Source organism: Triticum urartu, chromosome 7 (genome assembly GCF_003073215.2).
Source record: "Triticum urartu cultivar G1812 chromosome 7, Tu2.1, whole genome shotgun sequence".
Taxonomy (NCBI): Eukaryota; Viridiplantae; Streptophyta; class Magnoliopsida; order Poales; family Poaceae; genus Triticum; species Triticum urartu.
Window position 1 is genome coordinate 499,934,075 of NC_053028.1, and position 144,179 is coordinate 500,078,253.

Genomic DNA, 144,179 nt, shown 5'->3' on the forward strand with positions numbered 1-144,179 from the left:
GGCCAAACGGGCACGGGCGATTCGGGCGCAAGGGCGCTACAGTTACGGGGCATGGTTGCCCGACAGGGCGTCCGGGGGCTGGCGACGCGTGGAACGGAGGAGGAGCGGATGGGCGCCGGTGAGGCCACGGCGGGGCGAGGCCGTGGCGATGAGGAGGCGAGTCCAGGTCGGACGCGCGCGGTGGGGAGGTAGTAGGCAACGCAGCGGCGCGGCAGTAGCGGCACCAGGCGAACGCACGGGTGGTCGCCGGCGATTGGGGGCGCGGGGCGGCGAGGAGTAGCAGCAAAGGGGAGCGGCGCCGCGTGCAAAGGAAAGACGAGGCAAGCAGCAGCGGGGAAGAGGGCGGCAGGGCGGAGCAAGGCAAGGCAGGCGGGCGCCGCGGCGGTGGGCACTAGGTGCAGGACGGCGCGAACGGACCAGCAGCGCACGACGGCGGGGGTTGGTGGCGCGGCCGGGCGGGGCCGGGACAACGGCAGGGAAGCGGCGACGAGCACGGTAGCCAAGGCGAGCCGCACAGCGTGGGACGGTGATGACTGGCGGTGTAAGCGGACAGGGGAGACCGGAGGAGGGCACGGCGGGCGTGGGCCTCGACGGCCAGAGCGGGGAAGGCGCGCTGGGCGCCGTGGTGCATGCCGGCGCACGTGATGCAGTGGCCGCGCGGGGCGAACGGGGCACGGGCAGCGCGGCGCGGTCGTATGCGGCGAGCACGGAGTGAGGGGGGCACGGGGCAGAGACAGGGGCGTGAGAAAGCGGCGGGCAGTGCGTGCGACAAGCCGCAACGGTGAGCGGCAGCGCAGCGAAGAAGCAGCAGCTGCTGCGTGGCGACGCGGGCGCGGAGCTCGTCGGATCAGAGCACAGCAGGAGCAGGCGGGCGGAGTCGGCAGAGCGGTGCGATGGTAGGGGCGCGACGTGGTCGTGGTGAGCGCGGGGCGAGGGGGGGAGGAGGCCGGGGGCCTCACCGGCATTTGCTGAGAAGAGGGCGGCGAGGCTCGGGGGCGACCCGTGGGGAGGAGGACGGGAAAGCAACGACGACGGTGATGGCGAAGAGGATGGCGGCGTCGAGCTCTCTTCCTCTCGTTCCCGATCCAATCGGGGGAGGGAGGGGGAGATATTTTGCGGGGGAGGGGAGTGGGGGTGTCGGGGCGACCTTAGTGGGGCATGGGGGCGGGCCGGCCCATTCGGGCGGCTGGGGCCAGCTGGGCCACTTGGCCCAGCGCGAGGGGGGGTTCTTTTCCTTTTTTTGTTAGTTAGTTTTCTGTTTTTGTATTTTGTTTTTTGTTTTAATCCATTTTAAGTATTTATGTTTTTCATAAAAGCATCGATCCCACACCATAAATTCCTAGGAATTTATTTGCACACACCGAACATTTTTGTTTTAAATTTTGAAAACTTCTATTATTTAACTTTATTTTAAATTTTGAATTTGAATCGGTTTTGAACTAACCCGAGATTAACTACAGTGATAGAGGTGGTGTGGCATCGTTAACGTGGGATTACTGTAGCATGATTATCCAGGCAGAGGCACGAGTTCCTGGCGGCGGAGTAGGCGGGCTCGGGGACGGGCCCCGATGGGCTCCGCAGGCTCGTCACGGGCCTAGGCGGGCTGCGGCAGCGCGGGAGGCAGGGAGGACGTGTGGTGACGCATGATAGGAGGGGAGCAGCGGCTCAGGTGGGTTCTAGTGGCGGCGCGGCGATTGGCGCGGCGACAAGTGGCGGCGTGGGAGCGGACACGCTTGGATTTCGAGGAGAGGAGGTGGGAGGCGGCTGGGAAATGATTGGGGGCACGGATTTCGATGGGAGGAAGGAGAAGGCCAAAAATGGCGTGGAGGGAGTCTATATATGGCAAGGGGACTAGGGTTAGGGGGTTTGAGGCTGTTTCGGAGCCGTTCGATCTCGATCGGACGATCCGGGGCGGAGGGGGGTTAGATAGGTGGGCTAGTGGGCTGTGCTAGGGAGAGATGGGCTGAGAAGAGAGGAGAGAGAGAGGCCCGGCAGCAGCTTCCGGAGACCGAAAACGTCCGACGTTAGACCGGTTATAATGCCGCTATAGTTTGACGGTTGGGCTATCAAACGAGCTCCGAATGCGATGAAACTTGACAGGTAGTCTACCTACACTATAACAAGACCGCACGCCAACTTTCAACCCATTCCGAGAACATTTTCCGACCACTTATAAAATACTATTCCGGACGTGCCGCGGGCGCGTGCAAGTGAGTCTGGGCTCAGAACGGACAACGGAAAGAATGGGGAGACCCGGATGAATGCAAGTTTCGAAAACATGATGATGCAATGCACATGATGACAATGACAAGATGCACACGCAAGCGAATGACATGGCAACGACGGCGAATAATTGGGAGACACCTGGCGCATCGGTCTCAGGGCGTTACAGGTATATATAGCCTCCACACAAAATCTAACCGTTACACACAAATCACCAAACTCGGTGGGACCGAATCATACAACTCGGTCAGACTGATTTAGTTCATAATGTGACCGTTAGGGTTTTTGGTGGGACCGACTTGATCAACTCGGTGGGACCGATGTGCTAGGGTTAGGGTAAAGCCTCATCTCGGTTGGACCGATTACACAAATTCGGTGGGACTGATTTTGGTAATAAGCTAAAAGAGAGTTGGCCAAGCAAACTCGGTGGGACCGATGTCATGTTTCGGTGAGACCGAAATTAATGCAATAGGCAACAGAGAGTTTGCAAGCCCATCTCGGTGAGACCGAATTGATTAGGGTTTCTGGTAGTGGCTATGTCAAGAGAACTCGGTGGCGCCAGATAGAAAGTTTCGATGGGGCCGAGTTTGACTTTTAGTTTGGGACAAATGTGGATATGGGAAAGTGGATGAGGGCTTTGGAGCATATCACTAAGCACTTTAAGCAAGCAAGTCGTTAAGCAACACTTCATTCACTCTTAATATTATTGGCTTTCCTATGGACTCAATGTGATCTTGGATCACTAAAATGAAAAATGTAGAGTCCTGAGCATTGAGCTTAAGCCAATCATTTGTCTTCATCATCTTGAAGGGGTCCCACATCCTCTAGTCCATGCCACTCCACTGTTGGACTTATCTGAAATATGCTAGATGAAAATATTAGTCCAACAAGAGATATGTTGACATTAATTACCAAAATCACCCGGGGAGCACTTGTGCTTTCAATCCCCCCCTTTTTGGTAATTGATGACAACATACATCAAAGCTTTAGATAAAGATATAGAGAATAACAGGTAAAGCATTGGAAAGACATGTAACATGCATAGGCTCCCCCTATATGTATGCAATCATGTAAATATGGAATGTAAGAACATGTGAATGCATAGCATGAGAGAGTAAGCAATGTGTTACATGTATCTTGGCTATATGCATCAGAGCAAAAGATGTAAATATAGGAAATGTACCTACGTGCTCATGAGTCTTTCTTGCAAACAATATGTACATCAGCAAGAAGTCCTCATGGACATGATTGTGATGCATATACTTACCTTGTGGTCTTGAGTTGGCTTAGGAGAAATGAACCTGAGTAAACAAGGTTAGATAATACAGATACATCTACTAGCCAGAGTAAACAAAGAAACCACAAGAGTACCAAGACTGGGATGACATGTAGAGAGTGAGTACTGAGTACTCTATTGGATATAGACATGTCCCCAAAGGTAAAGATATGCAATGAATTCAAGGATTTCCTTCCCTTAGATGTCTTGCTCCCCCTAAATCTTGCTTGGGATACTGGGAGAAGATAGGGAACAGAAAATCAGAGCAACGGAAGAAAAAAGAGCAAATGCAAACAATCAAATATGAACATGTCTTTCCCCTCTTAAAGACATGTAACTTCTCTCCTATTGAACACCAAGCATCCGGGGGCTTTGATGTGATACTTCTTTCTCATTGAAGAACTCTCTCCTCCTGAGTATTCTCTCTCCCCCTATAGAAATGATTAAGCTTTGATGTGATCTCTCTCCCCCCTTGACATCAATTTCCAAGAAGGGCTCTTTTGGATGTTTGTTACAAATGGGTTCGGTCCTTGAGTCAAAAAGCAAAGCACCAAGTCAAATGTGATGCTGGTAGAGGACAAGAATCATTGAGTGGAGTTGGAGTAAAAAGAATGCAGGAACAAGTGGCAAGTTGTCTTTCCTGTAGTGAAATCGGTTGCACCGAGTGGTGTGTTCCGGTTGCACCGAAAGAGTTCAGTTGGACCGAAAACAACAAACCGGTGTGACCGAGTTTATCATAGAGAAAACACTTGTCACCTCAGCTCATTAGACAAGAAAGATCTCACAAGGATTTTCAAGGAATTGGATGCAAGGAATGTAGAACAAAGCAAAGAAAATAAAAATCTAGATGAAGTTTGCAAAAGCTCAAGGAAACACTAGAGAACTTCATCTAGAATTGGGCGGTGACAAAGTCACCTATGTTAGAGTATATTGACTGAGGAGTCAAGTAAGAACACTTGATTATAAGTCATACTCATCGCTTAAGCTCAAAATGGGGTTACGATTTTTCGTTTAAGCATTTGATGTATTCACATCTTGTTGAGTTGCTTTGACCTATGTCTTGAGGTAAAGCTTCTCTAAGATGGAATGACATACCTTGGGTGGTGGTGTTGATCTTGATCATGTAGTTGAACTTGTGTGGGGTGCTCAAAGTTGATGTAGCACAAGAATGGTCGGGATCACCACTTGGAGTTGAGTTCATCTACCTACATGGGTTAGTTTTGCAAGGAAGAGCACTTGTGTATCCGAAATGACACTCATGAAATTTGATACATATAATTTGTCAAAGGATATGTTGAAGGGTTTCGTGCTTCCTTGTCATTAACCACCGTATTGTAGAGACTTGGTGATGTAGAGATCACTCAAGATGTGAGTGGGTTGCTATCTCATAGATTTATATTCATCCAAGTACCTACAAGGGTTAGATAACATGCAAGGGTGCAAATATATCCAAGACATATGAATATCATCATAAGAGAAATATCAAGGATTTGTCATAGATCCATGCCTTGCATGTATCCAAATGGAGTTTCTACTCCAAGTTTGAAGCATCAATGATGTTCAATTCACCTCTCAAACGGCAAAAGACTTTCTCATCAAGCGGTTTGGTGAATATATCCGCCAATTGCTTATCGGTACAAACATGCTTAAGATCAATGTCCCCTTTAGCAACATGATCTCGAATGAAATGATGACGAACTTCAATATGCTTAGTTCCAGAATGTTGCATGGGATTGTGAGCAATCTTAATAGCACTCTCATTGTCACAAAACAATGGAACATGTTTCACATTGATCCCATAATATTTAATAGTTTGGGTCATCCAAAGTAATTGAGCACAACATGAACCAGCGGCAATGTATTCCGCTTCGGCGGTGGATAAGGATACCGAGTTTTTTTCTTGGAAGACCAAGACACAAGAGATCTACCAAGAAATTGACAAGTACCCGAAGTGTACTTTCTATCAACCTTGTCTCCGGCATAGTCCGAGTCAGAATAGCCAACAAGATCAAAAGACGGCCTCTTAGGATACCAAATGCCAAAATTTGGTGTATGTATTAAGTATCCCACTACCCTTTTCACAGCCTTAAGATGACATTCTTTGGGGGCCGCTTGATATCGTGCACACATGCACACACTTAGCATAATATCGGGACGAGAGGCACATATATATAACAATGAACCGATCATAGAGCGGTAAACTTTTTGATCAACCGGTTCACCGTCCTTAGTCAAGTCAAGATGTCCACTAGTAGGCATGGGAGTTTTCATACCTTTGCTTTCTTTCATGTTGAACTTCTTGAATAAGTCCTTGGTGTACTTTGTTTGAGAGACAAAGGTGCCTTCCTTAGTTTGCTTGATTTGCAAACCAAGAAAGAACTTGAGTTCACCCATCATAGACATTTCAAACTTCTCCGACATTAGCTTTCCAAACTTCTCACTAAAATGAGGGTTAGTTGAGCCAAATATGATATCATCAACATAAATTTGGCATACAAATAACTCACCATTAACCCTTTTAGTAAAAAGAGTAGAATCTATTTTTCCAATTTCAAAGCCTTTTTCAATAAGGAACTTGGTCAAGCATTTATACCACGCTCTAGGAGCTTGTTTAAGACCATAAAGGGCTTTGTGAAGTTTGTAAACATGATCGGGTTTCTTAGGATTGACAAAGCCGGGAGGTTGTTTAACATAAACTTCCTCCTCAATTTCACTGTTTAGAAAAGCACTTTTAGTGTCCATTTGGTATAAAGTGATATCATGGTGATTAGCATAGGCAAGTAAGATGCGGATGGACTCAAGTCTAGCAACATGGGCATATGTCTCATCGTAGTCCATACCTTCGACTCGAGTGTAGCCTTGGGCGACTAGACGAGCTTTGTTGCGGACGACTTGACCATCTTCATCTTGCTTGTTGCGAAACACCCATTTGGTACCGATGATGTTGTGGTTGTTGTCGGGCTTCTCGACCAATGTCCACACTTGATTTCTCTCAAAGTTGTGTAGCTCTTCATGCATGGCATTTATCCAATCCGGATCTTCCAATGCTTCTTCAACCTTCATAGGTTCAATGCTAGAGATGAATGAATAATGTTCACAAAAGTTAGCCAAACGAGTTTTAGAGTGAGTGATTCTCCCGGTTTGGATATCATTGTAGATTTTCTCGACGGGATGGTCTTTGGCGACTCTTGCTCGAACTCATGGAAGCTTTTGCTTGGGTCGGGGTGGAACATCTTCTTCATCTTGTTCTTCTTCTTCTTGGCCTTCTTCATTGTTGATGTTGTCATTCTCTTGTCGTGGTGGAGAAGGAGGTTGATGAGGTTCATCTTGGTGTACGTCCTCGTTTTCTTCGTCTTGGTGTGTCCCACTAGTGGATGCTTCCAAGTCAACTCTTGGTTCACCTTGTCGTGAGGTGGAAGCTTCCACTTGGATGGACGAGGTACTCTCCTTCACCTCCGCTGGACGAATATTGCCGATAGACAAGTCTTGAATTGCTTCCGAAGGGTCTTTGTCTTCTACATCAATATGAAATTGCTCTACTTGCGAGCCGTTAGATTCATCAAACTTCACATCTACCGTCTCTTCAACCTTTCGGGTGAAATTGTTGTAGACCCGGTAAGTGTGAGAGTTTGAGCCATAACAAAGTAGGAAACCTTCATGAGATTTAGGAGCAAATTTAGAACCATGATGCTTATCAATAATGTAGAACTTTGAGCCAAATACTCGAAAGTATCCAACTTGGGGTTTGTTACCGGTGAGGATCACGTATGCCGTCTTGCCGAGTAGCTTGTGAAGATACAAGCGATTTGTTGCATGACAAGCTGTCTCAACCACTTCCGCCCAAAAGTGTTTTGGAGTCTTGTACTCATCAAGCATCGTTCTTGCCATCTCAATAAGAGTACAGTTCTTCCTCTCAACAACTCCATTTTGTTGAGGCGTGTGCGTAGCCGAGAACTCATGTGAGATCCCTTCTTCGTCAAGAAAGGTATCCACATTTGCGTTCTTGAACTCCGTTCCGTTGTCGCTGCGAACCTTCTTGATCTTCACTTCAAATTGATTTTGGCCTTCCTAGCAAAGTTCTTGAAGATCTTTTGGACCTGCGATTTATCATCAAGAAAGAACACCCACGTAAATCTTGAAAAATCATCAACTATAACCAGACCGAATGAGTTACCACCGAGACTTTTATAGGCATTGGGACCAAAAATATCCATATGAAGTAGCTCAAGTGGTCTTCTCGTGGTCATAATGTTCTTCATGAGGTGACTTCCTCCAACTTGTTTTCCTGCTTGACAAGCACTACAAAGTCTATCCTTGTCAAATATAACACCTTTTACTCCAAGGATATGATCACCTTTAATAAGCTTATCAAGATTTTGCATGCCCACATGACCTAGCCTTCTATGCCACAACCAGCCTTTAGAAGATTTAGCAATTAAGCAAGTTCTAGGTTGAGCCTTCTTAGTGAAATCAACAATGTAAAGATCACCTCTACGTATACCGGTAAAGACCATTTTATGGTTATCTCTACGAAACACTTGGCAATGTACTTCAGTAAACAGGACATTGAAACCAAAGTCAGCAAGTCTAGATACGAAAAGTAAATTGTAGCCAAGAGATTCAACGAGCATAACATTTTGTATGGAGCTATCCTATGAGATGGCCACCTTACCAAGGCCAACTACCTTACCCTTTGAGTTATCACCGAAAGTGACATACTTTCGAGGGCCGTTGTTTTCAGCAAGCTCATGAAACATATATTTGTCTTCGGTCATATGATCAGTACATCCACTATCAAGGACCCATTCCTTTCCTCCAGCCATGTAGCCGCAAAGATTAACCATAAGACCAAAGTGTCTCATCGCATCATCAAGATCATAGTCACTATCACCATCCTCATCATAGTATCCATGTTCAACATCGTCATGTGATGGATCAACTCCTAGAGAGGGTAATTCATTAGAAGTATGACTGTAACAATGTTCATCTCTATGGATTCTAATGACTTCGGAAATGATATTGCTAATGATTCCAACATCTCCTTTTGCACTCGTAATATGAGTAAGCTCAAATAAGCAATCACCAAACTTGGGATCATTAGAACTCATCTTACTCAAGGCAATAGACTTATGAAGAATCTCATCTAGGATTTTCAAGGAATAATTTGGGAATCGTTCCTCAAGAAATCTACATAAGGTGTAGGCACAATCAAAAGTAGGCAAGCTAGCAAGCAAGTTTCTAGGCAAACCTCTAGTGATTAAATTTATAGTTCTAAGATTGTGAATCATGTCAAGGTCCTCATCGGGGGTAGGATGCAAAGGGTCAACAATGCGAGCACAAGAAGTAGTAATGTACTTGGTAAAATGATATTCATTGAAGATCTCAAGCATCTCATTTTTTCACTCATGAAAATACTCTCCATCAAGAATAGGCACTCTACGTCTAAGACTCCCTAACGTAGATGCATCCATCTTCCTCCAAAGGTGTTTAAACCAAAGCAATGGAGACCAATGCTCTGATACCAATTGTAGGATCGATAAGAGGTGTCTAGAGGGGGGTGAATAGACTCTTAGCAAGAAAAGTTACAATTTTTAATTTCTTTAAGTTGAAGTGGAGTTTTGGCACAAGTTTGAACATTCACAATACATATCAAGCAAGCATGACAAGAGTATATGAGCAGTGAAAAGTAAATCATGCAAGTTGCAAGAATACAAAGGGATGAGATTGGAGTGTGCAAACGTAATTGGAGACACATAGATTTTGAAGGAAATATGCCCTAGAGGCAATAATAAAGTTATTAGTTATTTCCTTATATCATGATAAATTTTTATTATTCATGCTAGAATTGTATTAACCGGAAACATAATACATGTGTGAATACATAGACAAACAGAGTGTCACTAGTATGCCTCTACTTGACTAGCTCGTTGATCAAAGATGATTATGTTTCCTAACCATAGACATGAGTTGTCATTTGATTAACGGGGTCACATCATTAGAGAATGATGTGATTGACTTGGCCCATTCTGTTAGCATAGCAGTTGATCGTTTAGTTTGTTGCTATCGCTTTCTTCATGACTTATACATGTTCCTATGACTATGAGATTATGCAACTCCCGTTTACCGGAGGAACACTTTCTGTGACACCAAACGTCACAACGTAACTGGGTGATTATAAAGGTGCTCTACAGGTGTCTCCGAAGGTACTTGTTGGGTTGGCGTATTTCGAGATTAGGATTTGTCACTCCGATTGTCGGAGAGGTATCTCTGGGCCCACTCGGTAATGCACATCACTATAAGCCTTGCAAGCATTGCAACTAATGAGAGAGTTGCGGGATGATGTGTTACGGAACGAGTAAAGAGATTTGCCGGTAACGAGATTGAACTAGGTATTGAGATACCGACGATCGAATCTTGGGCAAGTAACATACCGATGACAAAGGGAACAACGTATGTTGTTATGCGGTTTGACCGATAAAGATCTTCGTAGAATATGTGGGAGCCAATACGAGCATCCAGGTTCCGCTATTGGTTATTGGCCGGAGACGTGTCTCGGTCATGTCTACATAGTTCTCGAACCCGTAGGGTCCGCACGCTTAAAGTTTCGGTGACGATTGTATTATGAGTTTATGTGATTTGATCTACCGAAGGTAGTTCGGAGTCCCGGATGAGATCGGGGACATGACGAGGAGTCTCGAAATGGTCGAGACGTAAAGATCGATATATTGTACGACTATATTCGGACATCAGAAAGGTTCCGAGTGATTCGGGTATTTTCGGGGGTACCGGTGAGTTACGGGAATACGAGGAAGAAGTAATGGGCCTCATGGGCCAAGTGGTGGAAGAGAGGAGGCAGGGCGCGCGGCCCCCCTAGCCCAAACCGAATTGGACTAGGGTCCAGCCCCCCCCCTTTCCTCCTTTTCCTCCCTCTCCTTCCTTCTCCTTCTCCTCCTTCCTTTCCTCCTCCTAGTAGGAGTAGGAAAGGGGAGTCCTACTCCTACTAGGAGGAGGACTCCTCCTCCTGGCGCGCCCATAGAGGGCCGGTCGGCCTCCCCCCTTGCTCCTTTATATACAGGGCAGGGGGCACCTCTAGACACACAAGTTGATCTGTTGATCTCTCCCAGCCGTGTGCGATGCCTCCCTCCACCATATTCCACCTCGGTCATATCGTAGCGGTGCTTAGGCGAAGCCCTGCGTTGGTAGCAACATCATCATCGTCATCACGCCGTCGTGCCGACAGAACTCTCTCGTGAAGCTCTGCTGGATCGGAGTTCGCGAGACGTCATCGAGCTGAACGTGTGCTAAACTCGGAGGTGCCGTGCGTTCGGTACTTGGATCAGTCGAATCGTGAAGACGTACGACTACATAAACCGTGTTGTGCTAATGCTTCCGCTTTCGGTCTACGAGGGTACGTGGACAACACTCTTCCCTCTCGTTGCTGTGCATCACCATGATCTTGCGTGTGCATAGGAATTTTTTTTGAAATTACTACGTTCCCCAATAGTGGTATCAGAGCCAGGTTTTATGCGTTGATGCAATATGCACGAGTAGAACACAAGTGAGTTGTGGGCGATATAAGTCATACTGCTTACCAGCATGTCACACTTTCGTTCGGCGGTATTGTTGGATGAAGCGGCCCGGACCGACATTACGCGTATGCTTATGCGAGACTGGTTCTACCGACGTGCTTTGCACACAGGTGGCTGGCGAGTGTCAGTTTCTCCAACTTTAGTTGAACCGAGTGTGGCTACTCCCGGTCCTTGCGAAGGTTAAAAAAGCACCAACTTGACAAACTATCGTTGTGGTTTTGATGCGTAGGTAAGAACAGTTCTTGCTAAGCCCAGTAGCAGCCACGTAAAACTTGCAACAACAAAGTAGAGGACGTCTAACTTGTTTTTGCAGGGCATGTTGTGATGTGATATGGTCAAGACGTGATGAGATATAAGTTGTTGTATGAGATGATCATGTTTTGTTGAAATTATTGGCAATTGGCAGAAGCCTTATGGTTGTCTCTTTATTGCATAAGATGCAAGTGCCAAATAATTGCTTTGCTTTATCGCTATGCGATAGCAATAGTTGCAAGAGCAATAGTTGGCGAGACGACCATGTGACGACACATTGATATAGATCAAGATGATGGAGATCATGGTGTCATGCCGGTGACGATGGAGATCATGACGATGCTTTGGAGATAGAGATCAAAGGCACAAGATGATGATGGCCATATCATGTCACATATTTTGATTGCATGAGATGTTTATCTTTTATACATCTTACTTTGCTTAGTTATGACGGTAGCATTATAAGATGATCTCTCACTAAATTTCAAGATAAAAGTGTTCTCCCTGAGTATGCACCGTTGCCAAAGTTCTTCGTGCCCAGACACCACGTGATGATCGGGTGTGATAAGCTCTATGTCCATCTACAACGGGTGCAAGCCAGTTTTGCACACGCGGAATACTCAGGTTAAACTTGACGAGCCTAGCATATGCAGATATGGCCTCGGAACACTGAGACCGAAAGGTCGAGCGTGAATCATATTGTAGATATGATCAACATAGTGATGTTCACCATTGAAAACTACTCCATTTCACGTGATGATCGGTTATGGCTTAGTTGATTTGGATCACGTGATCACTTAGAAGATTAGAGGGATGTCTTTCTAAGTGGGAGTTCTTAAGTAATATGATCAATTGAACTTTAATTTATCATGAACTTAGTCCTGATAGTTTTTGCATATCTATGTTGTAGATCAATAGCTCACGTTATTGCTTCCCTATGTTTTATATGTGTTCCTAGAGAAAACTAAGTTGAAAGATGATAGTAGCAATGATGCGGACTGGGTCCGTGATCTGAGGTTTATCCTCATTGCTGCACAGAAGAATTATGTCCTCGATGCACCGCTAGGTGACTGACCTATTGCAGGAGCAGATGCAGACGTTATGAACGTTTGGCTAGCTCAATATGATGACTACTTGATAGTTTAGTGCACCATGCTTAAACGTCTTAGAATCGGGACTTCAAAGACGTTTTAAACGTTATGGACCATATGAGATGTTCTAGGAGTTGAAATTAATATTTCAAGTAAATACCCGAGTTGAGAGATATGAAGTCTCCAACAAGTTCTATAGCTAAAAGATGGAGGAGAATAGCTCAAGCAGTGAGCATGTGCTCAGATTGTCTGGGTACTACAATCGCTTGAATCAAGTGGGAGTTAATCTTTCAGATAAAATAGTGATTGACAGAATTCTCTAGTCACCATCACCAAGTTAGTAGAATTTAGTGATGAACTATAATATGCAAGGGATGACTAAAACAATTCCCAAGATCTTCGCGATGCAAAATTCGGCGAAGGTAGAAATCAAGAAAAATATCAAGTGTTGATGGTTGACAAGACCACTAGTTTCAAGAGAAAGGGCAAAGGGAAGAAGGGAAACTTCAAGAAGAACGGCAAACAAGTTGCTGCTCAAGTGAAGAATCCCAAGTCTGGACCTAAGCCTGAGACTAAGTGCTTCTAGTGCAAAGGGACTGGTCACTAGAAGCGGAACTACCCCAAGTATTTGGTGGATAAGAAGGATGGCAAAGTGAACAAAGCTATATTTGATATACATGTTATTGATGTGTACATTACTAGTGTTTATAGCAACCCCACGGTATTTGATACTGGTTCAGTTGCTAAGAGTAGTAACTCGAAATGGGAGTTGCAAAATAAACAGAGACTAGTTAAGGGTGAAGTGACGATGTGTGTTGGAAGTGGTTCCAAGATTGATATGATCATCATCGCACACTCCCTATACTTTCGGGATTAGTGTTAAACCTAAATAAATGTTATTTGGTGTTTGCATTGAGCATGAATATGATTTGATCATGTTTATTGCAAAATGGTTATTCATTTAAGTTAGAGAATAATTGTCGTTCTGTTTACATGAATAAAACCTTCTATGATCATACACCCAATGAAAATGGTTTGTTGAATCTCGATCGTGGTGATACACATTTTCATAATATTGAAGCCAAAAGATGCAAAGTTAATAATGATAGTGCAACTTATTTGTGGCACTGCCATTTAGGTCATATTGGTGTAAAGCGCATGAAGAAAATCCATGTTGATGGGCTTTTGGAATCACTTGATTATGAATCAGTTGACGCTTGCGAACCATGCCTCATGGGCAAGATGACTAAGACTCCGTTCTCTGGAACAATGGAGCGAGCAACAGATTTGTTGGAAATCATACATACTGATGTATGTGGTCCGATGAATATTGAGGCTCGCGGCAGGTATTATTATTTTCTGATCTTCACAGATGATTTGAGCAGATATGAGCATATCTACTTGATGAAACACAAGTTTGAAATATTTGAAAAGTTCAAAGAATTTCAGAGTGAAGTGGAGAATCATCGTAACAAAAATAAAAGTTTCTACGATATGATCGCAGAAGTAAAATATTTGAGTTATGAGTTGAGATACCGACGATCGAATCTCGGGCAAGTAACATACCGATGACAAAGGGAACAACGTATGTTGTTATGCGGTTTGACCGATAAAGATCTTCGTAGAATATGTGGGAGCCAATATGAGCATCCAGGTTCCTCTATTGGTTATTGGCCGGAGGCGTGTCTCGGTCATGTCTACATAGTTCTCGAACCCGTAGGGTCCGCACGCTTAAAATTTCGGTGACGATTGTATTATGAGTTCATGTGATTTGATGTACCGAAGGTAGTTCGGAGTCCCAGGTGAGATCAGGGACATGACGAGGAGTCTCGAAATGGTCGAGACGTAAAGATCGATATATTGGACGACCATATTCGGACATCGGAAAGGTTCCGAGTGATTCGGGTATTTTCATTGGTACCAGGAGTTACGGGAATACGAGGAAGAAGTAATGGGCCTCATGGGCCAAGTGGTGGAAGAGAGGAGGCAGGGCGCGCGGCCCCCCTAGCCCAAACCTAATTGGACTAGGGGGCCGGCCCCCCTTTCCTCCTTTTCCTCCCTCTCCTTCCTTCTCCTTCTCCTCCTTCCTTTCCTCCTCCTAGTAGGAGTAGGAAAGGGGAGTCCTACTCCTACTAGGAGGAGGACTCCTCCTCCTGGCGCGCCCATAGAGGGCCGGTCGGCCTCCCCCTTGCTCCTTTATATACGGGGGTAGGGGGCACCTCTAGACACACAAGTTGATCTGTTGATCTCTCCCAGCCGTGTGCGGTGCCCCCCTCCACCATATTCCACCTCGGTCATATCGTAGCGGTGCTTAGGCGAAGCCCTGCGTCAGTAGCAACATCATCACCGTCATCACGCCGTCGTGCTGACAGAACTCTCCCGTGAAGCTCTGCTGGATCGGAGTTCGCGGGACGTCATCGAGCTGAACGTGTGCTGAACTCGGAGGTGCCGTGCGTTTGGTACTTGGATCGGTCGGATCGTGAAGACGTACGGCTACATCAACCGCATTGTGCTAACGCTTCCGCTTTCGGTCTACGAGGGTACATGGACAACACTCTCCCCTCTCGTTGCTATGCATCACCATGATCTTGCGTGCGCGTAGGATTTTTTTTGAAATTACTACGTTCCCCAACAGATTTTTGGCGTGGTTCCGATAGGTGGTGCTATCGTACATCCACGTTGATGGAGACTTCAACCCACGAAGGATAACGGTTGCGTGAGTCCACAGAGGGATCCACCCACGAAGGGTCCACGAAGAAGCAACCTTGTCTATCCCACCATGGCCATCGCCCACGAAGGACTTGCCTCACTAGGGTAGATCTTCATGAAGTAGGCGATCTCCTTGCCCGTACAAACTCCTCGGTTCAACTCCACAATCTTGACGGAGGCTCCCAAGTGACATCTAACCAATCTAGGAGACACCACTCTCCGAGAGGTAACAAATGGTGTGTTGATGATGAACTCCTTGCTCTTGTGCTTCAAATGATAGTCTCCCCAACACTCAAAACTCTCTCATAGGATAGTATTTGGTGGAAAGATGATTTGAGTGAAAAGCAACTTGGGGAAGGCTAGAGATCAAGATTTATGTGGTTGGAATGAAGTATCTTGACATCAACACAAGTGTAGGTGGTTCTCTCTCAGAAAATGTATGTTGGAAGTGTAGGCATGTTCTGATGGCTCTCTCCACGAATGAAGAGTGGATGGAGGGGTATATATAGCCTCCACACAAAATCTAACCGTTACACACAAATTACCAAACTCGGTGGGACCGAATAATACAACTCGGTCAGACCGATTTAGTTCATAATGTGACCATTAGGGTTTTCGGTGGGACCGACTTGATCAACTCGGTGGGACCGATGTGCTAGGGTTAGGGTAAAGCCTCATCTCGGTTGGACCGATTACACAAATTCGGTGGGACCGATTTTGGTAATAAGCTAAACAGAGAGTTGGCCAAGCAAACTCGATGGGACCGATGTCATGTTTCGGTGAGACCGAAATTAATGCAATAGGCAAGAGAGAGTTTGCAAGCCCATCTCGGTGAGATCGAGATCCCATCGGTGAGACCGAATTGATTAGGGTTTCTGGTAGTGGCTATGTCAAGAGAACTCGGTGGCGCCGGATAGAAAGTTTCGGTGGGGCCGAGTTTGACTTTTGGTTTGGGACAAATGTGGATATCAGAAAGTGGTTGAGGGCTTTGGAGCATATCACTAAGCACTTTGAGCAAGCAAGCCATTAAGCAACACTTCATCCCCTCTTAATAGTATTGGCTTTCCTATGGATTCAATGTGATATTGGATCACTAAAATGAAAAATGTAGAATCCTGAGCTTTGAGCTTGAGCCGATCATTTGTCTTCATCATCTTGAAGGGGTCCCACATCCTCTAGTCCATGCCACTCCACTGTTGGACTTATCTGAAATATGCTAGATGAAAATATTAGTCCAACAAGAGATATGTTGACATTAATTATCAAAATCACCCGGGGAGCACTTGTGCTTTCAGCATCAACTCTGCGGATCGGGCAGATCGTTAGGCAATGGAGAGGCCTTTCAATCGATATAGATACAAGGAGTAGACATTGCCATACAACAAATGTATTAGAGCTATAAGTGTAAGAAAGCTCACTACTGAAACTAAGTGGGTGTGCATCCAATTTGCTTGCTCATGAAGACCTCAGGCATTTGAGGAAGCTCGTCATCGGAATATACGAGCCAAGTTCTATAATGTAAAAAAATTCTCACTAGTATATGAAAATGACAAATCATGAAGACTCTCTATATGAAGAACTAGGTGCCACTTTGAACCACAAGTGTGGTGAAATGATAGTAGCATTATCCCTTGTCTCTTTTTCTCTCATTTATCTTTTTTTCTCATTTTTTAAAACAATACCATGAACCTTGTCCCCACTTTTTCGAGGACGCATCAATCTCCGTCATTCTTTATCTCACTGGGACAATGCTCTGATAATGATGATCATCACACTTCTTCTTACTTACAACTCGATAACTGTAATATTATGACTCTATATGAGTGCCTCTGAATGTGTACCATGATGTGCAATGCCTCTAGCCGTCAAATCTACGGTCTCGTCCTAGGCTCTCTCATTGGTGAGGCGACGACGCGGGGTCGCGGTGCATCCTGGCGGGCCAGCCAGATCTAGGCTCGTCCAGGCCAAAGGCTAGGCGAAGTGGGAGGTTGCCGAAGCGGCGGCTTCGGGCGAGTTGGTGTTGGGCGGCGTGCTGGCCGTGTGGACGGTGGTACACGGTCGGTGGTGCGTGCGAGGGTGGCTGCAGCTGTTGCACGGGGTGCCGGACTTGACCAATCATGGTTGGATCTGGTTCTTGTAGTGGTGGTCTGGCTCAGATTGGTGGTTGGAGTTGCAGCGTCGGGTGAAGATCTTGTTGTCGGCTTTTGGGCATGGTAGGCAATGACGACGTATGTGGGCGCTGCATCCTTCTTGAAGGTGTCGCTGAGGCGTTCCTGCTCGCTCCACTACGCAAGGATGCTTGGGGGAAAACCATGATCCCCTAGCATCGGACGATGGCGACGTGTGTCACACTTCTTGGGGCATCGTTCCGGGAGCTCCTTACCGGCCAGAGGGACCAGTGATAGCTGGGGGTGTCGTTCATGCTGCTTGGTCGTGTCCGTCTGACAATGAGGGGGTTTGGCTTCTGTGGCAACGATGACAATGGTGAGCATTGTCGGAGGCATGACATTGGTCGTGGTAGTCGGCTCTTCGACGTGTCTGTAAGATTGCCTCGGCTGCTTGTTGATGTGAAGTTGTAACTGCGGTGTGGGGCACCGGTGGTGTACGATGACAGGCGACAGGTGGATGTTCGGCGATCTTCCGTGCCAACCTTGCTTTGTTCTCCGTAGTTATCTGCCGAGTCGGAGCTGCGTTGTCTCGCTGTGGGTGGATGGCGTTCTGCCTTGTAAGTGTAGCGTTGTTCTTCAGCCAATCTGCTTGCCGGGTTTTTTTTTATCTTCGAATCCTCCCATGTTGTTCTTCCGTTGCTTTCTGCTAAATCTCCCGAGTCTCACGTGCCATGCCATACGGACTAACAGACACTGCAAGTCGCAAGAGAAAATGTGGCTGGCCCAAGTCTCGCGTCAGAGTTGGCGGTCGCTCTGAAGAGCTTTGCTACACCTACGGACCGCATCTTACAGACTTTAAGTTACGCACATGTATGGTAGTATTTGGTTGGATGGGAAATCAGAAACACGACCCACAGTTGAATTCAAGGGGAGAAGAGATTGGTTAGTTGGAGGGGTCCGTAAGATGATTCCGTAACCAGTCCGTAAGTCTAGCTTTTTTGCGCTCTGAATTCTGGGCAGGAAAAACCAAGCGCTCGTGCGCTCCGGAGAATGGAATTCTGCACAGGCCGCCGCACGTGGTAATAGTGCGCTCGCTCGCGCTGGAGCCAACATCACGCCCGGCCGGAGGGGAACGACTTGGAATGTTTCAAATATATTCAGGCTCAGGCCCGTTGGAATGGATCGAACGGATCGAAAATTCGAAATGCAGCAGGCGGCGCCGAGAGCGACGGACCGTACGTGCGTGCGTACGTACGTATTCTTCCTCCTTCGGTCGTCGGCGGCACGGTGGCACAGTGGTGCAGTAGAATCGTGCACTGCTTTTGTACAACAACCACGACTAGTAGAATACGTACTGCACCATGAGCCGTCGACGACCATGTGCGCATGCAGCGCGGCTGCCTCTTTTAGCACCCCATTTACTTTGACTCGTGGGCTCGTGGCTCAAGGCTCTGCTTTGATGCATGCTTTCGATTATAAATTTGAAACCCATTTGGACCGTATTTTACCCGGATCACGACCGCCCCGGGCAGGCAAACGTGCGTGGTTTCGTTGAAAGCGACAAGCTGGTTTTTATTTATAACAGATCAAGAGACGGACTAGTTGGAAACGTAGGCGATGAAAATGCGTGGGTTCGTTTGGGTCATTACTTGGATTGATTAGTCAGAGCGGCGACCCCGCGAAGAGGCGTCGCTCTCGCGGTTGAAAAAGCTGGTGAGCCGTAGCATCACGTCGACCCGCTTTCCTGGACGCAAACCGCACAATAAGTTGATGCGAGGTTACGCTTAAGCATGTGCAAATGTTTGACCGCCTTCATTGTTGTAGTACGTTAACCGTGCATCGATCAACGAGACGGGACGAACTTAACCGGGCCAAAAGTTGACCAAAGGTGGCTGCTCCGGCTTTTGCTTCCACGAGAATATGCTAGCCACAGTAGGCTATGGCACTTCGGTGCTTTTTTTCCGGCGGAAATAGCACTTTTTCGTGCTACTTTAACTCTGCTCCGGTCATTCGATCCAAGTTGCTCTGGTTGTGCATACGCTGTCGGAATGTAGACTAGAGCTTCAGCACTCACAAACTTAACCATGCACGTAAAATTTATAAAGTCACCATAGACATCTCGTCGTTGACAGAAACGTCCGATGAACTAAGGATACCACAATACTTCTAACCATCCAACCATAGATTGGTTCGTGCACCAGTACGTATTTAATATGCGGGAAATATGGTAGTAGCGAATGTGGATGTATACAAAATAAAAAAGGGTAGATTACGCCACCAAAAAGAGCTAAAATTGTCACATCTGATCATGTCCGATCCGAGATGCAAAACTGCAGCGGACGGTACGTTGCCATTTGGTTTGAGGCCACACTATTTACAAACAAAACAGAAAAGGAAAAAGAAAAAGAAAAACCAAAACAAGCGGACAGAGCAAAACCCACATACGAGCACAAGTGCACAACAAACACCAGTGAGGTGAGAGATCAAGCTACTGCTACTGCTCTAACGGGCTACATAGTACAGTTGGTGTTCATCCTAGATCAAGCCACTCCGATCCATGGATCCATCCTTTGGAGAGAAACACAAAAACAAGAAGCCTCTCCATGGATCACAGCATGCACACGGGCGGATCTGAGCAAGAAAGCTAGTACACCATGGAGGAGATCAAGCTCTGATCGCCGGATAGAAGAGAGAACGGCCGGCTGGGCGCCGTGTGTAGGTTGCGCTAGGTGGCGTCGGCAGGCTCGGGGCACTCGAGGATGCACTCGAGGCGCGGGCGCCAGGCGTCGGCGCGCGGCGGCTTGTCGTCGTCGGCGCGGGCGTTGCCCATCTGGCGGAGGACGTCCTCGAGGCGCTGCTCGCCGCTCTTGAGCTGCGCCATGAGCCACTCCAGCTCCGCCCTCGTCAGGACCACCTTCACCTTCATCCCGGCCGCCGGCGACGCGGACGCCGGGACCTCCTCCTCCTCCTCCTCTTCCTCCTGCAGCAGCACCTGGCCGATGCTCCTGAGCTCCTCCTCCTCCTCCCTCACCTCCGGCGCCACCCTCTCGCCGTGGCCGCGCCGCCGCTGCTGCGTAGACGCCTTGTTCAGGCAGTTGCCCATGGCGCTCGCTCGCCGATCGACAAGGTGGTGGGGGCGGGCGGAGTAGCTTCGGTAAGTAGAGTGCCTCGCTTTTGCTAAGAGGTGGCAGGAGCGCAGGCGCGGGGTGTTATATAACGACCGGGCACGAGGGTGGCCGTAGCCAGCCACTAGCAGCTCTAGCTCTAGCTCGGAAGGAGGCGTTGGGTTGGTGCGTGGTGTGCGGGCGCCGTGGGGCCCACCAACGAATGCTGCATGCACATGGCGGGGCCCGGCCGGGGTCGCGGGATTGGTGTGGCATGGTGTGGTGCGGCCTCTGTGTGGTTCGGTGCGTGGCCCCTCAACAGCAGGCAGAGGCCCTTTTGCCGTCGCTTTTGCCGCTGCTTCCTCCCCTCTGCTTTTCGGTCTGGTTCGGTCGGTCGCATGTGTGTGTGCGTGCTTGCCAAAGCTATTCCGTGGGAGCGGGACAGACAGTCACTGGTGACGAGATCTCCGGGCATGTGGGCTCGCGGTGCCCTTGCCGGGCCACCGGCATGATGCGGCCAGCGAGCGTGCGCGCGCGCCCGGTGCCGGTGGCATCATGCATGGCATGGCACGGCATGGCATGCTTCCGGCGCACGCATGCGCGGCGGGCCTCGACCGCGACCACGGATCGGCGCACGGCACCGTATCACGCCGGCTGTCATCCATCGACCGATCATGCACCGATGCGCGGCCCTACTCGCGCTGCGTCCGCGCAACCGTCCAGGGCGGCAGGGTCGACCAAATCTGGATACCGGCCTGTCGTCCGATGCCAACAGTTTGGGGTAAAGGTTTATGTTTCCCCGCACTTGCGCCGCAGGCGCTGAAAGCCACATGATCTGGACGCCGATATCATATCGGCGAGGATGACGCCTCCGTCGACATGCGGGTCGCTACCAGCGGTAGTACGTACGTGGCGGTGGCGTGCCGCGCCTTCGCGTGCTGGATAGGGCCCGTGGACGTAGGGGAGGGATGTCGAGCTAGCCGCTGCACGTGAACGCGCACCGATACAAGGGCCCGTGCGCCTTCCATGTGTGCAAAAGAAATATCGGGCTGTCTCGGCTCGAGCATGCTCACGGGCGCGCATAATATGCTACCGACTCCTACATATAATGATCGACAGGATGATTAATGTACTATGGTATAGTGTACAACAATAATGTACTAGTAGTAATGTACTCCGCTATGTGATCGATACGGGCCGATGGATCGACACGAACGCCAGATTCCATGTCGGATAAGATGCCAAAGTTGGTCCATCCGGCCGTGTGGTGTGGACGACTTGACAATGGCGGCAGCCGGCAGGCTGCAGAATCCGCGCATGTCAGTGGAAGTACCAGGAACAAGGGCAGTACAATTCGTTCGTACTTGTACAAGCTCTGTAGGAGTAGTAGCAATCTTATATCAGGGAGCGTATTAAATCCTTCTCCAGTTAAACTGAAAAATCACTTTGGTTCAAGGTTATCAAGTACTATGCCTTTATTCATGATGCCTTTTTTATCTTGGTTACTAATTGGAAGACTTGTTGTAAACCAAGATCAAGGGATTCGGCTTGCCTGCTCCCTTCCTGTGCTCCCATCTGTGCTCCCACTTCATCCTACGACTGTCTTTTTTCTTTTTTTTCTAATCTAATCATCCCTCTCTCCCTGATTTTAAGGGGTGGAGCCGAGCCTTATTTTGTTCCAATCAAATCAAGTCACGTAGACGGGAGCACGGATCGACACATGACGGGGGAGCAAGCAAGTCTCGTCCAAGATCAAGGGGATTGTTGGAAATATGAGCAATTTACCATATGATTTAAACCATAGAAATACTAGATAAAACATGACTACTATAGCAGAGATGAAACAAGTTATGTAACCTAATAGAGAGAAGGCAAATAGCACTTGCACATATGAATTAGAACAGAATATATGTAGAGTAGATAGTAGAAGAACAAATTGTAGTAGGTATTCGAACAAGAGGAACATGAACACGCCCTGAGTTGCGGTAGTAGCAGTAGCGCTGGAGTTGACGTTTTCACCCATGAAGTCGAACAGGTCGTCGACGTCGGGGGAAAAGTCGTCGTTGGGAAAGTAGTTGTCGGCGTCCGAAGTGTCTGTGATGAACAGGTCAGTTGCCGCGCAAAGCGCTCCCCAAAAACCTTATCACCCTACTTCCATACATGATCAAAAGGTGGGGTTTCGGAGGCCTACTGTCCCGACCTGCGGTGCACGCGGCAAGTCGGGATGGGGAAGATCGTAGTAGTACCTCAGTGCTCTGAAACTCGGTGGCGTGAGAGAGGTTTTGTTCTGTTGTGTCTCTCTGGAGAGAGTGACCTCTCTTTCATAGGCACAGGAGAAGGGGGCGAATAGGCAACGATGGGAGGTGAAGCAAAAGAGGGAAACGAAACGAACAGGCAGCAGCCGAAGGGTGCAACGTTCGTATTCAATCTCCACTAGATAAAAACTTTTCAGCTCCCACGTGATCTTTCGTATACCAGTCGTGCGTGGCAAAAAATTAGACAACGGCTCGGCTCATTTCCGCAACCCGCAGCGCGTCATGATGAGGCGTGGCGTGGCATGGCAAGGCGGGCGACGGAGGAGAAGCGCGCGTAAATGTCTCGTTCTCCCTTATAAAGAGGTCTAACTCCTACTAGGTGAGCAGTGTGGAACTAAACTTTAGTCCCATCTCTTGTCTTGCATAAATGGGCTAAGTGGGTCTCTGAAATTTATTAGGAATTCTGAAAATGCAATTGGGCTAGCCTAAAAATAGACTAAATTCCAGCAGGGGTTTGGGGATTTTAAATCTTGAGCTCATGAACAAAGCCTTGTTGGCTAAATGGTTTTGGAACCTCCCGAAAAAAAATTGTTTTGGAACCTATAAGTTGAGTCTGGCCTCTGGCAAAATGTACTTCTAAACGGTTAGAGTTTGGGTACAGCACGACATGTAATATCAACTATCTCCTGTATCCATCTTTATCTCTATGTAAAAGTTCTATGCGATCGACTGATTCTCTTTGTAAACCACGACAAGGTGATGTTGCCCTCAATAAATAAACTCACGCAGATGGTCTCCTCTAAACTGTTAGAGTAGGAACGCTTTCATATAATTTTACATGGTATACATAGCCATCATCTTCCCAATCTAGCTACCAGAAACTTTCTCCATCGCCATGGCTTCCTCGACTACCGTCATCCTCAACTTTGGTCCTCCCCGCGAGCCAAGAAGTTGATAAATTGAATTATATCCTATGGAAATCCCAAGTGACATCCGGCCTGCAAAGAGCGCATGTCACATGGCTCCTAGATGCAACTGGCGCCACGCCCCCAACCACGGTGGAGCAGCAGCAGTTGGACAAGACCATGCCTACGGTGCCAAACCCACTGTATGCGCCATGGCTATCGAAGGATCAACAAGTCCTTGGTTATGTGCTAAATTCTTTTTCAAAAGAGATTCTTGCACATGTCATTGGTAAGGAAAATACCTATGATCTATGGGCTGCAATCAGCACACTCTTTGCATTGCAGTCATAGTCTCGCATCACAAATCTGCGGATCAGCATCGCCACCATGAAGACGGGAACGATGTCCAGCTCCTCCTTCATCACCAAGATGAAAACTTTCAGGGATGAGCTTGCAGCAGCAGGTCGTCCTGTTTAAGACCCCAAGATAGTGAAATATGTACTTGCGGGTCTTGACCGCAAATATGATCCCGTGGTGGCAGCCATCGGCGCTGTCAAGGCGCCCATTACTCTCGACGAGCTCTTTGCCCAAATCTCTACCTTCGCCCAAAGGGTGGAGATGCTGGACGATGGGGCGGAAGGCGACTGATATGTCTCCAACGTATCTATAATTTATGAAGTATCCATGCCATGTCTACAATGATTTTATATGGTTTTGGTGCATTTTTATACAACTTTTTTGGACTAGCTTATTAATCTAGTGCCATTGTCAGTTCCTGTTTTTTTGCATGTTTTTTGTTTCATAGAAAAACCATACCAAACGGACTCCAAACGCGATAAAAATTTATGGAGATTTTTATGAAATATATGTGATTTTGGGAGGAAAGAATCATCGCAACATGGTGCCCAAGGGGCCCACAAGGAAACACGGCACGCCCCGATGTCTTGTGGGCACCTCGTAGGTTGGTTGGAGCCCTTCTTTCACGGGAAGAAAGATAATTTTGAAGGAAATATGCCCTAGAGGCAATAATAAACGTTGTTATTTATATTTCCTTATATCATGATAAATGTTTATTATTCATGCTAGAATTGTATTAACCGGACACTTAGTACATGTGTGAATACATAGACAAACAAAGTGTCCCTAGTATGCCTCTACTAGACTAGCTCGTTAATCAAAGATGGTTAAGTTTCCTAGCCATAGACATGTGTTGTCATTTGATGAACGAGATCACATCATTAGAGAATGATGTGATGGACAAGACCCACCCGTTAGCTTAGCACTATGATCATTTAGTTTATTGCTATTGCTTTCTTCATGACTTATACATGTTCCTATGACTATGAGATTATGCAACTCCCGAATACCAGAGGAACACTTAGTGTGCTATCAAATGTCACAACATAACTGGGTGATTATAAAGATGCTCTACAGGTGTCTCCGATGGTGTTTGTTGAGTTGGCATAGATCGAGATTAGGATTTGTCACTCCGATTGTCGGAGAGGTATCTCTGGCCCCTCTCGGTAATACACATCACTATAAGCCTTGCAAGGAATGTGACTAATGAGTTAGTTGCGGGATGATGCATTACGGAACGAGTAAAGAGACTTTCCGGCAACGATATTGAACTAGGTATGGTGATACCGATGATCGAATCTCAGGCAAGTAACATACCGATGACAAAGGGAACAACGTATGTTGTTGTGCGGTTTGACCGATAAAGATATTCGTGGAATATGTAGGAGCCAATATGAGCATCCAGGTTCCTCTAATGGTTATTGACTGGAGATGTGTCTTGGTCATGTCTACCTAGTTCTCAAACCCGTAGGGTCCGCACACTTAACATTCGATGACGATTCGTATTATGAGTTTATGTGATTTGATGTACCTAAGGTTGTTCGGAGTCCCGGTTGAGATCATGGACATGACAAGGAGTCTTGAAATGGTCGAGACATAAAGATTCATATATTGGAAGGCTACATTCGGACACCGGAATGGTTCGGGTCGTTTCGGAGTACCGGGGGTTACCGGACCCCCCGGGAAGTTATTGGGCCTCATGGGCCTAGTAGTGGAAGAGAGGAGGTAGGCCAAGGTGGGGCGCCCCTCCCTAGCCCAAACCGAATTGGACTAGGGGGGCCGGCCCCCCTTTCCTTCTCTTCTTCCTCTCCTTCCTTTCTCTCCTACTTGGACTAGGAAAGGGGGAAACCTACTCCAAATAGGAGTAGGAATCCCCCCTTAGGGCGCGCCCCTTGTGGCCGGCCCTCCTCCTCCTCCCCTCCTTCATATACGGGGGAGGGGGGCACCCCATAGACACACAAGTTGATCTTTAGCCGTGTGCGGTGCCCCCTCCACATTTTTCCACCTCGGTCATATTGTCGTAGTGCTTAGGCGAAGCCCTGCATCGGTAACTTCATCATCACCATCAACACGCCGTCGTGTCGACAGAACTCTCCCTCGGCCTCGGCTGGATCTAGAGTTTTAGGGACGTCACCGAGCTGAACGTATGCAGATCGCGGGGGTGCCGTGCGTTCGGTACTAGAACGGTTGGATCGCGAAGACGTTCGACTACATCAACCGCGTTACTAAACGCTTCCGCTTTCGGTCTACGAGGGTACGTAGACACACTCTCCCCTCTCATTGCTATGCATATCCTAGATAGATCTTGCATGATCGTAGGAAGTTTTTTGAAATTACTGCGTTCCCCAACAAATTTCTGGATAAAATCCCCTCAAAATTTCAGCTTAGTCGGAGTTACGAATCTCTGGAATATAAGAAACGGTGAAGGGCTCTGAAAACTGTCGTGAAAAACAGAAGACAACAGAGAGATCCAATCTATGGGAGAGCCTCCTCTCTCCTAGGAGGGCCAAGGAAGAAGGAGGAGGGGCCCCTTCCCCCCTCTCCTCTGGTGGTGCTGGGACGCCGCGGGGTACATCTCCTCCATCACCATCACCATCACCATCACCATTAGGCCTGGGCGTTCGGTAGAAACCGAAATTTTGGTTTCTGTTGTTCGGTTTTTTCATCAATTCGGTTTGCAGATATGGTAACCGAATTTGGTACTAAAATTGTACTAACCGAATTTTCGGTTAAACAAAAATTCGGTTCGGTTTTCGGTGTTAACCGAATTCTGTACCATATTCAGAAATTCCAGTTTCAGTTTCAGAACATTTTTTGATAGCATGCATATTGCAAAAAAAAAATTGGCAGCATATCAACACAACCAACGAAGTTCCAGCATATCTCATAAGTGCAAGAAAGGAATCAGCAAAATAGCATAACAATAGGACTTGTTCATGCATTATAGCATAACAGTAGGACAAAGTAGTAAGTGCATGATAGCATATCTCATAAGTGCGTCTACTAAAATTTCAAGACAGGACAAACCGACAAACTGATAAGTTCTCCACGAGAATGAAGTGCAGCACACAACCAACCAAAATCAAAGTCTACTTATTACACTTTAAAACATAGGCAAATAGCCAAATTTTGAAGTGCCACCAAAAAGTGCACTGCAGATGTGCTCCAGTTCCAACTTGGAGTCTTCAAGAGCAGCCAGCAAGACTCTCACTCAACAGGCCAACAGTAGGACTCCCACTCCTACCCAGCAAGAGCAAGCCACCAAGCAACATGTAGGTCTCTGTAGGCTGTAGCCATAGTAGGAAAAATTACAAGTTATAATTAGAAATGAACAGCCAGGAAAACAACATGTACAGGAGCATCTTGCTTGTAACATATGTAAACATGAACATGAGTACTTTAACTTCTAACACATATAAATATCAACATGAATAGGATATGTATTTATAATACAAAATGAGTACAAAGCTATAAGAACATGAACAGGAGCATCCTTCTTGTAAAATGAACAGAGATGTAGTGAAGCATGTGCTTGATGAAGAGGATTTCTACAAAGTGAAACACGTAAACCTGAGAGCATCTCTTGCAACTCACTCACCAACATTTAACTAGAGGATGGAGGCGGGCAAGATGACCCAACCCCAGATGGCTTGCAAACAGACTTGCTAGTGCCTTGCCTTCGACACAGGATGAATTTTGTACTACAAACTCTTCAATTTAATTCTGGAAAGAATTATAAAAACATTATTATTAAGCATAGGAAGTTTAGAAATAAGAAAAATTATATGGAAAACGATCACAATATGTTACCCTTTTCCAAGATTAACAATTTCATCTTCATCTTCTTCAATTGTCGATAGTAATAGCACCCCTTAGCCATCTGGGTACAAACAAAGAGCTTGGGCCATGAATGGCGTAAGTGAGGTTCTAAACTTTTAGGATGCGTCCACTTGTGCTTAAATGCCGAACTCGGATGCAACCGTTTGATACAGGGAACAACTAACACATCACGGGCCATTCTTGCCAATATTGGGAATCTAGCAGCATTGTCTCCACCATTAGAGGTGTCAAAATCATCCTATTTTACTTCATTCTCTTCATGCAAGGTATTTCTCCAATTCAGATGCTCATGCTAGTTTTCACCACCATCACCAATTCTCACTTTTTATTTATCGAGACACCAATTTCTTCCTTTCCCTTTTTGAGTTTTGGTCAGATGTGGAGCACCCACATGCTTACTTGCATCACTTGGTGCATACTTAGCTTTGTACTCTTCAAACAAGCATGCACAAATGTTTGCCGCTTCCCAAGGCTTTGCCTCATTTAACTCACCATACATTTCTTCAATTGCTAGTTTTGTGAAATTTGATAGCTTGAATCTAGGATCAAGAACAGCTGCAGCAAATACAAACATGTTCACATTCTCCTCTTCCTTCTTCTTTCCTTTCCCTCTCCCCTTCCCCTTTTCATTCTCCTTCTCCACCTCCCTCATGCCAACATCCCCAATACTTATCATACTTTTCTTGCATTTTCTTGGCCATTATTTGGCGCAAAATATCATCACTATCAGCCCACTCTTCCAACACAACATTAACTTCAGCAATATCCATGACAAATTGATTCACGGTCACATGGAGTGTGGCGGAAACACTAAGAGTTAGCTCATAAAAATGTCCAAGAAATTCAGCCATTTTCCTGGCATTCTCCCAATCACTATCAACAGGAATACCAGGAGCTTTCTCACTCATTAAATCCAATGTATAGAGTGGATCTTCTTCCTCATACCTCGCAAACACTTTCTCAAAGTTGATTGCAGTTTTTAACATTAGGTATGTGGAATTCCATCTAGTGCATACATCCAAACACAAGAATGCCTCGCTGTCCAACTTTTCTAATGCAGCAAGCTCTTTAAATCTTGTAATTCTAGATGGCCCATGTCTTATATATCTAACCGCAGCTCGCACATGCTTAACTGATTCATCCAACTCTTTTAGACCATTAGTGACAATCAGATTTATAATATGGGCAGCACATCTCATATGCAAGAATTTACTTCAGCTATGCTATTTCCAGTTTTGATCAATTTCTTCCGTATGTAACCTACACCACCATCATTCGCGCTAGCATTATCAACAGTTATTGTCATAACTTTGTTTATTCCCCACTCCATCAAGCATTGCTCTAAGGCCTTTCCAATATCATCTCCCTTGTGACCTTTTACTAAGAAAAAACTAATGATCTTCTTGTGCAAATTCCACTCAGGGTCAATAAAATGTGTCGTGACTGTCATATAACAATCTTGTGTTTGAGAAGTCCAACCATCAGTAGTGACACACACTCTTTGACATGATTTTTTGAAAAAAAGTTTTAGCTTTGCTCTCTCTTCAAAATAAAGCTTGACAACATCCCGAGTGCATGTTCTTCTAGAAGGCATGTTGAAACGTGGACATGCAATTGACATCACTTCTCTAAAACCAGTTTTTTCAGTAAATGCAAAGGGAAGCTCATCTACTATAATCATCTTAGCAATAGCTCTCCTTAGTGCTTCAGGATCAAATTTATGCACCGTAGGACTTTCCCCTTGGATTATTTGCAAAGTACCTTGATTCTTATTCTTATCACTATGAGGATTAAACTTGCAAGTAGTAAAATGACTTTTTAAGGCAGATGTACCATTAACCCCTGGAACGGCCTTGATATCACGATTGCAATACTTGCACTTTCCAAACTTGAGAAGACCATCAACTAGTACCTCAGCAAAGTGATCCCACATTGGTGATCTTTTTTTCATCTGCCTTCTTGCAGGTAGTTCATCCATCTCCTTATTTTTCTTTTCCCACTCCTCAATCTTTCTTTCTTCTTCCTCATAAACTCGCATCTCCTCTTCATTCATGTCATCACCAAGCCCACCAGGTTCAACCATCTGAAAACAATAACATAATTACAATTCTTGTGATCAATCGTCTATACTAATTACTTGCAAGAAGAAGTAAACAAGATGTCCAAAATACAAGTTACCAAAATGCATCTACTAAAATCAGTATGTACAGTGTGAGTGCACTGAGTACTAGTAGATGGATGAGAATTTCCAGTTGACAAATAGTAGGTTCAGCAACAATTTATATGAGTTCGTTCCCACACTAAGACAAGAGGAATACTAATGGTAAAACAATGTCTTCCTTGCAAAAACTGCAGCAGTAAGAGACTACTAGTACACAATATTGCAGCAGTAAGAGACTACTAGTACACAATATTTATACAAGTTCATTTCCATGCTGAATATTACAAGAAGACACTAGAATTCAGAACCTCGCATAGTCACATGAATCTTACAGACTAAAAGACACTGGACTATTAGATGTAGGCAAAATTAGGCATCTGCTCACAAGATTGGAAGAATTAAACAACAAGTGCATACAAGTTTACCATCTAGGCATCTACTCACAAAGAATGAAACATAAATTGGAGACAAAGGATGGGACACTGGGCATATTACATTGATTGAATGTTCAGTTTCTCTCATGGAAGACGTGGTGACGAACTGGAGAAGACGCCCCCGAGATGCTGTCGAGGTGGATCGGCGGTCGGCGCTGAGTTGGAGTTGGAGAGGTGAAACGACGGATGGGCAACGCCGCGACGGCCGATCCTTGTCTCCCTGGCCCTTCTCCTCTCCTTCCTTCCTTCGTGCAGATGCCGAGATGCGATGGACTCCACGGCGTTGGGGGTGGCCGGGCGGGGGAGAAGATGCGGTGGGCGGTGGCGTCAGCGACGTCTCAGCCGCTCGGGCGGCTCAGATGAGTAACAGGCTAGCGGCGGTGGCTGGCAGCTGAGTAGGTAGGGCAGCAGGGCCACAGAGGGAGGGGTTAATACTTAATAGACTTAGGTTTTCTAGTCGGGGTGGGGAGACATGGGGACGTGGGGTGCTGGTTGGCTTGGTGGGCTACGGGGCTGGTGGGTGGGGTGGGCTTGTACTAGGCCAGGGCCCAGGGGCGACGAGTGGAGTGGGCTGGGATTTGGCCATCTCGGTTAACCGAGAAATATACCGAACCGACCGAATTTAGTTCGGTTAGTAGCCTATCTAACCGAATTTTCTTGTACACAGTAAAAAACCAAAAATTCGGTTAATTCGGTTTCGGTTCAGTTTTCGGTTGGTCGGTTTTTATGCCCAGCCCTAATCACCATCACCACCAACTTCTCCTCCGTTCTCATGGTGATGTGTGTGAGTAGTTCATCCTCGAGGCTGAGGGTATGTACTAGTATCTATGTGTTTAATCTCTCTCTCTCTCTCTCTCGTGTTCTTGATTTGGCACGATCATGATGTACCATGAGATTTGTTAATATAGTTGGGTCATATGGTGTTCTTCCCTCTCTATCTTTGTTGTGATGAATTGAGTCTTCACTACTGCAGGATGCTGCTAACGCGACACTACGATCAGAGACCCTTCGACGAAACTGTGCGCGATCCAATGATCGCAAATGGTGGTGTAAAAAAACGTCAAAAAAGGTGCAAAACGTTTGCCATGACGGATGCATCAAACATGGTTCAGATTTTAGTTGCGTGTGTGATGCAGGGCATACGGTTCAGTTCAATTAACTGTTTGCGATGAGGAGGAACAAAAGAAATGGGCATCCAGATGAAGGTGTGTGCGATATATAGCATACGGTTCACTTAGATGAACTGTTTGTGATTAGGCAACACAAAAGAAACGGTCAGCCGGATCAAGGTGTGTGCGATATACGGCATGCGGTTCACTCGGATGAACTGTTTGCGTTGAGACAATAGAACAGAAACGGTTCAACTTAACAAGATGTGTGTGATACGCGGCAAACAGGTTTATAATCGGAAATGTGTGCGAAGACCGATAACAACACAGACGATTGCTGCTAACAAGCCGTGTTTGTTGTGAGCAAACGATTGCTGATATACAATTGTGAGTGATTGATGAAAACATCACCAACGGGTTCCATTGTTTAGTCCATGTGCGATGTGATTTTCTTTGCACAACATCTACGCTCTGTATACAGAGCATCAACATATGTACTTAAAAAGACAACATTGCATAACCAAATTAAGCATCCAATTACATAAGTGACCACACACATAGCATTTCCACACACCAAAGTAAGAAATTACATGCATACTAAACTAGGAGAAACGAGGATCTAATCATCTACTTATTGTTGCAACGACGCTTGCCATTGCTCTCTACTTCCGGCTGGATCCCTAGCCATTTTGGGGAAGGAGGCACTTCCTCATGTCAACGATCCTCCTGTACATGTCATAGCTCGTGTACGCCTCCTTGCCTACGTACACGATGTGAGCTTTGTCGAGTTTCTCCATCCAGGGCGAGTGCCAGGCACGCTTGTCCTTGTTGCAGGAATCCGTCATGTCTCTGTAGTAGGGGTCGATGATGGCCTCGGCGAGGTGAACCAGCGAGTCCTTCTCATGCTCCTTGTTGCCCCAGATCTTGTATTGGCCCTGGATGTTGACAAGATTTTGGCAGGCGATGCCCGGATTCTCGAGCGCCTTTACATCGTTGGTGCAGTCCACCGTAGTGAGCATGTAGTGGGGGCTGTTGGCAAACTTGGCAAAATGCTCGCAAGGCCTTGTGGCCAAGCAGTAGTGGTAGATGAGGACGTGGTGGCGCACACACATCTGGGTGACGACGACCTTGGGACGAGACCCGGCACGAGCGCGGATATACTCGAGGTCGAACCCGACCACCTTGTACTTCTCCTCAGCAAGCAATAGCTCCATGATGTGGTTGGAGTGCTCCACCCAGACCGGGTCGTTGGTGTACACCACCGAGAGGTCCGTGAACCTTCTGTGGGTGTCCACCACGGCATGCATGGTGAACTGCTGCTCATCGTCGGCAGCCGCTCGGAGCGCCACTGGAGCCACGCAGGATACCCTCTAAGAATTTGTTGTGGTGGGTGTGCTTCTTGCAATGGTGGGGCGCAATCGAAAGGTTAAAGAGACACGAGGGTTAAATGGCCGCTGTAATAAATGGGAGTCGGCCGGCCTGTAATCGTCACGTCTTGTCACGATGTTCATTGCGGAGGATTCGAGTGCACGCTTGACAACATCGCACCACACGCGTTTCGTTTGACCACACATGGGCTCGAAGAGCCGCCAAATGTATCGTCGGTGAGCCTGTTCCCGCGCTACCGCGCAGTTTACCGCGCAAGCTTCCCACCCGGCTAGTTTGGCCACGTGTTGGCTAGAAGAGGGACAAATCATGGGCGTCTGTTGGCAAAAAGCTTTGTAAAAACGAAGTGTGTGGAATGACTTCGGTCATAAGTTTACCTGTGGGTGATGAGGTCAAAGTTACACAGAACGGTGATGATGGACACTCGAGTGCGATAATTAATTCCACGCTCTACAGGGCACACAGTTGAAGAAACCAAATGTGTGCAATAATGTCGAAGATCGCAGTCGAGTTAGCTATACAGATCATGTGCTGTGAGACCAACAAGGTAAACAAATTCGAGAATGGTTAATAAAATCTAAGACCATTGCATATTAAGGTCAAAATAGTGCTACCAATATACGAGTCTCATACGATGCCATTTCAACGGTTGTACCACAAAAGCTTGAAATATTACAAGGTTCAAATTCCAGAGTTATATGGCTCAAATTCAAAGATTACAAGGTTCAAACCGATATTAAAAATGAAATTCAGCTCATCAGCTGCAAACGCTCACGCTGATCCGCTGAACATGGATATCAGAGAGGTTCAAACTAATATTACCACTTCTAAGTCTGGTTTTGAAACCTCATAATTTTTGCAAAGGGGCCGGCCATTGAGAAGTCATGTATGGGGTTGACACGATGACTTCTGATTACTCTATTATCTGAAGTTCCAAAATGAAATTCAGCATTTTCAGAGCCTATTCCATTCTGCCGCACGCGCCGGCGCTGATCAACAAACCATTCATTTTTGCAAAATAAATGTAGGGCAAACCTCATTACCTTCAGCACCTTTGCTCTCGAAACAAAGAACCCGGCGAATATAATCTCCGCTAAGGTCCCTCGGTAGGAGTTCAAAGTAATTTCTAAGAGATGTAGATCTAGGCATTCGGCGTGATTGTTATATTGTATCACATTATCCACCACCAGGCCTAATCTTATCCGCAAAAGAAGAAAACGTGTTAGTGCCTACATGCAGTTTTGAACACTACTACATGCCTATTTGGTTTGAAGAATTTGTAAAATGCACTAACATGCCATCTTCGATCTGACATGATTAACATGTGCATTTGATTACATTCTAGAAAAATGTAGCCTTCTTCACAAGAGGTTGGAGTGGACGAAAAGTTCCCTAAGAAAACTAGTACAGATGAATCCAAAGGAGAAATGCTTATGGATTGTAACCATATGGATCAAGCAACCAATATGGGGGGGACATGTATGTACTGGAATCCTCCAAAAGAATCCTTCAGAAATCGTAGTACATTGTCATTGTAAACTTGGAAAAAGGTGTCACAAATTGAACTCTCTTATGGTTAACATTTAACAAGAAAGGAACATCACCTCGATATATAGCTTCTCCAGGCACGGAAAGCATCCCAGGAAACTGACAACTTGCTCCAGGTTCGGGCCGATAGTTTCTAGTGCCAAGACCTTCATTGTGCGTAGTTTCGGGGTCAACCTTGTCAGAATCATTTTGTGGATGACAGACGAACAAACATCTTCAAAATTAGAAATAATGTTAATTTGTAGAAGCAGAGGTAGAAGGTGGTTGTTGTACCTGAACGGGTGTGGATCTAATAACAAGTTCGGAGTATTTGTCAGACGAGTAGCCCACCACTGTCAATTTCGGCGCAGAAATGACATTGATTCTTGTTGGACCTTCTTGATCAACTACAAGTAATATCGCAAGTGCAGGTGTGTCCTCAGTGACCATATCGTGGTACACATCTTGTGATGCCTTCCTGCCGCACCAGGAACACACATAAATAGTCCGAAGAGTCATGGAGGTGATGCAGAAGCTACTCAACCCATAGATCGCCCGAAGACAAAGGTACTCGAGTGCAATACAACCATGGAGCAGGCGCTCCATGTCATCGTTTGGGAGGCAGACGACGATGACCTCTAGGTTTTTTAGTCATGGTAGAATAAGAGCGGGCGCGTCATTAAGGGGGGATGACAGTTCCTGAACTTGGCGACGCGCAGCGTGGGCGCGAGGCAGAGCGTGGACGTTGGCAGCAAGCACATATGCCCATCATCAAAAGTGAGCTCCTCGAGCTAACCTAGGGCGGGGGATCGGAACTAGTCGTCAAGCTTGGCTCGGTCCTTGCCGTTGGAACGAAACATGCCCATTCTAAGGCCTATGGTTGGGCCAAGGTGACTGCCGAGGATCTTGGACAATGCATCCAAGCTTTTGCGATAGCCATGGTAGAGCTCGTGGGTGTCGATGAGGTCGAGAGGGGTGGAGTTCCATAGGGGACGCCACCACCGGGAAAGGACGATTGTCCGTGCCCCATATTTGATTGGGAGGAGGGAGATGATGACTGTCAACATATCATCGGGGAGGTTTCTGATGAAGTCTAGTCCTGTTGGAGTCGCTTGCAGTTCTTGCTCGCCCCGCCTCCGCTTGTTGGCTGATGTCTACTACACAACCTTCTTCTTGTAGACGTTGTTGGGCCTGCAAGTGCAGAGGTTTGTAGGACAGTAGCAAATTTCCCTCAAGTGGATGACCTAAGGTTTATCAATCCGTGGGAGGCGTAGGATGAAGATGGTCTCTCTCAAACAACCCTACAACCAAATAGCAAAGAGTCTCTTGTGTCCCCAACACAACCAATACAATGGTAAATTGTATAGGTGCACTAGTTTGGCGAAGAGATGGTGATACAAGTGCAATATGGATTGTAGATATAGGTTTTTGTAATCTGAAAATATAAAAACAGCAAGGTAACTAATGATAAAAGTGAGCGAAAACGGTATTGCAATGCGTTGAAACAAGGCCTAGGGTTCATACTTTCACTAGTGCAAGTTCTCTCAACAAGGATAACATAATTAGATCATATAACTATCCCTCAACATGCAACAAAGAGTCACTCCAAAGTCACTAATAGCGGAGAACAAACGAAGAGATTATTGTAGGGTACGAAACCACCTCAAAGTTATTCTTTACAATCAATCCATTGGGCTATTCCTATAAGTGTCACAAACAACCCTAGAGTTCGTAGTAAAATAACACCTTAAGACACAAATCAACCAAAACCCCAATGTCACCTAGATACTCCAATGTCACCTCAAGTATCCGCGGGTATGATTATACGATATGCATCACACAATCTCAGATTCATCTATTCAACCGACACAAAGAACTTCAAAGAGTGCCCCAAAGTTCCTACCAGAGAGACAAGACGAAATCGTGTGCCAACCCCTATGCATAAGTTCACAAGGTCACAGAACTCGCAAGTTGATCACCAAAACATACATCAAGTGGATCACGTGAATATCCCATTGTCACCACAGATAAGCACATGCAAGACATACATCAAGTGTTCTCAAATCCTTAAAGACTCAATCCGATAAGATAACTTCAAAGGGGAAACTCAATTCATCACAAGGAGATAGAGGGGGAGAAACATCATAAGATCCAACTATAATAGCAAAGCTCGTGGTACATCAAGATCGTGCCATATCAAGAACACGAGAGAGAGAGAGAGAGAGATCAAACACATAGCTACTGGTACATACCCTCAGCCCCGAGGGTGAACTACTCCCTCCTCGTCATGGAGAGCGCCGGGATGATGAAGATGGCCACCGGTGATGGACCCCCCCTCCGGCAGGGTGCCGGAATAGGGTCCCGATTGGTTTTTGGTGGCTACAGAGGCTTGCGGCGGCGGAACTCCCGATCTAGGTTTCTTTTCGGGGGTTTCTATATTTATAGGAATTTTTGGCATCGGTCTCACGTCAGGGGGGGTCTCCGAGTCATCCACGAGATAGAGGGGCGAGCCCAGGGGGTAGGGCGTGCCCTCCACCCTCGTGGATGGCTCGGGACTCTTCTGGCCCAACTCTTTTACTTCGGGGGCTTCTTTTGGTCCATAAAAAATCATCAAAAATTGGCACATCAATTGGAATCCATTTGGTATTCCTTTTCTGTAAAACTCAGAAACAAGGAAAAAACAAAAACTGGCACTGGGCTCTAGGTTAATAGGTTAGTCCCAAAAATCATATAAAATAGCATATAAATGCATATAAAACATCCAAGATGGATAATATAATAGCATGGAACAATAAAAAATTATAGATACGTTGGAGACGTATCATTGGCAGCCCTGTTCTCCACCTTCGGAGTCTCCTTGTCAGCGGCGCTTTCTGATAGAAGTGGGAGTACATGGAATATTTAGTTAAAACGGGGCAATAGAAAAGTGTATTGGTAACTAGAAGTTATTAGGTAGGAATATAGTAAGAAAATGGAATAACAATTGGTTGCTTAAATACTACACGATTTGATATTGTTGGGTAAGTCAACATGCAGATACTTGAAAAGAAAGCTTACTTCGAACAAAGTCTGGACAGATGATATCCTCGGGGAAGTTAGCATATATCTCATGACCAGGCCCTTTTATGTGCACTGCAATTATAGTGCCAGCTTTCAGTTCATAAAACTTAGAAATTTATTTCCAAAGGCCAGTGCCAAAATAGGACTCACCACGTTCATCAAGTCTTATAGTAGCAACGATTGTAAATCCATGGTTTGTGTTCAGTATGACATCCCTGTAGTCTGCAAATATGGGCCCAAATTGAAAGAACTGTACAATAGTTGAAATCAAAGGACAAAAATCTATAATTAAACAGATAGGGTAAACATGATGTCATGGAAATATGAGAGTAATCGAATGAACAATACATCATTAATTTGCCTAATATAGAAAGAAGAGGGGAAAATCCCCTTTGACGTATATGGTGCATGTGGCACCTTTTATCCAAATGTAGCAATATTTAGAATATGTACAGGAAAGTAGGCCATGCCAACCGATTTAGGGTGAGATTGAACATACCGCGCGCATCCTCAAGTCATCTGATTCGGTGAGATGGAATGTCTGGCGTAGGACGCAAAGTCCTGATGTGTCTGTGCACTGTACACTCTACGAATGGAAGAAAACCCTCAAATCAGCTCGAATAAAAATGAATTCACGGTAATTTCGGCCGGGTGATTAAACGAGGCACATGAATTGGGATAAGAGATGAGATAATATCTCATTAAATTAGTTACCGTGTTGTCCATGAGAAAGAACCCTCAGTATGGCAGATTCCCCAACCGAACGGAGCTGGATCGACCGTGATCAGCGTTGAGAAAGTCGATGGTGATAGGCGGCGGCAAGTGGAAGTGGCGAAATGTGGTGGGCTTTGCCGGCAGCCTGGCGGCGGCAGACGTCGAGCTATGTGGTTACCGCCGCGATAGGCGGTGCCATGCATAGATGCGGAGGAGCTTGTGCAGGTGTGAATGGGGACCAGAGGGGGTGGCTGGCGGGGTGAGGGTTTTTGTGACATGGGGATGGTGAGGGTTTTATTTTTTCTTTTCTGAATTGGGTGGTGAGGGTTTTCTGTCCCACAAAGAATTTCGGAGGCAACGGTTTGCTAGGGCCAACCGTGTGTGATTGACACAACAGGCAAAATGAAAGTTATTGCACACGGTTCCAATTTAGGGAACCGTGTGTGATTGACATACTACCTACGTCCTAGTTTATTGGTCCCATTTGTAATTTGTACCAAATTTTGACCAAATATTTCACTAAGAAATTTTTATGCTTGTCACGAAAAATTATATCATTGAACACTATGTTCAAATATGCATCCAACGATATAATTTTTGCTGACCTGCACTAACATTTTGTGAGTTAAATATTTGGTACAAATTTAACACAAATTACAAAGGGGACCAATAAACCAGGACGGAGGTAGATTCCATCAACCGAACTGATTGCATCCATATCCCACATTTAGACATAAGCAAACATAGATTAAACATACTCAGACATAGATAATAAGCTAATAAGCGTACACAAGCATAGTTCAACCATAAGTACATAGTTCAACCGTCATTAAGCATATTCAAGCGTATATAGTTCGATCCCACATCTCATCTCACAGGCCGGCACGATCCTGAAGCTTCTCCACGTACTCAGCGTACGCGTCGTGCGCCACCCTGCGAGAATACTTCTGCTTGAAGGAGCCAACGACCTGTCCTATTGCATGCACCAGAACACCTAGATACGCGCCATGAAGCTTGTGGTTGCAAAATGGGCATTGATAGCCGCCGTTCCAGGTCCTAATACGCTTGTTATGCATTCCCGCATAAAGCTCCCTCAGGATTTGCCTCATGTACCTCCTCTAGCCATCTTCATCCTCGTTGTCCACATCGCCAGACAGCACCTATACAAATAGTAAAACAAATTTGGCATCAAATCAATGTTTACATGCCATGAAGTAGGATTAGGAATTTATGGCTATTTATTTATACATATCCAGAGATTATGGTTCGATTTTTAAGCACAGTCGTCTATGTACAGACCAATCTTGAAGTAAATAATGGCACAAACATATGCAGGTCATTCAAAATCAATTGTCAAGTCCTGGCTAGGAATTATTAGCACAAACACTAATCCTAGTCGGATTACTAGCAGAAATCATTTGCACAGATGAAACAACTAATCACTTATCACTTGTACCATTTAAACAATCAATACACTGCATGGATCTAACGAAACTTACTCAGATTTCATGGATTGGGAGAACATAGCCATATGATTTCTATTCCAAAAAGGGAGAGGCAAGAGTAATCGGAGAAACCCTAGGATTTATTTGACACATAAATGGGTATAGATGACTAACCAGTTGTCCTCGTCGTCGGAGTCATCGCCGGAGTGGTCGTTGGAGTCGTCGCCGGGGTCGTCGCCCGAGTTGTCACCAGAGTCGGTGTGGAACTCCGCTTACAGCTGTGGAAGCTCTACACCATCGATGACGTCAGGGTGCAGCGATAACTCGCCGGAGGTGACAACAACCTCTGTCTCGATGGTGTAGCTCTACCCCACGTTAGGGTGAAGCTCTACCCCACACGCAGGAAGCCACGGCAATAAGATGCTTACGCGTCAATGGCGATGTACTTCCGTCGCTTCAACGACCCGAAGATATTGCTGCCGCTGAGGGATCCCTTCCTCTTGCGGAGCTCCTCGAAGTCCACACAAAGACGACCAAAGCGCTGGAGTGACGGCCGGTGCGCGGCGGAGCCAAAGAAGAACCAAGAGGGATGGCTTCAGGGGAGCCCGATCGTGGCAAACAACCTTGCGCCCTCTCATTGCAACCTCCCGAGGCTCCTAGAGCCTCAACCTCGGGAGCTGCATGACGCACCTCCTCAGCAACCAACGCCTCAGGAGGGGGGTCGCAGGCCCCCGAGGACGACGCCCCCGGATCACCACTCGTCATGTGCTCCTCGGCACTTGAGCCGCCGGCCTCCGTCGGAGCTCACCCCCCCGCACCATCACCTGGGGCGAGCTCGACACCAGCGGCAAGGAGGGGGACCACGATGACGGGGTTCTCGCGGGACCCCATCAAGCCAATTGGGCGCAGCCCCCACTCATCAAAGGAAGGCATGTTCGCGGCAAATGTGACTTTGTTCTCGCAACGGTACAACAGGCAGCTATTCCTGGGCATCTCATCCGGCAGAGGGACACCTGATAGGACCGTGAGCACTGTTTGCCGCGCCACAAGAGGACGCCCCTCCTCCTGAAACCTCATGTGTGTCCTGGCTGCGGAGCAAGTCCCACATCGGGCGGGAGTGGTGTTGAAGTGGAGCGACTCGACGCTTGATGAACTCCCTCACCACCATGGGTGCAGTCACGCCAAGGTCCTTCAACCACCTCAGCCTGGCCCAGACGGGGGCAAGGCAGGGGCTCGTGAGCTTCTGATGACCCCAGCCGGAGTTTGGAATGGCAGGCCCCACCGGAGCTTGGAGCAGAGGGTTGAGCACGCCGACGTCAACAAACACCCATCGAGTACGGAACTCGCTCGTGGATGAAGGAAGCTCGAAGTCGACCCCCCTGCTGTCACAGCCATGGCCTGGAAGCCCACGCACCCTGAGCTCTGCCGGGGACCGGTGAGATGCAGCGAGAAGAAGTGGCGGAAGAGTGCCACGGAAGGAGCGATGCCCACCATGGCCTCGCACAAGAAGGCGAAGACAGCAAGAAGGGTCACAGATTGAGGGTCGAGATGGAGCATGTGGATCTGATAGTGCTCGAGCACCGCATTGAAGAAGGCGGAGAAGGGAGGAATCAGGCCAGCCCAGAGGGCCTCAATGAAGATCGGAACCTCGGTGACTGCCCGAGCCATGCGAGTGCGAGACGCGGGCCAAGCTACCGTCACTCCCCACTCGTTGAAACTGGAGGCAAGCATGGGGCGCACCTTGTCCATGGCCTCATCGTTGAGCACCCGGGGCCGGCCGAGCACCGGCTCGAAGGATGGAGGCGCAGTTGGCGAGGACAGAGGTTTCTTCCCCTTCTCAGCTTGTTTCGGCGCCATGGCGGTGAAGCAGGCGGAGCGCAATCAGATTGGGAGGACGGAGTAGGGCCTCGAGGAAGCCGGGAGATTGGAAGAGCCAGGCGCGGCGAAGGAAGAATAACTGAGTAAGAGGCGGGGGCCGCATAGCCAGGCGGATGCAAGGGCAGCGTGGGGAAGTGGAGACGCCCACGTCCAATCAGTCGCCACACGTCAACCGAGGCCGCAGGCTTTTGGGGCCCATGGTGCTCCGTACTTGGCCCTTGGCTTCGCTGCGAAGCCAAGCCCGAGCGCGCCTTGGGCCCGGGGGCTACTGTCAGCGTCCTGGGAACGGGGGTCCCCAGACTTGCCTGCATGCGGCCCGCTGCGTGGCTAAGCCAGCAAGCCGTACATCCCATCTTCATCAACAAGGCATCCAAGACCCTCGCGAGGGGCCAAACCTCGCGAGGCGGACGGCACAAGACCTCCTCTGGAGCAGCCTAGTCAGGCAGGCTCACGAGGAGCGTAGATATTAAGGCGAGGCGAACCTCACGAGGCTCTCGTGACGTGAGCCATGACGATCGACACCAGGCTGGCGCCAGGCGGGCGCCAGCGCGCGCAGCGTCCTTATTTCCTCTCTGTTGCTAAGGAAACCAGCGCAGGCGAGGAGTACCGAGGCATCAGGCAAAGGTTGCCATTTTGGTGCAACAAGACCAAGACCAGAGGGACGACGAGACGGAGGTCATCGTGGAGCTCAAGACGGCGTCACCACCAGAGCCTTTGGCAGGCGAAGACCACTTTAGTCAGGATAGCTTGTACTAGCTGCCCCCCTTCAAATTTGCCCGCCATTGTTGGCTCCCTTGCCGCTCAAGATTTGGGAAGAGGACCAGGGCCTCTATAAGTAGGACTAGCCACCACCATAGGCGGGGGGGGGGGGATATCTTAGATCACTCTCACCCACACAAGTTAGCCAAGCACAAGAACACCTCAACCTCAGGAGGCTGTTCTTCCCCTTGTATTGTTCATCATCATCTCAAGTGGCAATCCACCACCACCACATTGGAGTAGGGTATTACACCACAACGGTGGCCCGAACCAGTATAAATCTTGTGTCTTTCTATGTTGCGAGTTCGTCCGCGAGATCTTAGCGAGCTAGGGCGTAGATCGGTGGGAGAAAAAGACTTCGTGCGCACCCTAGTGTTCGAACCTTAAGGGTTTGCCGGAACCCCGCATCCAACAAAGATAATATGATAAATATTTTTGGTATTTTTATGATATAGATTGCAAAGTAAAATAGATTGGAAACTTATATGATGGAAAATAATATGATGGAAGATATACCCGGGGGCCATAGGTTTCACTAGTGGCTTCTCTCAAGATAGCATAAGTATTACGGTGGGTAAACAAATTACTATCGAGAAATTGATAGAAAAGTGCACAATTATGAGAATATCTAGGCATGATCATGTATATAGGCACCACGTCCGCGACAAGTAGACTGAAACGATTCTGCATCTACTACTATTACTCCACACATCGACCGCTATCCAGCATGCATCTAGAGTATTAAGTTCGTAAGAACAAAGTAATGCATGAGGCAATATGACATGATGTAGAGGGATAAACTCAAGCAATATGATATAAACCCCATCTTTTTATCCTCGATGGCAACAATACAATACCTGCCTTTCTGCCCCTGCTGTCACTGGGGAAAGGACACCGCAAGATTGAACCCAAAGCTAAGCACTTCTCCCATTGCAAGAAACATCAATCTAGTAGACCAAACCAAACTGATAATTCACAGATACTTGCAAAGATAACAAATCATACATAAAAGATTTCAGAGAAGAATCAAATATTGTTCATAGATAATCTTGATCGTAAACCCACAATTCGTCGGATCTCGACAAACACACCGCAAAAGAATTACATCTAATAGATCTCCAAGAATATCGAGGAGAACTTTGTATTGAGATCCAAAGAGAGAGAAGAATCCATCTAGCTAATAACTATGGACCCGAAGGTCTGTGGTAAACTACTCACACACCATCGGAGAGGCTATGGTGTTGATGTAGAAGCCCTCCGTGATCGATTCCCCCTTCGGCGGAGCTCTGGAAAAGGCCCCAAGATGGGATCTCTTGGGTATAGAAGGTTGCGGCGGTGGAAATAGGGTTTTGTGGTGCTCTCGGATGTTTTCGGGGTATATGAGTATATATAGGCGAAAGAAGTCGGTCAGGGGAGCCACGAGGGGCCCACGAGGGTGGGGGGCGCGCCTCTCTACCTCATGGCCTCCTCGATGCTTCCTTGACGTCCACTCCAAGTCTCCTGGATTGCGTTTGTTCCAAAAATCACTCTCCCGAAGGTTTCATTCCGTTTGGATTCCGTTTGATATTCCTTTTCTGTGAAACACTGAAATAGGCAAAAAACATCAATTTGCACTGGGCCTTTGTTAGTAGGTTAGTCCCAAAAATAATATAAAAAGGTATATTAAAGCCCATTAAACATCCAAAACAGATAATATAATAGCATGGAACAATCAAAAATTATAGATACGTTGGAGACGTATGAAGCATCCCCAAGCTTAATTCCTGCTCGTCCTCGAGTAGGTAAATGATAAAAACAGAATTTTTGATGTGGGATGCTACCTAGCATAATTCTCAATGTAATTTTCTTTATTGTGGCATTAATGTTCAGATCCTAAAGATTTAAGACAAAAGTTTAATATTGACATAAAAATAATAATACTTCAAGCATACTAACAAAGCAATCATGTCTTCTCAAAATAACATGGCCAAAGAGAGTTATCCCTACAAAATCATATAGTCTGGCAATGCTCCATCTTCACCACACAAAATATTTAAATCATGCACAACCCTGATGACAAGACAAACAATTGTTTCATACTTTTGATGTTCTCAAACTTTTTCAATCTTCATGCAATATATGAGCGTGAGCCATGGACATAGCACTATATGTGGAATAGAATGGTGGTTGTGGAGAAGACAAAAAAGGAGAAGATAGTCTCACATCAACTAGGCGTATCAACGGGCTATGGAGATTCCCATCAATAGATATCAATGTGAGTGAGTAGGGATTGCTATGCAACATATGCACTAGAGCTATAAGTGTATGAAAGCTCAACAAAAGAAACTAAGTGGGCGTGCATCCAACTCGCTTGCTCACGAAGACCTAGGGCATTTTGAGGAAGCCCATCATTGGAATATACAAGCCAAGTTCTATATTGTAAAATTCCCACTAGTATATGGAAGTGAAAACATAGGAGACTCTCTATCATGAAGATCACTGAGGGAGTCCTGGATTAGGGGGTCTCCGGATAGCCAGACTATACCCTTTGGCCGGACTATTGGACTATGAAGATACGAGATTGAAGACTTCGTCCCGTGTCCGGATGGGACTCTACTTGGCGTGGAAGGCAAGCTAGGCAATACGGATATGCATACCTCCTCCTTTGTAACCGACCTTGTGTAACCCTAGCCTCCTCCGGTGTCTATATAAACCGGAGGGTTTTAGTCCGTAGGACAACATACAATCATACCATAGGCTAGCTTCTGGGGTTTAGCCTCTCTGATCTCGCGGTAGATCAACTCTTGTACTACTCATATTATTAAGAATAATCAAGCAGGACGTAGGGTTTTACCTCCATCAAGAGGGCCCGAACCTGGGTAAAACATCACGTCCCCTGCCTCCTGTTACCATCCGCCTTAGACGCATAGTTCGGGACCCCCTACCCGAGATCCACCGATTTTGACACCGACAATCACGGTGCTACTTTGAAGCACAAGTGTGGTAAAAGGATAGTAACATTGTCCCTTCTCTCTTTTTCTCTCATTTTTTCTTTCTTTTTCCCCTTTTTTGGGCCTTCTTTTTTTATGGCCTTTCTCCCCTTTTTTTCATCCGGAGTCTCATCCCGACTTGTGGGGGAATCATAGTCTCCATCATCCTTTCCTCACATGGGACAATGCTCTAACAATGATGATCATCACACTTTTATTTACTTACAACTCGAAACTTAGAACAAAATATGACTCTATGTGAATGCCTCCGACGGTGTACCGGGATGTGCAATGACTCATTAGTGACATGTATGAAAGAATTATGAAGGTGGCTTTGCCACAAATACAATGTCAACTACATGATCATGCAAAGCAATATGACAATGATGAAGCGTGTCATAATAAACGGAACGGTAGTAAGTTGCATGGCAATATATCTCGGAATGGATATGGAAATGCCATAATAGGTAGGTATGGTGGCTGTTTTGAGGAAGGTATATGGTGGGTTTACGGTACCGGCGAAAGTTGCGCGGTACTAGAGAGGCTAACAATGGTGGAAGGGTGAGAGTGCGTATAATCCATGGACTCAACATTAGTCATAAAGAACTCACATACTTATTGCAAAAATCTATTAGTTATCGAAACAAAGTACTACGCGCATGCTCCTAGGGGGATAGATTTGTAGGAAAAGACCATCGCTCGTCCCCGACCACCACTCATAAGGAAGACAATCAATAAATAAATCATGCTCCGACTTCATCACATAACGGTTCACCATACGTGCATGCTATGGGAATCACAAACTTTAACACAAGTATTTCTCAAATTAACAACTACTCAACTAGCATGACTCTAATATTACCATCTTCATATCTCAAAATAATCATCAAGTATCAAACTTCTCATAGTATTCAATGCACTTTGTATGATAGTTTTTATTATACCCATCTTGGATGCCTATCATATTAGGACTAATTTTATAACCAAAGAAAATTACCATGCTGTTATAGAGGACTCTCAAAATGATACAATTGAAGCATGGGAGATCAATAATTTCTATAAAATAAAACCACCATCATGCTCTAAAAAGATATAAGTGAAGCACTAGAGCAAAATTGTCTAGCTCAAAAGATATAAGTGAAGCACAAAGAGTATTCTAATAAATTCTGATTCATGTGTGTCTCCCAAAAAGGTGTGTACAGCAAGGATTATTGTGGTAAACTAAAAATCAAAGACTCAAATCATACAAGACGCTCCAAGAAAAACACATATCATGTGGTGAATAAAAATATAGCATCAAGTAAAGTTACCGATGGACGAAGACGAAAGAGGGGATGCCTTCCGGGGCATCCCCAAGTTTAGGATTTTGGTTGTCCTCGAATTTTACCTTGGGGTGCCTTGGGAATCCCCAAGCATAGGCTCTTGCCACTCCTTATTCCATAATCCATCAAATCTTTACCCAAAACTTGAAAACTTCACAACACAAAACTCAACAGAAAATCTCATGAGCTCCGTTAGTATAAGAAAACAAACCACCACTTAATGTACTGTAATGAACTCATTTTTTATTTATATCGGTGTTAAACCTACTGTATTCCAACTTCTCTATGGTTCATACCCCCCGATACTAGCCATAGATTCATCAAAATAAGCAAACAACACACGAAAAAGAGAATCTGTCAAAAACAGAACAGTCTGTAGTAATCTGTAGGTTTCGAATACTTATGTAACCCCAATAATTCTGAAATAAATTGGTGGACATGAGAAATTTGTCTATTAATCATCTGCAAAAATAATCAACCTAATTTCACTCTCCAGTAAAAATGGCAGCAAATCTCGTGAGCACTAAAGTTTCTGTTTTTTACAGCAAGATCGCAAAAACTCCCCCCAAGTCTTCCCAAAGGTTCTACTTGGCACAAACACAAATTAAAAGCATAAAACCACATCTAAAAATAAGCTAGATGAATTATTTATTACTAAACAGAACCAAAAAGCAAGAAATAAAAATAAAATTGGGTTGCCTCCCAACAAGCGCTATCGTTTAACGCCCCTAGCTAGGCATAAAAACAAGAATAGATCTAGGTATTGTCATCTTTGGTATGCAATCCATAAGCGGCTCTCATAATAGATTCATAAGGTAATTTAAAAATATTTTTAGGAAAGTGTTCCATGTCTTTCCTTAACGAAAATTAGAATATAATATTCCCTTCTTTCATATCAATAATTGCACCAATCTTTCTAAGGAAAGGTCTACCAAGAATAATAAGACATGTAGGATTGCAATCAATGTCAAGAACAATGAAATCTACGGGCACATAATTCCTATTGGCAAAAATAAGAACATCATTAATCCTTCCCATAGGTTTCTTAGTAGTGGAATCCGCGAGGTGCAAATTTAAAGAACAATCATCAAATTCACGGAAACCTAACACATCACACAAAGTTTTTGGAATCGTGGAAATGCTAGCACCCAAATCACATAAAGCATAGCATTCATGATCTTTAATTTTAGTTTTAATAGTAGGTTCCCACTCATCATGAAGTTTTCTAGGGATAGAAACTTCTAATTCAAGCTTTTCTTCATAAGGTTGCATTAAAGCATCAACGATATGTTTGGTAAAAGCTTTATTTTGACTATAAGCATGAGGAGAATTTAACACGGATTGCAACAAGGAAATAAAATCTATTAAAGAACAATTATCATAATGAAAGTCCTTGAAATCCAAAATAGTGGGTTCATTGCTATGTAAAGTTTTGACCTCTTCAATCCCAGTTTTACCAATTTTTGCATCAAGATCTAAAAACTCCGAATCATTGGGACGCCTTTTAACTAAAGTTGACTCATCTCCAGTCCCATCATTATCAAGATTCATATTGCAAAACAAATATTTAATAGGAGACACATCGATCACTTTTAGATCTTCATCCCTATTACCTTCTAGATATTCCGGTTTGGTGGCTATCTTATTAACTAAGGTGGCCTACTTATCCGAAATTTGGGCTATTAATTTTTCAAGATGAGCAAACTGAGATTTCAAACCATAAAATTCCTTAGACATATCATCAAGCTCTTTATTCATGTAGTCCATAAAGCCTTTTTGTTCTTTAAGCTCGTTTCTCAAGAAATTATTATGCTCAAATTGCAAAGTCATAAAGCTTCTGACGTTGTTTTCAATTTCTTCCAATCTTCTAAGGTGAGGATCAACGTTTTTAGGTAGGGCCATTAGGGCAAACAGGCAACAAGAAGCAAACGAAAAAATGAACGGAAAAAGAGGGCGAATAAAACGTCAAGGGTGAAGTGGGGGAGAGGAAAACGAGAGGCAAATGGCAAATAATGTAATGCAAGGGATAAGAGTTTGTGATGGGTACTTGGTATGTCTTGACTTGACTTGACTTGGCATAGATCTCCCCGGCAATGGCGCCAGAAATCCTTCTTGCTACCTCTTGAGCACTGCGTTGGTTTTCCCTTGAAGAGGAAAGGGTGATGCAACAAAGTAGTGTAAGTATTTCCCTTAGTTTTTGAGAACCAAGGTGTCAATCCAGTAGGAGACTACACGCATGTCACCTCGCACCTACACAAACAAATAAGAACGTTGCAACCAACGCGATGAAGGGGTTGTCAATCCCTTCACGGCCACTTGCAAAAGTGAGATCTCATAGAGATAATAAGATAAATATTTTTGGTATTTTTATGATATAGATTGAAAGTAAAGATTGCAAAGTAAAATAGATTGGAAACTTATATGATGAAAAATAATATGATGGAAGATAGACCCGGGGGCCATAGGTTTCACTAGTGGCTTCTCTCAAGATAGCATAAGTATTGTGGTGGGTAAACAAATTACTGTCGAGCAATTGATAGAAAAGTGCATAATTATGAGAATATCTAGGCATGATCATGTATAAAGGCATCTTGTCTGCGACAAGTAGACCGAAACATTCTGCATCTACTACTATTACTGCACACATCAACCGCTATCCAGCATGCATCTAGAGTATTAAGTTCATAAGAACAGAGTAACGCACTAGGCAAGACGACATGATGTAGAGGGATAAACTCAAGCAATATGATATAAACCCCATCTTTTTATCCTCGATGGCAACAATACAATACGTGCCTTGCTGCCCCTGCTGTCACTGGGAAAGGACACCGCGAGATTGAACCCAAAGCTAAGCACTTCTCCCAGTGCAAGAAAGATCAATCTAGTAGGCCAAACCAAACTGATAATTCAAAGAGACTTGCAAAGATAACAAATCATACATAAAAGATTTCAGAGAAGAATCAAATAATGTTCATAGATAATCTTGATCATAAACCCACAATTCATCGGATCTCGACAAACACACCGCAAAAGAATTACATCTAATAGATCTCCAAGAAGATCAAGGAGAACTTTGTATTGAGATCCAAAGAGAGAGAAGAATCCATCTAGCTAATAACTATGGACCCTAAGGTCTGTGGTAAACTACTCATACATCATCGGAGAGGCTATGGTGTTGATGTAGAAGCCCTCCGTGATCGATTCCCCCTTCGGCGGAGCTCCGGAAAAGGCCCCAAGATGGGATCTCTTGGGTACAAAAGGTTGCGGCGGTGGAAATAGGGTTTCGTGGTGCTCTCGGATGTTTTCGGGGTATATGAGTATGTATAGGCGAAAGAAGTCGGTCAGGGGAGCCACGAGGGCCCCACGAGGGTGGGGGCGCGCCTCCCTGCCTCGTGGCCTTCTTGATGCTTCCTTGACGTCCACTCCAAGTCTCCTGGATTGTGTTTGTTCCAAAAATCACTCTCCCGAAGGTTTCATTCCATTTGGATTCCGTTTAATATTCCTTTTCCGCCAAACACCGAAATAGGCAAAAAAAACAACAATTTGCACTGGGCCTTTGGTTAGTAGGTTAGTCCCCAAAAATAATATAAAAAGGTATATTAAAGCCCATTAAACATCCAAAACAGATAATATAATAGCATGGAACAATCAAAAATTATAGATACGTTGGAGACGTATCACTACCCACCATATTTATTACATATTCTTTTCATTTGTAGCTCGGGCATTTGGACTTTAGATGATTCAAAGCAATAGTCTATAATTTGACATGAAGACCTCAATACTCAAGCATATCAATAAGCAACCATGTCTTTCAAAATATCAACACTAAATAAATCTATCCCTAGCCCATTATGCTCAATCATTGATCCATTCATGAACACACTCAAATATTAGCTACATCCAATGCTCAAGCATGGTAATAGTATTGGGGAACGTAGCATGCAATTTCAAAAATTTCCTATGCTCACGCAAGATCTATCTAGGAGATGCATAGCAATGAGAGGGGGAGAGTGTGTCCACGTACCCTCGTAGACCGAAAGCGGAAGCATTAGCTTAACGCGGTTGATGTGGTCGAACGTCTTCTCGATTCAACCGATCAAGCACTGAATGTACAACACCTCCGAGTTCTGCACACGTTCAGCTCGATGATGTACCTTGAACTCTTGATCTAGCAAAGTGTCGAGGGAGAGTTTCTTCAGCACGATGGCGTGGAGATGGTGATGGTGAAGTGATCCGCGCAGGGCTTCGCCTAAGCACTACGTGAATATGACTGGAGGTGTAAACTGTGGAGGGGGCGCCACACACGGCTCAGAACAATTGATGTGTGGTAGAGGCGCACCCACCCTCGTATATAAAGGAGGGAGAGGGGAGGAGGCCGGCCCTAGGCGCGCCCCAAGTAGGGGAGTCCTACTTGGCTCCTAGTAGGATTCGGCCCCCTTTCCTTTTACCGATAGGGGAAAGGGGGAAGGAGAGAGAGGAGGAGAAGGAAAGGGGGGGCACCGCCCTCTCCCCTAGTCCAATTCGGACTCCTCCCTTGGGGGGCGCCTCCCCTTGTGGGCTAGCTTGCCTCTCTCCTATGGCCCATATGGCCCATATCTTCCCCCGGGGGGTTCCGGTAACCCCCCCGGTAATACGATTTGTACCCGATACATTCCGAAACACTTCCGGTGTGCAAATATTATCATCCAATATATCAATCTTTACCTCTCGACCATTTCGAGACTCCTCGTCATGTCCATGATCTCATCCGGGACTCCGAACAACATTCAGTCACCAAATCACATAACTCATATAATACAAATCGTCATCGAACGTTAAGCGTACGGACCCTACGGGTTCGAGAACTATGTAGACGTCTACGACAAAGACACCTCTCCAATCAATAACCAATAGCGGAACCTGGATGCTCATATTGGTTCCTACATATTCTACAAAGATCTTTATCGGTCAAACCGTAATGACAACATACGTCATTCCCTTTGTCATCGGTATGTTACTTGCCCAAGATTCGATCGTCGGTATCTTCATACCTAGTTCAATATCGTTACTGACAAGTCTCTTTACTCGTTCCGTAATGTATCATATCGCAACTAACTCATTAGTCACATTGCATGCAAGTCTTATCATGATGTGCATTACCGAGAGGGCCCAGAGATACCTCTTCGATACTCGGAGTGACAAATCCTAATCTCGGTCTATGCCAACCCAACAAACACCTTCGGAGATACCTATAGAGCATCGTTATAATCACCCGGTTACGTTGTGACGTTTGATAGCACATAAGGTATTCCTATGGTATTCGGGAGTTGCATAATCTCATAGTCAAAGGAATATGTATAAGTCATGAAGAAAGCAATAGCAATAGAACTTAACGATCATTATGCTAAGATAACGGATGGGTCTTGTCCATAATATCATTCTCCTAATGATGTTATCTCGTTCATCAAATGACAACTCATGTCTATGGTCAGGAAACTTAACCATCTTTGATCAACGAGCTAGTCTAGTAGAGGCTTACTAGGGACATTGTGTTGTTCTATGTATTCAGACATGTATCAAGTTTGCGGTTAATACAATTCTAGCATGAATAATAAACATTTATCATGATATAAGGAAATATAAATAACAACTTTATTATTGACTCTAGGGCATATTTCCTTCAGTCTCCCACTTGTACTAGAGTCAATAATCTAGTTCATATCACCATGTGATTTAACACCAATAGTTCACATCTTTATGTGATTAACACCCATAGTTCACATCGCCATGTGACCAACACCCAAAGGGTTTATTAGAGTTAGTAATCTAGTTCACATTGCTATGTGATTAACAACCAAAGATCACTAAGGTGTGATCATGTTTTGCTTGTGAGAGAAGTTTAGTCAACGGGTCTGCCACATTCAGATCTGTATGTATTTTGCAAATTTCTATGTCTACAATGCTCTGCACGGAGCTACTCTAGCTAATTGCTCCCACTTTCAATATGTATCCAGATTAAGACTCAGAGTCATCTAGATCGGTGTCAAAGCTTGCATCGACGGTACTCTTTACGATGAACTCTTTATCACCTCCATAACCGAGAAACATTTCCTTAGTCCTCTTTAGATACCTAAGGACAATTTTGATTGTTGTCCAGTGATGTACTCCTGGATCACTATTGTACCCCCTTGCCAAACTCATGTCAAGTCACACAACAGGTTTGGTACACAGCATGGCATACTTTATAGAACCCATGACTGAGGCATAGGGAATGCCTTCATTCTCTCTATATATTCTGTCGTGGTCGGGTTTTGAGTCTTACTCAACTTCACACCTTGTAACACAGGCAAGAACCCTTTCTTTGACTGGTCCATTTTGAACTTCTTCAAAACTTAATCAAGGTATGTGCTTTGTGAAAGTCCAATCGAGCGTCTTGATCTATCTCTATAGATCTTGATACCCAATATATAAGCAACTTCACCGAGGTCTTTCATTGAAAAACTTTTATTCAAGTATCCTTTTATGCTATCCAGAAATTATAGAATTCATTTCAATCAACAATATGTCATCCACATATAATATTAGAAATTCTACAGAGCTCCCACTCACTTTCTTGTAAATGCAGGCTTCTCTGAAAGTCTGTATAAAACCATATGCTTTGATTACTTTATCAAAGCGTATATTCCAACTCTGAGATGCTTGCACCAGTTCATAAATGGATCGCTGGAGCTTGAACACTTTGTTAGCAGCTTTAGGATCGACAAAACCTTCTAGTTGCATCATATACAACTCTTCTTTGAGAAATCCATTAAGGAATGCAGTTTTGACATCCATTTTCCAGATTTCATAATTATAAAATGCGGCAATTGCTAACATGATTCAGTCAGACTTAAGCATCGCTACGAGTGAGAAGGTCTCATCGCAGTCAACTCCTTGAACTTGTCGAAAACCTTTCGCAACAAGTTGAGCTTTGTAGACAGTAACATTACCATCAGTGTTAGTCTTCTTCTTGAACATCCATTTATTCTCTATGGCTCACCGATCATCGGGCAAGTCAACCAAAGTCCACACATTGTTCTCATACATGGATCCTATCTCAGATTTCGTGGGCTCAAGCCATTTATCGGAATTTGGGCTCATCATCGCTTCCTTAGAGTTCGTAGGTTCGTCATGCTCTAGTAACATGACTTCCAGAACATGATTACCGTAGCACTCTGGTGCGGACCGTGCTCTGGTTGACCTACGAGGTTCGGTAGTAACTTGATCTGAAGTTTCATGACCATTATCATTAGCTTCCTCTCTAGTTGGTGTAGGCATCACTGTAACTAATTCCTGTGATATGCTACTTTCCAATTCGAGAGAAGGCAGAATTACCTCATCAAGTTCTACTTTCCTCCCACTCACTTCTTTCGAGAGAAACTCCTTCTCTAGAAAGGATCCATTCTTAGCAACAAAGATCTTGCTTTCGGATATGTGATAGATGGTGTACCCAACAATTTCTTTTGGGTATCCTATGAAGACTCATTTCTCCGATTTGGGTTCGAGCTTATCAGGCTGAAGTTTTTTTCACATAAGCATCGCAACCCCAAACTTTAAGGAACGACAACTTAGGTTTCTTGCCAAACCATAGTTCATACGGTATTGTCTCAATGGATTTAGATGGTGCCCTATTTAAAGTGAATGCAGTTGTCCCTAATGCATAACCCCGAAACGATAGTGGTAAATCGATAAGAGACATCATAGATCGCACCATATCTAATAAAGTACGATTACGATGTTCGGACACACCATTACGCTGTAGTGTTCCAGGTGGCGTGAGTTGTGAAACTATTCCACATTGGTTTAAATGAAGGCCAAACTCGTAACTCAAATATTCACCTCCACGATCAGATCATAGAAACTTTATTTTCTTGTTACGATGATTTTCCGCTTCAATCTAAAATTCTTTGAACTTTTCAAATGTTTCAGACTTGTGTTTCATTAAGTAGATATACCCATATCCGCTCAAATCATCTATGAAGGTCAGAAAATTACGATACCCGCCGCTGATATCGCTTGAAGCTACGTCGGTATTTCCCCAAAGAGGAAGGGATGATGCAGCACAGCGGCGGTAGGTATTTCCCTCAGATACGAAACCAAGGTTATCGAACCAGTAGGAGAACCAAGAAACACAACGTAAATAGCCCCTGCACACATATAACAAATCCTCGCAACCCGACATGTTAAAGGGTTTGTCAATCCCTTTGGGGTAACGGTGCCAGAAATTGGTGAATGACGGGGGAAAGTTGTAATAGATTGGACAAATAGATCGTAAATAAAATAAAGTGCAGCAAAGTATTTTTGGATTTTTGGATTAATAGATCTGAAAGTAAAAGCAAATAAAAGTAGATCGCAAAGGCAAATAATATGAGAAATAAGACCCGAGGCCGTAGGTTTCACTAGTGGCTTCTCTCGAGAAAAATAGCAAACGGTGGCTGAACAAATTACTGTTGGGCAATTGATAGAACTCCAAATAATTATGACGATATCCAGGCAATGATCATTACATAGGCATCATGCCCAAGATTAGTAGACTGACTCCTGCCTGCATCTACTACTATTACTCCACACATCGACCGATATCCAGCATGCATCTAGTGTATTAAGTTCATGGAAAAATGGAGTAATGCAATAAGAACGATGACATGATGTAGACAAGATCTATCTATGTAGAGATAGACCCCATCGTTTTATCCTTAGTAGCAACAATACATACGTGCCGGTTCCCTTTCTGTCACTGGGATCAAGCACCGTAAGATCGAACCCACTATCGGGCACCTCTTCCCATTGCAAGATAAATAGATCAAGTTGGCCAAACAAAACCAAAATATCAGAGAAGAAATACGAGGCTATATAAGAGATCATGCATAAAAGAGATCAAATAAACTCAAATACTTTCATGGGTATAAAAAGATAGATCTGATCATAAACTCAAAGTTCATCGATCCCAACAAACACACCGCAAAAGAGTTACATCATATGGATCTCCAAGAGACCATTGTATTAAGAATCAAGAGAGAGAGAGATGAAGCCATCTAGCTACTAACTACGGACCCAAAGGTCTACAAATAACTATTCACGCATCATCGGAGAGGCACCAATGGAGGTGGTGAACCCCATCCGAGATGGTGTCTAGATTGGATCTGGTGGTTCTGGACTCTACGGTGGCTGGATGAATATTTCGTCGACTCGCCTAGGGTTTTGGTATTTTTGGGGTATTTATAGAGCAAAGAGGCAGTCTGGGGGGCACCCGAGGTGGGCACAACCCACCAGGGCACGCCTGGGCCTCCTGGGGTGCCCTCGTGGGTTGTGCTCCCCTCGGGGCACCCCCCAAGTGTAGCCAGGGCCCGTTGTGTTCCTTTTGGCCCATTAAAATTTTCCGTAAAGTTTCGTGGCATTTGGACTCCGTCTGATATTGATTTTCTGCGATGTAAAAAACACGGAAAAAACAGGAACTGGCACTTGGCACTATGTCAATAGGTTAGTACAAAAAATGATTACAAAATGATTATAAAAGATCCAAGATTGATAATATAACTGCATGGAACAATAAAAAATTATAGATACGTTGGAGACGTATCAACATCCAAGCTTAACCCCTACTCGTCCTCGAGTAGGTAAGTGATAAAAACAGAATTTTTGATGTGGAATGCCGCCTATCATGTCATATATAGTATGGACAATTGGACTTTTATCTGATTCAAAGCAATAGTCTAGTTTTGACATAATGATTTAGATACTCAAGCATATCAACAAGCAACCAAGTCTTTCAAAATATCAATGCTAAAATAAGTTATCCCTAGCCCATCATGCTCAAACATTGATCCAGTCATGAAACACACTTGAATATTAGGTATACCCAATACTTAAGTACGATCATATTGCCTCCTAGTTGGTGCTTATTATAAGAGAAGATGGAGACTCAAAATAAAATTTCATAAAGTAAAAGAAAGGCCCTTCGCAGAGGGAAGTAGGGATTTGTAGAGGCGCCAGAGCTCAAAGCGAAAAATTAGAGATAAAAACATTTTGGGAGGTGTATCCATCCCACCAACAAAACGACTTAGAGTTCCCAACACTTTCCATGATAGATATGCCATAGGTGGTTCCCAAATGGAAAATAAAGTTTATTCCTTTTTCCACCATACTTTCACTTTCCATGGCTAACCATATCCACGGGTGCCCTCCATACCAACACTTTCCAAGGAATTTATTATTTGACAACATAAAGTAATTTTTTTTGCATTTCGGGACTGGGCATCCCTAAGACCTTTGCCTTACTCTCATGCAATGACAAGTGAATAAACACTCATCTTGAGAATAACACATCCAACATGGAAAATATTAGCCACCCTTCACCGCTCCGCGAGCGAAACAAACACACAAAAGAGAAGTTTATTTTGAAAATTTAGAGATGGCACATGCAAATTTACTTAAAACGGCAAAATAATACCACATATAGATAGATATAGTGGACTCATGTGGCAAAACTGGTTTAAAGGATTTTGGATGCACAAGTAGAAATCATACTTGGTGTGAAATGAAGGCTAGCAAAAGATTGGGAAGCGACCAACCAAGAAACGGATAATCTCATAAGCAAGCATTAAGCATAAATAACACCAAATAACGCACCATAAGTAGGATATAATTTCATTGCATGACTATTGACTTTCGTACTTGCATAGGGAATCACAAACCTTAACACCAATATTCCTACTAAAGCATAATTACTCATCAAGATGACTCACATATCACATCATCATATCTCAAAACTATTACTAAGAATCAAGTTTATTTTGTCCAATGATCTTCATGAAAGTTTTTACTATATCCTTCTTGGATATCTATCACTTTGGGACTAATTTTCATGTTTTGATGTTCATAAGCCCAAACAAATATAAGTGAAGATCATGAGAATAATTTTTCTTCATTCTCTCAAAATAATTTAAGTGAAGCAAGAGAGAATTTCTTCAAAATTTTACTAACTCTCAAATAAATCTAACTGAAGCCAGAGAGAATTTCTTCAAAAACACTAAGCACACCGTGCTAAAAAAGATATAAGTGAAGCACTAGAGCAAGTCCATTGCTCATAAAAATTTAAGTGAAGCATAGAGAGCAATTCTAACAAGTCATGACATAATTTTGGCTCTCTCAAATAAGTGTGTCCAGCAAGGATTGATGACTTAAAACACAAAAGAAAACAAGCAAAGAATCATATCATACAAGACGCTCCAAGCAAAACACATATCATGTGATGAATAAAAATATAGTTTCGAGTAAAATACCGATAGTTGTTGGAAGAAAGCGCGGATGCCACTCGGGGGCATTCCAAAGCTTAGTTGGTTGCTCACTTTTGGATAATAGCTTGGGATGCCGGGGCATCCCCTAGCTTAGGCTCTTCTATCCTTCCTTCATCCATCGTAAGGTAACCCAAAACTTGAAAACTTCAATCACATAAAACTCAACAAAACCTTCGTGAGATCCGTTAGTATAAGAATAATAAACCACTACTATAAGTGTTGTATCAAACCAATTATTATTTTTTCTTGCATTATATCTACTATATTCAAACTTTTCTATGGCAAAAATTCATCAAAGAAAACCATAAAGCCATCAAAATAAGCACACAACACAAAGAAAACAGAATCTGTCAAAACAAAACAGTCTGTAGCAATCTAACTATTTCGAATATTTCTGTAGCTCCAAAAGCTCTGAAACATTAGGACCACCTAAGCAATTTGTATATTGGTCTACTACAATTGGAATGGGTATTTTATCGCTCTCTGGTAAAAATGATAATTCTTTTCGTGAGCGCAAAACTTTCTATTTTTTCAGCAAGATCAAACAACTCTCACCCAAGAAGATCCTAAAGGCTTTACTTGGCACAAACACTAAGTAAAACACGAAAAACACAATCATAACAGTAGCATAATTTTTCTAACACTCAAAAACAGGAAACAAAAAGCATAAATAAATTTTATTCATTGGGTTGCCTCCCAACAAGCGCTATAGTTTTACTCCCTTAGCTAGGCATAAAGCAAGGCTCTAAGTTTTGTCACCTTTCTTCTTCTTAATTTCCTTAGAGGTATTTTCATCATGGGGTTTTGTAAACACAACATAAAACATATTATCCATGGAAACTTTAGCATTCCTTAGTTGGTTTTCATCATAAACCCTTTGATTTCCCGCAACAATCCAAGAGTAGTGTTGATTAACATTATTGAAAACTTGTTGGATTATATCTAAAACGGGGACTTCGTTTTTGAGATTCTCATCAAAGATTTTATTATCCCCAAACAAATGTCTTAAAGCATAATCACTATTCTAAAGAATTTCATCTATCATAGGTTTTCCACGATTCATACCATAAAAATCAAAGATTTCCCTAGCTTCCCGTATTATGTAGTCAAACTCATTCATAAGAAGGAGAGTGGCTAACTTTTTAGCCCTAGGATTCTTTATAACGAGAATCTCAAAAAACAATCTTTGCAAGGTAGGATGAGTACGAATAAATTTACTTTCAAGTTTCGGAACTAGTGCTGAAATAGCATCCACATAAGATCTAGTAGTTTTAAGTATCGAAGCATCATCAAGACTCAAATTTCCAACACCATAAAAAAAATTCTTGGATACATTGTTTTCCCATAACGTTCCCTTGCCCCAAGATAAGAGTTTTACCATCCCGATTGCCTGTACGTCCAATCTTAGGAGTTAGGCCATCATTTGTTGGTGCCATACCGAAATCACTCATGATAGCAAGCAAAGGATAGATCTGACAGAAAATGGCAAACGGAAAAGAGAGGCGAATAAAATGGCAAATTTTTGTGAAGTGGGGGAGAGGAAAACGAGAGGCAAATGGAAAATAATGTAAATTGCGAGGAGATGAGATTTGAGATTAGGAACCTGGTATATGTTGAAGATCCTCCCCGGCAATGGCGCCAGAAATTCCTTTTGATGTCGCTTGAAGCTACGTCGGTATTTCCCCAAAGAGGAAGGGATGATTCAGCACAGCGGCGGTAGGTATTTCCCTCATATATGAAACCAAGGTTATCGAACCAGTAGGAGAACCAAGCAACACAACGTAAACAACCCCTACACACAGATAACATATCCTCGCAACCCGACGTGTTAAAGGGGTTATCAATCCCGTTTGGGTAACGGTGCCAGAAATTGGTGTGTGACGGGAGAAAGTTGTAATAGATTGGATAAATAGATCTCAAATAAAATAAAGTGCAGCAAAGTATTTTTGGGTTTTTTGATTAATAGATCTGAAAATAAAAGGAAATAAAACTATATCGCAAAGGAAAATAATATGAGAAATAAGACCCGGGGGTCGTAGGTTTCACTAGTGGCTTCTCTCGAGAAAAATAGCAAACAATGGGTGAACAAATTACTGTTGGGCAATTGGCAGAACTCCAAATAATTATTATGATATCCAGGCAATGATCATTACATAGGCATCACGTCGAAGATTAGTAGACCGACTCCTGCCTGCATCTACTACTATTACTCACACATCGACCGCTATCCAGCATGCATCTAGTGTATTAAGTTTATGGAAAAATGGAGTAATGCAATAAGAACGATGACATGATGTAGACAAGATCTATCTATGTAGAGATAGACCCCACCGTTTTATCCTTAGTAGCAACGATACATACGTGTCGGTTCCCTTTCTATCAATGGGATCAAGCACCATAAGATCGAACCCACAACCGGGCACCTCTTCCCATTGCAAGATAAATAGATCAAGTTGGCCAAACAAAACCCAAATATCGGAGAAGAAATACGAGGATATAAGAGATCATGCATAAAAGAGATCAAAGAAACTCAAGTACTTTCATGGATATAAAAAGATAGATCTGATCATAAACTCAAAGTTCATCGATCCCAACAAACACACCGCAAAAGAGTTACATCATATGGATCTCCAAGAGACCATTGTATTGAGAATCAAGAGAGAGAGAGATGAAGCCATCTAGCTACTAACTACGGACCCGAAGGTCTACAAAGAACTACTCACGCATCATCGGAGAGGCACCAATGGAGGTGGTGAACCCCATCCGAGATGGTGTCTAGATTGGATCTGGTGGTTCTGGACTCTGCGGCGGCTGGATGAATATTTCGTCGACTCCCCTAGGGTTCTGGTATTTTTGGGGTATTTATAGAGCAAAGAGGCGGTCCGGGGGGGCACCCGACGTGGGCACAACCCACCAGGGCGCGCCTGGGCCTCCTGGCGCGCCCTGGTGGGTTGTGCGCCCCTCGGGGCACCCCCAGGCACAGCCAGGGCCCGTTGTGTTCCTTTTGACCAATAAAAATTCTCCGTAAAGTTTTGTGGCATTTGGACTCCGTGTGTTATTGATTTTTTGCGATGTAAAAAACACGAAAAAACAGGAACTGGCACTTGGCACTATGTCGATAGGTTAGTACCAAAAAATGATATAAAATGACTATAAAATTATTATAAAACATCCAAGATTGATAATATAACAACATGGAACAATAAAAAATGATAGATACGTTGGAGCCGTATCAACCACGAGCCTCAACACTCATCGGACTGCATACATCAGTATGTATTATTTCCAATAAGTCAGTGCCTCGCTCCATTTTTCTGGAGAACAGAGTCTTAGTCATCTTGCCCATGAGGCATGCTTTGAAAGTATCAAATGATTCATAATCAAGTCATTCCAAAAGCCCATCTGCATGGAGTTTCTTCATGCGCTTTACACCAATATGACCTAAACGGCAGTGCCACAAATATGTTGCACTATCATTATCAACTTTGCATCTTTTGGCATCAATATTATGAATATGTGTATCACTATGATCAAGATTCAATAAACCATTTACATTATGTGTATGACCATAGAAGGTTTTATTCATGTAAACAGAACAACAATTATTCTCTGACTTAAGTGAATAACCGTATCGCAATAAACATGATCCAATCATATTCATGCTCAACGCAAACACCAGATAACACTTATTTAGGTCCAACACTAATCCCGATTGTTGAGAGAGTGTGCGTTGGTGATCTTATCAACCTTGGAATCACTTCCAACACACATCGTCACCTCGCCCTTAACTAGTATCTGTTCATTTTGCAACTACTATTTCGAGTTACTAATCTTAGCAACTGAACCGGTATCAAATACCATGGGATTATTATGTACACTACTAAAGTACACATCAATAACATGTATATCAAATATATCTTTGTTCACTTTGCCATCCTTCTTATCCGCCAAGTATTTGGGGTAGTTCCGCTTCCAGTGGCCATTTCCTTTACAGTAGAAGCACTTAGTTTCACGCTTGGGTCTAGCTTTGGGCTTCTTCACAGGAGTGGCAACTTGCTTGCCATTCATCTTGAAGTTCTGTTTCTTTCCCTTGCCATTTTTCTTGAAACTAGTGGCCTTGTTAACCATCAACACTTGATTCTATTTCTTGATTCCTACCTTCGCCGATTTCAGCATCGGAAGAGCTTTGGAATCATTTTCATCATCCCTTGCATTTTATAGTTCATCATGAATTTCTAGTATCTTGGTGATAGTGGCTAGAGAACTTTGTCAATCACTATCTTATCTGGAAGATTAACTCCCACTTGATTCAAGTGATTATGGTACCCAAATATTCTAAGCACATGCTCACTAGCTGAGCTATTCTACTCCATCTTATAGGCAAAGCATTTGTCAAAGGTCTCATACCTATTGACACGGGCATGAGTCTGAAATACCAATTTCAACTCTTGGAACATCTCATATGCTATGTGGAGTTCAAAACCTTTTTGAAGTCCCGGTTCTAAGCCGTAAAGCATGGTGCACTAAACTATCAAGAAGTCATCATACCGAGCTTGTCAAACGTTCATAACGTCTGCATCAGCTCCTGCAACAGGTATGCCACCTAGCGGTGCATCAAGGACATAATTCTTCTAGGCGGCAATGAGGATAATCCTCAGATCACAGACCCAGTCCGCATTATTGCTACTATCATCTTTCAACTTAGTTTTTTCTAGGAACATATCAAAAATAAAACAGGGAGCTAAACGCGAGCTATTGATCTACAACACAGATATGCAAATACTATCAGGACTAAGTTCATGATAAATTAAGTTCAATTAATCATATTACTTACGAACTCCCACTTAGATAGACGTCCCTCGAGTCATCTAAATGATCACGTGATCCAAATCAACTAAACCATGTCTGATCATCACGTGAGATGGAGTAGTTCTCAATGGTGAACATCTCTATGTTGATCATATCTACTATATGATTCATGTTCGACCTTTCGATCTCAAGTGTTCTGAGGCCATGTCTGTACATTCTAGGCTCGCAAAGTTTAACCCTAGTATTCTGCATGTGCAAAACTGTCTTGCACCTGTTGTATGTGAACGTAGAGCGTATCACACCCGATCATCACGTGGTGTCTCAGCACGACGAACTGTCGCAATGGTGCATACTCAAGGAGAACACTTATACCTTGAAATTTTAGTGAGGGATCGTCTTATAATGCTACCGCCGTACTAAGCAAAATTAGACGCATAAAAGATAAACATCACATGCAATCAAAATATGTGACATGATATGTCCATCATCATCTTGTACCTTTGATCTCCTTCTCCAAACCACCGTCATGATTTTCATCGTCAACGGCTCGACACCTTGATCTCCATCACACGTTGTTGTCGTGTCGCCAACTATTTCTTCTACAACTATCACTAACGCATAGTGATAAACTAAAGCAATTACATGGTGTTTGCATTTCATACAATAAAGTGACAACCATGAAGCTCCTGCCAGTTGCCGATAACTTTTACAAAACATGACCATCTCATACAACAACGTATATCACATCATGTCTTGACCATATCACATCACAACATGTCCTGCAAAAACAAGTTAGACGTCCTCTACTTTGTTGTTGCAAGTTTTACGTGGCTGCTACAGGCTTCTAGCAAGAACCGTTTTTACCTACGCATCAAAACCACAACGGTGATTTATTAAGTTTGTTGTTTTAACCTTCAATAAGGACCGGCCGCAGTCAAATTCGATTCAACTAAAGTTGGAGAAACAGACACCCGCCAGCCACCTTTATGGAAAACTAGTTGCATGTCTGTAGGTGTGTTGACACCAGATTTTGGCATGGTCAAAAGCATAATTAAGAAGACCTCAAATTGAAAAGTGCTCATAGTGAGAAAGTTCCGTATCGTCAAAAGGAGAAACTTTGATATTTGGGCAATAGCCATCCGGTCTCATCTCTAAGGCCGAAGTTATGTTCGAAGTTCTGAGATTTTGTATCCAGAATACTATTCGTCTGATTACACCCTCAAGACTTCCTCGTATGGAAAAGTGATCTACACGAATTGTCTTCGTCTTGTTGAGGCGATCGATTTTGATATAAAAATCATCCAAATCGGAGTTCGTATGCAAAAGTTAGAGCAATTGGAGTGTAGCCCTGTCATGAGGCGAGATGTGGCGCGCCCTACCACACGCATGTCTGATGGGTAGGGTCTGATGGGTAGTGCGAGGGAACAGATGTTTTGCGTGACTGTTTTGGCCCAGAAGATGGCGTCGAATCGAAAAATGTTCAACATGAAAGTTGTTCGTCTCGTCGAAACAGTCAAGATTTCTTTTGGACTCATTTCCATCCGAGGTCGTTTACCAACACAAAAGACCCGCAAGGTGCAGCCAGTTTAAACCGAACGGTTTTGGAAAGTTCGGATAAAACCAATCCGAATTTGACTAGGGTTTTGGACGTGAATCCAAGCCTTTTCCTTGCACGGGAAGTCCAGACGCCTCTTATATACCTAAGGGGTGACGGCCGATTGAACAACACACAATCGATCAAATCATCTACCACTTTTTATCTTTTATCTTTTCTCCTTAACCCTAGTTCTTTTTCTTTCTCGTTCTTCGTCTGTTCTTCTTGTTGCAGGGCAGCAAACCTCGAGGCCCTAGGGGCGATCAGGTCAACCCAGGGCAGCCCATAGCCGCCGCATGCCCAGACGGGGTCCCTCCCGGGCGCGTGGAGCTTCGGGTCAACAAAAGCACCCGCCGGATTGCCCGCGTACCGCGCTTCCGGCCGGGTCTCCTTCGACGTGAGTTGTGGTGCATCACCCTCGGCGTTGGAGGTACACGGTGACGTGTTCGTGTGCGAACACACTTTTTGGTGAGTCCGCTAGGGATGAAGCTTTGAATGGTCTCCGACCCGTTCTTGCTACGAAGAGATCATCATCTAGGGTTTGCAATCTACAAAGGTAACATGAATACCCAATTCCCTACTGTAGATTCAAATAATTCATATGGTGTTACTAGATCGTTCAATGAGTATACTCTATCGGCCAGCCCTAGTTTGTTCAATCATGCATCTAATTACGTGCATAGGCCGATTCAAAGTAATTTACATGCTTTAATTTTTTATGATACTAGTAACATGCACCATATGTATCCCAACTCTCATGCATCGGCAACCCCACAAATCATTATACCAATGAACAACATGGTGAGTTTGGTTAATAAATTTGAAACACCTCATGTTAGGATTTCCAATGCCATGCAAGAAAGTGTTTCACCCTTTTATTCATCGGCAAGTAATGTGCAATATACTAATCCAACCATGCCGATGAACGAGAGAATTGGCCATGCTACTACTAGCTATTCGACCAGTTATTCCCAACCGTCATATGCTACACCTCATGACAATAATTTTTCAGCACCATACACAACTGTAGATGTTCATAATTCGGCTTCCGACCTTCCTGGTCATAGCCGAGTGAATGTAAATTTTACAGGACCGGTTGCGCCCAATATTGTAGAAGATGAGGTAGTGGTGGCTGCATTGAAGAGTTTAGCCCAAAATAAGAGGATTAGTGCTCTTTGCCTTGAACAACATGAAAAGTGGCTATTTTCTGATTATGCCGCAATAAAAGCTAGAGTTTTGCAAGAAGATGAATCTTTGCCAATTGATAAAATTGGCAGGCAAAAATATGGTTTTACAACAATGCATATGCCTTCACCTAGTACTACATCATATTATACACCCCTACACTATTGCAAAATTTCGGCAACACCCGTGTGTCATTGCCAAAAGAATCTAAAAGCATTGGGGGGCAATCATATCCGGAGTGGGCTGAAATTGAGAAAAAGCTTAAAGCCAACTTTGCCGCTCGCCGCCAGAAACAAATAGAAAAAGAATTGGCTCAGATAAAAGAAGCATTGCCAATTGGTAGTATCAATGAAAAGAAGGATGATTCAGAACTTGAAAGTGCTTCGGTTGAAAAGGCCGAATCAATTAGTATATATTACGAATCCATCAAATCCAAAGAGGCAAGAATTATTGAGAAAGGGCATGGCAAGCATAGCAAAACAACCATGTTTGATTTTTATGAAGTTAATGGAACCTACTTCCTGTCCTATGAGTTCCGTGCCATAGAAATTAACAAGCCTCAAGGACAAGAGCAAGTAGCCAAACAAAGTTCGGCTGAGAAGGATCTTCAAAGTAATGATGCGCGGAACAAAGAAAAAGATGATGAAAAGGCGTTGGAGAGTTATCCAAAGATGAAGCTAGATATTTTTCAAGTCACACCACTATCATGCTCTCCCAACATATTTGAAGAGGTACGCATAGCGAGTAATTTACCTATTTTCAGATTTGGTCGCAACTTCATTATTGATGCATCTATAAGAAATATTCTTATAAGTAATTTTGAAAGACCAATGAAGAAGGGTAATTTACTTGCTAGCAATAAAATTGTTATGGAACATATCGGTCAACCCATTGCGCCATTTATAAAGACTGATAATGACTTATTGTTACAGCCAAAGCTTTCCCCATTGCTTTATCTAAAGTTCATATCTAGTTGGGTAGCTTTGCTTATTTCGTACTTGGCTTGCACTTGGTCTCAACTGAGACATGTATGTTCTAAATATCTTCGTTTCAGAAATTTAAAGCCAAGGTTAAAGTCTATTGAGAAAACCGATGCTAATATAATATCTTATCCAAAGACATCGGAGATAGAGTGGAAAACATAATGCATAGCCGAATGGGGAGATTCCAAATCTGAACCATTCGTTTGCTTATCTCCAAAGCCGTTCACACATCAAGATCAGCTAGGAAACAAGAAGTATACCTTCAATTCAAGCATGTGTGATCAAATATTTGATTTGTTGCTGAAAAATAATTACATTATAGTTCTTGATCACCATGTTAAGCCATCAATCCAAGTTCGAATGTATTGTAAGTTGCATGATTCGTCCAAGTATAATTTTGAGGATTGCAACATGTTTCATCAAATAGTTAAATCGGTCATTGAAAAAGGACGACCGAAGTTTGTTGAAACACCAAGAGATGACCAGTCTATTCCGATTGGTCCCGATGAAAAAAAGTTTTTGCATCGGCTGCTTCAAGCCGATCCATTTAAAGAGAAGGTAAAAACTGCAGGTGATGGGATTAAGCTCTCAATAAAGAAGTTGTTGTAGAGCATAATGAACATAATCATGAGGGCAAGAATTCCATCGAAGCTACAATGGAGACGCCAAGGACTGGGGGCAGCAAGCAAATCCAATGATCGATGAAAGCAAAGCAAAAGAAAACAAAGGCCGAAATAAGCGCAAGTGTAAGAGATCAAAAATCACCTTCGCTGAACTATTGGATAAATATCAAAGGAAGAGTGAAGAGAAGGATGCTTATCTGCCCAATCATGCAAAGAAACCAAGATCACCCCCAAGGTGCAAATATGAGGATTGGTATTGGCAAAGTGAGAATTTTAATGCAACATATTCATATCCTTATTTTGGGCCGTCAATGCCAATGACGTGGATGCCTCCCTATGCTCATATAGATCCATATCCATCATGGGACAGGTATGATACAAGGGCACATTCTCCATCTTATTTTAGACCATCTCACCAATATTATGCAGCTCCGAGAAGATCAACATTTGAACAATCACATGTTAAAGACCATTTCAATCACAAGGAATCGGTTCAGAGCTTAAGGAAGAAGAAAGAGGTGGTCAAGCAAGTTTACCGTGTTAAAAGAGATGGTCGTAAGAGTGCAACTTCAGATTTGATCTCAAATGAAAAACACCCAATTAATGTGTTGACATTGGCTACTAAAGACAATGAGACAAAGCAACCAATTATTGAGAGTCAAAGTGCTAAATCTGAAGAAAAGAAGTTGAGAGTGCACAAGGCTAAAAGCGAATTGCCATTGGTAAAAACAGAATCATAGCCGAGATGCCTGCTCGGCTTATCGTATTGGCAAAAGAAGAAATTACAAAAACTTAGTGCACAAGAACTTGAAGAAAGGAACATGGCATGGGTTCCCAAAGGAAGTGCTCAAAATAAGAATTATGTGCAAGCTTCCATTACAAGAAGTGCGACAAAGGTGAAGAAGGAAAAGAGTGAAAACTATGAAGGACCAAGCCGAAGGTTTCAACATCTTTGGTCTACACATTATCCGTATTCTTCAACTATGCCATTAATGCCTACGTCATGGGATTCGTCATTAGGTATGATTGGTAACCCTCAATGGGCTTATTTTATCCATGGACGCAATATAATTTCTTACGTCATGAAAGGGTATTACCAAGTCACTATACATTTGATTAGCTACAAGTTTGTAGCTGATCCAAAGGGCCGAAATACTTGATTTGTCATTTCATTTGTTTATTTCGGCTATATGTGCTTTGAATGAAGTTTACATGGTAATGGCTGATATTTATCTATCGTTCTAAGAGTATGTCAATGCATGGCTGGTGTAGTATTCTAACATCGTCCTTAGTTCGATTGGAGAGCGAGACAAGGTACGCGCTCATGGAAATTTATATGTATGCCTATATTACGATTGAATGGAGTTGAGACATCATGACCGATGTCATTGAATATATGCTGCATAGACCAATTCATAGCTGCAAAGTTGGTTACTGGGCTTTGTAACAGCCCAAATTTTCAATTTGGAATGTTATACATAGATCATCCATGCATATCATGTTTTATTGCTTTTCCGTTCCGTAATCCTCGAAATCCTAAGCAGCTCAAGGACCCTCAGAGAGAGTTGGGGATTTCCCGGTCTTCATATTTGATTCTTTTATCAAATAATGAAAAGAGGATTTGATTTTAATTATTTCTCTCCGAAAAATATTTCACATTAAAAATTAAAGAGAGGAGATAATATGACTTCTCCAAAATAAGTGAAATATTGGAGGAAAAATATTAAAATCATTAAATTGATTTTTTTGGATTTTATTCGGATTTTATTTACATTAGAAAAAGTGCATGTTTTTCAAAATTGCATTTTAGGGCCAAGAAAATGTTCATCTTGTTCTAAATATTTATAGATGGTGAAAAATTGTTTTGGCATTTTTAGGTTTTTATTAATTTTTTTCTAGGATTTTATTTCGGTCGGCGAAGTTTAAAAAAAAGGGGCTTCCGCGCCGACCGGGCCTAAGGCCCAGCCGCGCCAGGCCGCTGCAGCCGCCGCCTCCTGCGCGCCGCCGCCACTCGGACCGGAGTCCGAGTTGGACTCCGCCTCCACCGCGCCTTGCCCCCTCCTCCAAGTCGCCGCCCCCGCCCCTTTATATACGCCGCCACCCCCGCCCCCAACACCACCACCGCCGCCGCCAACCCTGCCGCCCGCAGCCGCCACCGCCTCGCGCAGCCGCCGCCGCCCGTGCTCGCCGCCGCCGCCCTCGCGAGCCGCTGCCCTGCCTCGCCGGAGGTAGCCACCGCGCCCCGTCGCCGGTTTTTTTTTATAAAAATCATTCTTTTTTTGAAAAACCCTAGATCCGTTTTTTTCGGATTCACCGGTTTTTCTTGGTTCTTCCAGTTAGCGGATGTTCGTTTTAACGAACGGTTTTCGCCCGTTAGTTACAGCTAACGAACGCTCATTCGTTAGTCTGTTCGTGAGTTTTCTTTTATCGGATTTATTCCGCGATTTTTCTGATCGTGATTTCTAATCCGATCTTAGTTTCTGTTTATCTTTTCGCTCGTTTAACGGAATCAGGCGATTCAAGCGCCTGGAGTTTCGTCTCGAAACCCTCTTTCTGTTTAACCAACTCAAACAAGTTTTGCTACTGTAAAATTTGACCTAGTTTCAGATTAGTAAACGAAGCTTCTTTCTTTCGCCGTTTGAGTTTCGTTGCTCCGTTTGTTTTGAGTCTTTTTGTGAACCGGAGTTCTTAATTTGAACTTTCTGGTCAACCTATCTTATTTGAGTTTTGCTTGTGCATCGTTGCTTGTTACTTATGTATGTTATTGTTTGCTTGCGATAGAATTCCCGGAGTGCGAAGCGTGTTACTACGAGTCTCTAGGATTCGCGGATCGTCAGCAAGGCAAGTAACACTTTGGTCATATCCCATTATTACCCAGTTTTTATGCATTAGTTCCAATCCTCAAACATTGCATGATTAGGATGTCATTAACTTGTGGGTTGGGAAGTAGTTGCTGAGGTAGAACCTATTGCCCTGTTACATTCAAACCCTTGGGAGTTACTTCTACGTATTGCTTATTGCTATGCTATGCTCGTAGACATGGTTTCGGTTTGAGTGAAATTCATGCCAGATGTGAGATTGTTAATTAATGGTTCAACTTAAGGTGGCAACTTAATCAAACAACTGGGTGGATTGAGGCACTTGGGGAATCCAGTGTTGTCTATTTTTTTGGAAATCCCGGGGTACCCGTGTGATCTTCCTATGGACCGCCACCCAGGCTCAAAGGGAACTGAGATGATTCATGCTAGAAACTTCTGTGTGCAGCCACAAGCTATTATGGGCTCTAGCATAGTTGAGTAAGTTACGTGAAGCTCTTGAAGAGGTAGATCAGCAGGTAGTGGGTTTTGTAGGTTTGGTATGGTCTACCCGGAGTAGAGAGTTAACGTTTCTGAAAGACTGTGTCTCGGTCATCCGTTTCTCAAACACCATGTAGTGCGAGAAATCCAACGGAGGCGATCGAGTCTTGTGGGGAAAAGTGCGCAAACCTCTGTAGAGTGTACAATCTAATCATGGTTAGCCGTGTCCCCGGTTATGGACAATTCATGAGTATCTAGTACTTGGGTTATCACATGTATCCCACCATGCTTAATTAAAACTGTTGGGATGTTAATTCACTTTAATTGGGATTGAATTGGGGTTACCTTCTCAATGATGTTTCAACCACCACAATAGTTAAATTAAAATCTATTCATTTGTTGTAGGGAAAAATTGGTTTTTCGCAAAAACTACAACCATACAGCTTTCCACCAGCCATATATGCATGTAGTGATAGCATTATTCTGTTTCTGCTCTACTGTGTTATATTGCCAGCATATTCCATGTGCTGACCCGTTTTCGGGATGCAACGTATTATGTTGCAGACTTTTCAGATGAGGAGTAAGGTTCATTAGGTCATTGCCGTGCAGCTCAGCTATGCTGTTGGAGTTGATGGACTCACTTTATCTTCCAAGCCTTCCGCTGTTATCGCATTAGATGGCCTTAAGCCATATTATTGTAATAAGTTCTCTTTGGAGACATTCGATGTAATAGTGTGTGATTGCTACTCTGTTATAAATCCTTCGAGTACTGTGTGTGTCAGCATTACCGATCCAGGGATGACACTGAAGCACAGAGACTTGACCATCTGAGGTCGGGTCGCTACAGGCTTATACTTTGTTTGGATATGATTTGGCTTATGCATCTTTGAGATCTATAAAAGGCTAAATCATAGCTGATTTTATTGTTGAACATCGGATTAATGTCATGCATAATATTGATATTAGCCTTGTCTCTCTAGTACTATGGAGATTATGTTTTGATGGTTCAATTCATAGCAATGGCCAAAGTGTTGGTGTTGTTTATATATCTCTTTATGGTACTATTTTTGAAGCCTCATGCCGTTTAGAATAATTTTATGCACGATTAATCAAGGCCGAACATGCATTGTTATTCAGATTGACTCTTTTACTTGCTATAGGTGCTATACATATTGAGGCTTTCGGTGATTCGTTATTAGTAGTGCAACAAATATCCAAGGGTTATCAATGTTTTGACGAATCACTTATAGTTTATCTTGGGGTATGTCTAGATGCAAAATTTACCTTGGGTTGCATTAAAATTGTTCATATATTTAGACATGACAATTGGAGAGAGTTGGCAGAGCAAGCATCTGACTACTATGTTAATCATGGTGTATTGCATTTATATCAATAGCGATGCTTATTCTTGCCAACATAGGTAAGGCCGAATTGGAGCTCACCACCTCGGCCACTAATGAAACTTTGATGCAGACGAAGTAAGGATTGGAGGAAGTTCATTCTTGATTATCTGCAAAATCCTCGCGAAAGGGAGAACAATATGGTTCTGAGGATTGTTTTCATCTATGGAACCTTATCACCGGATTGTTATAGAAGTTGAGAAGTTTTCACCCAAATTTGCATCAAGAGGTTCAAACAAGCAATGGACGATATATTTTATTGTCCTAAGAACATGAAAAATGGCCGATGGAGTGTTGACATCGTCCTTAGAACAAGCTATGCGCAAGTTATTTTTTGGCACACAAGCTTTGCCGAAAAACAGGGGGGCATGTGTTGACACCAGATTTTGGCATGGTCAAAAGCATAATTAAGAAGACCTCAAATTGAAAAGTTCTCATAGTGAGAAAGTTCCGTATCATCAAAAGGAGAAACTTTGATATTTGGGCAATAGACATCCGGTCTCATCTCTAAGGCCGAAGTTATGTTCGAAGTTCTGAGATTTTGTATCCAGAACACTATTCGGCTGATTACTCCCTCAAGACTGCCTCGTATGGAAAAGAGATCTACACGAATTGTCTTCGTCTCATCGAGGCGATCGGTTTTGATATAAAAATCATCCAAACCCGAGTTCGTACGCAAAAATTAGAGAAATCTTAGTGCAGCCCTGTCATGAGGCGAGATGTGGCGCGCCCTACCAGACGCATGTGTGATGGGTAGGGTTTGATGGGTAGCGCGAGGGAACAGATGTTTTGCGTGACTGTTTTGTCCTAGAAGATGGCGTCGAATCGAAAAACATTCAATATGAAAGTTGTTCGTCTCATCGAAACGGTCAAGATTGCTTTTGGACTCGTTTCCATCCGAGGTCGTTTACCAACACAAAAAAGACCCGCAAGGTGCAGCTAGTTTAAACCGAACGGTTTTGGAAAGTTCGGATAAAACCAATCCGAATTTGACTAGGGTTTTGGACGAGAATCCAAGCCTTTTCCTTGCACGAGAAGTCCAGCCGCCTCTTATATACCTAAGGGGTGACGGCTGATTGAACAACACACAATCGATCAAATCATCTACCACTTTTTATCTTTTATCTTTTCTCCTTAACCCTAGTTCTTCTTCTACCTCGTTCTTCGTCTGTTCTTCTTGTTGCAGGGCGGCAAACCTTGAGGCCCTAGGGGCGATCAGGTCAACCTAGGGCAGCCCATAGCCGCCGCACGACCAGACGGGGTCCTTCCCGGGCGCGTGGAGCTTCGGGTCAACAAAAGCACCCGCCGGATTGCCCGCGTACCGCGCTTCCGGCCGGGTCTCCTTCGACGTGACCTGCGGTGCATCACCCTCGGTGTTGTAGGTACACAGTGATGTGTTCGTGTGCGAAAAAGGTGGAACCGGTCTCATGAATGTGGTCATGTAAGGTTGGTTTGGACCGCTTCATCCAACAATACCCGCTGAATCAAAATAAGACATTGGTGGTAAGCAGTATGACGATCACCGCCCAAAACTCTTTGTGTTTTACTCATGCATATCATCTATGCATAGACCTAGTTCTGATACCACCATTGTGGAACATATCATGCAATTTCAAAAATTTCCTACGCTCATGCAAGATCTATCTAGAAGATGCATAGCAACAAGAGGGGGAGAGTGTGTCCACGTACCCTCGTAAACCGAAAGCGGAAGCGTTAGCTTAATGTGGTTGATGTAGTCGACCGTCTTCTCGATTCAACCGATCAAGCACCGAACGTACGACACCTCCTAGTTCTGCACATGTTCCGCTCGATGATGTCCCTCGAACTCTTGATCCAGCAAAGTGTCGAGGGAGAGTTCTGTCTGCACGACGGCATGGTGACGGTGATGGTGAAGTGATCCGCGCAGGGCTTCTTCTAAGCACTACGTGAATACGACTGGAGGCGTAAACTGTGGAGGGGGTGCCGCACACGGCTTGGAACAATTGATGTGTGTTAGAGGCGCCCCACCCCCGTATATAAAGGAGGGAGAGGGGAGGAGGTCAGCCCTAGGCGCGCCCCAAGTAGGGGAGTCCTACTTGGGATCCTAGTAGGATTCGCCCACCCTTTCCTTTTACCGGAAGGGGAAAGGGGGAAGGAGAGAGAGGAGGAGAAGGAAAGGGGGCGGCGCCCCCTCCCCTAGTCCAATTCAGACTCCTCCCTTGGGGGGTGTGCCTCCCCTTGTGGGTTGGCTTGCCTCCCTCCTATTTCCCATATGGCCCATATCTTCCCCCGGGGGGTTCCGGTACCCCCCCGAGTAACCCGATATGTACCCGATACATTCCAGAACACTTATGGTATCCGAATACTATCATCCAATATGTCAGTCTTTACCTCTCGACCATTTCGAGACTCCTCGTCATGTCCATGATCTCATCTGAGACTCCGAACAACATTCAGTCACCAAATCACATAACTCATATAATACAAATCATCATCAAACGTTAAGCGTGCGGACCTTACGGGTTCGAGAACTATTTAGACATGACCGAGACACCACTTCGGTAAATAACCAATAGCGAAACCTGGATGCTCATATTGGTTCCTACATATTCTACGAAGATCTTTATCGGTCAAACCGTAATGACAGCATACGTCATTCCCTTTGTCATCGGTATGTTACTTGCCCGAGATTCGATAGTCGGTGTCTTCATACCTAGTTCAATCTCGTTACTGACAAGTCTCTTTACCCGTTCCGTAATGTATCATCCCACAACTAATTCATTAGTCACATTGCTTGCAGGGCTTATCATGATGTGCATTACCGAAAGGGCCCAAAGATACCTCTCCGATACTCAGAGTGACAAATCCTAGTCTTGATCTATGCCAACCCAACAAACACCTTTGGAGATACCTATAGAGCATCTTTATAAACACGCAGTTACGTTGTGATGTTTGATAGCACACAAGGTATTCTTCCGATATTCGGGAGTTGCATAATCTCATGGTCAAAGGAATATGTATAAGTCATGAGGAAAGCAACAACAATAAAACTTAACGATCATTATGCTAAGCTAACGGATGGGTCTTGTCCATCACATCATTCTCCTAATGATGCGATCCCGTTCATCAAATGACAACTCATCTCTATGGTCAGGAAACTTAACCATCTTTGATCAACGAGCTAGTCTAGTAGAGGCTTGCTAGGGACACTGTGTTTTGTCTATGTATCAAGTTTCTAGTTAATATAATTCTAGCATGAATAATAAACATTTATCATGATATAAGGAAATATAAATAACAACTTTATTATTGCCTCTAGGGCATATTTCCTTCAAATAGTGCGCCCTAGTTGGTGCTTTATAAGAGAAGATGGAGACTCAATAAAAATAAAAATTGCATAAAAGTAAATAGATAGTCCCTTCGCAGAGGGAAGCAGAGATTTGTACAGGTGCCAGAGCTCAAAGCTTAAATTGAGAGATAAAATTGTTTTGAGAGGCATGCTTTTCCCATCAACGAAAACAACCGAGAATTCCCAATACTTTCCATGCTAGTTACATCATAGGAGGTTCCTAAACATAAAGTAAAGTTTGTTCCTTTTTCCACCATTCTTTCACAATCCATGGCTCAACGTATCCACGGGTGCCTTCCATACCAACACTTCCCAAGGAATTTATTATTGACAACATAAAGTAAATTTCTTTTTCAATTCGGGACTGGGCATCCCTATTACCGGCCACACTCTCGTGCAATAACAAGTGAATAAACACTCATCTTGAGAATAACACATCTAGCATGGAAAAATATTGTCCACCCCCTGCCGCTTCATGAATGTTACGGGCACACAAAAAGGAAATTCATTTTAAAAGTTAGAGTTGACACATAGAAATTTACTTGGAATGGCATGGAAATACCGCATATATGTAGGTATGGTGGACTCATTTGGCACAACTTAGTTTAAGGATTTTGGATTCACAAGCAGTATTCTCGCTTAGTACATGGGAAGGCTAGCAAATAGATTGAGAAGCAACCAGCCAAGAAACAAAACGATCATAAGCGAGCATTAAAAAAACTAACACCGAACAACGCACCATAAGTAGGATGTAACTTTATTGCATAACTATTGACTTTCGTGCTTTCATAGGGAATTACAAACCTTAACACCATTCTTACTAAAGCATAAATACTCACCAACATGACTCACATATTACTATCTCCATATCGCAAAACTATTGCAAGGAATCAAGTTTTAGTACCAATGATCTTCATGATAGTTTTTATTATCCCTCTTGAATATCTATCACTTTGGGACTAGTTTCATATACTACCATTACTTTAACAAGCTCCCAAACAAATTTAAGTGAGGAACAAGAGCATAAAGATTTCTTTAAAATTTTCAATCTCTCAAAATAATATAAGTGAAGCATGAGAGGATATTTCTTTGAAATTCTACTAACTATCAAATTGATCTAAGTGAATCATGAGAGTATATTTCTTCAAAATTTTAACCATCGTGCTCAAAAAGATATAAGTGAAGCACAAGAGAAATTCCATAGCTCAAAATTTTTAAGTGAAGCACATAGAGCAATTCTAACAAATCATGGCATCATTATAGCTCTCGCAAATAGGTGTGTCCAACAAGGATGATTGTGACAAACTAAAAATAAAAACAAGCAAAGACTCATATAATACAAGACGCTCCAAGCAAAACTCACGATATGTGATGAATAAAAATATAGCTCCAAATAAAATTACCGATGGTTTGTTAGAAGAAAGTGGGGATGCCTTCTAGGGCATCCCCAAGCTTTGTTGCTTGGTTCTCCTTCACCACTGGAAACCAAGAATTTGCCATCATTCAGCTCTTTGCCGTGCTAGTGGACGGTAAAGAAGGATCTTGCCGTCTGCTTACAAAAAACAGACAGAAAAGAGACTAGTTACCATCAGCTATTTCTTTGCCATCCGCCAGCGGACGGCAAAGAATCTTTGTCGTCCGCTAGCAGAGGGCAAAGAGGTGGGTGGGGTCCAGTTGAGGCCTAAAACCTAATGACCCACCAGCCCCACCTCATTGCCCTCCGCCAACAGACGGCAAAGAATTGACTATCTAACCGTCGTCCCACCGGTCCTCTCTCTCTTCTCTCTCTCGCTCTCCCTCCCCGACCCGACCCCAACCGCCGCCGCCATCGCGCCCCCTCCGCCCCGCCCCTCCCCCGCGGCGGCCATCCCGCCGCCCCGGCAGGCCGCGACGCCTCCCCCTCCCTTGCGGTGGAGGTACTCCACCAGGCCGCCCACCTCCCCTGCGGTGAGCTCCTCACCCTTTTTTTCTTTTTTTCTTTTTTTCACTTTTACTGTTAGGTTTATGTTTAGATTAGTTTTAGTTTTAGTTTAGTTTAGTTTAGTTTTATTTTAGAATAGGAAGAAGAAGAGGAGGAGGAGGAGGAGGAGGAGGAGGAGAAGAAGGAGAAGGAGAAGGAGAAGGAGGAGGAGGAGGAGGAGGACGAGAAGGAGGAGGAGGAGGAGAAGAAGAAGAAGAAGATTGATGACAAGCAACGGATTGGCATACTACTTATTCTCGTAGAAAGGATTAAGATAGATATAGCGCAAACTTGAGAAAAATCTTCAACGATCCACCGGTAGGATTGGAAAGAACGAATGGATTGATATGATAACGAAGGTAGAGAAATCTTGAACGAACCACCGTAAGGATTGAAAATGAACGAAGAAAATATAAAGAAACACCGGGAAGAATTAGAGAACGAAGATACTTGAGAGAATTTAGATACAAGTGAACAAAGACATCCCGAGCTGATTAGAGAATATTTGAATGATGCGCCGGAAGATTTGGAGAACGAAGCTGAAAGCTGGAATGAATAATTCTGAGATGATGGGCTCCGGAGAATCAAACTGAAAAGACTCTTGAATTTCTCCGGAAGGGTGAAAAGAATTCTCACAATCAAAAACAATTATGAGAGGATGGCAGCACGCTAGAACCATGAATCTTGAAGAGAATGGAGCAAGATTTAAGAGAAACTCTTCTTCGGTCTTCAAATGTTAAGAACCACCATGACAATTGATGAGCCACTCCGGAACAATGAAGACTAGAAATGATGAACCAACGATGACAAGAATTTGAAAGATCTAGAAGAAAGACATTTGACTGATGATAATCTGTTCTTACGTTAAACTTGGAGAAGAATTTGAGAGTAACTCCGGGAAAAGAAAAGAAGAGTCAGGTAAGATCCTGGGAAAATACCTGTGGGTTAGACCCCACTCAAAAGAAACACCGTTGAATGATTACTTGAGAAGGAGATTGCACCGATTGAGTTAAATAGCTTGTATGAGACAACATCCTCGAAAGAGCTTGAACGAAAGCAGAGTGGAAACACGAATCTTCGAGATATCTTGAGCACTCCGGAACAATTGAATAGCGAGAAGTTGATAAATAAGAGAGTCTTCGATAAGAACTTCCAACATGGAAAGCATGTTAACCAACGAAAATGATATGATCAACATAGAAAGCTTGTTTTGAATCCACCGGAGAAGATAAAAGAAACAAAGAATGATGAACTTGAAGCTCCGTTAGTATCGTACTGAGAATCACCGGATAAGAACATTGACGGAAAGAATGGAGAGACTTCAGATCAAAAGGATGGATACTTGATTAAGAAATCTGATTCCTTGTAGAAAAAGGGTGGGAGGGTGGGAAAAACAAAAGCAACTTGGGATGGATGAAACGAACAACGTTGGGAAAACCGAGAGGTGATCTTACTGATGTTGAAATGATCGAATCCACTTGAAGAGAAAACACACCGGTTGAAAAGGATTGACATGACAATCTCGATTATCATGAAGGATTAGTATTCCCATAGAAATATGAGAACACTATTTAGGAAAGGTATGGAATCAACATTTGACTTTGAAGCAACTCGAATACCACAACTCAAAACAAAACAAAGGATTGGCTTGCAGAATAAGCCGGAACAAACATATGATAGAGATTTCGTCCGAAGTTTTCATGGTGGGGCCCACACGGGCTCGATCGTACAACACCATCATGTACAAGGCAGTGCACATGACATACGAAGCATCCCCGAGTCATCATAGCCAAGGACTCTTTAAGACACAACGAGAACACTGTAAAACCAACCGTGGATATGCAGACCACTAGACGTCGAACCCCAATCTCATATCATGCATCTGTCGGAAAGATATCCCAGGATCTACTTGAATTCCCACTTATAAACTCCTGAAACTTTCTGGTTATGCAATCAGGTGTTGGGGATACAGGGGAAGCATAATATCTCACCCAAAACTAGCTAATCCGACATCCTGCTGTATCCATCCTTCAACACATAACCAAGATACCTTCGGAAATAATTTACCTCAACCTTCGAAAAGCATCCGTTATACGAGTTATGGCAATACTCCCGAACTCCCGCCCCACTACTAGGTGGCGTCGAGGTTATCTCACCAACAACTGCATAAAAGAGATTTTCGATGTCGGCGAACTCAGGTATTCCAGAAATGCAACGATAAAATTGTGACGACAACACCTCGGAGCTCAACTCCCCGGGACACTGCCACAACCCCTAAATGTCAGGAGGCACCAAGAACAATCTTCTCGTTACAAGACTATCGGAACGATCCCAAAATACCCGCGTGATCCTCATTTTTTCGTGAAATTTGAGGAGAGAAGAGTCAAAACTCTACGTCAGGAGGCCAAACCAGAGCGATGAAGGTACCAAGGAGTAAAAAGAATCCTACTCTCCAATATATATAATCCTAAGACTCAAAACATTTTGTTCTTGACTCAACAACGTCAGCGATTCGATCAAGCAGGGGGCTCCTAAGTCGGGGAAGGCTTTGATTACCAACTTGTAACACCCACGATGCGGCTATATCTCCCACGTGTCGGGGCACGACTTAGAGGCATAGCCGCATGGTAGGTTTGTCACGAGAGGAGAAATCTTCACACAATCCCATGTACTGAATAGAAAGGGATAAAGAGTTGGCTTACAATCGCCACTTCACACAAATACAAGTTATACATACATCATCCAGAATACAATCAAGGTCCAACTACGGAACCAAAATAGAAGAAGACAACCCCAATGCTAGATCCCGATCGTCCCAACTGGGCTCCACTACTGATCAACCAGAAACGAAAACAACACAACGAACAAGATCTTCATCGAGCTCCCACTTGAGCTCGATTGCGTCACCTACACTGGCATCATTGGCACCTGCAACTGTTTGGAAGTATCTATGAGCCACGAGGACTCAGCAATCTCACACCCGCGAGATCAAGACTATTTAAGCTTATGGGTAGGAAAGGGTAGTGAGGTGGAGCTGCAACAAGCACTGGGATATATGGTGGCTAACATACGCAAAAGAGAGCGAGAAGAGAAGCAAAGCACGGTCGAGAAACTAATTGTGATCAAGAAGTGTTCCTGAAGCTACTTATGTTCAAGCATAACACAAGAACCGTGTTCACTTCCCGGACTCCACCGAGAAGAGACCATCACGGCTACAGACGCGGTTGATGCATTTTAATTTAAGTTACGTGTCAAGTTTTCTACAACCGGACATTAACAAATTCCCATCTGCTCATAACCGCGGGCACGACTTTCGAAAGTTCAAAACCCTGCATGGGTGTCCCAACTTAGCCCATCACAAGCTCTCACGGTCAACGAAGGATATTCCTTCTCCCAGGAAGACCCGATCAGACTCGGAATCCCGGTTGCAAGACATTTCGACAATGGTAAAACAAGACCAGCAAGACCGCCCGATGCACCGACATCCCGATAGGAGCTGCACATATCTCGTTCTCAGGGCAACACCGGATAGGTCAAGCTACGAGTAAAACTATCCCTCGAGTTGCCTCGAGGTGGCCCCGCGGGCTGCCCGGTTCGGACCAACACTTAGACAAGCACTGGCCTGGGGGGTTAAAATAAAGATGACCCTTCGGTTGGCCGACCCGAGGTAAGGGTAGGTGGTGGTGAGGCAAACGTAAAACCAAGGTTGGGCCATGCTGGAGGGGTTTTATTCAAAGCGAACGGTCAAGGGGTTCCCACAACACCCAACCGCGAAAGGAACGCAAAACCAATGAACATAACACCGGTATGATGGAAACTAGGGCGGCAAGAGTGGAACAAAACACCAGGCATAAGGCCGAGCCTTCCACCCTTTACCAAGTATATATATATGCATTAATTAAATAAGAGATATTGTGATATCCCAACATATCCATGTTCCAACATGGAACAAACTTCAACTTCACCTGCAACTAACATCGCTATAAGAGGGGCTGAGCAAAAGCGGTAACATAGCCAAACAACGGTTTGCTAGGAAGGTGGGTTAGAGGCTTGACATGGCAATATGGGAGGCATGATATATCAAGTGGTAGGTATCGCGGCATAGCAATAGAGCGAACAACTAGCAAGCAAAGATATAAGTGATTTCGAGGGTATGGTCATCTTGCCTGAGATCCCACAAGGAAGAAGAACGAGTCCATGAAGAAGACAAACGGACGTAGTCGAACAGATCCTCACAACTCCGGAACGAAACCGAAGCTAACGGGAGAAGCAACCCAGAAAGAAGCAAGAAACATAGTAAACAACCATCACATAAGCATGGCATGATGCGCAACCAAGTATGATGCATGTCTGGTTTAATGAGGCATGGCAATGCGAATTGCACAACCAATACTACAAATTAAGTGGAGCTCAATATGCAACGAGTTGCATATTGTCGTAACACCACATTCAAGTTATTTAGTTTGATCTCGTTTATGTACCCAACAATATTAAATGTTGTTAAACAAGGGAAGAGGTGAAGCATATGAAAACTACCTATCTAGATAAGTTTAAATGAGGCCGGATATAACAAACAACAAATCCAGAAAATCCTCATGGCCATATTATGAATTAGCTACTGTTCTGCCCTAAACATAATTTTAGAGTTATTAAACATGTAAAGTAAAGCCACCATGTTAAACTAGGCAATTTTCCACCCCATTTACATATAAAGTTTATTTAAAACCGAGCTACGGTTGTTTAGTTATGAATTAAATCATTTTAACATGGCATATTAGCAAATTAATGCAAACAGCAAGTTAAACATCTCAAACATGCATGAAAGTTGGATATTATGAAACTAGACGAAATTCTAGTCAAGTTACATATATAATTCATTTTAAACCGATGCATGATTATTAAGTTATGATATGCATGATGTTTGAGGGCTAAACTGTAAAACTGGTTTCTCTGGAAAATTGCTAAAATCGCAGATTTGAAAAAAAACAATACGGGCCGAAACTGGTTGGCTGGCCCAATAGTGGAAAAGGCCGGGAGACTGCTCACCCAACGGCCAGATCTGGCTGGGCCGAACAAGGAGGAGGCCCGTGGGGAGGCAGGGGGAGTTGAGTCCTGGCGCTCGTCCATGCTGGCTCGGATCGAGGCCGCAGTCAACGCGAGGGAGGGACGCAGGCTCTAGGTCGCGACGCTCATCGCCCTCGAAAGGAAGGCGCAGCAGCGGACCCGGTCAACTGGCACGACGACGCACGGGACTCCGGCGACGAGGCCTGGCGGCGTTGCAAGGAAGGGAAGCGGCGGGACTCCGGCGCGACAGGGAGCTCGGTGAATGGGGTCGAGCCGGAGGAGGGGCATCGTGGTGCGGGAATGGAAGGCAGGGCACAAATCTCTGGTGGTGGAGCTCGACGCGGAGGCCGGCGTTGGCTGGACTCCGGTGACACGAGGCTGATGCAAAGCTCGGGCGCGAGGGTGCCATGTGCGGGAGTGGGGTTAGGCGACGGGGACGGCAAGGACGGGAAGGAGAGGACACACGGCGGCTTCGGTCGCCGGCGGCCACGGCATCAGGGGCGAGCCCCGTTCATTTCCTGGCAGAGAAGAAATCAAACGAGGGAGAGAGGTTAGAGGAGGAAAGAGAGGAAAATAGGGGGGGAGAAAGAGGAGACGGGCGGTGACTCATCTGCTCGTCGGCAGCAGCTGAACGGAGGCGTGTTGGGGCAGAGGGCGACGGGATCGAGTGGAGGCGCACACGGGAATGGAGCTAAGGGCGCTCGATGCGGCAGGTGCTCGAATGCAAGGCAGAGAGGGGTGGAGCGCTGCACCTCTTCCATGGAGCTCGGCTCGGGGACGAGGCCCTCGGCTGGCTCGGGCGATGGGTGTTGGAGGCTGCGAGTGATGAGGATCGAGGAGGGACATGGGGGAGCACTGGTTGGTGGATTGGATCGGGGTGAGATCCTGAGGAAGGAGAAGGCAGGTAGGTGGCGGCGGGTAGGAGGATGGATGGGACAAGTGGCCTAAAAACTAGGGTTGCCTCCTTATATACGCTGGTGGATTAGGTTAGGGGCTAATGGATCCCCCCGATCGTAATTGGACGATCGAGAATAAAAGGTTAGAGGAGGCCAAATAAGAAAACGGTGATGTTTTGTAGATGTTTGGGGATGATTCGAATCCAACGGTGACGACTGCACGGGTCGGGTCCGGGACAGCTTTCGGACGCGCGCGCGAGGAGGGCCGCGAGCTGACAAGAGAGGTTAGGTTGTGCCTGGCAGTGAGTGTACTGTGTAGACGGTCTCGAGCTGAGAGAAGAGAAGAGAGAGAGGCCCGGCGACTGTTTTCGGAGACCGGAACCGTCCGATGATAGACCGGCTATAATGCCGCTATATGTATCCGTTGGGGCATCAAACGAACTCCGAATGCGATGAAACTTGGCACGCGACCTACTAACAACATAACAACACTGCATGCCAACTTTCAACCCATTCTGAGAACATTTTCCGGCCAATTAGAAAATACTATTTCGGACATGTCGCGGGCGCGTGCAAGTGTGTCTGGGCTTAGAACGGACAACGGACGGAACTGGGGGAAACCGGACGGATGCAAGTTTTGAAAACATGATGATGCAATGCACATGATGACATGGTAAGATGCGACATGCAAGCAAATGACAAGACAACAACAGCGAAAAACTGGAAGACACCTGGCGCATTGGACTCGGGGCATCACAGTGGGGGGCGCGCCTACCCCCCTGGGCGCGCCCTCATACGTCGTGGCCGCCTCATTTCTTCCTTGACGTCCACTCCAAGTCTCCTGGATTGCGTTTGTTCCAAAAATAACTCTCCCGAAGGTTAAATTCTGTTTGGATTCCGTTTGATATTCCTTTTCTGTGAAACACTGAAATAGGCAAAAAAACAGCAATTTGCACTGGGCTTTTGGTTAGTAGGTTAGTCCTGAAAATAATATAAAAAGGTATGTTAAAGCCCATTAAACATCCAAAACAGATAATATAATAGCATGGAACAATAAAAAATTATTGATACGTTGGAGACGTATCAAGCATCCCCAAGCTTAATTCCTGCCCGTCCTCGAGTAGGTAAATGATAAAAACAGAATTTTTGATGTGGAATGCTACCTAGCATAATTCTCAATGTAATTTTCTTTATTGTGGCATGAATGTTCAGATCTGAAAGATTCAATACAAAAGTTTAATATTGACATAAAAATAATAATACTTCAAGCATACTAACAAAGCAATCATGTCCTCTCAAAATAACATGGCCAAAGAAAGTTTAATATTGTGGCATGAATGTTCAGATCCAAAAGATTCAATACAAAAGTTTAATATTGACATAAAAATAATAATACTTCAAGCATACTAACAAAGCAATCATGTCCTCTCAAAATAACATGCCCAAAGAAAGTTATCCCTATAAAAGCATATAGTCTGGCTATGCTCTATCTTCATCACACAAAGTATTTAATCATGCACAACCCAGATGACAAGCCAAGCAATTGTTTCATACTTTTGATGTTCTCAAACTTTTTCAATCTTCACGCAATACATGAGCGTGAGCCATGGACATGGCACTATATGTGGAATAGAATGGTGGTTGTGGAGAAGACAAAAAAAGAAGATAGTCTCACATCAACTAGGCGTATCAATGGGCTATGGAGATGCCCATCAATAGGTATCAATGTGAGTGAGTAGGGATTGTCATGCAACGGATGCACTAGAGCTATAAATGTATGAAAGCTCAATAAAAGAAACTAAGTGGGTGTGCATCCAACTCGCTTGCTCACGAAGACCTAGGGCATTTTGAGGAAGCCCATCATTGGAATATACAAGCCAAGTTCTATAATGTAAAATTCCCACTAGTATATGAAAGTGACAACATAGGAGACTCTCTATCATGAAGATCATGGTGCTACTTTGAAGCACAAGTGTGATAAAAGGATAGTAACATTGTCCCCTCTCTCTTTTTCTCTCATTTTTTTATTTGGGCCTTTTCCTCTTTTTTATGGCCTCTTTTTTTCTCTTTTGTTCTTTTCGTCCGGAGTCTCATCCCGACTTGTGGGGGAATCATAGTCTCCTTCATCCTTTCCTCACTTGGGACAATGCTCTAATAATGATGATCATCACACTTTTATTTACTTACAACTCAATACTAGAACAAAATATGACTCTATGTGAATGCCTCCGGTGGTGTATCGGGATGTGCAATGAATCAAGACTGACATGTATGAAAGAATTATAAAGGTGGCTTTGCCACAAATACGATGTCAACTACATGATCATGCAAAGCAATATGACAATGATGGAGCGTGTCATAATAAATGGAACGGTGGTAAGTTGCATGGCAATATATCTCGGAATGGCTATGGAAATGCCATAATAGGTAGATGGTGGGTGTATGGTACCGGCGAAAGTTGCGCAGTACTAGAGAGGCTAGCAATGGTGGAAGTGTGAGAGTGCGTAAAATCCATGGACTCAACATTAGTCATAAAATACTCACATACTTATTGCAAAAATTTATTAGTTATCGAAATAAAGTACTACGCGCATGCTCCTAGGGGGATAGATTGGTAGGAAAAGACCATCGCTCATCCCCGACCGCCACTCATAAGGAAGACAATCAATAAATAAATCATGCTCCGACTTCATCACATAACGGTTCACCATACATGCATGCTATGGGAATCACAAACTTCAGAACAAGTATTTATCACATTCACAACTACTCAACTAGCATTGAATCTAATATCACCATCTTCATATCTCAAAACAATCATTAAGTATCAAACTTCTCATAGTATTCAATGCACTTTTTTATGAAAGTTTTTATTATACCCATCTTGGATGCCTATCATATTAGGACTAATTTTATAGCCAAAGCAAATTACCATGTTGTTCCAAAAGACTCTCAAAATAATATAAGTGAAGCATGAGAGATCAATAATTTCTATAAAATAAAACCACCACCATGCTCTTAAAGATATAAGTGAAGTACTAGAGCAAAATTATCTAGCTCAAAAGATATAAGTGAAGCACATAGAGTATTCTAATAAATTATGATTCACGTGTGTCTCTCCAAAAGGTTTGTACAACAAGGATGATTGTGGTAAATTAAAAATCAAAGACTCAAATCAACAAGACGCTCCAAGCAAAACACCTATCATGTGGTGAATAAAAATATAGCCTCAAGTAAAGTTACCGATGGACGAAGATGAAAGAGGGGATGCCTTCTGGGGCATCCCCAAGCTTAGGCTTTTGGTTGTGCTTGAATTTTACCTTAGGTTTCCTTGGGAAGCCCCAATCTTAGGCTCTTGCTAGTCCTTATCCCAAAATCCATCAAATCTTTACCCAAAACTTGAAAACTTCACAACAGAAAACTCAACAGAAAATCTCATGAGCTCCGTTAGTATAAGAAAAAGAAACCACCACTTCAAGGTACTGTAATGAACTCATTCTTTATTTATATTGGTGTTAAACCTACTGTATTTCAAATTCTCTATGGTTCATACCCCCCTCCCCGATAGTAGCCATAGATTCGTCAAAATAAGCAAACAACACACGAAAAACAGAATCTGTCAAAAACAGAACAGTCTGTAGTAATCTATAGGTTTTGAATACTTCTGTAACCCCAAAAATTCGGAAATAAATTGGTGTACGTGAGGAATTTGTCTATTAATCATCTTCAAAAAGAATCAACGTAATCTCACTCTCCAGTAAAAAATGGCAGCAAATCCCGTGAGCGCTAAAGTTTCTGTTTTTACAGGAAGATCGCAAAGACTTCCCCCAAGTCTTCCCAAAGGTTCTACCTGGCACAAACACTAATTAAAAACATAAAACCACATCTAAACAGAAGCTAGATGAATTATTTATTACTAAAAAGTAACAAAAAGCAAGAAACAAAAATAAAATTTGGTTGCCTCCCAACAAGCGCTATCGTTCAACGCCCCTAGCTAAGCATAAAAACAAGAATAGATCTAGGTATTGTCATCTTTGGTATGCAATCCATAAGTGGCTCTCATAATAGATTTATAAGGTAATTTAGTTTTCTTCCTAGGAAATTGTCCCATGCCTTTCTTTAACAGAAATTGGATTCTAATATTTCCTTCTTTCATATCAATAATTGCACCAATCGTTTTAAGGAAAGGTCTACCAAGAATAATAGGACACGTAGGATTCTAATCTATATCAAGAACAATGAAATCTATGGGCACATAATTCCTATTTGCAACAATAATAACATCATTAATCCTTCCCATAGGTTTCTTAATAGTTGAATCCGCAAGATGCAAATTTAAAGAACAATCATCAAATTCATGGAAACCTAACACATCACACAAAGGTTTTGGAATCGTGGAAATACTAGCACCCAAATCACATAAAGCATAGCATTCATGATCTCTAATTTTATTTTTTAATAGTAGGTTCCCACTCATCATAAAGTTTTCTAGGGATAGAAACTTCTAATTCAAGCTTTTCTTCATAGGATTGCATTAAGGCATCAACGATATGTTTGGTAAAAGCTTTATTTTGATCATAAGCATGAGGAGAATTTAGAACGGATTGCAACAAGGAAATACAGTCTATAAAAAAGCAATTATCATAATTAAATTCCTTGAAATCCTAAATAGTGGGTTCATTGCCATGTAAATTCTTGACCCCTTCAATCCCATTTTTGCCAATTTTTGCATCAAGATCTAAAAACTCCGAATCATTCGGACGCCTTTTAGCTAAAGTTGACTCATCTCCAGTCCCATCATTATCAAGATTCATATTGCAAAACAAAGATTTAATAGGAGACACATCAATCACTTTTAGATCTTTATCCTTATTATCATGTAACTCTTCCAGTTTGCGGCCATCTTATTAACTAAGTTGGCCTGCTTATCCAAAATTTGGCTATTAAGTTTTCAAGATGAGCAAACTGAGATTTCAAACCATAAAATTCCTTAGACATATCACCAAGCTCTTTATTCATGTACTCCACAAAACCTTTTTGCTCTTTAAGCTCATTTCTGAAGAAATTATTATGCTCAAATTGCAAGGACATAAAACTTCTAACGTTGTTTTCAATTTCTTCCAACCTTCTATGGTTAAGATCAATACTTTTTGGAAGAGACATCGTGACACACAAGCACACAACAAGCAAGCAAAAGGGGCGAACGGAAAAGGGGCGAACGGAAAAGAGGGCGAATAAAACGGCAAGGGTGAAGTGGGGGAGAGGCAAATGAGAGGCAAATGGAAAATAATGTAATGCGAGGGATAAGAGTTTGTGATGGGTACTTGGTTTGTCTTGACTTGTGCATAGATCTCCCCGGCAACGGCGCCAGAAATGGCTTGTTGACGGGAGATCAAATCTTGACTTGACTTGGTGCAACCTCCCCGACAACGGCGCCATAAATCCTTCTTGCTACCTCTTGAGCATGCGTTGGTTTTCCCTTGAAGAGGAAAGGGTGATGCATCAAAGTAGCGTAAGTATTTCCCTCAGTTTTTGAGAACCAAGGTATCAATCTAGTAGGAGGTAACACGCAAGTCCCTAGTACCTGCACAAACAAACAAGAACCTCACAACCAACGCGATAAAGGGGTTGTCAATCCCTTCAGGGTCACTTACGAAATTGAGATCTAATAGAGATAATAATATAAATTTTTTGGTATTTTTATTGTATAGATTGCAAAATAAACAACGATAGAAATAGCAAGTAGATAGGAAAATAATATGATAGAAGATAGACCCTGGGGCCATAGGTTTTACTAGTGGCTTCTCTCAAGATAGCAAATTCTACGGTGGGTGGACAAATTACTGTCCAGCAATTGATAGAAAAGCGAATAGTTATGAGAATATCTAGGCATGATCATGTATATAGGCATCACGTCCGCGACAAGTAGACCGAAACGATTCTGCATCTACTACTATTACTCCACACATCGACCGCTATCCAACATGCATCTAGAGTATTAAGTTCAAAAGAACAGAGTAACACATTAGGCAAGATGACATGATGTAGAGCGATAAACTCAAGGAATATGATATAAACCCCATCTTTTTATCCTCGATGGCAACAATACTGTACATGCCTTGCTACCCCTGCTGTCACTGGGAAAGGACACCGCAAGATTGAACCTAAAGCTAAGCACTTCTCCCATTGCAAGAAAGATCAATCTAGTAGACCAAACCAAACTGATAATTCGAAGAGACTTGGAAAGATATTAAATAATGCATAAAAGAATTCATAGAAGAATAAAATATTGTTCATAGATAATCTTGATCATAAACCCACAATTCATCGGATCTCGACAAACACAGCGCAAAAGAATTACATCCAATAGATCTCCAAGAGAACCGAGGTGAAGTTTGTATTGAGATCCAAAGAGAGAGAAGAAGCCATCTAGCTAATAAGTATGGACCTGAAGGTCTATGGTAAACTACTCAAACATCATCGGAGAGGCTATGGTGTTGATGTATAAGCCCTCTGAGGGAGTCCTGGATTAGGGGGTATCCGGACAGCCGGATTATATCCTTTGGCCGGACTGTTGGACTATGAAGATACAAGATTGAAGACTTCGTCTCATGTCCAGATGGGACTCTACTTGGCGTGGAAGGCAAGCTAGGCAATACGGATATGTATATCTCCTCCTTTGTAACCGACCTTGTGTAACCCTAGCCCCCTTCGGTGTCTATATAAACCGGAGGGTTTTAGTCCGTAGGACAACATACAATCATACCATAGGCTAGCTTCTAGGGTTTAGCCTCTCTGATCTCATGGTAGATCTACTCTTGTAATACCCATATCATCAATATTAATCAAGCATGACGTAGGGTTTTACCTCCATCAAGAGGGCCCAAACCTGGGTAAAACATTGTGTCCCCTGCCTCCGGTTACCATCCGCCTTAGACGCATAGTTCAGGACCCCCTACCCGAGATCCGCCGGTTTTGACACCGACATTGGTGCTTTCGTTGAGAGTTCCTCTATGCCGTCGCCAGAAGGAAGGATTTCTCGTCTCGTCTTTAAAGATGGTACTACTGTTGGGGGAGCTTTGGCTGTCGGCCAAACTCTCCGGCTAGGCGGGTTCATTATGACCACCTGTTCGGCCGCCGTGCCGACGATGAATTCTCGGGTCATGGAAAACAGCCTCCATGTCAAATCGGCACTCGTCGAACAGATGGATCCAATGGAGCTCTCCTCCTTAAACGAGCTCTTGGATCGCAACGCCGCCTTGGGAGTCGCTACGGACTATGATCGGATTGGGCTTAAACTCGATCAAAGGGAGATTAATTCTCCACCGGTCACCCATCATATTGCAGTGGTGGAGGAACAATGCGGTGACCTTCCCTCTATCCCAAGGACCAAATATGTCCGGATTCCTGAGCTCTCCGAGCCGGACGCCCGTTCGTGGGAGGACAACATCCAATCCCTAAACTTAGAGTCAGGCAGCAGACCAGGATTAGCGGGTAACATCCCGGAACCGGAACTTCCAAAATTGGAAACTCCTCGGCCCCTGGATCCCAGATCGGGTAGGGGTTTGGATTCAATTCCACCCACCCACCCAAACACAAGCGACCTTTCCAATATCAGGCAAGAGCCCCAGGAAACAGTACATCATTACTGGGCCAGATTCCTCCTTGCGATGAACAAGGTTAAGGACTGTCGCGAGGAAGACGCAATCTAATTTTTCCACAATAATTGCACGGACAAGGGAATCCTTAACGCCATAAATCGCCATGAGATAACACGCTTTGCTGACTTGGCATCCATAGTACGAAAGTACTGTGCGATGGAAAGTGCCTGGAAAACCAAAACAAACTTTTGGGATAATCCGGCCCTGAACACAAACCCAGTCCGAAATAAAAGGGTGCATTATCACAATACACCCGGGTTAACTACCAAAAAGCAAAAACCCTCTACGGGGCAAGGAACCGTACTGGAGGGATGGCTCAACGGACTCTGCAAAATTCATAGCACAGCAGATATGATACCAACGCACAGCCTTAGAGCATGTTGGGTACTCCGGCAGGTGGCCAAAAGTGGTGAGGATCTTCTTATCCCACATACCACAGAGCACCATCCAGTGGATAACAATACGGTGTTGACAGTGTTCGAGACCTTTGCATCAAATAACAGGCGCAAGCGAACACTCTGCAGCATGGCCGAAATCAGCCATGTAGCAGCAACAAATCCATGGAGTGACATGGATATTACCTTCAATGCCAGTGATGAACCCAAATTCCGAACAGCCCGAGCACCAGCTGCACTGGCCCTCAGTCCAATCGTGGACGGCTTTCGACTCACCAAAGTTCTCATGGACGACGGCAGTGGACTAACCTCATCTATGAGGAGACCCTTCAAAAGATGGAAATAGACTGGAACCGCATTGAGCAAAGTAGCACAAGCTTTAGAGGAATTATCCCTAGTCGGGAAGCACGCTGTGCTGGGAAAATCACACTAGATGTGGTATTCGGCACGCCGGACAATTACACGTCCGAAGAAATTACATTCCAAGTGGCCCCGTTCAGCAGTGGCTATCACGCTCTTTTTGGACGAGAGGCGTTCATAATCTTCCAAGCCGTACCCCATTATGGGTACATGAAGCTTAAAATGCCCGGAGCCAACGGAATCATCACTCTTGCCAGTGATCCGGACACATCACTCCGTGCCGAAAACAAAACAGCGGCATTGGCCCTCGAGGCATTATCCAAAGCCTTCTCGGCCGAGGAGTTAACCACGCTACGCTCCACAGTGGACAGGGACGATGTGATACTCGACAAGAGATCCAAGTCCTCCTCTTTTAAACCAGCGGATGAAATAGTCAAATTCCAAGTCCACCCAATGGACCCTACCAAAACAGCCTCCATCGGGGCACAGTTAAACCCCGCTGTGGACGCCGCACTACGAGAGTTCCTGCGCGAGAATTGGGACATATTCGCCTGGCATCCTTCAAACATGCCAGGAATCCCACGCAGGCTGGCCGAGCATAGCCTCAATATCCTAAAGGGATTCAAGCCAGTCAAGCAAGCTCTTCGGCGTTTCTCCGAACCTAAGAGACATGCCATGGGAGAAGAACTAGCCAAGTTATTGGAGGCCGGATTCATCAGAGAAATAAAACATCCAGACTGGATAGCAAACCTGGGGATGGTACCAAAGAAGGACAAATCCTGGCGCCTTTGCGTCGATTTCAAAGACCTCAATAAAGCTTGCCCAAAGGATCCCTTCCCCCTCCCACGCATCGATCAAATCATTGACGCTACCGCAGGACATGAGTCATTGTGTTTCCTGGACGCATACTCTGGTTACCACCAAATCAAGATGGCGGAGTCCGACCAAGACGCAACGGCATTCATCACACCATACGGTCCCTTCTGTTTCAACACAATGCCTTTTGGGCTCAAAAATGCCAGCGCAACATATCAGCGCATGATTCAGACATGCATGGAGAAACAAATTGGCAAAATAGTAGAGGCATACGTAGACGATGTGGTCATCAAAACCAAACACGTCGACTCTTTGATAGACGACTTGAGGCTCACATACGACAACCTCCGAAAATATGACATCAAGCTCAATCCAGAAAAATGAGTTTTCGGCGTACTAGCCGGAAAGCTCCTGGGATTTATTATCTCCAGTAGAGGTATCGAAGCTAATCCGGCCAAAATCCGAGCGTTGTCACAGTTGGCTACCCCAACAGACCTCAAACAAATCCAGAAGCTAACTGGATGCGTGGCGGCTCTAAGCCACTTTATCTCCCGCATGGGAGAAAAGGCTTTACCCCTTTATCGCCTCCTTCGGCGCACCGAACACTTCGAATGGACGGACGCGGCAACAGACGGATTGGAAGAAATAAAGGCCATTCTGGCAACCAACCCGATCCTGGTCGCACCAAACATTGGCGAACCAATGATGTTGTACATTGCGGCAACTCATCAAGTTGTAAGCGCGGTGCTCGTTGTCGAATGGGAAGCGGACGGACACAAATTCCCTCTTCAAAAGCCGGTATACTATGTATCCACTATCCTCACTCCATGCAAATCACGGTACCCGCATTACCAAAAAATAGCATATGCGGTATTCATGGCATCGCAGAAACTGCGACACTACTTTCAAGAGTGTTCGATTATAGTAGCCTCGGAAGTGCCACTTAATGATATTATCAACAACCGCGATGCTACGGGTCGGATTGCCAAATGGGCCATTGAGCTCCTCCCATTCGACATAACATACAAACCTCGCCGAGCCATTAAATCGCAAGTACTGGCCGACTTCATCGCTGAATGGACGGAGGCCGAACTCCCTAAAGAGTACGGCGCATACTCCAATTGGATCATGCACTTCGATGGTTCTAAAATGCTGGCCAGTCTAGGGGCTAGCGTCATCCTGATGTCCCCAACCGGAGATACCGTTTGGTACATACTGCAAATATTGTATACAGATTCCAACAATGCAGCCGAATACGAAGATCTATTGCATGGTCTTTGGATGGCAGTCTCCATGGGAATTCAACGCCTGGAGGTGCATGGGGATTCAAACCTCGCAATATCCCAAATAAACAAAGATTTCGACGCCAAGGATCCGAAAATGGCGGCCTATCGACATGCCGTCCTAAAAATGTCAGCTCGGTTCGAGGGACTCGAATTTCACCATGTGGCTCGGGAAAACAATCAGGTGGCGGATATACTCGCCCGCATCGGCGCAAAACGCGACGCGTTCCCCCCAACATATTTCTGGAAAGGATCTTCAAGCCATCCGTAGCATCGGAAGGGGACACCGGTAACAACAATCCGGACCCGTCCAAAATACCCGATACCGAACTCTTTGACACAATCGGAGGCTCCGCCACGAAAATAACACCTTCAGCCCATGAAATAATGGCCATTATTGCCCCATGGACAGAACCATTTCTGGCCTACCTAACTAGACAGGAACTTTCGGAGGACCAAAATGAGGCACGCTGCATAGTGCGGCGATCCAAGGCCTACAGGGTCCATGAGGGAGAATTGTACAAGAAAAGCACTACCGGAGTCCTTCAAAGGTGCATCTCCGAAGAGGAAGGGCGGAATCTTTTGGCAGAAATTCACGCCGGACTCGGCGGTCATCACGCCGCAGCCCGGGCTCTTGTAAGCAAGGCCTTCCGTACAGGATTCTATTGGCCAACGGCCCGGGCAGATGCATATGACTTGGTCCAACTTTGCGTCGGTTGCCAGCTCTTTGCAAATCAAAGTCACATGCCACCCACCGCCCTCCAAACAATCCCCATTACATGGCCCTTTGCGGTCTGGGGGCTTGACATGGTTGGACCCCTTAAAGGGGGAACCCACAAGAAAAAATACTTATTGCTCATGGTGGATAAATTCACCAAATGGATAGAGGCCAAACCAGTTAAAACAGCCGAATCCGGACCGGTGATAGATTTCATATCCGGGGTTGTACACCGTTACGGCGTCCCCCACAACATCATCACTGATAACGACACGAACTTCACGGCCGACGAGGTAAAACTATGGTGCAGCAAAATGGGCATCAAGCTCGATTATGCTTCATTCTATCACCCATAAACCAATGGTCAAGTCGAGTGAGCAAACGGTCTTATAATGAGCGGCATTAAACCCAGATTAGTGTGTTCCTTAACGGAGTCTGACACGCACTAGGTAGAGGAGCTCGACTCCGTACTCTGGGGGCTGCGGACCACGCCGAATCGTAGTACCGGATATACACCGTTTTTATGGTGTACGGCGCAGAGGCAGTCTTGCCCTGTGACATAATTCATGATTCACCTCGAGTGCGCATGTACGAAGAAAGAGAAGCTGAGCTCGATCGGCAGGACAGTCTGGACACCTTGGAGGAGGAGCGCGACGTAGCCAAAGCCCGTTCCGCATTTTATCAGCAACAGGCTCACAGATACCAAAGCAGAGAAGTACGAGCCAAAACTTATAATGTTGGCGAACTAGTTCTACGCCTGTCGGACAAGAAAAAGAACAAGCTCGAGCCCAAATGGGAAGGTCCCTTCATTATTGACCAAGTTCTGACCGGTGGAGCGTACCGACTGCGGGATGCATCGACTAGTCGACTCGAGCCGAACCCATGGAACGTGGCCAGGCTCCGAAGATTCTACGCCTAGCACCGGACTCTATGTTAGTCCCTTCCCTTTGTCCATTTTCTGCATATACATCATCTGTCTTGTTTCCCTTTCTTTCTTTCTCTTATTATTTCTCTAGGCCTTCAAGGGTCACCTTGTGCCTCACTTGTACATTACAGATGCGCTAGCCGCACCCTCCATACCTGGGGGCTTCTTTCACAGAAGCTTAAATTATTTACCCGGGCCTCACGCCCAACACATGTGTTATACTTCCGCATGTACCTTTTTTCACCATTATATGCATCGATATGACTTAAGTTTTGGCCAAGCTGGGTTGCATGGCTCTTGTATTTATGCCCTACGTTCCCGTTAATTCGGCTAGGGCATAAGGGGAGTACCTCTGCGATTGTTATCGCCGGGTCAGCCGGATGTTACCTCAGTCTGGGTGAAGCCGAAAGCTAGCGTTCTTAAGGGAATATTCGGTCGGTGAACAAAAGCTGTTTTTTATTTATTGTCCATATCTGCCCCCAGATGTTTTTTCTGCGCTTCTTATCGCAGTCCGGACATGCACTTTAGGGCATGCTTACCCAGGGAAAGGAACCCTTAACAGAACTATTCTCCCTGGAAGATGTTTCTTACTACCCATGTAATATAACATAACTAGTTGGGCACTTGTCTGATAAAGCACTAATGACTCCTATGCCTGGTCTCCACGCATACCCCGGTTCTTATATAACTGAGCGGGTATTCGGATTCACTCCGGACTATCGGGCCCGGAGGTTGAAGCGAAAAGGTCCGCAACGACAAATGATCTACAATCCGGCTAGAAGGCATTATACATGTCACTTTAATTACATAGTCATGTAGATTGACTAAACTCCTCCTCTATACCATCCAACAGGCGGTCTAGCTTACAATCCTGTTGGGAATACTTTGCGGCTAATTCTACTTGCCCATAAACTAAGTTAACGGGGATCTCTTTTCCGTCGGGCCCCACAGGTCCAACCTCGGCCATGTGACTTGGGTCTGCCTTGGTATACCGAGTCTTCACCATGGCCCAGGCCTCCCTGGCACCCTGTCGGCAGGCCAATATCTTCCATAATCGGAGGCGCCGCCGTGCTCCCTTGAGCTTCTCCGTAAGCTCTACAACGCCTTCTGGCAGGGAGACAGATGGGCACAAAGCCTGGGCAACACCTTGCATCACCTGCCAAACTTGTTCGTGCAGATGTTACAGCTCGGATACAAGATCACCCGCAGACCCGGGCATTTCCTCCACGGGACGACCCATTAGCATACCTACAGACATAACGCCGTTAGTCGGCTTCTTCGCCGAATTCCTTTAAAAGGATTCGTTCAAGCACTTACTGAAAATGCCGCGCCGTAGCCGCTTATTCTCCTTCTCGGAGTCGGCAAGCTGGCCCCGAACGTCTTTTAGTTCCACGCTCAGCTTAATATTGGCGTCTTGGAGATTGTTTTTCTCCCGCCTAACCTCAGTCAGCACGCGTTTGCCAGCCTCTTGCTGTCGCATAACATGCTGGTCCTCCGGATTTTCTCCGGATTCATCTGCAACATCTGTCGTTAGATCTGCAGCCATGCCGCACATTATATGGTAACCATCACTCTTTAAAATAAATGTTACCAGCAGATGACTTTTTCGGTTCCTGCAATGCGGCCACAGCAGCCCGCAGTTGGGTCTTGCATTCCTCTAGCTCCTGTGTTAGCCTAGTATTCTTCTCTGTAAGAACCTGCACAAATAAGATGATCCTTAAATCAGTTCTGCTAACTGTTTCAAGTCTCAGGGGCTACTGATACATATGAATCGTCAGATTCACTTACCCGTACATCCTTTACATATTGATCCGTGGCTCTGGCTAGGCCATCTTGAGCAGCACGGAGGTACGCCTCTCCAGAATTGAAGGCATCAAATACCTCTGGTGAGAAACAATTGTCTCGGAGTACGGCCCGGCGGCGCCTATGGTTCGTGGCGCTTTCCACTTCTGAGTTAGTAGCGGATAACCTATCCGCATCCTCCGTAGAGGGATTATTCGGCGCCTGCCCCATTTCGGCTTCCTCCTCTATGTCTGGTCCTGGTGCTCAGCTGGTGGAAGCATGATCAGTAACATCGCCGGCATTTTTTCTATTAAAGAAACGCGGGCATCATTATATTTCAAGAGAGACGACAACCACGGAGCGGGGTTTGTTATACCTTTGCGCTGGCATCTCCGTCCTGACCGCCTTCCTTTTTGGCCTACCCGGCCTCGATGCCTCCTGTTGGCGTGTTGCCATGGGCTCGGCAGGGCATCCCGAATGCCTTCCCTGTAAAATGCCATGTGTCTATGGTGGGTGAAGTGTCTAAAAGGGGATCCTGGTTTTGGAGTTGGGATTTTTTGGTTTTTTACGTGTGATGCACGGAGCAGTCCGAGATAGTCGGCCGTAATGGCCACCATGGCATCATCGCAGCTTAACTGATAGAACTGCCGGTCTATCAGCTCCACGGATATAACCGAATCTTCTTCGAGTCCGGAGTCGAGGGCCCGGTCAGGGTCCTCTGGTTGTGGAGAAGGGCTGCTGACCTCCTTTATGGCCTTTCGCAATTCCTGCCGCAAAGTGGCAAGGTAAATACTTACAACAAATAATGCGGGAAAAATGGGAGCAGGGAGACATAACTTACCCAGCTTGGAGGATTGTACATGGAGAATCCATCCCGTGGTTTGATGCGGGTGAACTCCTCCTCCTCACCCTTGACCAGTTCGGACAGAATCTTTGCTAGAGCGGCAGCATTGTCCAGACCCTTACGCCCGCAGCGGGTGGCGTCATCCGCCCCGTTATAACACCATAAGGGGTGCCCACGATATTGAAGTGGCTGCACTCCCCGCATTATGCAAATCGACATAACTTCAATTATTGTCAATCATGATTGAGCCAGTGCTTTGATCCGGTTCATCAGATAGAGGACTTCTCCGTTGTCTTCTGCCTGGGGGCTCCGTGGGCGCCAACTTCGGCGCTTCTTCAGAGGAGCATTGTTGAACTCAGGTAGACCCCGCCGAACAGGGTCCGGAAGGGTACGTCCTCCATATAAAACCATTCCGAAGGCCAGTCTTCGGACGGCTTCTTCCGGGTGCCGGACAGGTATCCGGTATCGGCGACGCGCCATATTTCGGCTCCGCCCACTTGATAAAGTGATTCCCTCTGTGTGCGAAGGACAAGGCAGAATAACCTTTTCCATAGCTCCAAGTGAGCCTCGCAGCCCAGGAACAACTCGCAGAGAGCAACATAGTCGGCGATATGTAGGATGGAGGCAGGGGCGAGATTGTGTAATTGGAGGTCGTAGAACTCCAGGAGCCCACGGAGGAACGGGTGAATTGGAAATTCGAGTCCCCTTAGTAAATAAGGAACAAGGCAGACCCGTTCTCCCATGGAGGGACAAGGAAGGCTCTCCGCTTGCGCCCCACCATTGTAGGTGGCGAGCCCGGCTCGAACGGGCACCATATACGCCGGAGGGAGAAATCCCTTAGTCTGCAGCTCGACTAATCGGCTGTGCGGGACTGAACACCTCTCCCAATCACCGGGCTTAGGGCTATGGGGGCGGGAGGAGGAGCTGCGGAGGTCGGCCATGTTGGAATGGATCTTTCCGAAGCACGCTCTGATGAATTCTCGCTGGGGGAGGATGATATGGATCGGATCTAAGAAGCCCCATCCCTTTAATAGACAATTTGTTTATCTGGCTAGGGGGGTGAATGTAAAAATGCCCTGGCGCCTCGTATTCATTCGACGCATGGGAGATAGCCCTTATTGGGCATAGAAGCCAAGAGGTTCAACATTTATGGAGCCGGACACTGCTTAAGAACACTTGAAAGTTGGAGAAGAACCCGCCTTGCAATGCCGAAGACAACACTGCGCACCGGACTCATCGTCATTAAAGCATGGTTCGGGGGCTACCGAGGGAGTCCTGGATTAGGGGGTATCCAGACAGCCGGATTGTATCCTTTGGCCGGACTGTTGGACTATGAAGATACAAGATTGAAGACTTCGTCTCGTGTCCGGATGGGACTCTACTTGGCGTGGAAGGCAAGCTAGGCAATACGGATACGTATATCAACTCCTTAGTAACCGACCTTGTGTAACCCTAGCCCCCTTCGGTGTCTATATAAACCGGAGGGTTTTATTCCGTAGGACAACATACAATCATACCATAGGCTAGCTTCTAGGGTTTAGCCTCTCTGATCTCGTGGTAGATCTACTCTTGTAATACCCATATCATCAATATTAATCAAGCAGGACGTAGGGTTTTACCTCCATCAAGAGGGCCCGAACCTGGGTAAAACATTATGTCCCCTGCCTCCTGTTACCATCTGCCTTAGACGCACAGTTCGGGACCCCCTACCCGAGATCCGCCGGCTTTGACACCGACACCCTCCGTGATCGATTCCCCCTTCGGCGGAGCGTCGGAAAAGGCCCCAAGATGGGATCTCTTGGGTACAGAAGGTTGCGGTGGTGGAAATAAGGTTTCGTGGTGCCCTCGGATGTTTTCGGGGTATATGAGTATATATGGGCGAAAGGAGTAGGTCGGCGGAGCCACGAGGGAGGGGGGCGCGCCTTCCCCCTGGGCGCACCCTCCTACCTCGTGGCCGCCTCGTTTCTTCCTTGACGTCCACTCCAAGTCTCGTGGATTGCGTTTGTTCCAAAAATAACTCTCGCGATGGTTTCATTCCGCTTGATATTCCTTTTCTGCGAAACACTGAAATAGGCAAAAAAAACAACAATTTGCACTGGGCCTTTGGTTAGTAGGTTAGTCCCAAAAATAATATAAAAAGGTATATTAAAGCCCATTAAACATCCAACACAGATAATATAATAGCATGGAACAATAAAAAAATATAGATAAATTGGAGACGTATCAACTGGTACGGTGGACACCTCTAAGGAGGAGGCTACATGGACTTAGGTCCACGAGCCTCGGATCGACAGGCCTTCGGCCCATGAGACTTGGCCCCACCAGAGTGCGGACCTCGGTACGTCCTAGGAGATGCCCAGATGGGGTACCTAGACGGGTCCACTTGAGGGACCTAGTGGCCATGCTGCTGGTGGCAGAGATCCGACTGATAGCGAGGGTGAGGTTGCTGAGGGGGTGTGACGCTCTCGATTCAATCGTACACTAATCATACACGCAAATGTGTACGATCAAGATCAAGGACTCACGGGAAGATATCACAACACAACTCTAGACACAAATTAAAATAATACAAGCTTTATATTACAAGCCAGGGGCCTCGAGGGCTCGAATACATAAGCTCGAATACACAAGAGTCAGTGGAAGCAACAATATCTGAGTACAGACATGAGTTGAACAAGATTGCCTTAAGAAGGCTAGCACGAAAGCAACAATGGTCGAAAAGGCAAGGCCTCCTGCCTGGGAGCCTCCTAACTACTCCTAGTCATCGACGGTCTTCACGTAGTAGTAGGCATCCTCCGAGTAGTAGTAGTCATCAGTGGCGTCATCTGGCTCCTGGGCTCCGTCATCTGGTCGCAACCATCGGGTATGGGGGAAAAGAAGTAGCAAAGCAACCGTGAGTACTCATCCAAAGTACTCGCAAGACTTACATCAGATCTAAACTAAGTATGCATCTGTATCAAAGGAATGGGTTGTATCTGTGGACTAAACTGCAGAATGCCAGAAGGGAAGGGGAAAGCCTAGCCTATTGAAGACTAGCATCTTCTGGAAACCACCATCTTGCAGCAATAGGAGGGAGTAGAGTAACATAAAGTAAAGTAGCATTAGAGTTATCAACCTCGGCCAGAGATCCTTTCTGGACTCCCTGCGAGAAAGAAATCTCAGAGCCATACTATCCATTTCTCATCACCATCCATTTCTCATCACAAGTATCCAGTTCTAGTTGTATCGATCGGGATACAACTACAAGTGTCTGTTACCGTAGGACAGGCTATCGATAGATGTTTTCTTCCCTGCAGGGGTGCACCAACTTACCCACCACGCTCGATTAACTCCGGCCGGACACACTTTCCTGGGTCATGCCCGGCCTCGGCCAAACAATACGCCGCAACCTGATCTAGACTTAATAGAGAGGTCAGCACACCGGACTAAACCTATGCCCCCAGGGGTCATGGGCCATCTCCTCGGGAACTCCTGCACGTTGCGAACGCGGACGGTGAGCAGACCTAGCTACCTCCTTCAACAAGGCAGGTGCTTACGCAGTCCAACCCGGCGCACGCCGCTCAGTCGCTGACGTCTATTAAGCTTCGGCTGATGTATACAACGTAGAACGCCCATACAATGCCCACGTTATGGTTAGTGCTATCAGGCCAGAGGCCCCTCGGATCAAATATCCAAATCGTAGTGGATTAGGAACGCGCGATAACGAGCAGAGACTCACGATCGATGTGACCCCGTCACCCCGTCTCGAGTACTTGCGGCAAGGGCTAAGAATGCCCGGCCACGCCTCGTAAGTATCTCGAGGGCACCTTCCAGGTCAACCCGACTCCACATCACTCGCTATTAAGCTCGCGCGGGTACCCCTCAGGGTCGACCCGTCTTTAGTAACATGGCTCAGTGTAAAGTCATAGTAACCATAGTAACTGTGTGTCTAACACCAAGGGGAAAACCCAAGGAATCACCCCCCGGTGAATCCCACTCGATGTTATCATCAAGGTGAATGTAAGAGGATCCACCCTCGAGGTTCACACTTGAGGGGTTGCACGACAGAGCGGTAACGTAAGTGGTTAAGGAGGAAATCACCCTCGATGACCTCGACCGTATAGCTACACTACAGAGATCTCATCAGGAGTGATGTATGAGGTTCCACCCTCGGCACTCGATGGTAACTTTGTAGAGTCGAGCAACAAAAGGGGAAAGTGATGTGCGGTGTCGGGGCCTGGACGTCGATCACGTTGATCGAGTCACCGAACATAAAGCGGGGCAACTAGGACAAGGTGGGGGTCACAGATGGATCTCTAACCAACCTATACTAAGTAGTTTAGGATAAGCAGGTAGGTAACAATAAGTAGGTTACAAAAGTAGGCTATGCATCAGAGTAGGATCATACATAAAGTAGTAGCTGTTCTAATGCAAGCATGAGAAGGAAATAATTGGGCGATATCGGAATGCTCAAGGAGGGTTTGCTTGCCTGGTTGATCTGACAAGGAGGGGTCATCGTCGACGTAGTCGATCATAGGGGCAACATCAGTCTCGGGGTCTACTGGAGAGAAGAGGGGGAAGAAACAGTAAATACAGAGCAAACAATGCATTGCAAGGCATAACATGATGATATGCAGTGCTAGGGTTTCCCTAACGTAGTACTACACGTTGTAGACGGAGGGGATAAACATCCGAGGATGAATTCCCGGCGTTAGGCGGATTCCGGACAGATGAAAGAGAGGGGACGGTTCCATGTTCAGCATGCTAGGGGCATGTGACAGGTGAAAGGACCGCGCATTTGGATTCGTTGGATTTTTCTGAGCAACTTTCATGTAGAAAACATTTTCATCGGAGTTACGAATTATTTTCTGTGAATTTCTAAAGATTTTCTTATTTTCTGGATTTATTTTATTTATAGAAAATGATATATGACATCAGCATGATGTCATCGTGACATCAGCAGGTCAACAGACGGCTGACGAGGTCAAACCTGACATGTGGGTCCAGTGGGACCCACCTGTCAGCCTTTGTGACTTTAACAGTGTTAATTTAGACTAACAGAGGGTTAATTAGAGGGTGGGCCCCCCTTGTCAGTGTCTCATTTAGTTAACTAATTAGTTTTCATTTACTAAATGTTTTAGTTAATTAACTGGGCGGTAGGGCCCGCATGTCAGATACACGGGGTTGCCACGTCAGCAGTTGACTGGGTCAACCCAGTCAACTGGGACCCACAGGGCCCACTGGCAGTGGCCCTAGGCCAGCCACGTCGGCGGTGGCCGGCGGCTCGACGCCGGCGACGCCAAAATGCGGCGGAGGGCCTCGGGCCTCGTCGGATTTCGCCTACACGCGACCATTTCGCGCGCGCTAGGGTGCGTTCGAACGAGCGGAGCAACGCGCGTCGAACTACGATGGTGGCCCGGTCGGAAAAGGCCGGTGATGCCGACCGCAATCGGCGGAGGCGACGCCTGGGTTCGGGCACGAGCGTATTCATCGTTAGAGCGCGCGAGCGGCCAAACTAACTAACTAGGCGGGGTCTACGACGCTCCAGGAGCTCGTCGGAGCTACTAGCTCGAGCGGAGGAGCTCGGAGGCGAGCCCTACGACGGCAATGGCGGACGGCGGAGCTCGGCTTGCGGGCGAGCTAGCTACGGCGAAAAGCACGGCGCGGGGAAAGGAAAGGAGGAATGGAGGACCTCACCATGCGGCCAAGAAAGGCCCGTGCGAGCTTAGGAGTAGCAGCATTGGACGGAGACGATGGCGGGCGCCGGCAACCGAGAAGGAGAGGTGTGGTCGATCTCGAGCGTGCGGTCGTTCCCGAGCTCGATGACGTGGTGTAGTCGAGGCAGCCGAGCGAGGCGGAGCGGTAGGGCGCGTCGGCGAGGCGATCGGGAGGCGGTGGCCCCGGGATCGACGGTGGCGCGTCGACGACCGCGCACGGGCGAACGAGATAGAGAAGAAGATGGGTGAACGAGGGAGAGTGAGGAGGGGGGAATGGATGAGGAGGCCAGGGGGGAGGAGAGGTGGATCTTTTTTCACCCGCGGCACCTGTAGCGGCGAGGTCGGCGAGGTGGGTTCGGCGGTGACGACGGTCGTGCCTCGGTCACTTGAACAGAGAACAGGGGGAGGAGGAGGAGGCCGTGGTGGGCTGGGCTCTAGGCACTGTGCACTTAGGCCAGTGCACAGTGGCCTTTTTTTCTTTTTACAAAAAGGGGTTTAGTTATATTTTGAGCTTCCATAATATTTTGCAAAATGTGAAACTTGGTCACATGATTACTTTGCAATATCCAGCACTACCACAAAAAGTTTGGGTATTTTTGGAGTTCAATTGAATTTACACAATAAAGAAAAGGGCATTTTAAAGGCTATTTTTGCTCTGTTAAAATGCATTAGGACCATTTAGAGTTGATGATGATGTTGTGTTCCTTAAGAAATAATTGTTATGGAATTTTTGACAAATGATGAACATTTTTCCAGCAACTTCGAACTTCACTTGAATTTGAATTGACTGGAATTTCAAATGGGATATTGAACAAAGGTGATTAAGCACTGTTTGGAAAAATGATTAGTTTAATCATAGAGGGTTACTTTAGCATGACACTGGGGGTGTTACAAATCTCCTCCACTACAAGAAATCTTGTCCCGAGATTTAAGGGGTGGAGTAAGGGGGAAAGAGTTGGTTATGAAATTCTAACGAGTCTTCACGGTCTTCGTTGCTCTCCTCGAAGAGGTGAGTCCCTTCCGTTGATATCTTTATTTCTCTACTCCATGTCATCAAGATGAAATCATCACCCTTACTTCGGGGTCTTCATCATACTTACGAATACGTAAGGGGGAGCTCGGCAACGATAGAATGCTATAAGGGTAGTCATATGGGGTTAACCCATGAATGAACATATGAGTATCTCTCGAGTTGGAACTCTAGAAATACCTCGAGAGAATTAAAGTAAGCATGAGAATTTTTAAGCAGTAGGCAAATGTTCGATGCCTGAAACAATGTGTGAGAGGGGTTCAGAGCAACGGAATAAATATAGCGTCTAACACCGGAGTAGAATAATTGAGGGAAGGTGGCTCATAAATTACATATGAAGCCAAGTTGAAAGTATACTTCAGAATCAAGGTTGTAGAAGAGAGTCAGGTTTCGATCCTGTGGAACTGTGGGTTATGGGCCCACCAGGTGGGTTTAAAGTAGAAAGGGGGCAGATAGCAAGGCATGGCAGATGATAGACTGTCAATTTTGTTGCCAACAACGTTGGTACCAAGGGCGAGGGACGAAGAGAACTACTTTCCTGCTCGTTGAAACGAGGCGGACCAATAGGCAAAGTTCTCGTCCATCGGTGGTTACCAAAATGTCATCAACAATAGTAACAGGGTATTACTGTCAAATTGTACACCGAGGTGTTTACATAAGTAGGAAATTATCTCTACTGAGATAAGTTAGTTTACCGAAAAGGTTAAACAAAAGAATGGAAAGGAAAATATGATTAGTATATTAATCAGAACAATGGAAAGGAAATTGTGTTTAAACACAATTATCAGGAGTATATCCTTCCCAAGGACAAACAGAGGATGATATCCATGAAAGGATAGTAAGTAGATAACCAATTAGGTAAAGGGAAAGAAATTACATGACATTACCCATACCATGGTGTTTGGATAATTGATAAAGAAAATTTAGAATCGTGCTTCAAATGTTCTCATTGGAGATCGGACTACCACATACATGCTTCGAGATAGCATTGACATGGCTTCAAGCAAAGGTCAGACTTCGGAACACAAAGGATCCATCGGAACAACTTATAAAACAAGTCATACAATTTCAGCAAAAAAGGATGATTTTGTGGCCGGTGGGCTCAGGAACAATTCATCAAGGGGCAAGGATGGTATTTCTCATCATGAATATTATTGATATCCTGGAACAGCTCAGAATGTTGGTGATGATCATGACACATATATCGAGAGATTTCATGAAGATGTAATCGATCGGCGATGACATCAAGTCAAAGGAATGCTGAAGTGAAAGGTTATTGGTACCAAGGGTATGACACAAACTCGAAAGCAAGCTTGTTGTTCATGGCGAAATGGTATGACGAGGAAGACCGACATAAGCTTAGCTCATCGTCGAAAATCCTACTCCAGGAAGGACCAGGTAGCACCGTTAAAATTTTGCACGATAATGATATAGCAGATCAGGCTAGGAATGATGTGATGGGGTATAAAGCTTCCTAGTATCAAGTACTAGGTGTAATGCCAGAAGATAAATCGGAGTAGAGATTGGACGGGGGAAATGATTTGTATAGGATAAGTAATTTTAACTTACCCAGTGAATGAGATCAAGGAGGAAATATGGTCGAGACCATAACTGCAAGGGATCTAATTTACGATACCGGAAGAATTATTCAAATGATTAAATATCCTTGCAAGAAGCTTTCAAGATAAGTTCCACACCGTGTCCGTGGGCATGAACACAAAGGTTTAGGGTCGACTCCCACTTCTACAATGCATAATCTTTCATTTTACTTCTCGCTCTAGATGAAGTGGTAGTATTGAAATTTTATCTGACGAAAAGCCAGTAGAGTATAACTCGTATAACTTTCGATTTCACACAGGTTAGGGAAGGCATAGGTTCAACCCATCGGGGCATCTTAGGAACATATATCATAAATTTCGAGAGCAAGTAACACAAGCTCGGTAGTAGAGCATGCTTGAGAAAGCGGAGGATACAACTTACCAAAGGCATTATGTATTCGAGGAAAAGGCTACAAGGTTACTGAATATGAAGGGCATAGTCGGATAAAATCCGAAAAGGGGTCTGGTGGTCCACAAGGGATCCGATGTGAGCATCGGTACTCTACCAAAGGAAGAAGGAATGCAAGTGCATCAGATTATAGAAAAAACTGACTAACTCAAAGCTCAAATGCAAAGGAATTATGAATTCCAAGACAAAGGATTAGAAGCAATGCTCTGATTAGGGATGGATAAGTTGAATAGCCTTAGGGGTACAATCGATGGCAATATGATTGGTCGAGATCCCGCTCATGTTCAAAATGACGTCTGAGCCGGGAAGATAATTTATAAGGATCAACTGATGATTGCGTGCATTCGCACACATATAGAATCAACGGACTCAAAATGATAGTGGCAAAGGATGCCAATAAGATTACTAGACTTATGGGATTGACCATAATGAAAGCAAGCAACAAATTCAAGAAAAATAGGCTGTTGAGGATTTTCACAAGAACGAAAGGTATTACGAAGACTTTTGTGAAGTACATGAATCAACTAAGGACGAGCGGATACTCGATAGGTGCCCAAAGTTATCTGTAGGGGTATTCAGGTGACAAGGAACTGCAAGGCAGTAAGCTCAAAGGATTCTCATGACAACGGAGAGCAGTTCTGGGCATCTGGTAATAACAAGATCAATGGGATTGAATGTAACAATGGCAGGTGTATGTAGTTATCAACAAGGATATAACAGTGGTAGGGAATTTGCCAAGGCGGTGGGTACTAGGGTCTTGGGAATGATCAAAGAGTATCTTCAATATCTTCTGGTGAAGCAGTCGATCATCTGGAATGAAGGGGATCTTCGGGTGGATGTGATCACGAGATCCTAAAGTTAGATTTTAGCAAAATCATTTAACCCAAATAGTAGAGAGATCAGATTCCCAGAGCATAGATCGAGGAGTAAAAGATCCTAATACCACCCATATGGCGATGTGGGCCGTAAGACACACAGCCATGTTAGTAAAAGTTTTTGTAGTAACTAGACTCAACTTCGGCCAAGGAGTTGAAAAGGGGGCTACCTACACGCAGTTGGCTCTGATACCAACTTGTGACGCTCTCAATTCAATCATACACTAATCATACACGCAAATGTGTACGATAAAGATCAAGGACTCATGGAAAGATATCACAACACAGCTCTAGACACAAATTAAAATAATACAAGCTTTATATTACAAGCCAGGGACCTTGAGGGCTCAAATACATAAGCTCGAATACACAAGAGTCAGTGGAAGCAACAATATCTGAGTACAGACATGAGTTGAACAAAATTGCCTTAAGAAGGCTAGCACGAAAGCAACAATGGTCGAAAAGGCAAGGCCTCCTGCCTGGGAGCCTCCTAACTACTCCTAGTCGTCGACGGTCTTCACGTAGTAGTAGGCATCCTCTGGGTAGTAGTAGTCATCAGTGGCGTCTTCTGGCTCCTGGGCTCCGTCATCTGGTCGCAACCATCGGGTATGGGGGAAAAGAAGTAGCAAAGCAACCGTGAGTACTCATCCAAAGTACTCGCAAGACTTACATCAGATCTAAACTAAGTATGCATCTGTATCAAAGGAATGGGTTGTATCTGTGGACTAAACTGTAAAATGCTAGAAGGGAAGGGGAAAGCCTAGCCTATCGAAGACTAGCATCTTCTGGAAACCACCATCTTGCAGCAACAGGAGGGAGTAGAGTAACATAAAGTAAAGTAGCAGTAGAGTTATCAACCTCGGCCAGAGATCCTTTCTCGACTCCTTGCGAGAAAGCAATCCCAGAGCCATACTATCCATTTCTCATCACCATCCATTTCTCATCACAAGTATCCAGTTCTAGTTGTATCGATCGGGATACAACTCCAAGTGTCCGTTACCGTAGGACAGGCTATCGATAGATGTTTTGTTCCCTGCAGGGGTGCACCAACTTACCCACCACGCTCGATTAACTCCGGCCGGACACACTTTCCTGGGTCATGCCCGGCCTCGGCCAAACAATACACCGCAACCCGACCTAGACTAAATAGAGAGGTCAGCACACCGGAATAAACCTATGCCCCCAGGGGTCATGGGCCATCTCCCCGGGAACTCCTGCATGTTGCGAACGCGGCCGGTGAGCAGAGCTCGCTACCTCCTTCAACAAGGCAGGTGCTTACGCAGTCCAACCCGGCGCGCGCCGCTCAGTCGCTGACGTCTATTAAGCTTCAGCTGATGTATACGATGCAGAACGCCCATACAATGCCCACGTGATGGTTAGTGCTATCAGGCCATAGGCCCCTCGGATCAAATATCCAAATCGTAGTGGATTAGGAACGCGCGGTAACGAGCAGAGACTCATGATCGATGTGACCCCGTTGCCCCGTCTCGAGTACTTGTGGCAAGGGCTAAGAATGCCCGGCCACACCTCGTAAGTATCTCGCGGGCACCTTCCAGGTCAACCCGACTCCACATCACTCACTATTAAGCTCGCGCGGGTACCCCTCAGGGTCGACCCGTCTTTAGTAACATGGCTCAGTGTAAAGTCATAGTAACCATAGTAACTGTGTGTCTAACACCAAGGGGAAAACCCGAGGAATCACCCCCGGTGAATCCCACTCGATGTTATCATCAAGGTGAACGTAAGAGGATCCACCCTCGAGGTTCACACTTGAGGGGTTGCACGACAGAGCGGTAACGGAAATGGTTTTGGAGGAAATCACCCTCGATGACCTTGGCCGTATAGCTACACTACAGAGATCTCATCAGGAGTGATGTATGAGGTTCCACCCTCGGCACTCGACGGTAACTCTGTAGAGTCGAGCAACAAAAGGGGAAAGTGATGTGCGGTGTCGGGGCTTGGACGTCGATCACGTTGATCGAGTCACCGAACATAAAGCGGGGCAACTAGGACAAGGTGGGGGTCACAGATGGATCTCTAACCAACCTATACTAAGCAGTTTAGGATAAGCAGGTAGGTAATAATAAGTAGGTTACAAAAGTAGGCTATGCATCAAAGTAGGATCATACATAAAGCAGTAGCAGTTCTAATGCAGGCATGAGAAGGAAATAATTGGGCGATATCGGAATGCTCAAGGAGGCTTTGCTTGCCTAGTTGATCTAGAAAGGAGGGGTCGTCGTCGACGTAGTCGATCACAGGGGCAACATTAGTCTCGGGGTCTACCGGAGAGAAGAGGGGGAAGAAACAGCAAATACAGAGCAAACAATGCATCACAAGGCATAACATGATGATAGGCAAAGCTAGGGTTGCCCTAACGTAGTACTACACGTTGCAGATGGAGGGGATAAACATCCGAGGATGAATTCCTGGCGTTAGGCGGATTTCGGACAGATGAAAGAGAGGGGACGGTTCCATGTTCAGCATGCTAGGGGCATGTGACAGGTGAAAGGACCGCGCATTTGGATTCGTTGGATTTTTCTGAGCAACTTTCATGTAGAAAACATTTTCATCGGAGTTACGGATTATTTTCTACAAATTTCTAAAGATTTTCTTATTTTCTGGATTTATTTTATTTATATAAAATGATATATGATGTCAGCATGATGTCATCGTGACATCAGCAGGTCAACAAACGGCTGACCAGGTCAAACCTGACATGTGGGTCCAGTGGGACCCACCTGTCAGCCTCTGTGACTTTAACAGTGTTAATTTAGACTAACAGAGGGTTAATTTGAGGGTGGGCCCCCCTTGTCAGTGTCTCATTTAGTTAACTAATTAGTTTTCATTTACTAAACGTTTTAGTTAATTAACTGGGTGCTGGGGCCCGCATGTCAGAGACACCGGGCTGCCACGTCAGCAGTTGACTGGGTCAACCCAGTCAACTGGGACCCGCGGGGCCCACTGGCAGTGGCTTTGGGGTGGCCCGAGGAGGGCCTTGGGCCTTGTCGGATTTCGCCTACACGCGACCATTTCGCACGTGCTAGGGTGCGTTCGAACAAGCGGAGCAGCGTGCGTCGAACTGTGGTGGTGGCCTGGCCGGAAAAGGCTGATGACGGCGACGGCAAGCGGCGGAGGCGGCGCCAGAGTTCGGGCACGAGTGGATTCAGCGTTAGAGCGTGCGAGCGGCCAAACTAACTAACTAGGCGGGGTCTACGGCGCTCTAGGAGCTCGTCGGAGCTACTAGCTCGAGCGGAGGAGCTCGGTGGCGAGCCCTACGACGGCAATGGCGGACGGCGGAGCTCGGCTTGCGGGCAAGCTAGCTACACCGAAAAGCACGGCGCGAGGAGAGGAAAGGAGGAAGGGAGGAGCTCACCGTGCGGCCAAGAAAGGCCCGTGCGAGCTTAGGAGCAGCAGCATTGGACGGAGACGACGGCGGGCGTCGGCAACCGAGAAGGAGAGGTGAGGTCGATCCCGAGCGTGCGGTCGTTCCCGAGCTCGATGACGAGGTGTACTCGAGGCAGCCGAGCGAGGCGGAGCGGTAGGGCGCGTCGGCGAGACGATCGGGAGGCGGTGGCCGCGGGATCGACGGCGGCGCGTCGACGACCGCACACGGGCGAACGATACAGAGAAGAAGAGGGGTGAACGAGGGAGAGCGAGGAGGGGGGACTGGATGAGGCGGCCAGGGGGGAGGAGAGGCAGATATTTATCCACCCGCGGCGCCTGTAGCGGCGAGGTCGGCGAGGTGGGTTCGGCGGCGACGGCGGGCGTGCCTCGGTCGCTTGAACAGAGAATAAGGGGGGAGGAGGAGGAGGCTGTGGTGGGTTGGGCTCTAGGCACTGTGCACTTAGGCCAGTGCACAGAGGCCTTTTTTTCTTCTTACAGAAAGGGGTTTAGTAATATTTTGAGCTTCGATAAGATTTTGCAAAATGTGAAACTTGGTCACATAATTACTTTGCAATATCCAACACTGCCACAAAAAGTTTGGGCATTTTTGGAGTTCAATTGAATTTACACAATAAAGAAAAGGGCATTTTAAAGGCTATTTTTGCTCTGTTAAAATGCATTAGGACCATTTAGAGTTGATGATGATGTTGTGTTCCTTAACAAATAATTGTTATGGAATTTTTTACGAACGATGAACATTTTTCCAGCAACTTTTGAGCAACTTCAAACTTCACTTGAATTTGAATTGACTGGAATTTCAAATGGGATATTGAACAAAGGTGATTAAGCACTATTTGGAAAAATGATTTGTTTAATCACAGAGGGCTACTGCAGCATGACACTCGGGGTGTTACAGGGGGCCACCATCTACCAGCATGGTTGTACACGGCTCCCGTCCATGCCGGCCACCCGCGTGTAGAGGTGGTTGATTTTCCCTAATGGGGAGAGGTAAGTGCATTTACTCTTTTTGTACCATTTGCCTTCATGTTTCTTCAAATATCTAATGTGTTGGCCTTGTCATACTGCAGGGGTTGGCACCACGCTGATGATGTCCGCAGGCCCAACACCGTCCTTGGTGTTCTTTGCCAGCAAAACTTCCCGGGGTTTGTCACGTTGCCCGATGAGGGTCAGGTTCTAGAGCTAGGATTGACCTGGGAGCACTACTTGGTTGCTCCGGCCCCGCCGGAGGAGATGATCGACGATGTCTTGTGCCACACAAGGGCAGAGATGGTGATCTGAAAGTTTTGGGTAATTTCTCCTTTGCACAATTAAAAATGTTAAAATAGCTAGTTATTGTACTAACCAATGTTGTCTCGTTTGATTGCAGACCTTCTACAGGTGTGAGGAGGGATATGAGGAGGCCGCGGCAAAGGTTATCGAGGCCTAGTGCAAGCGCCTACTACAAAACTTACGGCAAGAGGCTCGGGTACAGGTTGTTCGAGACCACTACGCCTTGCGTGGTAATAAGAAGCCCAAGCCGGCGTGCTGCAATAAGTATCTGATGAAGGAGCAATTCATGGCGGTAATTACCTATTCTTAAGGCGTAGCGGTCAAGTTTCTCTTTACTAACTTAGGTGCCCCCGAGATGGTGTGCGGATCAGATGGATTGTTGGGACGTGTTGGTGGATGAGTGGTGCTTAGCCCGATGGCGCGCCCTCCACAATAGTGCCAAGGACAAGCATGCCCAGATGGAAGGTGTGCCACACCATCAAGGCAGCGCCAACTTATTTCAGTTCGGGCGGAAATGGGTATGTGGTTTGCTTCATGATTCATGCAATTCATCCTTCATGCTAGCTTGAGCCCTTTAATTACTAATTTACTCTGTTCCTCTCTTTCAGACGAAACACAATAAGGCGGAGGTGCCAGAGGTGTACGACCTCTATGACATAGCCCATACCGGCCCGTACAAGAAGGTCAAGGCATTCTCTGCGTCTAACCTCGATGATCCAAAGAACTTCACCAACATCTCCTCCCACCACAAGCTCGTGAGGTACAGAGATGTGGGGAAGGTGATGAAAGGGGAGGACTTTAACCCGAGCCAGCAGTTTGATCCAGAGTTGGTGATGTTATATGGTGGCGGGAGGTCCCATGGCTCGATAGCCATTGGAGATGGACTTATCTGTTGTCCTCGCACTCTCTCGGAGATCAAGGCGCGCCAGTCGAGCTCCGCTCATGAGATGAGGCCTTGTCCACGGCCAGTCGAGCTCACCTTCTAGGTTAGTTATACAGATTCAGCTATCTTTCCTTCATTACATTGTGTGTGCGACCATCGATGATTACAATGCTAACGAGGAGTGGTGTTGCAGGCTGCTCTTCAGAGGTTGAGAGATAGAACCCAGGCGCTTCTGGCGGAGAGGGACCGGCAGGCGGAGGAGAAGCAGCGGGAGTTGGAGGAGAAGACGACAAAGATGTTGGAGGAGGAGAGGTCACAAAATGACATGCAAAACCGGGCCATGTACGAGCTCCTCATGGTAAGTTTCTTCTGCATATTAGCCAAATCATTCACGTAATGTTTGTTTCATTACTAACTAGTATGTTTGCCTCGTCAAAACCAAATGTGCAGTCTATGTGCCAGAAGGCCGGTCAGACCCCTCTGCCGATGCCAGAGATTGCTCCGGGGACCATGGTGAGTTTAATTTGAATGGTCATTAGTTACTAGTCTTAATATTTCAGTGTCTTCATGCTAACAAGACATTGCAAATGATCTTTGGTGCAACGTAACTCTAGACAAGCATCGCACGATCCATCTCCAGGTGGTACCGGTATGAGCCATCATGTTGCTTCACCTCCATGAGGACGGTAAGTTTTCTATAGTGTTTTTCTTAACAAATGCATAATGACCTAGACTAGACTTAGCATTATTTCCTCCAATATGCTTACCATTGACCTAAGTTAGCTCCAAAATGATCCATTTGACCTAAGTAAGCTCATAAATGATCCAGTTTACCTTAGTTTGCTCCAAAATGATCCATTTCACCTAAGTTAGCTCCAAAATGACCCATTTTACCTAGGTTACCTCCAATATGATCCATTTTATCTAAGTTAGCTCTAAAATGATCCATTTGACCTAAGTTAGCTCATAAATGATCCATTTTACCTTAGTTTGCTCCAAAATGACCCATTTCACCTAAGTTAGCTCCAAAATGACCCATTTTACCTATGTTAGCTCCAAAATGACCCATTTTACCTAGGTTAGCTCCAAAATGATCCATTTTACCTAACTCGGCTCCAAAATTATCTATTTTACCTAAGTTAGCTCATAAATGATCCATTTTACCTAAGTTAGCTCCAAAATGACCCATTTTGCAGATTTCATTCACTTTCTTCTTCTTCATTTTCTTCTTCTTCTAGTCTTCTTCGAACTTTCTTCTAACTTTATTATTTCCCATTTTGCAGATTTCCTTCACTTCACGGAAGCTTGCATTGATGGAGGGCTTTGTTTCCCCTTTCTGTTTTTCTTTTGTATCGATGAACAACGTGTAACTTGTTATATGGATGAATAATGTGAAACTATTATAATATGTATGGATGGAACTATGTATTGGATATGTATGTATGATGAAACTTATGTGTTGGATATGTCATATGTCTGTTGTGAAATTGCCCTGTGAAAAAAAAATATATATCATATATTTGCTGTGAAAATGGTTGGATATAAGAAAAAACAGAAGAAAATAAGAGGCAATGCAGCCTCTTTGCCGTCTGCCACCGACGGCAAAGGGGCCTTTGCCGTTTGCCACAGACGGCAAAGAGGCCATGTGGCAGCAACCTGTGTAATCTGGGAGCTGACCATATGGTTAGTTTGCCGTTTGTGGCAGACGGCAAAGGTCGTGGGAGTTTGCCGCCTGTGGCAGACGATAAAGGCTGGGGAGGGCATGACGCGTGGTTGACGTTAGTTAGTAGATGGCAAAGGAGAGGACAGGTTTGCCGTCCGCTGGCAGACGGCAGAGCCTCCCGTTAGCCACCTAACATGGCTAACGCATGTTATTTGTCGTCCAACTTATTTGCCATCGGCCACGGACGGCAAACGGTCTTTGCCGTCCACTTTGAGAAAGCAGACGGCAAAGAACCTGTTTACCGTAGCTTCCTTTGCCAGGCACCTTTGCCATCTGTGGCAGACGGTAAAGAGGTTTGTCGTCCGCTTTTGGTTCCTTTGCCGTCTGCCATGGCATACGGGAAAGAAGCGGATTCCTGTAGTGCTTGAATATTACCTTGGGGTTCCATGGGCATCCCCAAGCTTGGGCTCTTTTCACTCCTAATTCCTTCATCTATCGCGATCTCACCCAAAACTTGAAAACTTCAATCACACAAGACATAACAAAAACCTTCGTGAGATCCATTAGTATAATAAAGCAAATCACGACTTTAAGTACTATTTCAAACTCATTCATATTTTATTATTGAATTATACCTACTGTATTCTAACTTTACCATGGCTTATACCCCCGATACAATCCAAAGATTCATCAAAATAAGCACACAATGCAACGAAAATAGAATCTATCAAAAACAGAACATTCCTTAATAATCTAGACTAACCATACTTCTGTAACTCCAACAAATCTGAAAAATTAGGAGAACGTATGAAATTTGTATATCAATCTTGTGTAAAAAAAATTAGAATTTTATCATGCTTCTGTGATTTTTAAAAATACTGGTACTGGGTGCAAAAGTTTTTGTTTTCCAACAAGATCAAATCAACTATCACCCAACATGATCCGAAAAGATTTACTTGGCACAAACACTAATTAAAACATAAAAGCACAATCATAACAGTAGCATTATTGTGCAAACACACAAGAACAAAAATAAAAAGTGAAAAAAATATTTTATTCATTGGGTTGCCTCCCAACAAGCTCTTTCTTTATAGGCATCAAGATAGGCTTGAGATTTTATTGATGCTCACATGAAAGATAATAATCTGAAACACAAAGAGAGCATCATAAAACATGTGACAAACATATTTAAGTCTAATATATTTCCTATGCATAGGCATTTTATGAGCAAACAACTTATCAAAACAAGCAAAAACTAGCATAAGCAAGGAAGAAGAATAAAACATTGACAATCTCAACATGAAGAGAGGTAATTTAGTAACATGAAAATTTCTACAGCCATATTTTCCTCTCTCATAATAATTACATGTAGGATCATAATCAAATTCAAGAATATAGCTATCATATAAAAAAAATTCTTCATGATCCACATGCATGCAAAGTTGACACTCTTCCAAAATAGTGGGATTATCATCAAATAAAGTCATGACCTCTCCAAACCCAATTTTATTAAAAATTTCATAAGATTGATCATTCTCCAAAGTAGTGGGAGCATTATTACCTAGAGTTTACACTCTTCCAAACCCACTTTCAATATTATCACAAACATATTCATCATGAGGCTTAAATAAATTTGCAAGATCATAGGAATCATTATCACCCCAATCATGATCATTCAATAAGTAGTGGACATAACAGAACAAGCATCCCCAAGCTTGGGGTTTTGCATATCACTAACACAATTGACATTAATAGAATTTATAATAATAGGGTTGCAATCATGCTTTTCATTCAAGGAGCTATCGTGAATCACATTATAAATTTATTCTTTTAACACTTCCCCAAAATTTCCAGATTCAGGATTTTCAAGCAAAACTTCATAGAGATAATCAAGTGCACTAAACTCACTAGCAATTGGTTCAACATAATTGGATCTTTTAAAAATATTAGGAAGTGATGAGGATCCATATCAATAGAACTTTAGCAAGCGAAGATGCAAGCAAATAGAAGGCACATGGCAACACAAGCAAAGATAGCAAACAAGCAAAACGACAAATGGAAAATATTTTTGTAAAACTTATAGAAGTGGGGGAGTGAAAATAAGAGGAAAATGGAAAATAAAGTAATTGCAAGGAGATGAGAGTTTGTGCGTAGGAACCTGATAGATGTTGATGATCTCTCCCCGACAACGGTGCCAGAAATTCTTCTTGATTGCTTGTATCTGCGTTGGTAATTCCCCGAAGAGGAGAGGATGATGCAGCACAACAATGGTAAGTATTTCCGTCAGTTATGAAACCAAGGTTATCAATCTAGTAGGAGAACCAAACAGCACTGTGTAAACAACACCTACACACGAACCACAAAAACTTGCAACCCAACGCGTAAGAGGGGTTGTCAATTCCTCCTCGGTATTGAGATAGATTAAATTTATGAGATTGGATAAATAGATCTAGCAAAAACAGAAAATAAAATAAATAAATAAAAAGTGCAGAAAGGTATATTTGGATTTTTGGATTAATAGATCTGAAAATAATGTGATAGGAAATATACCTGGGGGTCGTAGATTTCACTAGAGGCTTCTCTCAAGAAAATAGCATACGGTGGGTAAACAAATTATAGTTGGGCAATTGATAGAAAAGCGAATAATCATGACGATATCCCAGGCATTGATCATGTATATAGGAATCACGTCCAAGATTAGTAGACCGACTCCTGCCTGCATCTACTACTATTACTCCACACATCGACCGCTATCCAGCATGCATCTAGTGTATAAGTTCATGGAAAAACATAGTAATGCAATAAGAACGATGACATGATGTGAAGCCCGGATAATCAAGCTACAGTAAACCCCTGTTAATGATACCATGTCATCATGATTAAAATTTTGCTATGCCTCACTTATTTCAAACTTAGTTCAAATAACAAGTCAAATTATAGTTTCATAAAACAACGAGATAAAAATGTTCGTTGGGTTGCAAATATTAACTAACTAATTATCGTGTAGGAACCAACATCATTTAACTCACCATTTAGTTCCTAGGATAATATAAAGTGGTCTAACAACATATTAATTGACCTATTCAATTTAAAAAATGCTTGAACAATTCCGTTGGCTCTGAAACTTTTTATGCAACACCACAATGTTAAGCTTGAATTATGTGCCAAATTTCAGTATTAACTAAATTTATTTACTATAGCGTTTAAATAGAAAACAGTGGAGAAAGAAAAAAAATAGGACCTAATCTACTATGAACTTTGGCCCATCTAGCAACTTACCCAGGCCTAGCCCATCTATCTCTCCTTCAACCTCACGTACAGGAGCATGGGCGTGGCACACATCCAGGGTGCCATGGCCATGGATGGCCACCACATGCCCCTCTCAGCTTATAAGGATCCCCCTGAAACCCTATCCTACGCTCTCCCGATCCACCCCCCCCCCCCCCCCCCCCCCCCCCCCCCCCCCCCCCCCCCCCCCCCTCGATTCCCATTCGGCCCCTTTCCTCTCTGGCTTGGATTCGAGCTCGTGAGCCCGTGCGGTGACCGCTGCCTTGTCTTGGTTGTCGCGGCCACCGTCCTCTCCGGCGTGCGGGAGGCCGTCCTGGAGATCTATCATAGTCGGTTTCGTCCGTTCAGAGGACCAATTGGAGCCAGGAGGACCTACATCATCGGGATCGACGTCGCCTTCAAGCTCCGTCCCGCCGCTCGCCGTCTTCGATTAGGCCTCATGGGAGCCTCCCCGAGCCCGCCTTGCTCCTCTGCCAACTCACCATGAGCTCCTCCTTCATATCCCCTTTTCCACCTTCGATTTGGAAACTGTAGGCTGCCGTCGCCATCGTGCCCGAGCTCCCGCGTACATTCGCTGCTGCTCCTCCTCCTACGTGTGCACCGTACTGCGCCCGGCCACAGCCGCCCATGCCAGGCCACGCTCACCTCTGCCCGCTGTGCCCTGGAGCAGCCCCGCGCAGCCCGCTGCTCCCGCGATCCCCTGCTGCCCGATGCCGCGTACTGCTGCTTCCTGTTGTGGTTCGCCGCATGGCGCAGCTGCTCCTGCATCGCTCCTGCTGCTACCTCTTGCGTTGCCCCTGTCCCGTCACCGATGCCTAGTGTCCCGCCGCCGGCGACCCAGGCCCGCTGCCGGCCGTGCCCTGCCGCTGGCCGCCACCGCGCCCGGGCCCTCACGCTACCCCATGTCGCTATCGAGCGAAGCCGCCGGCACCATGTGCCATGTGCGACCATGAGCCCAGCCAGGGGCCGGCTGGCTCACTTCACGTGGGGCCCAGCCCCTGTAAACAAAAAAAGAAATGAACTAAAAAATTATTGATTAGCTAAATAAAATAATTAATTAACTTAATTAACCTAAACTTAATTAGTTTAATTAACTAATTAGTTAGTTAGTTAACACTAACAATAACTGACATGTGGGCCCGCTGCCTAGTTGACCGAGTGAACGGGGCCCACTGTCAGCCTTTGGTGGCCTTGTTGTGTGCACTCTGCTGGGTGCACATAGTTATTTCATTTTATTTTCGAATTAATAATAGGTGCAGAAAATGATTAAAACTTTGAAAATTAATATAAAATAAATTGTATCTCGGATGAAAATACTTTGTACATGAAAGTTGCTTAGAACGACGAGATGAATCCGAATATGCAGTCCGCTCGTCCGCCACACATCCCTAGCATAGAGAACGTGCAACAATCCCCCTCCGGTTCATCTGTCCGAAAACGTCAAACACCGGGAATACTTTCCCAGAAGTTTAACCCCCTTCGCTAGTAGCACCTACTACTACGTTAAGTCACCTCTAGCACTGCGTAATGCCATGTTACACTTTGTGATGCTTTGATTGCTCTGTTATTTATTGTGTTCCCCTTCGTTACTTCTTTCCGGTAGACCCCAAGACTGCCGGCGACCCCCAGTTCGACTACGCTGTTGATGAACCTCCTTCTTGCCAGAGCAACCAGGCAAGCCCCCCCCCTTGATCAACACGATATCGCATATTGTTCTCTCTAGTGCTTGCATTAGAGTAGTGTAGCATGTTACTGCTTTCTGTTAATCCTATTCTGATGCACAGCCTGTCTTTGCTACTATTGATGTTACCTTTGCCTGCAATCCTGAATGCTTAGTATAGGATGCTAGTATTCCATCAGTGGCCCTACACTCTTGTCCGTCTGCTATGCTATACTACTGGGCCATGATCACTTCGGGAGGTGGTCACGGGCATATACTATATACTTTATACTTTTACATTACTTATGATACTGTTCGGAGATGGTGGCTGAAGGGGCAGGCGGTTCCACCCAGGTAGTGGTGGGCCTAGGTTCCCGACGGCCCTCGACTGTTACTTTGTGGCGGAGCAACAGGGCGGGTTGAGACCACCTAGGAGAGAGGTGGGTGAGGGAGTCCTGGATTAGGGGGTCTCTGGACAGCCGGACTGTTGGACTATGAAGATACGAGATTGAAGACTTCGTCTCGTGTCCGGATGGGACTCTACTTGGCATGGAAGGCAAGCTAGGCAATACGGATATGTATATCTCCTCCTTTGTAACCGACCTTGTGTAACCCTAGCCCCCTTCGGTGTCTATATAAACCGGAGGGTTTTAGTCCATAGGACAACAGACAATCATACCATAAGCTAGCTTCTAGGGTTTAGCCTCTCCGATCTCGTGGTAGATCAACTCTTGTACTACTCATATTATCGAGAATAATCAAGAAGGACGTAGGGTTTTACCTCCATCAAGAGGGCCCGAACCTGGGTAAATCATCGTGTCCCCTGCCTCCTGTTACCATCCGCCTTAGACGCACAGTTTGGGACCCCCTACCCGAGATCTGCCGGTTTTGACACCGACATTGGTGGTTTCATTGAGAGTTCCTCTGTGTCGTCGCCATTAGGCTTGATGGCTCCTTCGATCATCGATAGCGATGCAGTCCAGGGTGAGACTTTTCTTCCCGGACAGATCTTTGTATTCGGCGGCTTCGCACTGCGGGCCAACTCGCTTGGCCATCTGGAGCAAATCGAGAGTTACGCCACTGGCCATCAGGTCAGGTCTGGAAGCTTAAACTACATGGCCGATATCCGCGGAGACTTGATATTCGACGGATTCGAGCCCTTGCTTAGTGCGCCACGCGGTCACGATGAGCATGATTTAGCTCTGCCATCAGACAGTGTCCAGGAGATCACGCCGGCAACTGCTCCGACCCTCAATTCGGAACTAGTTGCGCCATCCATGGACGGGTGGATAGACCCCGCCACGGAGGCCGTATCCTCAGCGGCGATCGAGCCGAATATCGACCTTACCCTTCACGAGAGCCGTGATGCCACACTGCCGGATCCTTCCCCGGCCATGGACTCCGAACCGCCTGCGCCCGTGCCTATCGAATCCGACTGGGCGCCGATCCTGGAGTTTACCTCCGCCGGATATCTTTCAGCACTCGCCCTTCGGTGACACACTAAACTCATTAAGGTCTCTCTCCTTGTCAGGAGAGTCCGGGCCGAACTATGTCTGGTAGGATTGGGGTGCGGATGACGAAGAAATTCGCCGCCCACCCAACACCCACTTAGTAGCCACTGTCGACAGTTTGACCGACATGCTCGACCTCGACTCTGAAGACATCGACGGTATGGACGACGATGCAGGAGACGAACAGGAACCACTGCCCACAGGGCACTGGACGCCTACCTCATCATATGATGTATACATGGTGGACACACCCAAAGAAAGCGACGACGAGGAACGGAAGGACGCACCGAAGGGTTGTTCCCTCGAGAAACAGTCAAAGCGGCGGCGTAAGCGCCGCTCCAAATCCTGCCTCGGCAGAAACAGCGGTCATATAGACCCAGCGATAGAGCAGGGTGAACCAACGCCCGACCAGGGTAACACGGAGAATCAAATCGAACAACCCGACCCCATCGAAGATAACAGTCCGGACGACATCACACCGGACAGGCACCCGGAGCAACAGAATGCCCATCAAAGGCTGGTTGCCACTGCGAGGAGTCTGAAAAAGCAGAAGCAAAGGCTCAGGGCTGCACAAGACACACTCAGAATCAAATGGAGTGAAGTACTCAACACTGCAGCGAAGTATGACGGTAATCGCCACATCAAGAGCTACCCAAAGCGAAAGATGCTACCTGAATTCGATGAGGAGGCCTTAGATCCCCCGCAATCAAAAAACAAAACGGTCATCCAGTCGGATAGACGATCTCGTGGCCAACACAGAACGGCAAATGACGCCGCACATAAGCCGGTACGCGATCCATGTGAGGATTCGCATCAAAAGTATGGCGCAACCAGATCCATCTACGGGCCACGCAAGCGCGCTCCAGCACGCAATGCAACACAACAAATGTCCCAATACCACGGTACACCCAAATACAGGGGTGCCGCACACCCCCTATGTTTCACTGATGAGGTGCTGGACCATGAATTTCCAGAGGGATTCAAACTCGTAAACATAGAGGCGTACGATGGAACAACAGACCCTGGGGTCTGGATTGAGGACTACATCCTCCATATCCATATGGCTCGAGGAGACGATCTCCACGCCATCAAGTACTTACCCCTCAAGCTCAAAGGGCCAGCCCGACACTGGCTTAAAAGCATCCCAAAAAACTCCATTGGAAGCTGGGAAGAGCTCGAAGACGCCTTTCGGGCAAATTTTCAAGGGACCTATGTCCAACCACCAGATGCAAACGATTTAAGTCATATAACTCAACAGCTCGGAGAGTCAGCCCGAAAGCTTTGGAACAAGTTCCTCATTGAAAAGAACCAAATAGTCGACTGTCCGGACGCCGAAGCCTTAGCAACTTTCAAGTACAGCGCTCGAGACAAATGGCTTGCCAGACACCTCGGCCAAGAAAAAATGAGAACAATGGCAGCATTAACAAGCCTCATGACCCGCTTTTGCGTGGGCGAGGACAGCTGGTTAGCCCCATGCAGCACCAGTGACCCAAGTACATCCGATGTCAGGGACGGAAACGGGAAATCACGACGCGGTAAAAACAAGCGCCGAAATAAAGAAGACAACCCGAAGAGCACAGCGGTAAACGCCGGATTCAAAAGCTCTCGGCCAGGTCAGCAAAAGCTGCCCCCCAAAGGCAACAGAGACGAACTGTCCAGCCCAAACAAGATTCTGGACCAAATATGTCAGATCCATAGCACCCCCGATAAACCTGCAAATCATACCCATAGAGAGTGTTGGGTCTTCAAGCAGTCCAGCAAGCTCAACGCCGAACATAAGGGGCAGGATACACCAAGCGAAGACGAGGATGAGCCTCGCAAGCAAAGCACTGGGGAACAGAAGAAGTTCGCACCAGAAGTCAAAATAGTAAACGTATTACACGTGACAAAGGGGAGAAACAAAGCGGCACTCCTAGAGACACATGCCACAGGGCCTATCACCGCGAAGTCATGCCACTGGTCGTTCCAACCGATCACCTTCGACCATCGAGATTACTCGGCAAGTATCCGGCGTGCAGGATGGGCTGCCTTGGTATTAGACCCAATAATTGACGGATACCACTTCACACGAGTCCTGATGGACTGTGGCAGCAGTCTAAACCTGATATATCAGGACACAGTCCGCAAAATGGAGATAGGCCCAACAAAAATTAGCCGCAGCAATACTACCTTTAAAGGAGTAACGCCAGGCCCAGAGGCCCATTGCACGGGCTCCCTGCTACTATAGGTTATATTCGGCTTTCCCGATAACTTCCGTAGAGAAAATTTAACGTTCCACATCGCTCCGTTCCAAAGTGGCTATCAAGCACTACTCGGACGCGAAGCTCTCGCTCGCTTTAAGGCAATACCGCATTACGCCTCCCTCATGCTTAAGATGCCCGGTCCACGTGGCATCATCACAGTAAATGGAAATATTGAGCGCTCCTTGCGCGCGGAAGACCGTGCGGCTGCCGTGGCAGCCGCACACTAAACGGCCTCACCAACTAAAGCATCTGACAGGTCGTTAAGACCACGGACACGGTTGGACGAGTCTGGTACTGCTATATCTAATTGATACAGGTTTGATGGCTATACCCCTATTACAATACAAGGGGCTCAACGCGCGCGCACAAGTGACAATCATGCTCAACTTTACTCATATTGTTTATTTAGTATAACTTACCTTTTGCACGGCAACTTTTCAATTAAGTTCTATCTTTTTCAGATGACCATCGTGCTACACCCGTCCAGAATACGGCACAACGGAGACACAGGCGCAGACGTGCAGCAGGGACCCGTTCTAAGGATTCTTTTTAGATTAAGACCCTGCGTAAACCTTTTTTACTATCTCTTGTTGATACACATCCCTCGGATTCTCAGTAGAATTGAGAAGGATGCTGACGTATTGGCATGTGGCCACGTCAGAATATTGCACATACCTGGACACCAGGGGCTTATTACAAAGGGCACTGTTTAGGCCCGGTTTACACCATAAAGACCGAATACCTTAGGGAGTGTTCGGCGTCGCGAGTTTGGCCTTATATGCATCAGCTCTGAATCATGTCTTTGGTCAAAAGTTGGGTTTGCCCGGCTCCTGTGTTTTGCTGCCTTACGTTCTGCTCTATCGGCTAAGGTGGCACCAGGAGAACTACTGCGATTGTGCCCTGGTTCATCCGGACGAGCACCTCAGTAGAGAAAGCCAAAAACTGACTGTCATGATATAGCGTGAGACTGGTCAACCACTCGATGACCTATCAGAATCTTCGGGATTCCTCCGCCTTAACGAAGGGCCGTTTCCCGGCCAGGCATGTACGCACCCCGAATTCGGATAAGTGCGGAGCCACCAAGGGCTATATAGTAGCCCCACTGTCAAACTCCTCTGGCGAAGTGAAAGTGTTAAAGCATTATAATCCGGTTGCCTAGTTCGCTGCGCTATCACCTCCTTAATGGACCAAGACGTTGGGTCAAGTGTGAATATGCGTCTTCTGCGAACACCCCCGCATTATATGCGTGGGGGCTGAAGCCGACGACTGCAATCTTTCAGGTTATATACATATATACACAAACGGCCGCACATGAGGCATCATAATACTTTCGGGCAAAAGTATAAATACATCCTTGATAAACTTAATAAAACATTGTTTTTACAATGGGAATACATGTCACTCAAACATAATATTCTTTGAGCACTGGGCCTCTATCGAACGAGCCCTTCAAGACCTTCCTCAAAATAGTGCTCGGCAGCCACTCGGCCTATGGCCGAACCCTGCGCCGCAACAACGGTTGCATCCATCTCCGCCCAGTATGTTTTGACACGGGCAATGGCCATCCTCGAGCCTTCGATGCACGCCGACCTCTTCATCGCATTAATGTGCGGCACCGCACCAAGGAACTGCTGCACCAAGCTAAAATAGTTGTTCGGCTTTGGCCTTTCCGGCCACAGATGATCCACAACAGACCTCATGGCGAGTCCGGACAATCTATTCAGTTCGGCCCATTCAGCAAGCCTATCAGTCAATGGAAATGGACACTCTGGAACGTTAAATTGTGACCAGAATAGCTTGTCCACTTCATGATCTGTTTGATCTCGGAAGTATTCGGCCGCATCAACAGCACTCGCCTTCAAGTCCATATATGCGTCCGCCGAACTCCACAGCCGGTCCAGAGGGGCATACTGAGGATCTCCAAACTTCCTCCGCAGCATAAAGGGCTTCCCAGCCGCGATATCCCCGGCTTGATGCAGCTCCTCCTTTTTCGCTCTCATCGCAGAGGGGTATCTTTGGCCGCCATCGTGGCCTTTTCCAGGTCCGTCGCCTTCGCCCGGTTTTCTTCTTCAAGAAGCTGGCAATGGTCGGCGGTATCTTTTAACTTTACAACCATCTTGGTCATTTTCTCTTTGCTCTCGCAATGTGTGGCCTATTCGGCCCTTAACTCTTCGGCCGCTTTCAAAGCAGCCGCATTGCTACTCCTTTCTTGCTCCTTGGCTCGGGCAAGCTCCGCCCGAAGGGTCTCCACGGTGGCCGCTCCATCTGCAGTCACAACATATTAAAGATACCGGCATCATGCTGCTCTTATTATGTGATGATTACCAGAAAGGCCACTCACCCTGTGCCTCGTCAAGCCGCTCGTTGGCAAGCACGATGTCGGCATCTGCCGCATCCAGTTGTCGCTTTAGTTCGGCATAACCATCAGTCTGGCTAGCCACCGGAGCCTCCATCACCTGCACATAAAGGCAGTCTGGTTATTACCTAGGACTATGATCCTCTGTTTGCCGCCGTTTTCGGCGACAACCAGAGTCTCAGGGGCTACTACCTACACAGGGCACATCTAAAAATGTGTGGTACTTTCAAAAATATACATCATCTCACGCACCTCAAAACCCGTCAGTAGACTCATAAAGGCTTCATGCAGCCCGCTTTCGGCGGACGAAATCCTTTCAATCACCGTTCTCATCAATGTGCGGTGCTCTTCTGAGATAGCCGCCTTCTCCAGCAGATCCCTCCGTACATCCGACCGCGCACCAGACGATGTCGGACTCTTTTTGCTCTCTTCAAGAGCCGAATACTGAGGACTTCGGGTGGCCATAGGATCACCTTCTGGCCTTGCCGGATCTGGAGAAGCCCTCTGCGACGACACCTCAGGGTCGCCCGCTTCATAAGGCGGCGTGGCAGGGGGAGGCGTTTCGCTCTCCATCTTCTCCGGAAGAAGATCCCCCGAAGACTAGCTCAGCTGACAAGGGCTCAGATCCGAACTGCAAGATAAATACTCCGGTTATTTTCCTCAGAAGTAAGGTAGGATATCTTCACTATTAAATACCTTTTGATTACTTACAGCTCGTTAGAGGGCTGATCCCCGCGCGGACATTGTGCGGCAAGAGCACCCTCCGAGGCAGGACCCTCTGGTGGAGATTTCTTCTCCCGTTTGGAAACCTTGGTTTCCGGATCTTCAGAGGTAGTCATCTTCCTTCCCCGGGGTGAGAGAATGTCAGATTCTTCCCCTGGGTTATCCTCCCTCACGAAGGTGCTCATTCCCTCGGTTGGAATAGGTGGTGGTGGAGGCCCACTTTCGCCCTCTTTATTCCCCCCTTCAACTTCCTTTGAGGGCACCAGGCAAGGTGCTGGTTCGAGCATCTTTTCCAGCACCGGATTGTCCAAGCCTTCAGGAAGGGGGGCCAAACACCGGATCATCTTCGCCTTTGTTATCCAGTCCTAGTCAAAGAGCGATTCTTCAGAAAGATGTCATGATAAATAAAAGGACAGTGTGTTCGGCCATGGGATTACTTACTTGGGCCGCGGTGCGGTTGCTGCTCAGGCCCACGTCCTCGGTAGTGTCCGAACACTCTATTTGGGGCCCAAAGAATGATTTGTACATCTCCTCATGCGTCAGGCCGAGGAAATTCTGAATAGTGTGCGGTCCTTCCGGGTTGAATTCCCACATGCGGAGGGCCCGGCGTTTGCAAGGCTGGACTCGACGAACCAGCATAACTTGCATTACCATAACCAGACTGAAATCTCCCTCGAAGAGATCTTGGATGCGACTCTGCAGTATGGGCACGTCCTTGGCTGGACCCCAGCTCAGCCCCCTGCTGATCCATGACATCAGTTGTGGTGGAGGGCCCGAGCGGAAAGTGGGGGCGGCTACCCACTTGGCACTTCGGGAGCTGTGACGTAAAACCACTCCCGTTGCCACTGTCCGGACAACTTTGGAAACGAACCCTTCGGCCATGGAGAGCCAGCAATTTTGCTTATTAGAGCACCTCCGCACGCTGCGTACTGCCCCTCGACCATCTTCGGCTTCACATCAAAGGTCTTGAGCCACAGGCCGAAGTAAGGGGTAATGCGGAGGAAGGCCTCGCAAACGACAATAAATGACGAGATGTGAAGGAGGGAATCCGGAGCTAGGTCGTGAAAATCCAGCCCGTAATAGAACATAAGACCCCTAACAAAGGGATCCAGAGCGAGGCCTAGTCCTCGGAGGAAGTGGGAGACGAACATGACGCTCTCATTGGGTTCGGGAGTAGGGATGACCTGCCCTCGGGCGGGCAGCCTATGCGAAATTTCGGCGGTCAGGTATCTGGCCTCCCTCCACTTCTTGATATCCTCCTCCGGGATGGAGGAAGGCATCCACTGGCCTTGAAGGCTGGATCCGGACATGACTGAAGGTCCGAAGCACCTGACCTGGGCTTTGGGTGTTAGAACTCGAAGCGGGGGAAGGATTTGATTGAGCACGGGAGGGAAAAAAGTAAGATCCTTGTCCCTTTATAAAGAGGGTGAATATCAAGCGTCCTCCTCGTGGCCGTTTTGGACTTGCCTAAAATCTAGGAGTCCTAGGCACGGTTTGGTTACCCACGTCCGTATTAATGAGAATCTCGTAATAAGGGGAACACGATCTTTTCTTTGAAAAGACGTGTCAAGAAACCACCTCGCGTTATGTGCGGGGATGGTTAAGGAAAAACGGTTCGAATAATTACTAGGCCATGGCATGATGTCATGCTGCCAAAACGTGTCAGCAGATTAGATTTGTGGAAATGTTATTCTCTCTACGGTGGTATGTGGAATTTATTTTGCAGGGTCGGACACTATCCTTTTATTCAAACTCTTCTGTGGTGTATTCGGAGGAGGAACCCGCCTTGCAATGCCGAAGACAACACTGCGCGCTGGACTCATCGTCATTGAAGCCTGGTTCAGGGGCTACCGAGGGAGTCCTAGATTAGGGGGTCTCTGGACAGCCGGACTATATCCTTTGGCCAGACTGTTGGACTATGAAGATACGAGATTGAAGACTTCGTCTCGTGTCCGGATGGGACTCTACTTGGCGTGGAAGGCAAGCTAGGCAATACGGATATGTATATCTCCTCCTTTGTAACCGACCTTGTGTAACCCTAGCCCCCTCCGGTGTCTATATAAACCGGAGGGTTTTAGTCCATAGGACAACAGACAATCATACCATAGGCTAGCTTCTAGGGTTTAGCCTCTCCGATCCCATGGTAGATCAACTCTTGTACTACTCATATTATCAAGAATAGTCAAGCAGGACGTAGGGTTTTACCTCCATCAAGAGGGCCCAAACCTGGGTAAAACATCGTGTCCCCTGTCTCCTGTCACCATCCGCCTTAGATGCACAGTTCGGCACCCCCTACCCGAGATCCGCCGGTTTTGACACCGACAGTGGGCCTGGCCCTGGTCACCGTCCGCGGATACTTCAATTAATACCCTTAACGAGATCTTAGTATTTGATCTGAGTCTGGCCACTCGCCTATACGCACTAACCAACTACGCGGGAATGCTACCTCTTGAGCACTGCATTGGTTTTCCCCGAAGAGGAAGGGATGATGCAGCAAAGTAGCGTAAGTATTTCCCTCAGTTTTTGAGAACCAAGGTATCAATCCAGTAGGAGGCTACGCGCGAGTCCCTTGTACCTGCACAAAACAAATAAATCCTTGCAACCAACGCGATAAGGGGTTGTCAATCCCTACACGGCCACTTACGAGAGTGAGATCTGATAGATAGGATAAGATAATATTTTTGGTATTTTTATGATAAAGATGCAAGGTAAAATAAAAGCAAAGTAGAAAGCAGAGGAAATAACTAAGTATTGGAAGATTAATATGACGAAGATAGACCCGGGGCCATAGGTTTCACTAGTGGCTTCTCTCAAGAGCATAAGTATTCTACGGTGGGTGAATGAATTACTCTTGAGCAATTGACAGAATTGAGCATAGTTATGAGAATATCTTGGTATGATCATGTATATAGGAATCACGTCCGAGACAAGTAGACCGACTCCTGCCTGCATCTACTACTATTACTCCACTCATCGACCGCTATCCAGCATGCATCTAGAGTATTAAGTTAATGAAAACAGATTAACGCCTTAAGCAAGATTACATGATGTAGAGGGATAAACTCATGCAATATGATGAAAACCCCATCTTGTTATCCTCGATGGCAACAATACAATACGTGCCTTGCTACCCCTACTGTCACTAGGAGAGGACACCGCAAGATTGAACCCAAAGCTAAGCACTTCTCCCATTGCAAGAAAGATCAATCTAGTAGGCCAAACCAAACTGATAATTCGAAGATACTTGCAAAGATAACCAATCATACATAAAAGAATTCAGAGAAGATTCAAATATTATTCATAGATAGACTTGATCATAAACCCACAATTCATCGGTCTCAACAAACACACCGCAAAAAGAAGATCACATCGAATAGTTCTCCACAAGAGAGGGGGAGAACATTGTATTAAGATCCAAAAAGAGAGAAGAAGCCATCTAGCTACTAACTATGGACCCGTAGGTCTGAGGTAAACTACTCACACTTCATCGGAGGGGCTATGGTGATGATGTAGAACCCTCCGTGATCGATGCCCCCCCCCCGGTGGAGCTCCGGAACAGGCCCCAAGATGGGATCTCGTGGATACAGGAAGTTGCGGCGGTGGAATTAGGGTTTTGGCTCCGTATCTGATCGTTTGGGGGTACGTAGGTATATATAGGAGGAAGGAGTACGTCGGTGGAGCAACAGGGGCCCCACGAGGGTGGAGGGCGCGCCTGGGGGGGTAGGCGCGCCCCCTACCTCATGGCCTCCTCTTTTGTGTCTTGACGTATGGTTCAAGTCTCCTAGGTCTTGTTCGTTGAGAAAATCACGTTCCCGAAGGTTTCATTCTGTTTGGACTTCGTTTGATATTCCTTTTCTTCAAAATCTTAAAACAGGCAAAAAAACAGGAATTCTGGGTTGGGCCTCCGGTTAATAGGTTAGTCCCAAAAATAATATAAAGGTGGATAATAAAGCCCAATAATGTCCAAAACAGTAGATAATATAGGATGGAGCAATCAAAAATTATAGATACGTTGGAGACGTATCAAGCATCCCCAAGCTTAATTCATGCTCATCCTCGAGTAGGTAAATGATAAAAACAAAATTTTTGATGCGGAGTGCTACTTGGCATAATTTTAATGTAAGTCTACTTAATTGTGGAATGAATATTCAGATCCGAAAGTTTCAATCTAAAATTTTAATATTGACATAAAAATAATAATACTTCAAGCATACTAACAAAACAATCTTGTCTTCTCAAAATAACATGGCCAAAGAGAGTTATCCCTACAAAATCATATAGTCTGGCTATGCTCTATCTTCACCACACAAAATATTTAAATCATGCACAACCCCGATGAAAAGCCAAGCAATTGTTTCATACTTTTGGTGTTCTCAAACTTTTTCGATCTTCACGTAATACATGAGCGTGAGCCATGGATATAGCACTATAAGTGGAATAGAATGGTGGTTGTGTGGAAGACAAAAAGGGAGAAGATAGTCTCACATCAACTAGGCGTATCAACGGGCTATGGAGATGCCCATCAATAGATATCAATGTGAGTGAGTAGGGATTGCCATGCAACGGATGCACTAGAGCTGTAGGTATATGAAAGCTCAAGAAAAGAAACTAAGTGGGTGTGCATCCAACTTGCTTGCTCATGAAGACTAGGGCATTTTGAGGAAGCCCATCATTGGAATATACAAGCCAAGTTCTATAATGAAAAATTCCCACTAGTATATGAAAGTGATAATATAGGAGACTCTCTATCATGAATATCATGGTGCTACTTTGAAGCACAAGTGTGGTAAAAGGATAGTAACATTGTCCCTTCTCTCTTTTTCTCTCATTTTTTTATTTGGGCCTTTTCTCTTTTTTATGGCCTCTTTTCTTTCTTTCTTTTTTTTGTCCGGAGTCTCATCCCGACTTGTGGGGGAATCATAGTCTCCATCATCCTTTCCTCACTGGGGCAATGCTCTAATAATGATGATCACCACACTTTTATTTTTCTTACAACTCAACAATTACAACTCGATACTTAGAACAAAATCTAACTCTATATGAATGCCTCTAGCGGTGTACTGGGATATGTAATGAATCAAGAGTGGCACGTATGAAAGAATTATGAATGGCGGCTTTGCCACAAATACGATGTCAACTACATGATCATGCTAAGCAATGTGACAATGATGGAGTGTGTCATAATAAACGGAACGGTGGAAAGTTGCATGGCAATATATCTCGGGATGGCTATGGAAATGCCATAATAGGTAGGGATGGTGGCTGTTTTGAGGAAGTTATATGGTGGGTGTATGATACCGACGAAAGGTGCGCGATATTAGAGAGGCTAGCAAAGGTGGAAGGGTGAGAAAAGTGCGTATAATCCATGGACTCAACATTAGTCATAAAGAACTCATATACTTATTGCAAAAATCTACAAGTTATCAAAGAAAAGTATTACGCGCATGCTCCTAGGGGGGATAGATTGGTAGGAAAAGACCATCGCTCGTCCCCGACTGCCACTCATAAGGAAGAGAATCAAAAAATAAATCATGCTCCGACTTCATCACATAACGGTTCACCATACGTGCATGCTACGGGAATCACAAACTTTAACACAAGTATTTCTCAAATTCACAACTACTCAACTAGCATAACTTTAATATCACCATCTTCATATCTCAAAACAATTATCAAGTATCAAACTTCTCATAGCATTCAACACACTCATAAGAAAGTTCTTTTATTATTCTTGAATACCAAGCATATTGGGATTATTTAAGTAAATTACCATGCTATTTAAGACTCTCAAAATAATCTATGTGAAGCATGAGAGATCAATAGTTTCTATAAAACAAATCCACCACCGTGCTCTAAAAAGATATAAGTGAAGTACTAGAGCAAAACTATATAACTCAAATGATATAAGTGAAGCACATAGAGTATTCTAACAAATTTCAAATCATGTATGGCTCTCTCAAAAGGTGTGTACAGCAAGGATGATTGTGGTAAACTAAAAAAATAAAGACTAAAATCATACAAGACGCTCCAAGCAAAACACATATCATGTGGTGAATAAAAATATAGCTCCAAGTAAAGTTACCGATAGAAGTAGACGAAAAGAGGGGATGCCTTCCAGGGCATCCCCAAGCTTTGGCTTTTAGGTGTTCTTAGATTATCTTGGGGGTGCCATGGGCATCCCCAAGCTTAGGCTCTTGCCACTCCTTGTTCCATAATCCATCAAATCTTTACCCAAAACTTGAAAACTTCACAACACAAAACTTAAAGTAGAAAATCTCGTGAGCTCCGTTAGCGAAAGAAAATAAAAGACCACTTCAAGGTACTGTAATGAAATCATTTTTTGTTTATATTGGTGTTAAACATACTGTATTACAACTTATCTATGGTTTATAAACTATTTTACTAGTCATAGATTCATCAAAATAAGCAAACAACACACGAAAAACAGAATCTGTCAAAAACAGAACAGTCTGTAGTAATCTGTAGCTAGCGCAAGATCTGGAACCCCAAAAATTATAAAATAAATTTCTGGACGTGAGTAATTTATCTATTAATCATATTCAAAAATAATTAGCTAAATAGCACTTTCCAAATAAAAATGGCATTAGTTCTCGTGAGCGCTAAAGTTTCTGTTTTTTACAGCAAGATTAAGAAGACTTTCCCCAAGTTTTCCCAACGGTTCTACTTGGCAAAAACACTAATTAAACACAGAAAACACAACCAAAACAGAGTCTAGATAAATTATTTATTACTAAACAGGAGCAAAAATCAAGGAATAGAAATAAAATTGGGTTGCCTGCCAACAAGCGCTATCGTTTAACGCCCCTAGCTAGGCATAAAAAGCAAGTATAGATCTAGGTATTGCCATCTTTGGTAGGCAATCCATAAGTGGTTCTCATAATAGATTCATAAGGTAATTTAATCTTATTTCTAGGAAATTGTTCCATGCCTTTCCTTAACGTAAATTCGAATCTAATATTTCCTTCCTTCATATCAATAATTGCACCAATCGTTCTAAGGAAAGGTCTACCAAGAATAATAGGACATGAAGGATTGCAATCTATGTCAAGAACAATAAAATATACGGGCACATAATTCCTATTTGCAACAATAAGAACATCATTAATTCTTCCCATAGGTTTCTTAATAGTGGAATCCGCAAGGTGCAAGTTTAGAGAGCAATCATCAAAATCATGGAAACCTAATAAATCGCACAGTCTTTGGAATCGTGGAAACACTAGCACCAAAATCACATAAAGCATAGCATTCATGATATTTAATTTTAATTTTAATAGTTGGTTCCCACTCATCATAAAGTTTTCTAGGAATAGAAACTTCTAATTCAAGTTTTTCTTCATAAGATTGCATCAAGGCATCAATGATATGTGTAGTGAACGCTTTATTTTGACTATAAGCATGAGGAGAATTTAGCACGGATTGCAACAAGGAAATACAATCAATCAAAGAGAAATTTTCATAATTAAATTCCTTGACATCCAAAATAGTGGGTTTAGCAACATCTAGGGTTTTAATTTCTTCAATCCCACTTTCATCAATTTTAGCGTCAAGATCTAAAACTCTGAATTCTTGGAACGTCTTCTAGGTAAAGGTGGATCATATTCAGTCCCATCATCATTAAGATTCATATTGAAAAACAAAGATTTAATAGGGGACACATCAATAACTTCTAGATCTTCATCTTTATTTTCATAGGAACTAGAAGAACACGCTCTTATAAAGACATCTTTCTTAGCACGCATCCTAGCGGTTCTTTCTTTGCACTCATCAATGGAAATTCTCATGGCTTTGAGAGACTCATTGATATCATGCTTAGGTGGAATAGATCTAAGTTTCAAAGAATCAACATCAAGAGAAATTCTATCAACGTTCCTAGCCAACTCATCAATCTTAAGCAATTTTTCTTCAATCAAAGCATTGAAATTCTTTTGCGAGGTAATAAATTATTTAATATTATATTCAAAATCAGAGGGCATCTTATTATAATTTCCATAAGAATTGCTGTAGGAATTACCATAATTATTATAGGGATTACTAGGATAAGGCCTAGGATTGAAATTTCCTCTATACGCGTTGTTACCAAAATTGTTCTTACCAACAAAATTCACATCCATAGATTCATTATTATTCTCAATCAAAGTAGACAAGGGCATATCATTAGGATCGGAAGAAACACTCTTACTAGCAAATAATTTCATAAGTTCATCCATCTTTCCACTCAAAACATTAATTTCTTCTATCTCATGCACATTTTTATTAGTAGATCTTTCAGTATGCCATTGAGAATAATTAACCATAATATTATCTAGGAGTTTAGTAGCTTCTCCTAAAGTGATTTCCATAAAAGTGCCTCCCGCGGCCGAATCTAAAAGATTTCTAGAAGAAAAATTCAATCCGGCATAAAAATTTTGTATAATCATCCACAAATTCAAACCATGAGTAGGGCAATTACGTATCATTAATTTCATCCTCTCCCAAGCTTGTGCAACATGTTCATGATCAAGTTACTTAAAATACATAATATCGTTTCTAAGGGAGATGATCTTAGCAGGAGGAAAATACTTAGAGATAAAAGCATCTTTGCACTTATTCCATGAATCAATACTATTTTTAGGCAAAGACGAAAACCAAGCTTTAGCATGATCTCTAAGTGAAAAAGGGACTAGCTTCAATTTAACAATATCATTATCCACATCTTTCTTCTTTTGCATATCACACAAATCAACGAAGCTATTCAGATGGGTAGCGGCATCTTCACTAGGAAGGCCGGAAAACGGATCTTTCATGACAAGATTCAGCAAAGCAGTATTAATTTCACAAGATTCAGCATCGGTAAGAGGAGCAATCGGGGTGCTAATAAAATCATTGTTGTTGGTATTGGTAAAGTCACACTATTTAGTATTATCTTGAGCCATCGTGACAAGCAAGCAAACTAACACACAAGCAAACAAAAAGCAAGCAGGCAAAAAGAGGCAAACGAGAAAGAGAGGGAGGATAGAGAGAGAGACAGGGCGAATAAAACGGCAAGGGTGAAGTGGGGGAGAGGCAAATGACAAATAATTGCGGGAGATAGGGATTGTGATGGGTACTTGGTATATTGACTTTTGCGTAGACTCCCCGACAACGGTGCCAGAAATCCTTCTTGCTACCTCTTGAGCGCTATGTTGGTTTTCCCCGAAGAGGAAGGGATGATGCAGCAAAGTAGCATAAGTATTTCCCTCAGTTTTTGAGAACCATGGTATCAATCCAGTAGGAGGCTACGCGCGAGTCCCTTGTACCTTCACAAAACAAATAAATCCTCGCAACCAACGCGATAAGGGGTTGTCAATCCCTACACGGCCACTTACGAGAGTGAGATCTGATAGATATGATAAGATAATATTTTTGGTATTTTTATGATAAAGATGCAAGGTAAAATAAAAGCAAAGTAGAAAGCAAAGGAAATAACTAAGTATTGGAAGATTAATATGATGAAGATAGACCCGGGGGCCATAGGTTTCACTAGTGGCTTCTCTCAAGAGCAAAAGTATTCTACGGTGGGTGAACGAATTACTGTTGAGAAATTGACAGAATTGTGCATAGTTATGAGAATATCTAGGTATGATCATGTATATAGGCATCACGTCCGAGACAAGTAGACCGACTCCTGCCTGCATCTACTACTATTACTCCACTCATCGACCGCTATCTACCATGCATCTAGAGTATTAAGTTAATGAAAACAGAGTAACGCCTTAAGCAAGATTACATGATGTAGAGGGATAAACTCATGCAATATGATGAAAACCCCATCTTGTTATCCTCGATGGCAACAATACAATACGTGCCTTGCTGCCCCTACTGTCACTGGGAAATGACACCACAAGATTGAACCCAAAGCTAAGCACTTCTCCCATTGCAAGAAAGATCAATCTAGTAGGCCAAACCAAACTGATAATTCGAAGAGACTTGCAAAGATAACCAATCATACATAAAAGAATTCATAGAAGATTCAAATATTATTCATAGACAGACTTGATCATAAACCCACAATTCATCAGTCTCAACAAACACACAGCAAAAAAAGATTACATCGAATAGTTCTCCACAAGAGAGGGGGAGAACATTGTATTGAGATCCAAAAATAGAGAAGAAAGCCATCTAGCTAATAACTATGGACCCATAGGTCTGAGGTAAACTAGTCACACTTCATCGGAGGGGCTATGGTGATGATGTAGAAGCCCTCCGTGATCGATGCCCCCTCCGGGGGAGCTCCAGAACAGGCCCCAAGATGGGATCTCGTGGATACAGAAAGTTGCGGCGGTGGAATTAGGGTTTTAGCTCCGTATCTGATCGTTTGGGGGTATGTAGGCATATATAGGAGGAAGGAGTACGTCGGTGGAGCAACAGGGGCCCCACGAGGGTGGAGGGCGCGCCTGGGGGGGTAGGCGCGCCCCCTACCTCATGGCCTCCTCTTTTGTGTCTTGACGTATGGTTCAAGTCTCCTAGGTCTTGTTCGTTGAGAAAATCACGTTCCCGAAGGTTTCATTCCATTTGGACTCCATTTGATATTCCTTTATTTCGAAACCCTAAAACAGGCAAAAAACGGCAATTCTAGGCTGGGCCTTAGGTTAATAGGTTAGTCCCAAAAATAATATAAAAGTGGATAATAAAGGCCAATAATGTCCAAAACAGTAGATACTATAGCATGGAGCAATCAAAAATTATAGATACGTTGGAGACGTATCTGGGAACAGTTTTGGGCACTCGACGTTGTGGTATCAGCCGAAGCCTTCTTGACATCAGCGACCGAGTGGCGCGCGCCGGGTTGGACCGTGTAACTCAACTTCCTTTTAATGGAGGTTGCTAGGTGATACGTCTCCGTCGTATCTACTTTTCCAAACACTTTTGCCCTTGTTTTGGACTCTAACTTGCATGATTTGAATGGAACTAACCCGGACTGACGCTGTTTTCAGCAGAATTGCCATGGTGTTATTTATGTGCAGAAAAAAAAAGTTCTCGGGATGACCTGAAACGCCACGGAGATTATTTTTGGAAATAAAAAAAATACCGGCAAAGAATCAAGGCCAGGGGCCCACACCCTAGCCACGAGGGTGGGGGCGCGCCCCCCTGCCTCGTGGGCCACCTGGAGCTCCACCGACCTCAACTCCAACTCCATATATTCGTGTTCGGGGAGAAAAAATAGAAGAGAAGGATTCATCGCGTTTTATGATACGGAGCCGCCGCCAAGCCCTAAACTCTCTCGGGAGGGCTGATCTGGAGTCCGTTCGGGGCTCCGGAGAGGGGAATCCGTCGCCGTCGTCATCATGAACCATCCTCCATCACCAATTTCATGATGCTCACCGCTATGCATGAGTAATTCCATCGTAGGCTTGCTGGACGGTGATGGGTTGGATGAGATTTATCATGTAATCAAGTTAGTTAGTTTTGTTAGGGTTTGATCCCTAGTATCCACTATGTTCTGAGATTGATGTTGCTATGACTTTGCTATGGTTAATGCTTGTCACTAGGGCCCGAGTGCCATGATTTCAGATCTGAACCTATTATGTTTTCATGAATATATGCGAGTTCTTGATCCTATCTTCCAAGTCTATAGTCACCTACTATGTGTTATGATCCGGCAACCCCGAAGTGCCAATAATCGGGACCACTCCCGGTGATGACCGTAGTTTGAGGAGTTCATGTATTCACTATGTGTTAATGCTTTGGTCCGGTACTCTATTAAAAGGAGGCCTTAATATCCCTTAATTTCCACTAGGACCCCGCTGCCACAGGAGGGTAGGACAAAAGATGTCATGCAATTTCTTTTCCATAAGCACGTATGACTATATTCAGAATACATGCCTACATTACATTGATGAATTGGAGCTAGTTCTGTGTCACCCTATGTTATGACTGTTACATGATGAACCACATCCGGCATAATTCTCCATCACCGATCCAATGCCTACGAGCTTTCCATATATTGTTCTTCACTTATTTACTTTTCCGTTGCTATTGTTATCATCACTATAAAACACCAAAAATATTACTTTTTCTACCGTTACCTTTTGCCACCGTTATCACTACTATCATATTACTTTGCTACTAAATACTTTGTTGCAGATATTAAGTTATCCAGGTGTGGTTGAATTGACAACTCAGCTGCTAATACTTGAGAATATTCTTTGGCTCCCCTTGTGTCGAATCAATAAATTTGGGTTGAATACTCTACCCTCGAAAATTGTTGTGACCCCCTATACTTGTGGGTTATCACTAGGTCTGCTCACCGGCCGCGTACGCAACGTGTAGGTGTGTAATGGGCAATGGGCCCAGACCCCTCCGCACATAGGATTTAGACCGGCATGCTGACCTCTCTGTTTTGCCTAGGTAGGGCTGCGACGTGTTGATCTTCCGAGGCCGGGCATGACCCAGGAAAGTGTGTCCGGCCAGAGGGATCGAGCGTGTTGGGCAATGTGGTGCACCCCTGCAGGGAAGTTTATCTATTCGAATAGCCGTGTCCCTCGGTAAAAGGACGACCCGGAGTTGTACCTTGACCTTATGACAACTAGAATCGGATACTTAATTAAACACACCCTTCCAAGTGCCAGATACAACCCGGTGATCGCTCTCTCACAGGGCGACGAGGGGAGGATCTCCGGGTAGGATTATGCTATACGATGATACTTGGTTAACATACCATCTACTCCCTCCTACTGCTTCAAGATGGAGGCTGCCAGAAGCGTAGTCTTCGATAGGACTAGCTATCCCTCTCTTATTCTGGCATTCTGTAGTTCAGTCCACAGATACTACCCATTCCGTTGATACCAATGCATATGTAGTGTAGATCCTTGCTTGCGAGTACTTTGGATGAGTACTCACGGTTGCTTTGCTCCCCCTTTTCCTTTCCTCTCAGTTGTCGCAACCAGATGCTAGAGCCCAGGAGCCAGACGCCACCGTCGACGATGACTCCTACTACACCGGAGGTGCCTACTACTACGTGCAGGTCGCTGACGACGACTAGGAGTAGTTTAGGAGGTCCCAGGCAGGAGGCCTCGCCTTTTCGATCGTTGCTACTTTTGTGCTAGCCATCTTATGGCAACTTGTTTGACTTATGTCTGTACTCAGATATTGTTGCTTTCGCTGACTCTTGTGTATTCGAGCTTATGTATTCGAGCCCTCGAGGCCCCTGGCTTGTAATATAAAGCTTGTATTATTTTAATTTGTGACTAGAGTTGTGTTGTGATATCTTCCCGTGAGTCCTTGATCTTGATCATACACATTTGCGTGTATGATTAGTGTACGGTCAAATCGGGGGTGTCACACATGATCTAGACAAGATCTATTCAAGTAGGAATAGACCCCATATTTTTATCCTTTATGGCAACGATACATGTGTGTCATGTCTCCTTCTGTCACTGAGATTGAGCACCGCAAGATCGAACCATCACAAAGCACCTCTTCCCATGGCCAGATAAATCAATCTAGTTGGCCAAACCAAACCAAAGTTTCGGAGAACAAATACGATGCTATAACAATCATGCATAGGAGAGTTCAACAAAGACTCGGATAATATTCATGGATAGAACTGATCATAAACTCACAATTCATCAGATCCCAACAAACACACCGCAAAAAATCATTACATCAAATAGATCTCCAAGAACATCGAGGAGAACATTGTATTGAAGATCAAATGGAGAGAAGAGGCCATCTAGTTACTACCTACAGACTCATAGGTCTATGGTGACCTTCTCACACATCATTGGAGGGGCAAGGGTGATGATGAAGAACCCCTCCATGGTTGTTGACCCCTTCAGCAGAGTGCCGAAGAAGGCCTCTAGATTGGACCTCGTGGTTCTGGAACTTGCGGTGGCTAGAATTGTGCTTCGTCGACTCCCCTTGGGTTTCTGGAATATTAGAGTATTTATAGAGCTGAGAGGTGATGGAGGGGGTGCCTGTGGGCCCCACTACCCATGAGGGTGCGCCTAGGAGCCCTAGTGTGCCCTGGTGCCTAGTGGGCCCCACAGGGCCCCTCTGGTGCACATCTTGGGCCTCCCGGGTGTCTTCTGGGCAGAAAAAAAATCTCCAAGAAGTTTTGCTGCATTTGGACTTCATTTGATATGGATATTCTGTGAAGTAAAAAACATGCAAAAAATAGCAACTCGCACTGGGCACTATGTCAAAAGGTTAGTCCCAAAAAATGATATAAAGTTGCTAGTAAATGAATATAAAACATCCAAGAATGATACTTTAATGGCATGGAACAATAAAAATTTATAGATACGTTGGAGACGTATCAGGTTTATTCATATTAGTTGAGTTTACTTTGTCTACATCATGCCATCTTGCTTAAGGCATTACTCTGTTTTTATTAACTTAATACGCTAGATGCATGCTGGATAGCGGTCGATGGCTGGAGTAATAGTGGTACATGTAGGTAGGAGTCGGTCTACTTGTCTCGAGTGTGATGCCTATATACATGAATATTGCCTTGAATATCATCATAACTATGCGCTTTTCTATAAATTGCTCAATAGTAATTTATACACCCATTGTATGCTATGTGTTCAAGAGAGAAGCCTCTAGTGAAAACTATGGCCCCGAGGTCTACTTTATCACATATAAAAACACAAAAATACCTTGTTGCACTTTTATTTATTTTATTTTATTTTGCTATTTGTCTATTTACCTACCACTACAAAATTTGATCCTTGCAAATAATCGCTGAGGGGATTAACAACCCCCTTGTTTGTGTTGGGTGCAAGTATTTGCTTTTGTGTGCAGGTGCTGCTAATGAGGTTCTGTGTGGTTCTCCTACTGGATTGATAACCTTGGTTCTTAACTTAGGGAAATACTTATCTCTAATGTACTGCTTCATCCTCTCCTTTTCGGGGAAATCCCAACACAGCTCAAAAGTAGCAGATATCCGTGGTGACAATGGGTTATTCTATTGAGTCACTTGGTGTGTGTTTTGGCAATCAACTTGGGGATTCCAGTGGAGACATTGGAGTAATCTAGGCATAGAGGTTGATGCACATTTTCGTCCTACTTTCTCTGATAAGAAATTTGGAGTGATTCTTTGTCGCACATTGAGGGATCGTTATATGATTCAATTATGTTAGCAATGTTGAGAGATTGCACTAGTTATAGTATGAACCCTAGGCCTTGTCTCTAAGCATTGATATACCGTTTTGCATGATGTTTGCTACTTGTTACCTTGCTGTTTTTCAATTCTTCATATTATAAAAACATATTTCTGTTGGGGAACGCAGTAATTTCAAAAAAAATTCTACGCACACGCAAGATCTATCTAGGTGATGCATAGCAACAAGAGGGGAAGAGTGTTGTCGAAGTACCCTCGTAGACCGTAAGCGGAAGCGTACTGACAACGCGGTTGATGTAGTCGTACGTCTTCATGATCCGACCGATCTGCACACATTCAGCTCGGTGATGTCCCACGAACTCTAGATCCAGCTGAGTGTCGAGGGAGAGTTTCGTCAGCACGACAGCGTGATGACAGTGATGATGAAGCTACCGGCGCAGGGCTTCGCCTAAGCACTGCAACGATATAACCGAGATGGATTATGGTGGAGGGGGGCACCGCACACGGCTAAACAATGTCAACTTGTGTGTTCTAGGGTGCCCCCTGCCCGCGTATATAAAGGAGCAAGGGGGAGGCCGGCCGGCCCTATGGCGTGCCAAGGAGGGGAGGAATCCTCCTCCTAGTAGGAGTAGGATTCCTCCTTTCCTAGTCCTACTAGGAGGGGGAAGGAAGGAGTGGGAGAGAGAAAGGAAAAAGGGGGGCGCCGCCTCCCTCCTAGGCCAATTCGGACTCAAGGGGGAGGGGGCACATGGCCTGCCCTAGCAGCCCCTCTCTCTCTCTCCATTAAGGCCCATATAGGCCCATTAGTTCCCCGGGGGGTTCCGGTAACCCTCCGGCACTCTGGTTTTACCCGAAACCACCCGGAACACTTCCGGTGTCTGAATATAGCTGTCCAATATATCAATATTTATGTCTCGACCATTTCGAGACTCCTCGTCATGTCCGTGATCACATCCGGGACTCCGAACTACCTTCGGTACATCAAAACACATAAACTCATAATACCGATCGTCACCGAACGTTAAGCGTGCGGACCCTACGGGTTCGAGAACTATGTAGACATGACCGAGACTCACTTTCGGTCAATAACCAATAGTGGAACCTGGATGCTCATATTGGTTTCTACATATTCTACGAAGATCTTTATCGGTCAAACAGCAAAACAACATATGTTGTTCCCTTTGTCATCGGTATGTTACTTGCCCAAGATTCAATCGTCGGTATCATCGTACCTCGTTCAATCTCGTTACTGGCAAGTCTCTTTACTCGTTCCGTAATGGTACATCCCGTAACTAACTCATTAGTCACATTGCTTTCAAGGCTTATAGTATTGTGCATTACCGAGAGGGCCCAGAGATACCTCTCCGATACACGAAGTGACAAATCCTAATCTCGATCTATGCCAACTCAACAAACACCATCGGAGACACCTGTAGAGCATATTTATAGTCACCCAGTTACGTTGTGACGTTTGATAGCACACTAAGTGTTCCTCCGGTATTCGAGAGTTGCATAATCTCATAGTCATAGGAACATGTATAAGTTATGGAGAAAGCAATAGCAATAAACTAAACGATCATAGTGCTAAGCTAACGGATGGGTCAAGTAAATCACATCATTCTCTAATGATGTGACCCCGTTTATCAAATGACAACTCTTTGTCCATGGCTAGGAAACTTAACCATCTTTGATTAATGAGCTAGTCAAGTAGAGGCATACTAGTGACACTTTGTTTGTCTATGTATTCACACATGTACTAAGTTTCTGGTTAATACAATTCTAGCATGAATGATAAACATTTATCATGATATAAGGAAATATAAATAACAACTTTATTATTGCCTCTAGGGCATAGTTCCTTCAGTCTCCCACTTGCACTAGAGTCAATAATCTAGATTACATTGTAATGATTCTAACACCCATGGAATCTTGGTGCTGATCATATTTTTCTCGTGAGAGAGGCTTAGTCAATGGGTCTGCAACATTCAGATCCGTATGTATCTTCCAAATCTCTATGTCTCCCTCCTTGACTTGATCGCGGATGGAATTGAAGTGTCTCTTGATGTGCTTGGTTCTCTTGTGAAATCTGGATTCCTTTGCCAAGGCAATTGCACGAGTATTGTCACAAAAGATTTTCATTGGACCCGATGCACTAGGTATGACACCTAGGTCGGATATGAACTCCTTCATCCAGACTCCTTCATTTGTTGCTTCCGAAGCAGCTATGTACTCCGCTTCACACGTAGATCCCGCCACGACGCTCTGCTTGGAATTGCACCAACTGACATCTCCACCATTGAATAAAAATATGTGTCCGGTTTGTGACTTAGAGTCATCCGGATCAGTGTCAAAGCTTTCATCGACGTAACCGTTTACGACGAGCTCTTTGTCACCTCCATAAATGAGAAACATATCCTTAGTCCTTTTCAGGTATTTCAGGATGTTCTTGACCGCTGCCCCGTGATCCACTCCTGGATTACTTTGGTACCTCCCTGCTACACTAATAGCAAGGCACACATCAGGTCTGGTACACAACATTGCATACATGATAGAACCTATGGCTGAAGCATAGGGAATGACTTTCATTTTCCCACTATCTTCTGCAGTGGTCGGGCATTGATTCTGACTCAACTTCACTCCTTGTAACACAGACAAGAACCCTTTCTTTGCTTGATCCATTTTGAACTTCTTCAAAACTTTATCAAGGTATGTGCTTTGTGAAAGTCCAATTAGGCGTCTTGATCTATCTTTATA

The 144,179-nt window shown here is 45.0% G+C and overlaps 1 protein-coding gene across 1 annotated transcript; it reads right to left on the bottom strand.

Moving 5' to 3' along the window:
• Nucleotides 1–19,531: 19,531 nt before the first annotated feature.
• On the bottom strand, nt 19,532–20,441 carry LOC125520609. Its single transcript, XM_048685570.1, has one exon. It carries the CDS (start codon nt 20,349–20,351, stop codon nt 19,974–19,976), a length of 378 nt encoding a protein of 125 aa, XP_048541527.1. The 5' UTR covers nt 20,352–20,441; the 3' UTR covers nt 19,532–19,973.
• Nucleotides 20,442–144,179: the final 123,738 nt, after the last annotated feature.

What these genes read in the sequence shown, in the direction of transcription:
- LOC125520609 (XM_048685570.1), bottom strand. Translation starts at nt 20,351, where the DNA reads ATGGGCAACTGCCTGAACAAGGCGTCTACGCAGCAGCGGCGGCGCGGC.